General features: G+C 39.8%; 1 protein-coding gene across 1 annotated transcript; it reads right to left on the bottom strand.

Annotated features, from left to right (window-relative positions):
* Nucleotides 1-781: 781 nt before the first annotated feature.
* On the bottom strand, nucleotides 782-104,339 carry LOC119897292 (glutamate receptor ionotropic, kainate 3). Its single transcript, XM_038710896.1, has 16 exons — nucleotides 103,516-104,339; nucleotides 47,365-47,538; nucleotides 46,910-47,167; nucleotides 46,553-46,734; nucleotides 43,391-43,444; nucleotides 39,855-40,025; nucleotides 37,443-37,586; nucleotides 33,456-33,563; nucleotides 31,197-31,310; nucleotides 22,980-23,183; nucleotides 16,602-16,825; nucleotides 11,617-11,735; nucleotides 6,335-6,552; nucleotides 2,302-2,527; nucleotides 1,824-2,074; nucleotides 782-1,116 (listed from the first exon to the last, which is right to left on the bottom strand). Exons 1-16 carry the CDS (start codon nucleotides 103,628-103,630, stop codon nucleotides 922-924), a joined length of 2,757 nt encoding a protein of 918 aa, XP_038566824.1. The 5' UTR covers nucleotides 103,631-104,339; the 3' UTR covers nucleotides 782-921.
* Nucleotides 104,340-144,179: the final 39,840 nt, after the last annotated feature.

The following is a 144,179-nucleotide window of genomic DNA, read 5'->3' on the forward strand; positions in this document are numbered from 1 at the left end:
AAATAGTTCTGTTGAATGGTCAGATCTTTGGCAATTTAACTGATTCAAATTCAATAATGTACAAAATGATTTTAACATAAAATGTACTTCTGGTCCATACTGGAATCTTTTAACAAAGACATCTCCCTATTCCAGCTTTGCTTTGCGTGAATGATTAATTGCTTCTATGTAAGAATATTGTTAATTTCACATGAAAACTTCAACAAACATATATTTGCTGTTGAACGGTCATATCTCGATGTGGGTTTCCACCAGTAACAATTCTGCAGATACTGAATTAGTATTCTTACAGGTTATCATGTGTGTCCCTGACAACCATGCTTTCAAAAGATCATGATTCAGAGATAACCATTCAAGCAAGGACAACATGTTTGAGGTAACATTATTTTCCGCAGTCAAAGGCCATTCAGGAGCAAATCAACAGGACAAAGGTATGTACTTGATAATTTTAATGTGTTGCAAAACTGATCTCCAAAACTGATCTCATCCTTGCCCTCCATGTATATTTGCCATTTATTGCCATTCTTAACAAAGCCTTTATTCTTTCTTCAGTCCATTTTTTCTAAAAAAAAAAAAAAAAACTCTTTTCACTGATTGAGGATTCCTCGATTGACGTGTATATTGTGTTTTTGTGTTGCGCACGTAAACATCAGACTTGAAACGGATTATGTGGGTATACTGTTTTCCCAGAACCTCCCGTAACAATTTCTTTTACCTCTTGTGGTTTGGAATACAGTGGTTAATGTTGTCATACCTGTGTGGCTGATGCTGCCATTTTGAGTTGCCCATGTTTTGTTAGTGTCCCCATGTCACTGTGGTTAACGGTGAATCTGGTGATCCCGTCAATGCCATTGTCTCTAGTCTCTGGCACGACCCCTGACACGTTGCTCAGGAGGTTTTTGGCCTGGGGGGAACACATTGTCACGGGAACACGGGAGTCATCCCAGTGCTGCAGCTCATGTTGTCCTTTCCTGGGAGTCGTCGGTCGTTGTAAGCGTGCATGTTGATCACTGCATCTGTCTTCACCATGACTGGAGGCTGAGGCTTGTGTTTCACCCGCCTCTCGCAGGTGAACGACAGTCTGATCTCGTCCACCATGGCACTGCACAAAGACCTCTGGGCAAAAATGGGGATACGGGGAGGGGAGCAAGAAGGAGAAGAGGGGAAAGGGACGGGGGGTAAATGCCTTAGCTTTAAATTTTTCTGACAGCAGAGAGTGTCTACAGAGCACATAACGCATTAGAACATAACATTCATGCTGTGTTGCTGCTGGTGTGTGTATGTGTGCATAAGCGTCCATGGCTGTCAGCAATGTCAACCTGCACCACCACATGTAGACTGTGCACAGTTCATTATTCCTGCAGTGTCAGAAAGAGGGAACAAGTATGGCACATGAGCATGCAATACACTTACTCCTCACTTAGCATGACTCAAATTAGTGATTTACAACATTCATGCTATTCTGACGTCTCCAATGACTAATAATGGATTAATTCTCTATGCTCCAATTTGCAGTTATGCCCGTTAAAATAAGTAAATGTTGGGGTGTTATGGCCAAGTACACCTAGGGATTAGCCGAAGGCATGCAAATCCTTTTATAACATGTTTGAACTAAAAGCCATGAATAGAGCACTGCTTTGAGGCTATGTGGAATAAGCATCATAACAAAATGGGCATGGTTAGCAACTTCTTTTAAAATTCGGAAGGAAATAAACTGAAATCCTAGTTAAGTGTAATTAAATTAGTGTTAGATTAATTTTCCATCCATCTAAACCACAGAATAAAAATTTAATTAGGAAAATGTGATTTATGGGGACATATACCTGCTCACGTTCTGCAGTCTTCCTCAGCTTGTAGATGAATTCAGCAATTGCCACAAAAACAGACAGCACTAGGCCAGATGCCAGCACAATGAATATACCACCCAGGTTCTGGATACCCATGGGGCCTGTCTCGCGACGTTCTTCATCCAAACAGCTGCTCCCACTCCACCACTTCTCCTTCAGCATGTGTAGGCGCCCATCCTCCAAGATGCTTAGGATTGCTATGGTGATTTTGTCCCTGTATGGGGAGCCTGGAAGCAACATAAGGCCTGTTTTACTTTGGAAGACACGCCAGCTGGATTCTGTGATAATAAGGTTCATAAACACGTTGTGGCATACTGTTTGACTGGTAGCTAAAAAGAAATACACATCTAAAAGCAATCCTTCACCCCCATCCTTCAAAAGGCAAACTTATAAAAAGGGCTTGTTTATTTCTTGGCAGCCTCAGATGTATTCTCTGGCCATTCGCAGGTCTTACCGAGGGGAGTGCCAATGCCATAGCCTTTGCTGTCGATGATCCCTCCCACCTGCGTCAGGTTACAGTTGCTCCTAGTGATGTAATCGATAGTTGTGGACTCCATAATGAGGGCATAGTCAGACTTCAGCACCCTCTGAATCCCATCCTCAATAGACTTCACCAGTGATGTGCTTGGCTTACTGCTCATAAAGGCCCACATCTTCTCAAAAGTAGAAACCTTAGATTTCTGTACAGGATGGAAAGAGCCAGTTAAAAAATATATGCCTTTGAACCTCATTTGAACAGTCTTCTTGGCAGCAGGCAAGGAAAAAGTGGTTGAAAAATATACAATACTTCTAACTCTAAAAGGTTGAGCTTGCACAAAATGACTTTCAAACATTATAGCCCAAGGTGTTGAAGCTAAATTTACTGCTAACCATGAAATCTTGCTAGTCCCTCTTTAGCTCTGATGAATGGCAAAATAACTTTACACCTATGGGGATTTTCTTTTAAGCTAGAATAGAAAATGTCAAAGATGACACATATAGTATTTGTTCATTAAAAGCATGCAAGAATACAGATTCTTTAGCCAGTGTCCAGGTAGATTTAAATGATTACCCCTACAGATCTCTATTGTCACAGGATTAAAGGACAGTAAATTGAAGCTTTGCGCACATCTATTCTCATATGTACTACTGATGCAGCAATAATAGAATGCCTCTCCATTAGTCTTGCATCAGGCTATGTGGTATTTCATGCAATTTTATATGAGGTCACATTTATGCCATGTCTAATCAGAGATAATTACTGTCTAAAGACTATAAGCCATTTCCAATTGTGAAAGATGCTATTATAAGAAGCCCTCCATTATGTGAAACTACAGTAAAAGCAAATTCATTGTTGCTTAAAACTGATATATGATAGTCTGATATTAAAACTTAAAAGTACCAATTAGGATGTATAGCAAGTGTTGCCAAGTTGGCATCTTTGTCAGTAGATTTAGAGATTTATTTATTTTTTTTACCTCCCAGGTGATTTCAGAAAGAAAATGGACCATATGGCAACTACGTACAGCTGATGGTGGTTTGCATTACAACAGTGTTTTTGCATGTGATGTATTTCAAAAAGGTCTCATGATAAAGAATGCTTCCCTATTGATTTCTTGTCTCTGCTAAAAGTGCAAAATGGCATACAACTGCATCCAGTAATTTCCTTCCACCTTTTAACAGTAGATGAATGCTACTTTCCTTGCAAGCAGTTGACTTGCTTATGTGTGCCCTTCAATGCTCTCAATACAATGTGCAATTAAACAAAACAACAGCTCTTCATAAGAGGGCTTTCAAGTGACGTGACAACCTTTTCACAAACAGTGGATACAAACCTCTGATTATGTTTCTAATGCAATGTGTTTTTTTCAGCAGTATAGTAATGGCATTGCAGTGTTTCCCACTGGATTTTAAGAGACAATGGTGGGTGGGCCTCAGACCCTCTCACCGGAAGAAGATTTTGTACATTTTAAAGTTAAATGCATTAATGTGGTGCAAAATTAAGAGGCTATCTATGAAGAACTTTGTATGCTTGTAATGATGTTGTGCTCTAATAAACTATTTGATCATAAACCCATTGTATAGCTGTAAATGGTGATGATGAAACAGCAACACAAGTCAACAAAGTTTTTCCAGAAACCCTAAATCAAAGAATAGAAAATAGAATAAGTTTTATTGTCTGTGAAGATTCTCAGTCATCCAGGTCATAGTTATCCAACAACAGTTAAAGTCAAGGGCAACTGGACTTGGTTGAAGATACTGGTATCTTCAACCAAGTCCAGGTTTTATTGTTTTTTTAAACTTTCTTAAATTACACATGTAATATATTTTATACTTTCTGTGAATCTAATCCAATTAATCTTATTTCCATACTTTATAGACGCCTTATTATGAAAACCGCGCGTTGTCACATGTGTATCCCCGCGCTAAATTCGTTAAGTCCGACCCAATTTGATAAATAATGTTGTATGTGGTTCTTGTATCACGCAACATGAAGACTTCACAGCCTCTCTTCAGGTAGGACTCTCATACTGCAACACTTGTCTTTGTAAAGAAAGAAAATGACAGGATAAAGTCGCTAACCTGCCTGTCAGCTCGCACTGGGCTGTTACAGTGGATTTACCATAAAGGCTCGAATACGTGTGCACTCCAAATTTAGGCGCGGCTAGCTTAATTGCCGTCTCACAAACAGACTGTTAACGTTACCGTAGTTACCTCAAAAGAATAGTGGTTGTCTCGAGTCGGATGCCAAAGTGTGTGAGCTTACAGCAGTGCCCACAAAACACAACTTTAGAGGTCTGAAATGTTATGAGATGTGTAAAAATATTTTCGGTTCTTCTGAAACTATGGCGGAGCAAATTAGACTATGGCGGGGTCACCATGGTCTCGTTAATTAATGGGAAACACTGCATCATCAATTGGAACAGTATTTAGCAAAGTCTTCTTATCAGAGTACCTGGTCATTAAAACTTAAATTTGCTTGCTGTTGAATTATTTCATGTATTTAGATGAAGTTTTTTGTAGTTCAGGATGCATATTTAGAGGTGTACAGTATATCTGAGGTGTATGAGGGGGGACAACTACAGTATAGTGGGTTTTGTAGAAATGTCTACACCAATCAAATATCTCATGAAGGTGAAGGAAACAGTGAATCAGATCAGAAATCACAAAGAAATTGGAATAAAAAGCATACAAGCAAAGATGTGTCACTAGTGAATTTTGCCACAATCCACAGCCACAATACTAAGACTCTGGGCATGTATTCTTGTTTCACTGTCACAGAACCACACCTGGCTCATAACTATCCATCTGCTATCTGGTGGCTAGTTATTTGAGTGAACTCTTTTAGCTTTTAGCATGTAACCGTAACATTTAGTGAAAACCAGCCAGTTCCAAACATTTGCAAAGCCCTTTAACTACTCCCGGTCTCCTCAATATTTATCATGCTTCCTTGCCTCATTGAGTCGATATCATTAGGCACGTCTGTAAGAGCAAGAGGCACCTGAACCATGCAACTCTGATGAGGTAATTAAACACTTGTGTCTCCTAGTTATAAAGCTATAATCACAAATACGATCAAAGTACACGGCATGATCTAAAATAACTTTCTTTTACATAGCTGTTTAGCTAATTTCTTTTCAAATGTCAACGAGTTGAGTTGGATCCAGGTGCAGTAATTATGATTACAGGACATTTCACATTCATGGGATGCAATGCAAAAAGTAAGCAATTTTGTGATTAGTAACTAAATACTTTCTGTTTTAAGAAACACAATTAAACGTACACAATATCAGCAGAAACTCTGAACCTAACTGAATAATCAAAGCTGGGGGATTCAATATACACACTGGTTGGCAGACAATATTTTCAGCTCAACTACAAATTTTGAGGGGCATAAAAACTGGGGTAGACAAATGCCCTGGAAGGATCCGTATTTTGCTTTCTTGCTATTGAAAGTCATAAACTTATGGACTGTCTTCAATAGAAATGTGCAGTGTTTTCATTTTCTTACTCTGAGAAACTGTAACTCTGTTACATGTGTTATTCAGCACTGCAGCAGCAGCAGCAGCATCTAAAGCGAAGCTCAAAATAATAAAATAAAGTCAAAGACCCCGCAGGCAAACACTGAAACTTTGGAATAAAAAAATCGTTATGGAGGAACACTTCAAACACTGTAGAGAAGTGAAGAAGCTTGAGTATTTGCCTTTGCTGTGGGAATTAAGATCTAAAAAAAGGGAGAAAAATATATACTATATATATACTGTATTAAAAAAAACTCGATTCAACATCTTGCCTCATTTCTTTACACAAATTATTATTACTGTACATGTTTGTACTCAACATGCTTCAACTACACTATGACTGTGTTCACATTGAAAAATACACGATGAAATAAATTTCAGTGACTATACCTTCACAATTTGATCTAACTTGTATTTTTAAAATATGACACTTAATAAAAATTAGCTTGACCCAATCATAACTAGTCTTTATTGTGTATACAATACCTTGAAGAAAGACATGGTTGCGCCATCTTTGACCACACCATACTCAATCTTGGTCTGCTTAGCGATGTCATCGGCTGAGTCCACAGGCGAGTCCATTCTCTCCACAGTGAGAAAAGCTGCTAAATTAGCTGTATAGGATGATATAATGATCAGTGTGAAGAACCACCAGATCCCACCGATGATCCTGGTTGACAGGGCTTTGGGCATCAGTTCTGAGCCTGTATGCAACACAAAGTGAGAGAGTATTAAGCAGTTAACTAGATAAAGTTGTACCTGCCAACACTAACTGAATTAAACAAATGCAGAAACATGATCACTTCCGTTTTTGTTAATTAGCCTGCAAATGTTTTTGGCAGTGCCACTGGTGTTGATCAAGGTACTGTCAGTGAGGAAACAGAAAATGAAGCCAGTTTGGCAGTTTAGCCACTCTCTAAGCTAAGAATTCAGATTAGGCAGATCAAACCAGGTATAAAAGCCTTTTTCAGTTCATGTAAGCCTTTACAGTTGACAGCAATAACTTTTACTATACTCCAAACACTACAAACTCCACACGGTTGTTGCAGATGACTACCATTTTTGGTTTGAGATCTAACTTACATCAATAACAACAACAACAACAACATGTGTTTAAATTGAAACTTTAATATATAGCTTTTGATGGGGGGATATAAAAACTATCCCCCACATGTAATTGTATTATTTCTAGAATGGCATTGTTTATATCCTGTATTTGCTGTCATTACCACTATAACATGGAAGATAGCTTTTGTACAATTCAAACAAGAGCCAGATTCATACTCTGCAATTAGGCAACTGTAATCACACTTAACAGCTTTCTACTGCTAAAGCACTGCCGGCATGAAGTCACCAATTTAGATTTATCAATTCATTACACTACAGTGTCTGTTAATCAAGTAGTACAAAGGTATTTTTTTGACATATCACATGCAGTTCACACAACTATAATTCCAACTATGTTCCTATTATGTAATTTCATAGCTCATTAGGTTTACTGGATGTACACACTGATGTATTTTGTGAACAAATGATAGCTGTTGGTATAAAAAATAGAAAAAGAGAAATCAAGTTATAATACCTAGCCAGACTAATGTAAACCTCTGCATCAACCTTGACTTTGAGTGGTCCTCGGCTGAATAATACTATGTTTACAATGGCTCACTGACTGGTGTTAAAGTTACTTTATATCTCATCTCTGACAACCTTTAAAATACCCTTGTGCTTTGAGCACTCTGTTACTTTACTGTGAAGATTTATGAGGGCAATTCTAAAGAGTAACAAGCCCACAGAAGGGGGGCAGAGTGGTCAGCTCTTTAACCTCTTCCACCAAATTTGATTGGATTTGTCCTTTGTGGTTTGACAAAGACGCTACATGGTTACAAACAAGGGAAGACAGTAGCATCCTTCAATTTACTATGACTTCACAGACGGGAGATCCAGATGCATTCTCTGGTTGCACTAAAAATGAAGTGAAGCAACGGGTAACTCAATTGAATCCCACACTATAAAGTGCTGTTGTCAGCAGGGAACAGTATATGGCGCTGCATCAGAACACTCTAATAAATACAAAAAGCAGATCAGTCATATGGTGCCAGGGAAATAAACTGGTGTCAATATGCCATACATTTCCTTGAGGAAGGACTCATGTCTTGTAATCCAAGGAAATATAATTGTTTGTACAGGGGAGATTATAGGCTTACTGATACTAGTTCAGTAACCAAAACACAATGAATGCTGTAAATAGCTGTTTAAGACTATACATATTACTAGAAAACACTAAAGTGCAAATATCACTATGGGATTCGTGTTGTGACAAAATAGACATGTTTAATTGTGTGACCAGGTTCAAGAATTTGCTTGTAATCCAAAACAAATAAAGCCTTAAGTCATATTATTTATGTGCTTTGCAAAGTCAATGAACAAGATAAAAGCAAAAGTACAAAAGCTGTTAAATGAACAAAATACCTGCTAAAAGAGCTTTAAATGACTCAATAGCAGAACTATCTTATATAGAGCAAAGCCTTCAGTCTTTATGCTAGGCTAATTCCTGGATCCAGCTCCATGCGTAGCATTAACTGAGAGATATGAGTGTTTGATCTTCTCATCGAACTCTCTGAAAGAAGATGAATAAGCCCATTTCCAGAGCTATTTTGTCTTACAACATTATATCTGTTGGAAAACAAGCAATGAAGTAGTTATTGTTGGCTACATACCATTAAGCTAATGCAGCCTAGCAAACATTAGCTCATCACAACTCTCAATCGCCAACATTTTATAAACATCTAGCAGTAACAAACAACTATTTGCCATGTCTTATTGTCTATTTATCAGTTTACGCAGGAGCAAAAATGCAAATGTAATTGTGAATATGAGGTACTTTAGCTTTTACTTGTAGCTGAGGTCGTGGAAAACCTCACTCGGGTCTGTTTGTACGCTTTTATAATGTTGCAAAGATACCACTGCTAAATTGTTTTTAAAAAAATTATATATTGCACACTTGAATGTAAATAAGCTACGATCAATATTGGTGATGTTCATTTATAAAAGGGTAATTTCTCAGGAGATGATTATTTGTTAATAATATTAACAAATAGCCTTGATTCTTTTAGTTGGGTTCTGCAAAAAACTGTGCTGTTGCATTTTTAACTCTGTTTGGATTTGTTTTATCATCCACTCTCATGATTTATATATCAAGGTGAACATGGAGATTTGGGACTTTACGTGTCTATTCTATGTTTCAAAGTTCCTCTGTAATGCATAAATATTCTTAGTTAACCACCACTCAGGCAAACTGTCAATGGTTTTAGACTTAATGTTGGCTGAGGATGTGACAATTCAAGTCACTTATTTCTTGTGTGTGAGCGCCTTCTCTCAACATCTAAATCTGCATACAAAAAGGGAGTTAGAATAGATGCACTATGTCTATAGCCACTACTAACACTACAGCGAACATTCCTTAAGAGGAGATCATGAAGAAGTCACCCTGACACTGCTATTCTCCTTTGAATAAATTAATTTGGATCTAATCATGCTTTTTGAAATGTCAGTCTGGGGGGAAAAGCTGATCTCTGTGGATTCATAGTGCATTGTACTACACATGATGCTCCAATTTTCTGGAGGTTTTGTTCCCACTGGCAGCGCCTCACCTTAACATGAGAGAACTAGGCTTTCCCATGAGAATGATTACGTGCACTTAATATTCTCTCTGTGGAGTCATCGCCCAAAAACTCCCTTTCAGAGCTTGAAGCTTTTACTAGTCATTAATTGCTTTTAAAAAATGACACTTGTTTATTCCATGGCAAGTAAAACTTCATCTGAATCTCAAGAAGGGGCAAAGTCACAACTCCAGTCTCTTAACCACCAACAAAATGCCACCACAGATTAGTTCCACTTGCATTAAGAACCAAACAATGAAAACAATATTTTAGGCTTTAAACCATGCATCTTAGTAATATTTAGAGTAGAAATATATTTTACAAAATAAAGAAATGATGTCAGTGAGAATGAGAGAATTGGGAATAAGTCAACTCATAAATCAAACATACTTTCAAAAAATATTTTATATGCGGAAACCAATTTACGGGAATGATCAGACATATGTTTGTTGTGAGCAAAAGCCTACTGAGACCCCCAGGAACGCATATGAAGTACACAAAGTGTTTGCTTTTGCACCTCCTCGTATTTTGTGTTCTTTGTGTTGTCTATGACACCTCCCTCCCACAGACAGGCTGGTAGATTTTATTTATTTTTTTTTTTGGATCTCCTCAAACACGTCCATTTGCATTTTAAACATGTCAAGGAAATGGCTTCCGTCTCAGCTGCTGTCACTGTGTTTGCCAGACAAGCAGGGGATGTCTGTTTATGTGACACAGACAAAATACACCTCGCTGCTGCAGATACCACCATGCAGCATGTGTTACAAGGTACTGTAGCACAAATGAGTGTCAAGGAAAGCCAGAATTGGACTGTCAATTTTAAACTCAGACAAATGTTGTTTAAGATCATTGTCAAGATGTTTTTGAACACACTCCTTTTAAAAATCTTAAATCTTGTAGAAATATTCTTATTCTTATTATTCTTATTATTATTATCATTATTAGCAACACAGAAAAAATTGAATTTTAACAGCAGCAGCTTCAGTTAACTATTGTAAATATGAGACACACTAGAGCTCGGGCATTGACAGACACACTGTGAGCCATGATATGAATTATAATGGGGAATACTTCCCTGTTTAGTTTAATAACATGTGCTACTAACTAGCTCATTTTGTTTTGATTCTCTCTCTCCTCTCCTTCCTGGTACGCTGGAGCTACACCCATAGACTGCATCGGTAAATTGGCAGAGCTGCTATGCAGTCTAACAAGAGTGCTGCCGAGCTTCTGTGCTTAATGAATTGCTGAATGTGTTTGCCGTCCTTACGGGCAAAGATCCACTGCCGAGTCTCACGAAGCCTCCTTGATTTGTCTCGTTACATTGAGGTTAAACATTTTATTACTTGGGTCTTTTTCCTCCACAGTTGACTTCATTATGCTATTTCTGGGCCTTCATTTGCTTACCTATCCCTTTAAGGGACACCTAGCAAGTGAAAACCTATTTGTATCCCTTTGATTTTTCATTCAAAAGGTAGAATAAAATCTGCAGTGGGAGGTTTAGTAATACATGTTAGGTTCATGTGCTGGAAGAAGAAAGAGGTTATTTTACTGAGTGGGTTCAAAATTATACATTAGCATTAAACAAGACTGCAGTGACATTTAACTGGTAGGCTACTTGTTGGACAGTTACACGTGAGACATATGTATTCTCCACAGCAGGTCGTTCTCAGTGCAAGTTGTACAGCGCTGAATACATCACACTAGCTAGCCCTAGCATGGCTGACAGCTGGCATTTGTCAGACATGTTCCTGAACTTACCCTTTTCGCACCAACACTCAGAAAGCTCCTCAGCAGGGCCAACGACTGCGTTATGAGGAAATAAATGCAGCAATGTTTTCCATCCTTAGCTGACAATCTCTGACAAGTGCTTGGCACGTCCTCTTCCCTTTTTAAACAGCAGGTAGGTGACAACAGCTTTCCTTTGTCATGTTAGACTGAGCTCTGAGGTTGTTCTTGACAGGTAAATGTCTTATGAAACAGTCACGAAATGGAAATCATGGAGCTTGTCAGTTAAAGAGGCAGAAAGTGGGAGCTAGCAGTGCACAGGAAAAGGGGGGTGGTTTGATAGTATTGTTTTTGACAGGGAAGAGGATATGTGCGCCACCATACCTTGTTGCATTAAGGAACCGACTCCAAACCAGAAGCTGTTGAGGAGAGTGAAGTTGTTTTCCACCACATCTGATCCAGGGTTACAAGGATGGGCGTCATACCATTCATATGGGCTGAACCTGGAAAAGAGGCACGAAGTTGGAAAGCTGTTTTCAGAACTTTTATGGGTTATGAGATCTGAGAAAATGCAAGGGTGGTATCACATCACCTTTATCCTTCTTGAACAGCATTCCCTCCTCAAAAACTGAATCATATTAGCATGCAAGCTATTTTGAGAGTTTCAGCTATTTTCGAGTTCCGCCTTTGGTTTGGAGTAACAAAACTATTAATGACTGCGCTAGTGCAGCAGCTCTACAAAGCAGTACAGAATTTTTGGCCACTTGGCAGCAGCAGAGCAATCTGTACATGCAACCTTGGCAAGTCTTATAAAGTTGTTGTGGCAAATATGTTAGCTAACAGTTGCCTTTTTACAGATCCAGCAAATGCAGAGCAACACTCACTAAAATGGAGTCGTGTTTCTGGCTGACTGATAAGTCAAATATTCACTCTCCTTTCAGCTCTGTTTTGGTCTCCACCTACTCCTAAGAAAAATATATGTCTCTTTAGCGGCAACATGCTCTTTTATGTTCACCCATTAGTTTCTAACTAGGGCTGAACGATTTGGGGAAAAGATTTTTCTGCCAGATATTGCAATAACAATTCATGTTGTTTTTCTAAAGTTTAGCTTAGGTTCAATATTCACTGTCAGTCTATTTTTGACGGAAGGCGCATTGAACAGCACAGAGCAGATGAACCTGGTAGGAAGTCAGACACAGAACGGCATAGAGAATATGGTTGATTTTCAAAATAAAATGCCCTGTGCAGACTCCCGATCATGTATCAACAATTAACACAGTTAAAACAGACATAAAAATAAACAATTTAACTATGTAGCCTACTTAACTATGGTAGAAGCACAAAAATCAAGGACAGCTGAACAACTTAACAAAATCTAAACAAGTCAGCAAAATCAGGCAGGCAAAACACTCTTATTCTGAAATGCTCCATATGGGAAATGTAACCTGCGGAGAACCATGAAAAACTGGAAACAGAGAGCTGTTATCCATAGTTGAAGGACAACAAAGGACAAATTACCAACATGCCAACATTGTAGGGCAGGCTAAACGCTCCGCTACTGAAACACTTAACTGTGAGTTGACACCGCTGCCTGTATCTGTTCGCCTGACGCCATTATCTGACGTTTTCCTCTAGTTACGTTTGTTGTTATAAAATGTACACACCCTGTGCTCTGATTGGTGAGTGGGACCGTAACAGGAAGCAAGGTTGATGGGAGCTGTAACAAAAGGGACCCAAAACCTTAAAGTGAACAATGTGGCTACCCATACATACATTTTAAGTTATTTATATGCAGCAGTTTCACTGGTTTTATCGTTATCTATTATTAAATGTCACATGGAAACATTTAAAAATAAAGTAGTCCTGGTTTAGCTGTACCTTTAGAAATTTCCTCAACAATTTCTTATATGCTTTGTGCTTAAAGTGACCAATGAGGCTCAAAAATATAATTTTTTAGAGGGTATAATGTCATGTTTGAGAATGTGAGGTATAAAGATGCCTCGTAAAGTCCCATAAAACCACAAAGCATACATCTTTCCATATCTCTGCCATTTAGTGTGGCACCTGCTGAAAATGCTGCACACCTTTATTGCACAAGTAATTCTTAGAGGCAGATGCTGAGATAAAACATGCTAAATGTCACTACTTTAACCTTTTAAAACATATTTATATAATGTGAAAAAATATTTTTCTGTCTCTTACCTTCTCTTTATTCTGGGTGTTCTGCTAAGTAGCATTGGATACCTTATACTCCAGATAGTATCTCCTCAAAATGTGGCATATCTGTTACTTTGATGAGATATAAAAGAAAATGCTAATGACCAGAAACCACATAAGTAACTAAAATGGTCCACAACACTGGAACTCATAATGGTGAGTCCTCAAGTGCATTTTCTTAGTTCTGACTGACATTAGTGAGAATACTCTAGAATGATTTGAGTGAAATGTATATTGTTCAAAATATAGATACACTTCAATCTACATGCAAGACATATTTTTTAATGTCAGCAGTCTATTTTAATCAGACACTGAACACGACTGGTGGTCAATCGTGAAAGAGTCTTTTCCCGCCGTCATTCAAGTATTTCTCATCATGTTTAGGCAGCCAGACATCTGAACTGAAAAGGACTTGTCAAATATACTCACTAGTGTTTTATCTCAAAAGTGCTTCTCTTAACATTCACAACTCATGTGCCCTTCATAACATTTTGCAGGCCTTGTCCAGCTCTTGTATAAATGTGGTGCTACCTACCATTCTAATAAATTCAGGCTCATTTTGTTTACTATAATGTTAAAGGGAAAGACACGGTCACATAATATGTGATAGTGGAGATGCGTGGGAAATAGGAGAGGCACATACGAACTACACATGAACTGGACTTAAACAGGCCACAAATCAAAGCAAAAGAAATGTCTTCTTTACACTATTTGGGTGAAATTTCCACACAGACATTGTGACAGTGCTGATTCAATTCCCCTGGTTCTCTGCAAATTTCTAAAAAGGTTGTGCTGGCAAGCAGAGCCATAAGCTTGCTTAAAGCTGTTTCCTGAACAACCCAATACAAAACTGCCTGCTAAACAACACTATTAGCTAAAGGCCAAGAGTATAGCCTACACACAGGAGGTGGTCTGGAAACAGCTTGACAGCCACACAAACGCAAACACATAAAGCGAAATATTAGATTGAATTTGCAACTACTTTAGACCAATGATGCAACAGGTACGGTCATCTAATGTTTAACTACTTAATATTCAAATATTCTGCATTATTTGGTATATGTTAAGTGGTAAGATTTAAATACCACTGAAAAGAGAAGTTTACCCCTTCGTCTACAAGTAAATGTAATCAAAGATTAATTATAGAAACACAAAGTGTTACTATTTAAGTTATTTATAATGTATTACAAAGGTTTTTAGTTAGGCATATTAGCAATCTTTTTGGTTGCCCAAACTGATTTAATGTGTTGGAGTTAGGCCTATTTGAAGAGCAACATGTTTAACCTACATTTGCCTTTTTGCTTTAACCTACCTTCTAAGCCTGCAGAACTGATTGTCTGTTGTGTTTGTGTTTACAGCTGTTCGAAGTGAGGCAGAGTCTACTAGCAGCAGAGGAAGTGGCGTTGTAGATATGCGTCACAATGGATCTGATGTCGTATGAGGAAGATAGCAGCTTTGAGGGGGTGTCACGATGGATAGTGTGACCCCCAAGCCAGGAGCTCACCGACCTGTTGCATGCTGCAGACAAGGCTGCAAGCTAATCCAAAGTACAAAGCATCACAGGCGTCTGTAGAATGGATGATGTTCTGACAGCCACCACCAGATGAGTCAGAGGTGGACAGACATTTTGTCCCGCAGTGCAGCATTTGATATGTTTTGTGAATGGTTTATAAACCATAAACTTTTTATCAACATGTGCCTCGTTAATGAATTCCTCATGTTCCTCCTAAATTCATGTCCCTGATTAGTGTAGGCCAATAGCATGAATACGACATGTAACATATCACATGAATATAATCTTCAGTAAGTGCAGTATTTATTTAATACAGGATTATTAATTATACATCATTATTATTATTATTATGGAGGGGTTTACCCAAGCCTGTATTAAGGCCCAGGGTGACCAATAGCGACAGATCTATCAACCAATCACATGTGATTGATGATTGGTCATTTGTTTCATCCAATGAATGAGAAGTCAGGTCAGTGTGCTGCTGCTGCTGCTGCTGCTTTTCATATAAGTAGAGCCTCTCATTACATCCTTTAAAATCCTTGGTTTAAGGTATAGGCAGTTTTTTCACAGGCACATATACATTACAGTATATTTACATGTAATCTATCTCTGGACTAAAATGTCTCTTTGGACAAATAAATATAAGGTACCTTGCAACATAACCTGATTATTATGGTGCAGCAGAGCTTTTGAAAGTGTTTTCTGCTTTAAATTGTTGGTAATGCCTTGACACCTTTGTCCAGCATTTAAAATTGCCTACTTAAGTAGCCCTCTTATTGTTTACCGCTGTCTGTCTTATGCTAAGATGATGCACTTTTAGGAATGCAGCTTTTCAACTATCTAGGCCGGCCTCCAAAAAACTGATGCAACAATTTAAGATGATTTTGTACTTATGTGAAGCCACTCCAGAATCTGTTTGGTCTCACAACAACGAATGAGGAGTGCAGCTGTTTGCTCTCAAGCCCAAGAACTCCTTTCAGTGCCCGCTTTTCTAAAACTTCCTCAAGCACCACTTTGCATGAGAAGCAGCAGGAAGTACTGACAATGATACTAACAGGATATTCATCATATTCATGACCAAAAAATAATTGTAAACAAGTGAGATACTTTTCAGCCAATCAAACAGATAATCTCCATCCATAATAATTTTATGACTTATTACTGCCAGGAATTTAATTTTTCTATGTAAATGCTGATGATCAACTATAAATAGCCTCTTCAGATGAAATGCCACATCAGGTGTGTAAATTTTTTTCTTTGTACTGAAAATATGATAATTAGAGAAGTTATAATTTTTTCCTTCAGCAAGTATTTCATCTTTTTAAACGATCATTTTAAGGTGCACCGTTTAAAACAGCATTGCCAATTCCAAAGACATTGCACAGGAAACAAGAAATTGCACACAGAATGTGACTTTGCAACTCAACTAAAGGTTTTTTCTATTCCTCCGCCCACTGCTGAGCTGTAGAGAGCCCATGTAGACATAACTGCCTTGATCACTACCCAGCAGCTAACACAGTATGAGAAATGGGCTGGTATACTCTAATCGCAGCCTGCAATGATAACCAAGTAAATTACTATTGAAAGACCTCATGGAAAATGTATGAAGTACTGATGGGACAAATTGTATGAAACATACCTGGCAATGACAAACAGGACACAGCTAACACCCAGGTAGGCCAAGAGGATGTAGACCCAGATGTCAGGAGTCATGGGGTTCAAGAAGGAGAAGAAGCCGTTATTGGTGGTATTGGGTTTCCGATAGAGGATGCTGATACCCATACTCATGAAGGGCTTGGAGAAGTCGATGACCTTTTCACGCATGTAGGTGATGGTGAGAGGAGCAACTGCCAAGTCTGCTCTCTGTAGTGGAAAAAAGAAATACATAAATGGACAAATTTTCTGATTCCTATTTTCATATTGACAGTGATTTTTTTTTTTTAACTAGCAAGCTAGCGTGGCTTTAGAGGTGGCAGTATACAATCATGGTACACAGAGGATGGATCCAAATGTTTTTTGTTGAGTCTCTCCAGGACCACCAGGGGGTTGACATTTGTGGCTTTTAGTGATATGTCTTGACAGCCATTGGATGAACTACCATGAAGTTTGCCGGTACGGTAAACCATGGTAAAATTTCTGACGGTTATTATTACCGTACACATTTTAATTACCATGATAACCGAGTACGCTATTATAATCTCACGGCAAACACTGCCCAGCGTCTCCCAGAAAAAGGCGCCCATGCGTAGAATGCATCATAGGCTTGTTTGGGTCAATGACAACACGGTGGAAGACAACGCTGCGGAGATTTTTCAGTCAATCGTATTTTAGTTTTTATGAGAGCGCTGAGGGAAACCTGATTGAAGAAAATGACCTTATAGTGAACGTAGGGTGAGTTAACTTTTAGCTTTGGTTTGTCTCTGACTTGCTAACAGCTTGTAAACTGAAGCTCTCAGTGTTTGCTGCTCTTGTAAAAACGCTACACGTTGTTCTGCTGCTGTGTGCGTCGTGTGTCGGCAGAGTCTATTCGCCCACTGCACGTGATAACACGTTATGCAGTTTAGTCAACCAACCAGCATATCTAGAAACGCTACAGACTCATCTGTATTTACGTCAGTTTTTGGGCTCATTGCAGTTACTATCACTGTCTTCTAAAGACTTATTTGTTTTCATGTAATTGTCCACGGGGTCATTGTATTACCTATTTAATATTAAATATTAAATCTTGATAATGCACATTTAGATGATTTTCATATGTTTACAAAAGGTATTTGCTGTTATTTTATTTTTTATGCAAACAAAATGGCAATTGTATTTGTAGTTTTCAATATAAAACTTGTTGAAATGGTTTCAGTGTGTGTATCAGTACATTTTAATCTTTTTTGGCACATTTTTACAATACCGTGATGATACTGATAACCGTGATAATTTTGGTCACTATAATTGTGATGTGAAATTTTCATACCATTTCATCCCTACTAGTGTCATTAGAATCACATACCACACCATATAGTATTATGCAATGGACATGGCTGGGCATTAGAGAGAAGATGCAGTCACCTATTATGTATTAAATATTTAGAAGGTTACCATTTAAATTGGCGGCCCCCACAACTCCCCTGCACCATGTCTGGACAGGAGGTTAATGAAACCAGCTGCTTGGTTCACGCTAGGATACCTCTTGCCGCCAAGAAACAGCACAACTTTTCTCCCTACATACTGAGCGCTGAGAGAGGAACATTCAGCAATTCACAGTACATCATTTTCAGCAGGTAAAATGAGATCTCATGTTTGTGTTGGATCTTTATGCAAAGCCATTAAACCTAACCCTGCTGGAATTAAATCAGCTCATCCCAGAAACACACATAACCTTAATAAGATCAAAAGAAAACGATCTGACTGGTGCAAACATGTCCTTCCCTCTTGTGAACTGGAGTATTGTATGGCATCTTATTGTTTTTTAACACCTTAAAACATTTGGTTTTTTTACTATAAATCCTCAGTTTCTAGACCATAAGGCTGTTCTTAACATGAATTTAACTTTCCCTATGGCTTCGACAATTCTCCCCACAGATGCATGTGATAACTACCACGTGGCAGTAAACAAAGGTCAGAAAGTTAACATTTCCACTTTGAATGTGGCACTACGGATTACGCACTCCCGTGTTCAGCACCATGGTGGCTAAATACATGGTGGCCTCTGAAGAGATGGAAAGATGGGAAAACCGGTGCATCCTGCAGTGCATCTGCTGTCTCTCTTAAACTATTCAAATTTGTACATCACATACTGCTCCCTCTGTTCTTTGCTGCCAACTGCCGCTTTGAACCAACCTGCCACTCAGCCGGAAGATCAACCAGCATGCGTTTCCAGACATCCCTACGGTGGGCTAATATACATGCTGCATGTCCTTGTTCTGCTTACTGCTTAGGCACACAGACTGGGCACAAGCAAGATAACCTGATAGTGCCCTGCTGCGTGCCACATGGCTGAGTGTTATCTGGGTTTGCAGATGGTGGGCTTAGTGGTGTTCTCCCTCTGGACCTCCTCACCTGATGACAGCCTGGAGGATTCATGAAGTTACAGCTAACATTATCCATGCATTTCAAAACTACTGACTGAACTGAACATACTTAGCATTATTAAAGTGAGCTGTTTCTTAATCTGTTTTTTTCTGTGAAACGATTAAAGACAGCATATGGCATTAGTACATTTGCTTCAGCGCTAAACATATAGAAATTAGATGCTAGTGCTTACAACCAATGCGTGTTATCCCTCAACGAACATTACTATGCTATACGGTCTTTATTTGCATTTTACAGCTTGTTCTTTTTATGAATATTTAGAGAAAATTCAAGAGCAAACTTTTCTCTGGTGGAATGTGTTGCAATTGCAGAAGCACAATTTGCTGAATTATGCAATGGTTGCCGCAGACAACAGACAGCAATTTTTGCTATAGGGATGGTGAGGGAATATATAAATGTCTGATTGGCCACTTGTATGCTGTACATGCATTTACAAAACCTGTGGTGAGGAATGAATGCACAGCGTGACACACAGTGCACAACAGTATAGATGTGTCTGAACACTCCTTATATAACATAGTCTCTTATCAAAATATACAAAGGGTTGATGATGAAGCATATGCGATGTAATCAAGAAATTGTTGCTTTGCATAAGAAGCCCTTTCAGAGCATGATGGCCGGGAACTGTGATTTACTCAAGGGTGCTTTGGCAGGGGAGACAGACATGTTTGCTGTTGAGGCAGTTGAACTTTTGCCCTTGCAGCCATAGGTCAACCACTCTCACCACTAGGTCATCCTACTGTCTCAGATAACAATCACAGTTGTCCATCCACTTCCAGTCACATGTCCCGGTTACCAAAAAGTCGCGTGGCTTTTTATTCAGACATAAATCTAATCGACTATAATATTTGTAGACAAAGAGGATGTGGGCTGGCTTACAGCCTTCTGTCGAAGCAAATATTAATTGCCATGACGCAGCAAATGATGTGCTAAGCATGCTATTAACATTTGCATCACACATTAAAGTGATCATCTATTGTGACTAAATCAAGTTTAACAAGGCCTGTTGCATCATTTAGCACCTTCTAAACAATGCCCTTTGGCACTGCAGTGAGCTTTGTGACTACTCAGAGGAAAATCAAGGGCTGTATGTTACACAATGCTCAGTCAATCAGTTACATGGGGAGTAAACCATATAATAGAATCATAATCATCCAATGATATATATAAAGGCAAACACAAACATAAACACAGAGCTTTACTATGTCACATTACTTTCTTTGTGTGAAAATAACTTCATGACCTACAGAGATGAGTGAAGGCATGCAACTGATAAAAAAATAGATTTAAAGTCTTTTTCTCTTAGAAATATGTCAGTCAAATGCTTTTGTGTAATTCTGTAATGCAACTGTGATTTATGAGGGCACCCTTTGTGAGCTGATAGCATTAATGCATGAGCTTTGTGTTTCAGCACCTTTTTATCAGCTAAAACCAAATGTTTTCCCCTGCTTTCTACCACAGGACTTATCTAAGTCTGTGAATCTTTTTTAAGTTAAGGCAGTGGTCCCCAGTAAACTGTTAAACATCTTATCTATCTGTGTTACAAGGAGGGGGCGATGGGTTTTTAAAAGGTTAATAGAAAGTAATTATGAATAAAAATGGGACAGATAAGAACTATGACAGTCATTTACCTTTCCCTTTTTTATCTCTTTGTACATGGTGTACACAATTAATGCAATTCATACATGCAATCTACAGAAATATATACATAGGAAAATAGCATTTTACAGTACTTGATCCAGTTCTTGTTAGAGCTGGGAAGAAATACAACCCAAACTTATTCCTTCAGTGAGATGTGGTACTTTGAGGTTTACTCTCAAGAAAATCTGTGGCCATTGTGGCCTCTTATATCATTCCAGGGTCATATCTCTAGAGCTTGCCTTAAAGTTGATGTTTCAGGTCTGCTGAATCACAATCAGCTTATCCATACCAACAGGGGTAAGGAAAGCACTAGACCACAAAATAGAAGCAACTAAAAATCCACAAAGAAGATGTCATGCGTCCTTGGTCATGCGATAAGGAGCAATATAAGCAATAACTAGCAGTATAGATTCTAATCTTCACTTCTGCTGCTTTTTACAAAGGCAGTAGACTAAAAACATAGCAATAGATACAATACATTCTTAAACGCCATACTTAAATTCATGCTTTAACTGTATTTATCTGATAATTTATCATTTATCTTCTATACAACAGAAGCAACTGGCGCCACTCATTGGTATGGGTGTGTGTGTGCTCAGCAGCGTACGTTCATATTTACAGTAAGCTCCGTAAAGTGGTCTAAGTCACCAGATGCTACATCTTCACAGAGCACATGTAAATCTTAAGTCACAAACAACAACACCACAATACAAATGTTTCTGTTTGGCTGTAAATTAATGTAAATGGATGGATGTAAATGGATTTATTTGACAATATTGGGGGAGCCACAAATAAAAAAGGAGCCCAGCCCAGCAATCAATTGAAACAAAATAAATGATTCAGGTCAGCACGATCAGCAAACTCTTGTTTTTTTTTTATTCCCCTACATAAATCATGTTCATTCAACATTCCACTGCATATTTTCCCCCTGGTCATCCACACACCCCAGTACAGTGCCTCTATGCACCCCCATGGGGGCCAGCCCCTTATTTTGAGAACCACTGCTTTAAACCAGAGAACAGACTAATACAAAGAGCATATGTGCTGTTTAATAATGGAGTCATGCATCTCCATTTCGTGGCAGCATTCTCTGCCTTTAGTAATCCATTTGTTCCCCTCAAGGTTATTGTTATTAACATGGCTCTAGCAAAAAGCTTGGGCTGAGAAATAAAGTGCTGCAGTGGGAGGCCACCTTTCCCAACCCTTTCAGCACCAAGCCATTGACTCCTGCCATACGATTCCTTGCACTAAATGCCACTTAAGCTATTACAAGTTTTCAGCTGAGTACAGCTCTGACCCGATGGGGCTGAGGACAAAGGGAGAGCAATGACAGGGACACTTATGAAATGCCAGCAGAGAATTGCCACCATCACTCCGATGTGAGGCAGTTTCAAGGCCGCTGAGGCTTTGAGTTTGACACAGACAGCTGCGATTGTCTGCTACGCCTCAGCAAGATGATTGCTGGTGTTTTCTCCAGTATCCTTACAATATATACAGCATCACATGCTCATCCTATGTCTCTGGTTTACCCAGCTGAAGGAAGTGGTTTGTCTCACTTAATGGCATCATCACACTTGTAACTTTTAGGCAAACTTGATATAATTGTGTCATAAATGTAACTGAAAGCTTTGTATTCTCTTGCTGCCTTGTACTCAATCATACCCATATAACTGGCCAAACAGAGGACATAACTTGCAGTTCAGTTCAGTGGCATGCTTTTTTTTAAGTTTGCGTGATGATGTAAAATACTTTTACCGTGGATGGAGCTGCATAATTGTAAAGATGCAGCAGATAGTAATAAAAAAAAAACTGTATGGCATTTTGGGAAATACGCTCATTCACTTTCTTACTCAGAGTCAGACAAGAAGATTGATACCATTCTCATGCCTGTACAATAAATATTTAGTAGGAGCCAGCAGTTGATAAGTTTAGTTAAGCATGAAGACTGTAAACGGGGGAAACAGCTAGCCTGGCTCTGTCCAAAGGTAACCTACCAGCATCTCTAAAGTTCAGTAATTAACATGTGATGCCTCATTTGTTTAATCTCTACAAATGTTGCCGTTTTAAGGGTTATAACCCGACTATTTCTTGGCAGAAGCAGTAACTTCTAAGAGTCTCAGCCTGTTGCCTGGCAACTACTAAGCTAAGCTAACAAGCTGCTGGCATCAGCTAGATATTTGCCGTACAGACATGGAAGTAGCATCGATCTTCTCATCTAATTCTTGACAAGAAGGCAAATAGGCGTAAGAATTCCTGAAAAAATATGAGGCAGACAATATGAAGTATAACTTACATGTTCTATAAGTTCCCTGATAATGCCGTTCCACTGGCCCTTCTCGTCCTGAGAGCCATATTTCCCATCAGGCACCAGACGGATCTCATACGTGAACCCCAGGATGTTGGCCAGCTCTTTGAGCAAGTCGATGCAGAATCCTTCGAAGCGGTCGTTTCCAACCAGCGCCTTGTCAGACTTCTTAAGCATGACATATGGCTCCTCCTGCACAGACCCAAAAGATCAAATAAAAAGCAATGGTGAGGTCAGCTTTTTCAATTTGTTTCAACACATGCATCTAATTCAAGCAAAGTGATCTGAGCTGATGAGTCGCAGTTGCATTTAGCAGGCATTGACAGCAGACACAAGTTCAGTGTGCGGATACAGGGAGTGTTAAAATATGAAATACAGCTGATGTTTATCTTACATTGATGTTTTAACGAAAGGAATACTGTAGTGCAAGTAAATGTATTGTAAACTGCAAGACTTCGACTAGTGTTTGGTATAGGGTAATTATAAATAACGGTATTTAATGCACACAGAAGGAATGTTTATACTATCAATGTGCCTGCAATGTTAAGCTAACTAAACCTAATGTCTCCTACCTCACTGCTGTGCGTTGGCCTATATAGCCAGTGCACAGGTCAGTTCATTTTATGGTCAGGTAGCTGACACTCTTTACTGGCCTGTAATATCCTGCCTGGCTGCTCATAATTTGGGCTGTATAAAAGCTTGATTAGGAACAGAATGCCGCAGTGAAATGGAACATGCCCACGACGTTGCCTTCATCAATTGACACCAACCTCGAAGGGAGAGCAACTGAGCTGATGCCTGCAGTGACAATGACTAACACAGAATCGCTCATAAATGATTTCCTTTATTTACCATTTCCCTGCCACATAGACTGGGATATCCTGCTGTGCATCTCAAAACATGTTGTTCCATTTATACAAGGGCTGTAATACAATTTATTGCCTCCAATAGCCAGATGTATAATTTACAAACTGAGCTCAGAAGCACAGTAATTGATTCTCTAGTGAAGGTGACCCCTTGCTTTGTGTGTTTTTTAAAATAACTGTAGCTTGTGTGGCCCTAAGTAAGCAGATACAGTCAAAGAGTAGAAAATAGGCAGTTATGGCACTCTTTTTTCCCTCAGGAAATAGTTTTTCATGGAGGAAAGTGGGGGTGGCGACGGTGGAGGGGCATGCTGGTGGCATGTGGACACAGTTTCACGGTTTGCTGAAGTTATTTGCCTATAAAGAACAGTGCAAACCAAATTAATATCAAGCAGGGCATAAAGTATTCCATAAATTCTAACAAAATAAAAATGCCTAGAAATATATAGAATAAATGAAAAAAAAAACTTAAATTGTTTGCAATCAAAATGTGAAGCCACTTGGACATTACAATTAGGAGACCTCTTAAAATAAGATGTTATGAATACTTGATGACAATGCATTTAGAGAGCAAGTGCTTAACCACAAACTTTGCTCAAGTTGTCCAATTAACTTGATCAAAAAGTTTGCATGTTAAGGGAAAAAGTCATTACCATCTGTTTCTAGCCTTCCGATTCTGCTATTCCCTAAGGTTTGGACTCAAATCAAAGTGTTTATACCAGTTCTACCCTCATAGTCGCAGCATGGGCGTGCATAACAGAAAGAGGAGGGAGGTGGGCTTGCGCAGAGACATCACAGGCAATGGAGTGCAAACAATTAATGTAAGTGGGAAAACACATTAAGTGCCTTAATCTCTTCAACAAAGTTATCACTATAAAGCTGTCAGACGTCTTGTTCATGCATCACTGGAATCAGTTTGATGCAATGTCATTACACTAAGAGGGGAGATTCATATTAAAGTTGAAACTCTTCAGCAATTTAAAATAGGCAGTTTTGTCATTTCAAAGTAATGATTCCCAACAAAATAGCAAATCAAGTAACACGTCGGAAATATTCAAATGCACTTCAAGGCAAAAATTATCCCAAAATGCAACTGAAACTACCTGGTGAGAAACACATCAACATGAACACCACTCTAACCACAACATAAAATCAGCATATTCTGGCACTTCCTAGTCCAGTAGGCTAGTTTAACATTACACCACTTAAATCCTTGTTCAACTCTTTGAGATGGAATTAACATAGATGGCACCTGATAGGCATTAATTATGTCTCGCCTTGACCTCACCTCTCATAATTACAGCCTTGTGGTCCAATATAGGCGTGATGATAGTGTTTATCATTGTAGCTTGTATATATCTGTCCAGAAAAGGTGCTTAGGCAGACATCTGTGTTGGCACTTCCCTGATAGCTCCACAAAGACCCCAACATCCAGTGACAGCGTTAAATACATACAATTGGGGATCTACAAATGAATGTGAACTGGGGAAGGGGTCACCTAGTTCTCTGCACATGTAATTAATGCATTCTCAGGAGTAGTTCATTGTGTCTCACTGTCTCATTTTTTTTGCTCCAGACTTTCTCAATTTAAATGATCATGATATAACTTTAAAATCATTATTGATAATTGACTGTTTGTTAATCCCCTGTTCCCTTACTGTTTCTAAACCTGTCAAGCTCCCCATTCTTGCACACACATGAAATTCATGATAATGGAGGCAGACTTAAAATTTAAAATTCTTAGTAATTTTTCTACATATGTCCACTGCAGAGACACTATCTACAACCTGGAGGAGGAACTAGTATATATGAATGTATTAGTATAATATTATAACATTAAATAAAGCGTATACTGTTCAGTTAAAAGTATACTGTTAGTAGCCTATAATAATAATATATTAAGGGTTCAGTGTATAAGATTTTGTGGCATCTAGTGGTGAGGGTTGTGAATTGCAAACATCGGTCTGGTCTACGACTGCCCCCTACCCTTTCAAAGAGCGTAGGACAGCTATGGTGGCTGACACAGCTCAAAAGGTGTAGTAGCCAGTCAAGAAATTAGGTTTCTTCAGGGATATTTATTAAGAAATTATATTTACTTAATTATTCAGTAACATGTAACATTGTCATTGTTTCTGCACCACAGTCCATTATAAACCACATAACAGATAAAGTTTATACAAACATTGACAAGGGAAACACATTAATTCTCTCTGTGATTATGGACCCTTGCCAAAACTGCCCGTCAGCAATAATTTCTGTCCCACTGCCAGATTATAGTGCTTTGATTTCAGCAAAAAATATAAATATATAAATAAATACTTTGATAACAATCTCAGTCATGGCAGCAACAGTTACTCACATAATCACTTCCTCTTTAGTGGTTTTGCCTACAAAATAAAAGCACGGGAAGCTTGTTTACTGCAATGCTGTATTTGGAGTTGAACTAAGCTTTTACTTTGACAAATTCTGAACGACAGAGTCTGTTGTCTGCTTGACACACCTCTGAAAGAGCCGTCAGAAAACATGATTCCCCTAAATGTCCTCTGCCTGGAGATACTGGTGAATTGAAAAAGCGTCCATAGGATGATGGATGTGGATCAAACACTGAAACACAAACACTGCAGCACATGCCATGATCTGAAAAACATTCGCTTGTTGAAGAGAGAAAAAATTTGTCCCATCCCGAGATGGGATTGAACACTAAACCATTAGTTGTGAGACATGGACCTTACCGACTAAGCTAACCAAACAATATGATGCTGTATATTATTACTACTTCTTCTTTGAATGTACGTCTTCAACATAGAGATGAGTGTCTACACTGCCTGAATTTTACCAGAAGTAGAAAAAGAATAACATAGTGACGAATAGTGTAGCGCTGTTTGTTCAGCTACAGTAAAAACATGACTATGCAACATGGCGACGTCCATGTAAAGGGGGACCCGCGGTTATGTAGATATAAATGGCTCATTCTAAGGTAATAAAAACATAATGGTTTATTATGTAAGGTCTTTACAGACCACTGAAAACATAGTTATGGATCTTATATTGCATTTCTGCATATTACATCCTCAGAAATATTACACACTGAACCTTTCATTACTATATTCATTATAGTTTCATATAATAGAATACAATTTTACCACTAGTTGAATATTAAATCCATTTACAGCTTTTTTAATTTCGGTGTGTTGTTTTTATTTATTTAATCCTTGTACAAGAAAAATTATGTATAGTGGTCTCAAATTTGTTAATGCTATGTACTAACTCTGTCACGCTCTGCCGGTTGGCCATCCTTTGTGTTTACTTTTGAGTTTGGTATCTGCCTTGGTATGTTGAGTTTTGGGTTCTGTCCTGTCTAGTGTCCAGTATCTGTTATATAGTCTGCTTGTCATGTCTAGTCTCTCTGTTTTCCTCTGCTCTCTCTCTCTGCCTCGTTAGTCTCATGTCTTTCACCTGTGTTGCTCCCGCCCTGCTCGTTAGTCCCTGTGTATATATACCTGGTGTTTCTGTCTTGTCCTTGTCCGGTCATTGTTCATGTTACCCCCCAGTCTGTCGTGTGTGTACTCTCTGCCTGTAACCAGCCTTGCTTGTCTCGTCTCGTCTCCCGGTACTTTTGGATTTCTGTTATTCAGCCACTCACCTGTAAGTGTGCTCGCTTTTGTTTGTTTAGTAAAACCCTTCGTTATACCATACCTGCTCCGCTCTGTGTCCTGCGTTTGGGTTCTCCAACCTGCCTCCACACCACGATCGTGACAGAATGACCGGACCACAAAGGGACCCAGCGGACACCATGTCCGATGAACTGCTTGATCTGTGCCGGGAGCTTATGGTGCTGAGGAATATGTGGTATGGGGCTAGTCATGTTAGCCATAAGGCAGCTATCGTGTCCCTTGCCTGGAAGAGCCTGGCTGCTCAGCCAGGAGCAGCAGACTCTCTCCCTGGGTGGGTTTGTGACTTCCTCCACACCTCAGCCAATCCCCCAGCCAAGTCCTCATCAGATCCTCAGTCTGTTAGCCTGGAAATGGCTAACACCCGGACCGCTAGCCTCCGGCCGTCATCTCTCCGGCCTGCTAGCCCTCTGCCTGTCCTGCCTGTTATCTGTTCGGCTGGCGCTGCTAGCTCTCCGCCTGTCCTGCCTGTTACCTGTTCGGCTGGCGCTGCTAGCACTCCGCCTGTCCTGCCTGTTACCTGTTTGGCTAGCGCCGCTAGCCCTCCACCTGTCCTGCCTGTTACCTGTTCGGCTGGCGCTGCTAGCCCTCCGCCTGTCCTGCCTGTATCCTGCTTGGCTAGCGCTGCTAGTCCTCCGCCTAGCCTGTCCGTCCGCCTGCCTGCCCTACCTACCAAGGACTCAGGGACTATGACTCTCCTGGCCTACCTGACCAGGAAGGCCAGGGAGTCAGAGGCAGCACGGGCAGCTACACTATGGCCTGATAGCCTGGAGGCTAGGCTTTCCCCAGAGTCGTCCTTTGAAGGGAGTCGCCTAGCCATCTTTTCGGGTTCCCGTGGTGGTCATCGGAGGCGACGAGGTCACCATCAGCGACCCGTCGGCAACAAACCTGTCCCCTGGCTTGCTAGAACGGCTAGCCGCCTGCCTGATTCCCGGCCCGCTAGCAGCCTGCCTGCCCACCTGCCTGATCCCCAGCCTGCTAGCGCTGCTAGCCGCCTGCCTGATCCCTGGCCTACTCCTGCTCCCAGGTCTCACTCGGTTGTCCTACCGACACCTGTTACTGGTCCCTCATCGAAGGTCCGACTGACACCAGTTCCAAGGTCTCCGTCGGTGGCCAGACCGGTTCCCGCTCCCCGTGCCCCGTCGGTGGTCCGACCGGCACCTGCTTCGCCGGTGGCCCAGCCGACTCCTGTTCCTCATGCTCCGTCGGTGGTCCGACCGGCACCTGCTTCGCCGGTGGCCCAGCCGACTCCTGTTCCCTCGTCGGTGGTCCGACCAACACCAGCTCCGTTGGTGGCCCAGCCGACTCCTGTTCTCCCGTCGGTGGTCCGACCAACACCAGCTCCGTTGGTGGCCCAGCCTGTTCCTCGTGTTCTGTCGGCGGACGGACCGGCTTCAGCCCAGCCGGTGGTCCGGCCGACCCCTGCTCCTCGTGTCCTGTCGGCGGATGGACCGGCTTCAGCCCCGCCGGTGGTCAGGCCGACCCCTGCTCCTCGTGTCCGATCCATGGTTCCCAGCCCAGCTGTCCAGTCGGTGGTCCGGCCGACTCCAGCTCCTCGTGTCCGGTCCATGGTCCCCAGCCCAGCTGTCCAGTCGGTGGTCCGGCCGACTCCAGCTCCTTGTGTCCGGTCCATGTTCCCCAGCCCAGCTGTCCAGTCGGTGGTCAGGCCGACTCCAGCTCCTCGTGTCCGGTCCATGGTCCCCAGCCCAGCTGTCCAGTCGGTGGTCAGGCCGACTCCAGCTCCTCGTGTCCGGTCCATGGTCTCCAGCCCAGCTGTCCAGTCGGTGGTCAGGCCGACTCCAGCTCCTCGTGTCCGGTCCATGGTCTCCAGCCCAGCTGTCCAGTCGGTGGTCAGGCCGACTCCAGCTCCTCGTGTCCGGTCCATGGTTCCCGGCCCAGCTGTCCAGTCGGTGGTCAGGCCGACTCCAGCTCCTCGTGTCCGGTCCATGGTTCCCAGCCCAGCTCTCTCGCCGGTGGTCCTCAGCCCAGCTGTGCCTCCAGAGCACCCAAGCTTTGGGTGCCGACCTCCGGAGAGGTCTTGCCGTAGGCCTCCTGCTCGGCCCCCAGTGGGGTTGCTGCCTCACTGTTGGCCGTCCTGCCAACCCCTTGAACTCTGTGGCCCCCTTGTTCTGCCCTGCCTCATGGGTCGTCCCACGGGACGCCCACCTGAACTGTTTTGCCCTCCTGGTCTACTCGGTCGACCTCCGGGTCTGCCTCCTGAACTTTTGTTCACCTCTGGCCACCCTGGACGGCCTCCTGAACTGTGTTTTCCCACTGATTTGCTCGGCCTCCTGAGTCGCCCTCCGGGACGGCCTCCTGAACTGTTCTGTCTCTCTGCCCTGCCCTGCATGTTAGGCCAAGTGCCTTACCTGCCCTGTTTCCTGGGCATGATCTGCCTGTTGGGTGGTTTCCCCGGACTGTTTTGTCCCCTTGGCCTGCTTGTGCGACCTCCCGAACTCTGTCGCTCCCTTGCCTTGCCCTCTGGCCACCCTCCTGAGAGTTCCTGGTCTGGCCCTCCTCCTGTCCTCCCTCCGCCCACCCTGGCTCGACTTGCCCTCCTCCTGTCCTCCCGGCTTGTGCCTTGATTTTGTGCTGTTTTGGGTTTTGTTGACCGTCTGGAGACGCTCGTCGGAGGGGGGGGGTACTGTCACTCTCTGCCGGTTGGCCATCCTTTGTGTTTACTTTTGAGTTTGGTATCTGCCTTGGTATGTTGAGTTTTGGGTTCTGTCCTGTCTAGTGTCCAGTATCTGTTATATAGTCTGCTCGTCATGTCTAGTCTCTGTTTTCCTCTGCTCTCTCTCTCTGCCTCGTTAGTCTCATGTCTTTCACCTGTGTTGCTCCCGCCCTGCTCGTTAGTCCCTGTGTGTATATATACCTGGTGTTTCTGTCTTGTCATTGTTCATGTTACCCCCCAGTCTGTCGTGTGTGTACTCTCTGCCTGTAACCAGCCTTGCTTGTCTCGTCTCGTCTCCCTGTACTTTTGGATTTTTGGATTTCTGTTATTCAGCCACTCACCTGTAAGTGTGCTCGCTTTTGTTTGTTTAGTAAAACCCTTCGTTATACCATACCTGCTCCGCTCTGTGTCCTGCGTTTGGGTTCTCCAACCTGCCTCCACACCACGATCGTGACAAACTCAATAATCATATTGTTCAACATTTGAAAGTTTGCTGTAGCACGTTAGACTTTTTTTCTACGGTAGGTAGTTGTCTTGAAAGTCATTGGCACACTGCTGCATGAATAATTTTTCTGATTGCACATAGGCCTATGTGTTTTTAGAGGCACATGCAAGAGTCCCCGAATGTGGGCGTGGATAACAAGCAAACAGCAGCGCATGAAGAGACGATATTGTGATTTCGATTAGATTAATCGTGCAGCCCTATTAATGTATCCTATGTGAAGTCTGTTATTTTTGTGCAATGTTTAAATTGATCAAATATCTTATGCATCAGTATCTGAGAAAAGAAATGTAAAGTGAGGACACTTCCCAAAAGGTTGCAGTACATTTAGAATAAAACCAGGTTGATGCTTTCTAGATTGCAATGAATATTACTGGTGGAAAGAGCAAAATATATGATAAAATGTATAATGTAAAGCTTGAATGTATTATCTGGAAGGAAAACACGCATGAAGGGGTAGGACATCATTTATGTCAGGCTACGCAGGTGACCTACCAGGATGGTACTGATGATGAGGGAGCGGTTAGCCAAGGAATCAGTGATGTTCATCCCTTTTCGCTTCGGCACTTCTGTGATGTTAAGACCTCCCGACGCACTCCACTTCCCAACCTGCGGAAGATGAAAAGCGTGTAGTTAAGTGTTCTATGTCTGTTGGTGGACTGTGAACCTGGCAGACTCCTTTGCCAACCAGTCTCCCACATTAGTACCAGGTTGAACACATCTCCGGCAGCATTAGATGATCGGCTGAGTCACCTTTATATCAGCAGGCCAGGATGTTTTGGAAAACAGGGGATAGTTTGATGTATGTCATGAAATAAATCATGCATGATGGGCAAATCTGAGAAACTAGAATCATTTGATGAAAAAATACAGTAGACTGCAGTTTGATTAGTTTAATACTCCGAAATATTCAGTGCAACAGCTTCTATTTAACTCTTCAGTTCAAACAAAAAGTAGATGAAATGTGCTCTTTATACATAAGTCAATTTAAGTATACAAATAATGATTCATTATATTATACTGGCATATAGCAATGTTTTGCATTTCTGACGTGTGCAAATGTAAAGGAAAAAGAAATATAAGACTAAACAATGGGGCTAAAACAAAATGGACATAAATAGAAGAGAAATGTTATAGTTAGTTTGAATGAAGGTACAGCATGGGGTTGGTTGTTGGATAACATAGCGAAAGTAATTTTGTCTCTGTGAGATAAGCCAAGAGATTTGAACAAATAAAAGGAGTTATACATGCGAGAAGGCCTCAGGCAAAAATCTCTGCATATTGTAGAGACACACTCTGGAACATATCATTAGCACAAATAGTCCTGTGGCTGTCGGTAACAATCTCTCTTTGCAAGTCGAGCCTTCCACCAAACCCTCCTCCCATCCCTCCTGCTTTCTCTATTACTACAGAAACAGCTTTTAATATTCACTGGGGTTTGTGCTTGAGGTGGATCCATTTAAAGACATACAGCCCCTCACAAAAAAGCATTACAAACTCTTGGTAATGTCCTCCCTTGCCTAATCCAAGGAGAGGCATATGCTCTAATTTGAAAAGCACATTAGTTACAGCTTGTCACACAACCAAAGAGGACTCCAGGAGAGAGATTTAAAAATATCTGTGAATGCTTTCCGCTTTGCAAAATTCTTTCTAATTGTACCCAATTACAATTAGCTCAATTCATTAAACATGATTAGCAAAAGTCTTGTTTCAAAAGTTATTTACTCATGCAACCACACGGAGAGCATTACATTTATTTCACCCTCCTGAGCATACCGGCGTTGAGTGAAAGTGGCACTCAGCATGTTCATAAATCCAGCACGAGCGGAAACCTGGGCTAATATTCAATTACAATGGATTAGCTGAAAAAAGTCCACATCTTAACTGGCTCTAACAGTTAAAGCTGATTCCATGGATATACTGTACGGATCAACGTTAACATGCTTGAGTGTAGGATTTGTCAGAGAGACAATGAGAAGATGCTAATATGCTAATATACACTTTTGCAAGATGATTGTATTTCAACTTACATTAATTGACCACACACAGGACAAAATGGCAGTAAAAGGAGAAGAAGAATTTCAAAGCAGCAGTATTACAAGCTCCAATCTTGAACAGAAGGGTTACAAGCTGAAAAGCCCCTGCTATTATATAGTGTTGAGCCTTTAGGGAGTACTTGAGAAAGTCATAATGGGACTTATCCCTATTTGATGTATTCATAATGTATGAAAGCCCTCTAGTAGAGAAAAGCTGTTATAGTCCAGAGGGTACTTTGCCTTCCAGTATAATAAAATAAGTTCTACATTACCAACCTTTTAGTTCGCCCCCCCCTTTTTTTTTTTTGTAAAACATGTTTATACAGCTCATTGCCACCAAAAAGCATTTTGGGCATCACCTCAAATTATCATTAAGAGAGGCTGCAATTAACACCCTAATGTGTACCCTAATCCAATTTGCTTTATGATCCACTAACTTATGCTTATGTTGAAACAGCCAATTTGCTTCCTTGTTAGGAGGTAAATGATACTGTCAAATTTGCATTATCTGTCTAACATCAAGAGGAAAATCTGAAACATATTTCTGAAATCAATAATCCATTCAATTCTTTTTATGTTATAGTCATCACAGAAGTTTGACTTTTTTATGCACTGCTTGTGATGACATGTCACTGTTGTGCTTTTATTCCATCTGAGCAAAACATGCATTCTAAGAAAAGACCTAATTATTAGAATTATTAGAATTAAGTTAAGTTACCTTTTCAAGTCCGTCCTCCTTTAGACTGATGATGTCCAGGTCGAAGTCTGTACGTAGACCAGTTGTCTTGTTGAATGACAGTCTCCCCGTCAAACCATCCCAGTGGGACTGAAAGATAATATATTTACACCTCTATGCTTGCATTCAAACACACTCACGTTGTAAACCCCTGTACAATATAATGCAATCAGTATTCCTGCAATAAATACTATCTTTTGGGGGACTTCCTAAATTTTGCCCTATCAGATTGTATACCCAAGTATTGAGGTTTTAGTTTACATTGCTTTGCATAATATTATGTAACTAATATTTTGTCACAGCTGTACGTAACTAAATATTTGGTTTACATTACAATAATGAAATTTATGGCTGTCAACAAAACACATACACACCTACCACACACTATAACACCCTCCTATCTTTTACCGGGAGTAAATCCACATACACAGAACAAAAGTACCAACAAAACCGTACAGGGTGCATTTCCTGTTGAAAATTACATGTTACATATCAATGCTCCAGCGCATTTTCCCTCCAGACTAGAGTTAATTAACAACCATCTTCTTTTGCTTGATTCCCCATGAGAGAGAAAAACACATAACTGCCCCCTATTACGATTTCCTGATACCTACCACCTTCATACACGTGTTGTTAAGCAGACATGTGGTCTCTGCTACATACCTGTTCCTCTCACTCTTATGCTAATGTAGGTAGCTATCGTCCAGCACTCACGACACTAACTCTTCTTACCTGTATCTGATTGTCATTGCCCTTGTCTGTTTTAGTTAGGTCTTGGAATTTGTGCAATTTTGCATGCTCAGCCATTGTTTTGTTTACTGTGATCTTTCTGCCAAAACAGATCTTTAATTGTCTATCGGTGTCACTTATTCACTCACATACTGTGATGCAGGCACTAGATCTTTAATGAGTCTGTACAGTACAGTAATCAATCCTTGTGTATCAATTTGCAGCAACCTCCTAATATCTAAAATCCTAACTGTGACAACCCTAGAGGCTATAGTTCTCACCTGTCCTCACATGTCTTCCCTGTAGCATGCCAGAACTTTTTGTGAGAAGATCGAAGCTTCAAGGAGAAATGTGTGTCACTCTCCTTTTCCAACCCCCCCACCCCACCCCCCCTTTACCTCATTCCATCTGGCCTATTGCCACCGAGGTGGGTGGCATGTTCAAACCGCTCTAATTCAGAGAGTGACATAAATGCCTCAGCCACATCACATCCGAAGGGCCAATTCGACCTTCAGAACATGTCAGACGGCTGTCTTGAAGAGAGTGTAAATCAGGCCTGCTGTTTTTATAAACTTAAAATATAGAATGTTTGTGTAAGGACAATGTAATAATATTTCATTGGCTTTAGTCATGATCACTACAAGTCACTCACAAAAATGCCAATTGGTACAGCTTGTTAGGACAGCTAACAAGGCTCACCATTTCAACTGACTATGTACCACACACACACACACACACACACTAGACATTGTTTGTTGCATGTTGTAATGGTACAGGCCTTTGTGATATAGTGTTTGCACATTTGGCAGAAATTGTTCCTACAACTCGGACACAAACAGTAGTATTCATGAATAGTGTGCCAACATCAGATTTCAGAGCACACTTTACACAGTACATTCTTGATAATGTAGGAATGGTTCAAAACAGTCACATCATGAGTGGAAGGAGACAAACTGCATTTTCTCTCAGCCAAGGTGAAACCTTTTGCCTCCAATGTAGCTCACAATAATGATGCAGTAATAACATTTTCATTGATGATACATCATTACAAATGGATGGTTACACATTATTGGGGCTGCACCTAATCTAATGATTATTTGTTCGATTAGTCAGTTAATCTAATGACTATGGTAAAGTTGATTTTCTTATTAGCCTACTCGATTAATATAAATCGATATTGATAAAATCAATATTAAATATTTTATCCAATCCTCATCCTGAAAAAGACACATAAAGCAAATTAGAATAATGATAATAGTAGCATATTTTAAAATTATAAAATGGCCGAATACTAGATGATGCATGGTGTAACAATATGTTACCATAACGGCAGCTGTGCAGAAATTATTTTTAACATCGGGGAGATGAAGATGTGAAGTGTTGGTAATCCTAATATATCATGCTTGTGTGGGGACAAAAACTAAACAGGATCCGCGGTGCTGCCGTCTTGACAAAGTACTCCGGGATCATTTTGCTTCAAGTTTTCGTGGATAGCAGTTGCACTGCTGTGATAAGCCGTTTCCAATTTGCAGAGCTTACAGAGCACCACATACTCTCAAACTTTAGAAGGTCGTAGGCGAGGTTTTTTAGCTACAGCTTTTTCCAAAGTTAGTGAAGACATAACCGGCCCTACTCTGCCTCAGATTGGCTAATACTTGTTGCCTTCGTTGGTTGGGTTGGTTAAGTTTAGGCAAGAGGAGTGAAATTGGTTATTGTAAGAATATCAGAGTAAGCCAATAAGAGGCAGAGTAGGGCCATCCTAGGGAAAAAAACACATCGCCTCCACCGGAATCTGTGCTTAGTTGGATGTAGCACTTCATGGCTTGGTAACTGTACCCCTTTACTGGATGCTGACACAACTCAGCTTGTCTCACTGGAGTGGCTTAGTGAGACTACGTCAGTAGGTTAGAAGACACAAGACACACAACTAAATAAACTGTAGATAGTAGTGGGCAAACTTGCCAGCACCTCACTGGTTTTAGTGCGCTGCACTGTAAACACTAGCACCAGTCTTTAATCCTGGCAGGTTTCTTTTACTACGATGCAGAACCCTCAAGAAAGTCCTGAATGCACACTGATTGTCAACCATGCTCCTAAGCAGAAGGAGGAGAGAAACCAGCAGAGTTTAAGAGAGACTCCTTACCCACTGCAAAGTGCAGGCCAGGCAATGGCACAATATCACAAAGGGATTATGTTTTTTGTGACATTTGAAGGTGGTCAGCCGCAGCCACAGTGGCAGGCTAATCTGACTTTGGACTTGGGGCCTCTGCATTGTAGTGCCTTTAAAATTTTGATTGGAGAAGGGTGCTTTCATGCTGTGGGTGGATGAATAGGGCACGGGAGATCTACAGTCACACTATCCCTCACCCAACACAGTAAAGCTCAAGGGAGATGATCACTGCAAAGTAGGACCACACCTGTCAGAAGTTATGCTTGAAACTATTTTCAAATGCTGTCAGGACGCTTAGCACTGAGGAGCGTAAAGCAATGGAGACCTAGCCTGTGAAAGTGAAAATCTGTGGACGACATGGGCACTGAACAGAAGTTGTCATCCATTTTGCTAATGAAAAGTGGATGAGGAAAGAGGTTTAGCTCTGCCCTTTTATATGAATAGCGCCCCATAGCCATCATTCTGATTGCTCTGTGGGTATATGCAAATATACTGGGCAGTTACCAAAGATGATGGATCCTAGTTAGAGGGCAAAGCCTGTGTTAAATACAGTGGATCCAGGAGGTTAATGCTTTCATTTTTGCAATAATTGGGGTTATCATAAGAGGAAAAAACAAATGGAATATTTCACATTTTTAAACTACACCCAGGACAAATATAAATACAGATGCTTTTGTTGTTTGAATAAATTGTAGCATCTCTGCACACCCTTAAGCTGCCATTTTCCACAGGCTTGTTTGTGTATACTGAGCCACTGTCAGACTCTCATGTTAGATTAAACAAGAGCCGATTACACTAGTTGTGCTTTCAAAAGGTTACAGTACGTGCTTTCTGGAAAATAGGTTATGAATACTGGGAATTTATAAAGCTGACAACAACACTGCTTTGATGTGTCTATCATGACTTGGTTTGCTTTGTATGTGGATATGATTGATTTGCTGGGTAAATATCTCCTAAATGACTACACGGTCTTCACTCCACTCCCATTGTCATGTTCGCTGCTCAATCAGTATGCTCTTATATCAATAACACTTAAATCAAATAGCAACATGCAAAAGGTGTCCCGTCACCTCTTTGATGAAACTCATGAAGCGTCCTCCAAATCTCCACGGTTTGTGGCGGTGGCACTGCAGCGAGTTTACCGTCATCTGTGGAGCGTGCTGGTATGAGACGGACACAATGTGGACTGCATCATAGGTCAGAGCTGCATCTGTCTGGAATAAGGGGTGAACATTATTTCAGCTGATGCCTGTGCAAAGACATAAATAGTTTAGTCACCACTTATCTAATCTCAAAACTGATATGGAATGATCTAAAGGAATTCTGAAAAAGGCTTTTCTTCTCATATTATCCCTTTGACACTCATAACTTTAGTATTTAATGTGATTTCCTCACATTTTTAACCTTTGAGGTACTTCTAATCAATTATATACTATGTAACCTTACTATGAGCTCCCATTTTAGATAAAATCACATACATAATTGAGGATTTTAAATGATGTATGATATAACCTTTGCTGACATATACCTTCAGCAGCTATAGACATCAGTAATCTGGATTTAGTTGCTGTATACTGTAGACAGTGTAGGTTACAATCCTCTGTGTTTGAACCTTGTGGTCAACCTATACTTTTGTATTTAGATAACAGCCCATTAAAAAGTTTATTGTAAAATAATGAAAACTAATAATGAAACAAAATATTAAAGCACATTTGCTACATTATTTGTTCACATTAGATTGATTTAATATTCAATTTCTAAAATCAAAACAATGATTATTCCACATTACTATCCTTCGTACAGACTGCTATGAAGGTGATGGGGAGGACTGGAAAGCTCTCCCTTCAGTCCATCTATGAGCAGTCTGTACTCAGGCAGGCGCGGAGAGTTCTGTTGGATCCGTCCCAAATCCTTCAAACAGAATACGAGCTCTTGCCTGTAGCAGAATTTAGAGAATCCCAAAAACCAAATTGAACCATTTTAAATACTCTTTCATACCCACCTCCATCAAAATTTTAAATCAAAATTTTAATTAGATCTGTACGCTGAGGCCTGGGAAGTGTGTAATAACTTAGTGTTTGGCTTGTTGTTTTTGTATTTTATTTTATTTTATTTTTTGTTTTAATCTTTTATTGGATGTGTCATGAGTGTGTATGTAGCCTACGTGTACGTCTTCAGCTATTATTTGTATTTTACATGTATTTATTGTCTGTAAGGGCAGGTACTACTATGCATTATGCACTCTTGAGTCCATGACAAATTTCCCCTAGGGGACAATAAAGTATATTCTATTCTATTCTATTATTGGGATTTGCACATTAGTAAACATATGACCAAAGGAAAAGATTCAAGTAAATGAGCTCCCTTTAATTTGCTAGGTAAATAATGTCAATACATTAGTCAACAATTAGCTATTAATTTCTGGCAGTATGTCACAAATGGGTCCCATTTTTGGCACAGGCATTAACACCTGAACTATAATCAGCATTTATACTATTTACTGACAACATTACTATACTTTCAAAATCTGTAACTTTCTGAATTATCCTGCAGAACAGCCTGAACAGCCTGAAGGTGTAGATTCAACAAGGACCGGAATTTTGCTCTATTTTATGCATTGGGTCATTGGAGTCAGCCAAAGTCCCTATCATTTTCCTAGAAACATAGTGAGTCAGTGGTGCATTATCCATTAGAAACTATCCATTTGAAAAAGAATGGCTGTAAAGGGATGCACCTGGTCAGAAACAATGTTTAGGGAGACTGGCACGTTCATAGGTTAATTGGTGTGAAATGCCCTAATGAATTTTCTCTCAAGCCTTTTTATTACCTCCATCTGTACTGTTTAAGACACAAACCTTGTGGATTTATATTATTCTTGCTAATATCTGACCCTGCCATCAACATGCAAGAACAAAACCAGGAATCTTTCTGCTTTTTGCTTGGTTAATGGTACTGAAATCTATATGCTTTCAATACTAGCCAGGTTGTTCTTTCTGAGAAGCCTACTATATCTAAATGGGTTTTATTTGCATGCTTTCCATACCTATGTGTAACTAATTGACTCATTTTTGTCTGATTTGGTCTTCTGACCTCTCTAATCAAAGGGACATTTTTGCCCACAAGAACCATGAGTAAATAGGAGAAACTAAGATGAACACAATCACAGGACAAAAGTTTTTTAGAAGTAGCTGGAACTACTCAGTATGGCACCCATGATCATACCACTTTTAAAACGACTTAAAATATGCATCTTTCCCATTCAACATTTAGTCGAGCTGTAGCAGAACACTCAAATCTGTTGACATACTTCATACAGTATTTCTGTTGTATTCATACATGAGCCACAGCCTGAAAGAGTCACCTGTACCTATTAAAGTGGTTACTGTATATAGTGATAATTGCTGAGGTAAAAGAGTTTGTTATGGGTTACTGTTTGGGTTAAAACCATTTAAATGGAACAACACAGAAGTAATAAAACATACCGTCATGATGCCCTCCAGCAGGCCTGAATCAGGTTTAGGTGGTATCTGCCTTTCCATTGACCATTTCTCCACAATGGATGCAACCAGGGGATTATCTACGTTGAGGATGCGGAAGCCAGTCATGTTGACACCACAGAAGCGATAGGGCTCCAGGTCAATGGCCATCAGGTCCTTTTGAGAGACAACGGTAATGAAGGATGGATTCTCATTTAGTCTGCCGGCATTGGACATCTTTGTTTTAAGTATTTACCCAGGATGCTTTCTCCTCACATGAAAAGAGAATGGTGCACCAGCTGATTAAGGAGATACTATATTAAGATGAAATAGAGTGAAAGGATGGTGAAATACAAACATTTTCAATGTCAAATCAGGAGATTTTAGCATAATGTGATTCAGTGTCTGTGTAGTAAATGAAATCTAAAAAGTCTGTGGTGGTAGAGTCACATTTCTGCTGAAAATCCTTTTAGAATTGACAAATTGCTTTTGCACCTATTTAATGATTGATTATACTGCACAAACTACAAGCTAGTGATATATTTTGCCTTTCTTAATCATGCTCATGTGAAATAATCTTTATGGGTGCATGCTTTTTATTTGAGAGCATTGTAATTATTGTTTGTGGCTCAGAAAAATTAAAGAACAAGAAAAAAACAAACACCAATTCTGTTGGTTCATATTAATAATTCAACACTTGCATTCCCTTGGCAACTTCTAAGCAAAAAGCAATTCAATTTGAGCCGCTGTAATTTCTGGGGCATCCATTGTAGCTGAAGTGTGAAGTCACATGTTGACGCATGTCGTGTCGGAATTGGCCAGCGGGCTTGGAAAAGACATTTGGATGAACATAGATATTTCATTAGCACCCTGTGGGGTTAGTACTGGATGAACGAGAGCGTGTAAGACACTTACTGAAGAACAGTCCCTGCCAGTCACGGAAATATTTCTCCTCTTTTTTTTTCTCTCTCACTAGAATGCAGTACAGTACTCTCTTTTATGAACAGAGATCAAAGTAAATCACTGTTGTTCTATATGACATTCAAAATTGCAGAGAAAAGTAGATCAGGTTACAAGTTTATTAGCTTTGAAGCTAAGAATACAAACTAACTGGGACAGAATTGTTTGTAAAAATATAATTCATCTTTTGTGACATTCTCATTTCTATTGGGGACATTTTGGGATGTCGGCAACTTGTTCCAATCATAAGTTCACTTTTTGCAGTGCTGCCTTGATTTTGTAACACAAAATCAACATAATCCTACAACAGCACTCAAATCGTTACCCGGAGAACACGCTGCATGTGTCTGAGTGCATACACAAGTGTTGTGGACGTGGCAAACATAATAAAGTTCTCAGCTTTAGGTTCTTAGAGATAGCTATGGCAAGGCGGGAGCTATGACAGACTCATTTCAAAGGACAAGGAAGTTATTACTCCATACCACTCTGCTGTTGCCGTTTCACGCTCTAATAAGTCGGCATTTCCCTCACCTCAGAAGATAAAACACAGATATCAGTGGATTCCATCGAGAGGAAATTGTATTGCTATGTATACCATGCAAGTATTCATCATTACTGATCAAATCAAGCCGCTAGGTATAATCTTCTTAATGGTGTGTCTATCAATATGACAGCACATTGCAGCTTTGGATAGATACCACACTCTGATTCTATAAAGATAGCTAGCCGTCATGTGAAAAATATTGTTGTTGCAGAAAATCAAGTCAAATAAAAGTATTTAAATTAATTTCCTAGTGAATATTTTTTCCATCTGCTAAACGTAAACACACTAGTACACTGGCAATGAAAAGGAGACTGGAGAAAAAAAGAGTTTTGATTTCGTTATTAAACCAATAGACATGCTACACAAACATGACGCCTGGCAGAACAATGTCATTGCCACGCTGTCGAGTGTGAAAGATGACACACATCATGCCTGGACCTCTGTGTCATATATTATCACAACAGACTGGCCGAGGCCGCGGAGACGGGGAGTGTGTGTGTGCTCGAGAGAGAGAGGCAAAAACAGAGACAATAACAGAGAGTGAAAGGAAAAGCCCAGATCATGCTGGTATTCATTCCCATTCAATGTGTTTGTAGCCAGCGTCTCAGTGAAGAGCAGCAACGGCTCCCTGCTGTGTCTGCTTCTATTAGTCAGACAGGATCATTTCATCAGAGTGGGAACTTAAAATGCTCAAGATGAGAATGAAACAGTAGCACACCCCGGTTACATTAAACCTATGTAATACTGGACAAAATCCTAAGTCATTTTTAATTTTAAAAGATTTTTTGTTATGATCAACAAATCTCATGAAAAGAGCTAAACCAACAACATGTTAGACTCTAATGCTTCCAGATTGTGGTGCTGTTGAATTGCATTGCATTATACGGAGAGGTGTTTCTGTTATTTAGCCTGCTCTCATTGACATAAATTGGTTGGACAACATAATAGAAAGACCTGTCAGTATAACACAATACAGTGCAACAGGACCACAAACTGCAGCCTCCAAAAAATGCAAGTCATTTCCTTAAAAAAGCTGGGCACTGTAGCTCATAATGTTAAACAGGATTTGTTGGGGACTATTTTCAGCTGCTGATTTGGTGCACGGGCGAGTACAGCATCAGGACAGTGTATCTGCAATCAACTCAAGATAAATAATACAGCGCCTGTGTTCATCGTAATGAAAGGACATGTCACCCAGTGAATAGTTTTCACTTGTTTTTGGACAATGGAAGGCTATTGGCTACACAGAAAATACTTGTTACTGGGATCAATTCATTGCTTTTCATTGGATTTGCTGACTAGAGAACAATATTGAATATCAACGCACTTGAAATGGTGAAAATGGTCCCAATAATGATCTACAACCACATAAATTACAGGCATACATTATATACATAGTCACATGATATTGACTTCAGAGATGATTAGTCTTTTTTTTGTTTGTTTTTACACTTCATTATTGAAATCATTATTGAAAATACACGCCTATATCACTCATGTTTTTATTGACGTAATCAAACCTTTAGTAGAGTCGGAAATCAATAACTTAGATTTATCTGTTGATCTAGTCTTTTTATTAAAAGCCTTGTAAATGAATTTAGGAGTTATATTGGGTGCAATGAATGTGTTTTAATTTAGTTTGCTGGTGGAGTTTTTTTACATTTTGATAATTTTCATTTTAAAAATGTATGGCATTAAATTGAATTATATATAATGGAAGAGCTCAAAAAACATTTTAGTAATTTTCAAACTCAAAGTCACATTTCATTTTTAAAAAGGCAAGTCATTCAGTTTTGAATCTCAAGCTGTTGTTTTTTAAGCTGCCAACTCAAAGACTTGTGTTGACTTTACTATAAAGTAGAGTGTTTACTACGGCACACTGAAGACTCCATTATGCCTCCAGCTTGTCAAACAAAATTGATATTATGGACTGGATCCAAGCCCCATTGGCAATTAGCCACTATTCATCAAAAGCTCAAGCAGTGGGGAGATGAGAACAAACGAGACTCTATTTGCATTAACAAGCGTGGTACATTACCAGAGTGGTGAAGATATAGTGGTAATACTCAGTCATCATCCCCATGGTCTGGGCCTGGAAGGATACCGAGACGGAGGATGGGAAAGCAAGGTGTGGATGAATAGAGACAGCATAGAGAAATTGGTCACTTAGTCATGTCAGAGCATTGTAGAATCAACAGCACAGTCAGAACAACTAATGCTAAAGAGATGCACAAAAATACTTTAATCAATAAAGGGAAAAAATAGCCAGGTTTTCATGAGCATATTGACTAACACATTGTTCATTTTGTGGGCAAGTTTTCTGGTATCGTATCGCTGGGAAAAGATCCTTCAATCAAAAGAGCTCGGTAATCTTTGCCTCATATCCGAACACTCCATCACCACCCCTTGTTTCACTCAATCTACAATGAAAGGCACCATATTCCCATGGCGACTGTGCTTCCCATTTAATTGTACCATCTGTTGTGAAAAAAAGCCAAGGTTATGTAAATAAGATGCTGTGCTTATGTGGAGGCAAATTCACTTCTCCATTTACAGACAATAAGCCAAATACATGACATTGAAAGTTTTTGTCATGTTTTGTATTGTGAGCATGAGTTGTCATTAATTAAAGTAATGTTTCCACTGCTGCAGGATGAATTGTCAGTATGATATGACAACATAATCTTTTCTGCATTTTTATTCCTCATCAACCTCTTATTTTAGTACACCTCCACGTGCCCCCTGTCCCCATCAATCCAGTAGCACAATCACAGCACAAAATAAAAAATAAAAAGGACAACAGAAAGCACAGAGTTATTTTAAAAGACACCAGGGACATGCTTCCCATTTTCTCCTGTCCAGTCTGTGAGGGAATATAACCTGACAGAGGCATGTTAAATGCAGGTGAATGTATTGTTGACAATCATGGCATGATAAATTAAACATTCCAAGGGCATAATGCAGTACTTCAGACATAATATTTAAACCCTGTTGAAAATAGCCACCTCAGATACTCCTTTATACACATGCACCCGCAATTCCCTGCTTCTGATTTCTACTTAATGTCTTGAATAGGACATTTTGTCACTGCTGCCTGCAAATCAAAACATAGCTGACATTCATTACAGTTTTGCCTTTAGTAAGACATTAGTCAATTTAGATTAAAATCACACATAATTTTATTGAAAGATCATACTTTGTGTGCTGCACACAACCATTTTATTTTTTATCTATATTATATTTTATTATTTAAGCAAAAACACCTATAGTTCTGTTTCCAGCCTCTCAAATATCAATATTTGCTGTGTTTTATGTCATGTAAACTAAATATTTTGAGGTTTTAGAAGACAAGCAATTTGAATATGTCAACTGTGACATTTGGAACTTGCGATGGGCGTTTTTCACTATTTTCGGACATTTTAAAGAACAAACTATTAATGGATTTATTGAGACAATAATTATCAGATTTACCAGTAATGAAAATATAACTTAGTTGCAGTATATTGAATGACACTGATAGACATTTTTACAAATTAACTCAGCACAAAGCTTTTCTGGAAGACAGCAAAGCACAATGTGTGTCCCAAAAAATAACCAATAATCAATAAAAAGCTTATTATACAGTACTGAGCAACATCAGCTTTCATAGATGTACATTTGGGCTCTATTGTAACTAATCAATGATGCACAAAAGGCAGTCAAACTAGCACGATGCTGGTGCACGATTGTTGGTAATTTTGTAACCACATACAGTGGGTGTGGTATTCTTGGCATCACTCATAGCCAATCTCCTGCTTTCCCTTACTTCAAAAGCTGTGGTGTTTGGTCATGTTAAGGGAACTGATGGGTCTGAGCATTTTTGCCTCAAAATCTTCTTTCATGTATTCTCTAAAGAGAACAGTGATTCCTTGGTGCGAGAATTGCAGACTGGCCACGAGCGGATATATGTCACTTTAGATGACTAGATAACTTGGGAGGTCTGAGTTATTTAAATGACTTAGGAGGAGGTGATGCATTTGGTAAACACGTTAACAGAAGCTGACAGCAAGCTGAATGGAGGGGGGGGATCCACCAGCCTGTTCTTGACATGTACAGAGCATTAGACCACCTACACAATCTCTACTCTGTGCATCATACTGTTCTTTGTTGACTGACATTCACTTATATATTATAAAACACATGCATGTACAGTTTTACTAATGAGACATTTTGGACCGTACTGTTTGTGAGATGTATCTTAATGTCAAACTAGCCAACATTTCATCTTTGAAAAATGTTCTAAATCTTTTGAGCAAGTACTTAACAGACAGACCCCAGATACAACAGAATCACAGTCTACAATACAAAGCTAGTCGCAACAGGTGCAAAAATGAAAAACTGTGAATCACAGCTCGACATCCAACTATGGCACGTTTCTTTGCTTGAGATCATAAGAAGAAGTAAAGTGGAGAAGAAGTTCTCCACAAGTTCACAAATATCTATTGGTCAATTTAAATTTTCATATCTACTGTTGGACACTAGTTGTCTCACTGTCTTAAGGTGTTTTGAGTGGACAGGTGGCACAAATGGAAATCCCATAGAGAAATCAGCTTTTGCCAGTTAAGGCTGGGCAATAAAACAATAATGATAATTATCGCAATATAATTTTCTTCAATAACAAGATAACAAATGATCAATATATAGTCAACAAATGTTTGATTTAATTCATTTGAATCACTAACAGAGTTGCACTTAATTTTTCTACTTAAATATTTATTTTGGTTGAGGAAATGGAACTGAAAAAAGATTTACTAATCATATTTGTTAAAAATAAAGTTTATCAGAATCATTTTGAATGTTCCACCTGAGATTTGAGAAGTGATCCTCTGTTTGGCAACAAGTGTTGTCACGTCTTGACCATAAAGACAAGTTTAACCACACAATTAACCATCTGATTCCTTCAACTTTTCACCTAGAAGCAAAAATCAGCCTTTAAACTTAAAAGAAATAATGATTTGACATTTATCATGATAATTATAGATATATATATATATCAAAATGAATTAAATGTTTTTATCGTGATAACATTTTTGGCGATATCACCCAGCGCTGTTGCCAGTGACAGCTGTGTGGAAGATGGCCACATGCTTACATTTGTCCGGCCATGCTAACATCTGACATTAGGAGAGTCTATGCCACACTCTGAAGAACTCTCACAAACCTGTTTGAGAATCTGTGCAGCCATTTGGTGACTGCAGTCAAATATGATGCGGAACTCCCGGCTTCTCTTCATTTCTTTGAGAAGGGGTCTCGTGTCCTGCGTGTCAAGAGGAAGTTGCCGGATCTTTAGCCTGATGTTGTACCGAGACGGGGCCATTATAAGCTCCTGTAGTCTTATAAGACCTTAAGAAAAGAAACAACCCAGATGAAGTCCAACAGAATCACACAGATAATGCAGTCACAATGAGGAAGATAGTTATTATATATTAATTGCTTTTAGGGGAACAATGTACTTGGCATGTGCACTGCGTTTGTGAGAATATAATAACATTATATAGTAGTATAAAATTCTGTTCACCTGTGCTGTCATCATAAACGACAGTGGCTGTTTTCCATTTGAGAAACTGCACCAGGTCCAGGATAGCGTAGCTTAGTGAAGAATAATCAGGGTATAGATTGGCATAAAAGCTGTCCCTGTTGTCCATGGGGTGATGTTTCCACCGAACCTGGATGTGTGGCACTTCCAGTGCATTGCAGATGGACTGCACAGCATTTGACGATGAACTATGCGAGGGCCCAAATATTGCAACCACACCTAAAGACAGCTGGTCACAAGCTAGAGAAGAGCAAGAAAAGAAATCTTAAGAATAGAAACTGTGTAGCCTCTTTAGTCACAGTCCATTTAGTAGGGATTCCCAAATACCCACTGTAACATTATTATTGTCAAACTAATAGATGCTGTTTGTTGACTGACCAGATTCTTGTCTTCACTGTAATCACAATCCTTCTCTAAACACAGAACAAGTCACTCACCTTTTCTTGATGCCTCAAAACTGTCGTAGATATTAATCCTCTGTATGTCATATGTTAATGTTGTGTTTGGCAACAAAGTCCTGTTTCTGTTAATGTTATTGACAGCAAATTTAAAGGCAAGCTCCTCTGCGCTAACAAGTGAAACAGGTCCATCTGTTTGTTCGAAAATCCCACCTGAAAAACAAAAGAGAAAGAGACGTAAGGCCCATGGCAGTTGGTCTCAAACATTATCACAAGCAAAAGGAGAAAGATAGGTATTCCAGGCAGGGCTAAATGGAGAAAGAATATTGAGCAGTGAGGAGAGCAGTGTACATTACACAAGGTATTACATTTGCTCAGCAAACACAGAGCAACCCTCTCCCTTTTCAGGGAATGCTGAAAAAAACAAAATCATCTTTGAAGTCTAAAGCCATAATGGATTTAAGGAATGTGTGTGTCTGTCTGTTCCATCAGCAGCAGAATATCTCAAGCTCTTGTGTCTCCATTAAGATGTCCTTTTTATTTCACCAGAATACCACATTGGTGGAGCAGATAACTGGACTTGGGCACTCTTCAAATCTCATAAAGCACTCACAAAATTCAAAGGAAAGTATTTTTCTATTTTTTAGATAGGCTGGACTACTGCTCAAAACTTACAAAACATGTCTATATGCTACATCAAAGTAGAATATTGCTTCAGATGTTGGTGTGTATCAGGCCAGTAGTGGTGCACTACATCATGCGGTGTAGAGAAAATCTTTAATAGTTTGCCAGATAAATGGGGTTTTCCATGATATATTGGGCCTTCAGGACAAACAATACATGTTAAACAACAAAAATACTACATTTGAAGTTTAACGTATGTCACTTAAAAGGGAACTCCACAGGTTTTTATAAGGATTTGTTTACTTGTCATTGAGACCATTATGCAACCTGTGAAAACAACTGTATGATGTATTCTGTAGCTCTAAAGGGAGCTTTAAATAACCCTGATGATGTTGCGATGATGGCCTGAAATTTGCAACAGTATAACATAAAGCCTGCGTTAAAAACTGGGGGCATAAAGCTTGAAAGATATGGACATTAAACCGGCAGAGGGATTAACAAAATGATGCTATTGGTTGCAAAATGGGGAATGTAGGAAATAGGTAGATCTGTCTAGATCATACTATGGACTAAAAGTCAGTATATCTTCTGGCCTCTGTTGCTTCAATTTTGACTTTTTTTTATCTATCTCTTGCGATGTCTCTTGTCATAGAAGTGTGATTGTGGTGCCTTTAGGGCTTTCTTAATTTTTTTTATGAATTATTTCGTTGGTTTTTATTTTTAGTTGGAAATAAGGTACATAACTACTTCTCAGTTCAAAATAAATAATCTGTAAATTAGTATTATTTTCGTTCACACCATGACGTCACTTCCTGTTTAGCTACTTCCGGTTTCGTCATTTCCTGTTTAGTGACTTCCTGTTTATCTCCACATGCGGAAAAGAAAGCAGACATGTATGCTCTGAGACTAATCTGCTTGCATCCACTCTGGAACATCATAGAGGCAATGCCGTAAGTTAATTCATTTGACAATAGACATGTTAAAGTTCATATATTAGCAGGGATTTGCTAAAAAATTATGTTTGATAAGTTAATTTAAAAAAAAAAAGTTTTTGTTTTTACCCTAATGTGCAAGCTAACAGCCATGCTATATGCATGATGTATGTTCATATTTACAACTATGTACAATGGTGTTTAGTTTAGTTAAGAACATTGAATATGTTTGTACTGCCTTTATTTACAGTTTTCACCACACAGACAGCATGTATGAAGAAGTGTCTCAGTAAAGGATCAATCTTACTACAACTCTCTCTTCATTGGCTACGGTTTAACTGAGTGTTTAGTCGGTGTTTTACACACACTGCACAAGAACATTACAGTGAAAAGGCAACTTGTGAAGTTTCGAACTGGTCAAAATGGCAACAAGCAGCAAGTCATCCAGATCTGGGAGCATCATGACATCAGCATCATCGGCAAGTGTTGCCCGGGCCCGAGCTAAAGCAGAAGCTGCCAAGGTAAGAGCATCTTATGCTAACCAAGAGGCTAAATTGAAAATGGAAAAGGCTGCCAGAGAAGCAGAAAAGACAACAAGAGATGCTCAAAATCAGTTGGAAACGGTAAGGATAGACACAGAGTTGGAAGTGTTAATGCTACACAGAGAAGCTGCTGCAGCCTTGGTGGAAGCAGAGGTGCTGGAAAACGCTGAAGCAATGCATCCTTTAGACGAAGTGGGAAAATACGAAGCAGAAGAGGTTAAAATTGAACGCACCAAGGATTATATCCAATCTCAAATCAACCTTCAGAATCGTTCTTCCTCCCCACTCTTGGCAGGCTTACCTGTGGCTTCCCCACCCCATGCAGAATCACACGACAGCTTCGTTACATGGGGCCCACAAGTGAAAGACGCTTCACAATTAGAACCTATCAATGAGCCACAGTCTGAAAAAGTGACCAGTACACACTTACCTGCACCAAACTTACCTGATTCGGCTAGATTGGAGACGAAGCCTGAAGTCAGAAGAACAGACCCTACCATGGATTTTCATGCCCAGATATATGCTCCGCAACCGATTCCTCCACCTAGCACACCACCTTTGGTGGAGCCCTTGGCACAGTATTTGGCACGACGAGACCTTGTCAATTCAGGACTGTACCAATTTGACGATAAGCCAGGAAATTACCGTGCATGGTACTCCTCATTTACCAATGCAGCTGATGAAGTTCACCTCACAGCCACCCAAGAACTGGATCTTATGACTAAATGGCTGGGAAAAGAATCTAGCGAACAGGTTAAACGCATACGCTCAGTGCATGTCGGTAACCCCAAACTTGCTTTACACAAGGCATGGGAGAGACTACGTGAGTGCTATGCTGCACCTGAAATCATTGAAAAGTCACTGTTTCATCGGTTGGACAGTTTTCCCAAGATTTCAGCTAGGGACCACACCAAATTACGTGAACTAGGAGATTTGCTTATGGAGATCCAAGGCGCTAAAGAAGACGGCTATCTCACTGGCCTATCATATCTGGATACTTCACGTGGAATTGGGCCAATCGTGGACAAGCTTCCATATGGACTTCAAGAAAAGTGGGTGTCTTCTGGATCCTGGTACAAAGAACAGAACCAAGGTCGCTTCCCTCCCTTTGAGTATTTCAGTAACTTCGTGTGCTATGAAGCGAAGAAGCGAAACGATCCTAGCTTCATGTATCAAAGCAGTGTAACCACACCCACAAGACCAGACAAATCTAGTGTGAAGAACACCAACAGACCCATTTCAGTGCATAAAACTGATGTTTCTACTACCAATGACGACCTTAACAAGAACTGCCCATTACACAACAAACCACATCCTCTCAAAAAATGCAGGACATTCAGAAACAAACTCCTCGAGGAGAGAAAGGCCTTCCTCAAGGAGAAAGGAATATGTTTCAAATGCTGTTCTTCAGTCACCCACCTTGCCAAAGATTGCAAGTCCTCCGTCAAGTGCTCTGAATGTGATAGCGCCTACCATGATGCTGCTATGCATCCCGGCCCATCAACTCCTTCACCACCACAGGAGAACGGCGGGGAGGGACAAAATCACCCTAACACAGCCGTTGTTAGAACCAGTTGCACAGAAGTTTGCGGCCCAAACCAATGGAGTCGCTCATGCTCAAAGATCTGCCTCTCAAAGATATATCCGAAGGATGCCAAGGAGAGGGCCATCAAAGCCTATGTAATTCTGGATGACCAGAGCAATCGCTCATTAGCTAGACCAGAGTTCTTCGAGCTGTTCAATGTGGAGAGCAAACCATTCTCGTATCACCTCAGAACCTGCTCTGGAATCGTAGAAACATCCGGCAAAAAAGCAGAAGGATTCCAGATCGAGTCATTGGATGGCAAGGTTCTCATCCCTCTCCCACCACTCATTGAGTGCCACGAGATCTTGAACAATCGGTCTGAGATTCCAACACCGAGCGCAGTCTTACACCATCCCCATCTTCAACACATCGCCAAGTACATCCCGGAACTGGACCCGGATGCAGAAATACTCCTGCTACTTGGAAGAGATGTCCTTAGAGCACACAAGGTCAGGCAGCAGGTCAACGGACCACACAATGCCCCCTTCGCCCAGCGTTTGGACCTGGGATGGGTAGTAATAGGAGAGGTGTGTCTGGGTAATGTGCATAAGCCGACAGTCAACACGTTTAAGACCAACGTGCTGGACAGTGGTCGCCATTCCATTTTTCAACCCTGCACAAGCTTCATGCATGTAAAAGAGACGCAGCAAAGCTCTAACAGGCCTGAGAGGATGCTGGGTAAGACAGTGTTCAACCAAAGCGAGAACGATAACAAACCTGCTCAATCAGTGGAAGACACAATCTTCCTAAAAATAATGGACACAAACGTCTACAGAGATGATGCTAACAGTTGGGTCGCCCCACTACCGTTCAGAGAACCACGCCAGCCTCTGCCAAACAACAGAGAACAGGTGGTCAAGCGGTTCGCCTCTCTGCAACAAACCCTGAAAAAGAAACCTGAGATGCAGGAACAATATGTGGCATTCATGGAGAAGATCTTCGCTAACGGACATGCCGAAGTAGCGCCCCCTCTGAAAGAAGCTGAAGAATGCTGGTATCTCCCAACATTTGGGGTTTACCATCCACAAAAACCCAGTCAGATCAGGGTAGTCTTTGATTCCAGCGCCCAGTACTACGGTATCTCCCTTAACGACGTACTCCTAACAGGCCCCGACCTAAATAACTCCCTCCTAGGCGTCCTGCTACGCTTCCGAAAAGAGAAGATCGCTATCATGGCAGACATCCAGCAGATGTTCCACTGTTTTTTGGTGCGTGAAGACCACCGCAACTTCCTCCGTTTTTTATGGCACAAAGACAACGACGTCAGCAAGGAAGTTATAGAGTACCGGATGAAGGTCCATGTCTTCGGCAACAGACCATCACCCGCCGTTGCCACCTACGGACTGCGAAGAGCCATCAGAGAAGGTGCACAGGAGCATGGTGCAGATACAGTCAACTATGTGGAAAGGCATTTCTACGTTGACGATGGGTTGATATCCGTACCATCTCAAGCTGAGGCAATCGACCTGCTCCAACGCACACAGGCCTCACTCGCTGAGTCAAACCTTCGCTTACACAAGTTTGTGTCGAACTGTCCAGCTGTAACGGAGGCCTTCTCACCTGAAGATTGTACCCCGGTAACCAAGGACCTAGACCTGGGCGGAGAAACCGCACCGACACAGCGGAGCTTAGGTCTACTCTGGGAGATCACAACTGACACCTTCACCTTCTCCACATCAACCGCAAACAAACCCTTCACCCGCCGCGGAGTCCTCTCCACGGTCAACAGTGTTTTCGACCCCCTGGGTTTGTTGGCACCCGTCACGATCCAGGGAAGAGCCCTCCTCAGAGAACTTACCTCTGAACTGTCCGACTGGGATACACCCCTCCCAGAAGACAAACTATGCAGATGGGAAGCCTGGAGACATTCGCTCAGAGACCTAAAACAACTGCATGTACCGCGTACGTACACAAAAACCTCATTCAATAAAGCAGCGCACACAGAGTTGTGTGTGTTTTCTGACGCATCAACTAAGGCAATTGGTGCTGTGGCGTATGTGAGAGCAGTTCAGCAAGATGGGAAAGTTGACGTGGGATTTGTTATGGGCAAGACAAAGCTAGCACCCCAGTCCGAGCCTACAATCCCAAGGCTGGAACTGTGCGCCGCAGTCTTAGCTGTAGAGATGGCAGGTCTCATACAGGAAGAGCTAGACCTGAAGTTAGATGCGACAAAGTTCTATACGGACAGCAAAGTAGTGCTAGGCTACATTTGTAACGAGGCAAAACGGTTCTATGTGTATGTTCACAATAGAGTGCAACGCATTCGACAGTCCTCAAAGCCTGAACAATGGAACTACGTCCGTACAGAGGAAAATCCTGCCGACCATGCGTCAAGATCCTTACCTGCATCCCATCTGGCGCAGACCCTTGGTTCACGGGACCCTCCTTCCTGTATCAGCCTCCAGCAGAAAAAATGCAAGTTAGTGAGACATTTGAGCTAGTTGAACCTGGAAGGGACCCGGAAATCCGACCCCAAGTCCAGACCTGTGCTACATACCTGGAAGAATCTATGCTTACCCCAGACCGCTTCCAACGGTTCTCCACCTTCAACTCCTTAGTAAGAGGAGTAGCATACCTCATCCACGTGGCAAGATCCTGCAAGCACTCAAATAAAAACAGCAAATGCAAAGGCTGGCACAGATGTAATTCACCTCGTACTCCAGATGAAATGGCCCAGGCAAGGAATGTTATCCTCAAAGCAACACAAATGGCAGCCTTTGCGAAGGAACTGTCCGCCCTCCGAGCCAACAAAGCAATACCCAAAAATAGCCCCATGCAGAAACTCAGCCCATTCTTGGAAGACAACCTCATTTGTGTTGGGGGCCGATTAAGGCACTCAGAACTCCCTGCTGCCGAAAAGAACCCAATAATCCTGCCCAAAGGTAGCCACATCTCCTTACTGCTCACCCAACATCACCACGAGCAAGTAAAACACCAAGGCAGACACCTGACAGAAGGCGCGATTAGGGCAGCAGGATTGTGGATTTTGGGAGGCAAAACATTAATCAGTTCAGTACTCCACAAATGTGTAACCTGTCGCAGGCTGCGCGGAAAGCTGGAAGAACAATTCATGGCTGACCTGCCACCTGAACGCCTTAAAACCTGCCCTCCCTTTACATATGTGGGGATCGATGTATTTGGTCCCTGGTCCATCTCTACCAGACGCACCAGAGGAGGACAGGCAGAGAGCAAGCGGTGGGCCATCATGTTCAGCTGTATGAGTTCAAGAGCAGTGCATATCGAGGTAATTGAGGCTATGGACACATCTAGCTGCATAAATGCCCTCAGACGCTTCTTCGCACTCAGAGGCCCTGCGAAACAGCTCCTATCTGATTGTGGCCCAACTTTATTGGAGCGCGCAAGGAGCTTGGGATGGACAAAAGGCTGCAGAAGTTCCTCAGTGAGCAAGGATGCATCTGGGAATTCAACCCGCCACATGCCTCCCATATGGGAGGCCCTTGGGAGCGCATGATTGGTGTCGCTAGAAGAATCCTTGATTCAATGTTTCTCCAACATAACACTCGCCTAACCCACGAAGTTCTTTGCACACTGATGGCTGAGGTCACGGCCATCATGAACGCACGTCCACTCCTACCTGTCTCTGCTGACCCGGAAAACCCTTTCATACTCTCACCGTCAATGCTTCTTACGCAGAAGACTGGAGCTCCACCCCCTCCAGGAGAGTTCTCAGGCAAGGACCTTTACACAAAGCAATGGAGACAGGTTCAGGCTCTTGCAAACCAGTTCTGGACCCGCTGGAGCCGTGAATACTTACCTTCCCTGCAACACAGACAAAAGTGGACAGTACCTCGAAGAAACCTTGAAGTTGGAGACCTAGTTCTACTCAGAGACAAGCAGACTGTCCGCAACTGCTGGCCTATGGCCAGGATCACTGCCACCTTCCCTGGAAACGATGGCCACGTAAGAAAGGTCGAGGTGAAAACAGCTGACCAGGGTAATGTGAAAACCTTTCTTAGGCCAGTTGCAGAAATTGTTCTACTTCTGCCCAAAGACTGATCTAGAGACTAATGTATTGGACTAACATAAATTCTTAGTGACCTCACACAGGTCAGGCGGGGAGTGTGGTGCCTTTAGGGCTTTCTTAATTTTTTTATGAATTATTTCGTTGGTTTTTATTTTTAGTTGGAAATAAGGTACATAACTACTTCTCAGTTCAAAATAAATAATCTGTAAATTAGTATTATTTTCGTTCACACCATGACGTCACTTCCTGTTTAGCTACTTCCGGTTTCGTCATTTCCTGTTTAGTGACTTCCTGTTTATCTCCACATGCGGAAAAGAAAGCAGACATGTATGCTCTGAGACTAATCTGCTTGCATCCACTCTGGAACATCATAGAGGCAATGCCGTAAGTTAATTCATTTGACAATAGACATGTTAAAGTTCATATATTAGCAGGGATTTGCTAAAAAATTATGTTTGATAAGTTAATTTAAAAAAAAAAGTTTTTGTTTTTACCCTAATGTGCAAGCTAACAGCCATGCTATATGCATGATGTATGTTCATATTTACAACTATGTACAATGGTGTTTAGTTTAGTTAAGAACATTGAATATGTTTGTACTGCCTTTATTTACAGTTTTCACCACACAGACAGCATGTATGAAGAAGTGTCTCAGTAAAGGATCAATCTTACTACAACTCTCTCTTCATTGGCTACGGTTTAACTGAGTGTTTAGTCGGTGTTTTACACACACTGCACAAGAACATTACAGTGATGCTACTTCACTGTAGTATCCCTTTAAATGTGATGAATGTATACTGAGTCGGACACCCAGCCAAAAAAGTTGCATGGTGTGAGTAAGTGCGTGTGAGGCACTAACCCATGTGTGCAGGTTTATAAATCCAATTCACCACCCTGCCAAGCCAGTGCCTATTCCTGTACATGTGTGCATGTGCATCCATATCTTCATTGCCTTTATTTAAAATGAGATTACACTTAATTATGTTGCATTGCAACAGTGTGTGTAGTTTTAGCAATATAACGTTAAGTACAAAAATCCAGGTATTTTTTTTGTTTCCTTTTAACGCAGAAAGTCAGAGTATTTTCTTTGGCAATATTTCACTGTCATGTTCTCGGTATTTAACATTAAAATAGTCTAAGTTCCACAATTTGTGTGTAATTGGTAAAGCAACAAACATAGCATGTACTGTCAAATGTAAGACAACAAAGTCTCTCTGGGGCTCAGCTGCAGAAGACAGTTTAGACAGCTTCTTTAAAGATGCCTTTAGGAACATCAGCTTATGGAGAGACTGACTCCTCCACCTCCACTCTCATCATATTATCCATTTCAATAACAAAGCAATATGTCTCAGCCATCTTCCGTCAATTCAAAGATGAAAACCTCACTGTCATCAAAAGTTACAAATGTCTTTACTTAGGCTGAACTTTTATGGCCCTTTAAACCTCCTCTTTCTGCATTGAGATCGGAACATTTGTAAATGCTAAATCACTGTAGTAGATATCTTTAAAGTCATTTATGCTGCCTGTTAATGCATGGTAAAGCTGATTTTCGGTCAGATCTCTCTTTCAGATCTTTCTCTTTCCAATCTCTATGTAGCCTCCAATTCTATCAGGGAAACTAAAATAATTTTAATAATTTTTGTTTGGATTTGCTGTGTTTCAGAGCATTTGAAAGCGACTAATTATTTTATTCCCTATGCTACCATTACACTTGAGTATGTTTTCAAATATATCTGTATTCAAACAATGCACCTTGTTGGTGTGATTGCATACATTTGTTGGTCTAATTCCAGGCATTCTTGTCTTGACACTAAACAATCCTTTATAAATCACCTGCTTTTCAGGTTTATTGTCTTATTTTGGTGATTATTTTCATGATCTATTCATTATTTTTGCATTTTCCAAGATGACATCTTCATGTCTTCCTAACTCTCTAAAACCCAAAGATATCCAACTTACAGTGACATACAAAAGCAGCAGATTTTCATATTTAGTGTAGTTTGCCATTTCCACTTGATAGTTAACATAAATCATATGAATGATCAGAATTTCCAATTCATTTTTTGATGATTGACTGATTGATCGACTAATAGTTTCAGCAGTTGTTGTATTTTGCTGTAGGATATGAGCTTTTAGCACATTTCACTGGAAAATGTTATATTTCGGTGAAGATTGAAATACTTAAATAATCTTTAAAACATTTTGAATTAGGTGCACTTTACCACCCAGGGTATTATCCAAATGGCTACTGGATTTGTATGCTAACTATTTGCTTATTATATAATAAAAGGCACAGAAAATCAATCAAATATGGTTTAATTTAATTTTACCCAACTGGATTTAAAGAGCACCAAGTCATTTATTTTGTTTTAGTGTTTTTGGTGTTATTTGTGTTTTGGATGTTGCACTCCCATATCCTAGCACACAAATACTGCCTGCCAGCCCGGTTCTGTTTCACTAATCCTAGAGAAAACCCAGTTGCAAAGAATTGAGCTTCGAAATAGCACCTGTGACCTGCTGATGCCCCTGAACAGACCCCCAGTGCCTGGATCACAGAATCATATATCTGTGTTGCTGTGGGTAGAGTGGCAATTCTGGAAGCCAAGCTCATCTCACTATTTATGACTCAAAGCCTCCCTGGATTGTGAGGGGATGTGAGGCATAAACCGCTCGGTGGAATGCGTCACATAAAATAAATGAATCCTTCCATTTCATGGGGAAATCTCATTAGAGTACATTAAGTAATTGCTGGAGTATATAGTAATTTGACTGTTAAGAGGATAAAATGTGCATTTCTCAGAAGCACTTTAACAAATTTAATAAACAGGGGGAAACCTGCTCCTTGGGAGGAAAATCCTGCAGCTAATTTGCTTTGTCGTTTTCAGAATTCCACCATGAACACACTAGCAAGGCTTAATGTACGAGCTCCCGCAACTCCATCACATAAGGAATAGGTAGGTCTTTTTAGCATCACACAAAATTTACTCTAATGATGTCTAGATTGGAAAATTATGGAACATGTTCACAAAGTTCCCATTTAAACAACTACCCTGAATGTGCGTTATTGTAGTGGGCGCGTGTAAATTGAGATGCATGAATTTCAGACTTGTTCTTGTGAATATCAGTCAAAAGGCTTTAAATTAGCATGAATCCAACAGACAAGAACACAAAGGCCTTTAATTAGTCTCTAAGGTCCTACCACAATATATAAATCAGCCACTAATTGCAGCTGTTTCCATAATTTGTCCTTTGAGGACTTTGTGGATCAGCTGCATTCCAAAGCCACAGACCGATGGATGTGACGAGAGAACGATTTAGATTCTACTCCATCCCAACTTAACATAAATATTAACAGAGACAGTAGGGATAACTAGTAATGGTATAGGGTAAAATATAATGAAATGTAAATTATTATGCTACAACAGTGATTCTGTGTGGTCGCGAGAATGCTGCTCACAATCAGGCCCCGATCAGCCAGAAAGCGCTTTGCAGGTTTGAAAACGCGAACACAGCAATGCCTTTTTGGTTTGAATTTAGAGAAGAGCAAAATGCTGCGCTTTTTTAATTTTGCTAGGCAACCACCGAATCAGCTGTCCTGTCAGTCTAATCAAAGATTATAGCGCCAGCGATCTGTAATCTTTGGTTTGCTAAGTAATAACGGTCATATTAGCAGAAACTTGATCACAACTCACAGGTCTGTATCTTTTGTTGCTAAAAATATCTGTTTTAAAAGAATGGACAAACATAGGGCACCTGCCCTGGCACTGTCTGAGTGTGTGAGGTGTACAAACACGCAGGAGACAGGGAAACTGAGGTCCATGTGGGCACATGAGACCCTCAGAAAGGGGAGACACCACTGGTAGTAGCCTACCAGCTGGTCCAGGAGCTTCGTCTTAAGGATGGTCGGTTTAAGGCTTATTTTAGGATGAGTCGGGGATAGACTGTTGCAGTCTTCTGTAGCTGATAAACTTTATTCCAGTGGTGTTACAATGGTGCCAATATGTTCTGCAACATATGTTAAGCTTCCTAGCTTTGCAGATCTATTTCAACAAAGAAAAAGTACAAAGCCAGGGTAGTTAACCTGGCAACTACAATGTAATAGCTTATCGAGTACTATGTACAGTATACAATATTATAATATTAGAAATTGATATTGGAACAAAAAAACAGTTCACCTAACAAATGTGACCAAAGTGCTGATTACAAGTGCAAAAGTTGGATTATTTAAGGTGACAAATTATACATTAATATGCATGTAAATGAAAGCCTTTGGTTATCTGTGGCGTGTATGAAAATCAAGCCAATTTTTTTTTTCTTAAACAGAAGCTGTGAGTGCAGAAGGGTCTGCAAGGCCTAAAGGAATGGACATGCTGTGCCGAGTCAAAATCAGAGGTTTCACGTTTCAGCCGTACATGCCCTTGCAAAAATCTATGTTGTAGCATGAAAGTTTGTTGTACATGTTATGTACCGGCAAACAACGTGGGCAAGTGCACAAGCATAAACCCACCCGCTGCTGTTATGTAGTGGCAGACTGCCTGCGAGCCAGCTTAGTTGGTTAGGTTGGAATCATCTGGGTACCACTCAAAATACTTATTTTTAACATCTACTGCATTTTCAGACTTCAGACTTCAAAGAGTGCGATCTGAGTGACAGAATGACAGTCTGCCAAAACAAAGCAACATTAAAATAGAATGATGCAGGGGTTGGTTTTTGCTATTTTTGTGTTTTGGTTTGAGGACTTTTACAACACTATGTTAAAGTTATACATTGTCCAGTTTGGAAGTAACATTGTTTATCTAAATTTAAGTGCCGTGTTCTGCTTTACCACCCACATACTGATTTCCTGATTTCTGATGAAATAAGACTTCCTACTGGCTGAGTTGTATGGACACAATTCACTTGCTGGAGAAACACAAACACATTTTTCATTCATTATGTGAATTAATGCAAACTGAGTGTCGGCAGCGTTTAATTTAACTTGGTCTCAAAGTGGCTGTAAGATCTGGTAGGCTGCTTTTTCAACTACGACTGTCATTCAATTGTTTGGGCTTGCATCCAAGATTGAAGAAATCATATATGTTTTTAATATAATGTAAACATAGGCGTTTATGGGAGCACATTTGTTCCTGTCCTTAAAATATTCACACAACAGCACAAGACAAAGATTATCAGATAAGCATGCATTGTCTCAAGGAGTTAGAACATTTTGTGTTAATGTGTGAACATGTGTAAATAAATAAATGCAGTACCCACAATTTAAAAGCAAGGCATTTTTGGTGTCTGCTGACTTTACTACTGAGGTAAAAACTGTGATACTGTTGCCCTTGTGGAACATGAAATTTGTGCAGAAGAGAGGCAAGATCAATGACCTGTCTGTTATTTTCTGCCAAGCAAGAATCTGACCTTACATGCAGTTTCAACCAGCTACACAACATCATTGAATCTACTTTCATTTCCTCACTTGTCCTTCTAAACCTGGGTAACCCCATATTTTGGGGGGTTCTAAACCAGATTGATTTAATTGGGCCTTGTTGAGGTAAATTTGCAACAAATGGGACATACTGTATACTAGGTTAAATTATACTTTATATTATATTTAAATAAATACTTTAATAATAATGGCTGTATATAATACAATAAAGATCTGTAATCCTCTATAGATAGAAAGATAATGTATACATATTTTTATTTGTATTGCCCTCCAATATATCATACATTGCGCTTGTTAAAACAAACACCTTGCTGCCAGACAAACCATTGCAGAAGCCCAAACAATGAAACCAGCTCATTATGCTCTTGGATATATGTGTGCTCGCCCACTGCATTTCTGAGTGTTGCTCTTTTGTACTTTCTTTTCACTGGTGGGATTCCCAATCTCCCTGTGAATAGCTTCCTGTCTCCTTGAATGTGCAACAGCACTCAGTTTCACAATGATGGCAGCAAACAATGACCAGCACAAAGCACACACACAAACCGCCATGAACATTCGGAAATGCAGCCAATTTCGGGAAGAATATGTTCCTCCATAATTATGGGTAACTACACAACACATGGGACTAACAGTTATACAATACCAACACCAGCGGTTGAGTTAGCCAATACTGCATTTTGTACCGCACATGGCAAAAAAACACAAGCCAGGAATGTGTTACATTTAATCAATGATAAGGATCATGAGCGGAAATTAATGGTGCTGGTTAATTAATGATGTCTGGCAGCATGTTGGCTCATTAGTTAGTAAAGTCACCTCACAGCAAGAAGGTTCTGAGTTTGATCTTAGCTGTGGTTCTTCTCCCCATGTGCACTTGGGTTCCCCCCTCACTGCTCGTTTCCTCTGTTCAAACACATGCATGTCAGGTAAATCTAAGACTCTGAAATTGCCTGTACGTGTAGTGTGAATGTGTTTGTCAATGTGTTAGCCCTGCAGGGGATCCGTGACCTCAGGTTGTTTTCATGTCTTCCTCCTAATGCCCCAGTCACCCCGTAACCCTAATCGGGAAAAAGGGAGCATAAGCGGTGGATTAATTACTCTAGTGAATAGTCTGCTAACTAATGATTTAAAATATCAACAAATTCATGTTTAAATCTTATCATTAGAGGAACATATGTATAGGCATATGTATAGTATAGGCAACAAAAATTAAGCATGCATGTAGAAATAAAACATCTATAGAGATGTTTTTTTCTGTCATTCTGTATTCCCATTAATTTTTTTCTTTTAACAATGTCTTCAATATTACGTATAATAGAAACACAGGACTCTCTTGGAGAATGTAACAATCATGTAGGTTTATGTTATGGACACAGTTTTAATTATTCCATTGTCGTTTCAAAAAAAAAAAAAAGATTTATACATCATTTTGGCGTGGTGGACAGCTCAAATAACTATGGTACTCATGAGACTTGGCCTCCATTGCCATTGAAAAGAAGCCAGTCAGAGGTGCGAATCAGAGCAGTAGCGACTTGAAAAGGCTTTGTCACTGCAGTTGATAACAGTGTCATGAATTCATCCAAAATTGACCCAAACTGCAGATTTGTAGAATCAGTTTACTCATACACGATAATATATTTATATTATTGCAAAATGTTAGCTATTAACAGAACAAAGGACTTATGAGTCGGATGAATGGACTTTAATTATGTTAAGTGTTATTTTAAACATTTGTTTGTGTGTGGGCTCATCTTGCTTTGCAGCCATATACAAGTCAGATTGTGACAGCACCACGGAGGCTTATTGCAAGTATACAATATTGGACTTACTTAAAGCAAAAGGGAAATTAACATAAATAAAATAATAAAGCCTGCACTTAAGTTTAATGGCATCTAATGTGGGATCCTTCATTGTAGCCACAACAACTGTAGTCAGTGTTGACCTTATACTAAACTCTTATTAATGTATGTTTAATCCCTTTAAAAATAATTTCAATCTCTAAACATAGTAAGACAACACTTATCATAGGAATGTATATATATTTATAGTAATTATGCTTTAATGGTGGCTGCTAGATTCTGCCTACAATATTAAATATTAATAATAGCACGCATAGTCATATAATTATTAACCTTTTCTAATAATATAATGTTAATTGTCTATCATATTATCTGAACAGTAATATGAGTTTCATTTTCATTAACTTGGTAACTATTGTCAGTTTACTTCAGTATATTTGAATTTAATAAATGTGTAACTATTTCCTGAAACCTGGTAGATACAGTTGATAAAATGTAGTGACAGATTATTTAAAGAGATACCAGTAGTCTCATTTAATTCAACTAAGCTCCTGTTCTACTGGCCAATGGTCAAATCGGCCAGTCAGACCAGAAGAGGAATATTAACCCTGACAAATGACCCTCCATATTAGCAACCTGAGCCAGTAAGGAAATGGGTTATGGGTTACTTTGCTTATTCGTAACCTTGACATTGAATTGATCACTGAGGAATTCTGCATCAGAATTCTGGCAAGAAAAAAATGGTTTATTAGCATTAGTTTCTTTTAAAAGTCTTCAACAATAGTTTGGGTATTTGAACTATAAAAAATTAACAATTTGACTATTAACAGTATTTGTGTTCCCTTGAAGTATACACATTAAACAGTTGTCCAAACCTAATCTTTGATAGATAGCTTGATAAACATAAACAAACATAAAATGAATGCCACCACTTCACACTTGAATGCATGCGCGTGCTTTAAAGGGCATACTTTTTAACTTTTGGTACTTGGGTTTTTACAATATTCTTTGTACTGTGTGCTTTATTCGTGTACTGCTACTGTGACATGTGATCTCAATACCTCAGATTATAATGAAATAAACATTCAGTTTACCTTTTAATGCTGGTTGACGAGTAAGCCAAATACATGCAAATCTACCAACAGTCTCATCCCAGTGTGAAAAAGTGGCATCTGAATTTAAGAAAGTTAAACTGACTGATTGTGTTCTCAAAAGTGAAAAACTTACTTCCAAATGCAATATTCAACACTTGAAAAAACATGAAACCAACTGTTACAAAATTGCAGATATAAAAGTGCCTTTCAACAGATTGTTATTGACGTTACTAGTGTGAAGACCATTGCGCTGTAACAGATATAACCATTGTTATCTATTTGAAATCTCAAGCAATAAACTTCAGGCAAAATATTTCCCCATAGATTTAGCACCTTGGGGAATAAACCCTCTGTATATGTATTCATAGTGCAACACATTTGCAGTGGATTCACACACACACACACACACTGTTTCTTCTTGAAGCATACAGTAGATAAAGCTTGCCTCAGTGACTTGTCCCTTACACACACGCTGTCTCTCTGCTTGAATTAGAGCTTCCATTTGTCATTCATACTGATTTATTCAGTCTTCATTGTTGTCGTGATGATGTATTTAACTTACTATTTGTAACCACCAATAACATAGGAAGTAATTGTTTCCTCAAATACGCTGCCTCGTAGCAATCCATTATGTAGAATGACACTTTATAGATCTTACTTTGACAGGCTGTGCATATAGTAAATGTTTTGTCACATTTTACATATGACTTATTTCTTCTTACCACTGAAGGCATTAGTGTATCCTCAACTCATTTCACTATATAATAGGATCCAAAGCTAAAAGATTCTTACTATTTAATAATCACATATTGGGCATTTATAGCAGCAGGAACTTCTAGGAGAGGAAGGGACACATGATGCAGGTTCAAGCCTATTTATGTAATAATATAAGCACACAATAAGTATTTCTCCTGCAAAAGTGTTCTTGAGTCAAACTGACTGTTCTTATGCTTTACTATGTTAGACACATTGTAAAACAAAACACATCAAGGAGAGAAATATCACCAACATTAAAAAGAAAGGTCATTCTTGAATTCCAAAAGCTTAATTTCTTCAAAATGTGACATCAACAGTCAGTGACAATGTTTTAAGTGTCACAGCATTTAGACAAATGTGTCGTAATGTGTACAGCTTTCAAAGAGCATAATATATTATCATATAAATTGAATTTGGGCTTCTAATGTTTGAGTTCCTAATGAGAAAGCCTGTTTTAATTATGTTATTTCTCCCACTAACTCACTGTCCATGTTGGATCCCCTTCCAGCTCAATCACAGCTGACAGGCATCCTTATTTATTTGATACGATTAGTAGTACTCATGCAGCCCTATAATGTTGTGATATCTCCTCTGTCAGAGGACTGTCAGGTAACAACACATTTGTAAAATCTAATTTTATGCTCAAGTGGTTCTGCTTCTGCAATTTATCGTAGCTATCGCTCACCCTCTCCCTTGCTCGCTTTTTCCTTACTCCCTCTCCAGTCTCCACCCTCTCTTCCCAGCTTAGTGAGGTGTTTTGATCTCATTATCATTCCCAAACATTCACACCGGATAATCTGTCAGGGCGGGAGTCTGTGCTCTGCACCGTACAGGGCACCCCGGTCATGATTAGGGATGTTGGGGCGTGCTTGCAATGAAAATACAATTTTTTTCTCCTTTAAACCAAACTAGAAGTAATGGGTATATCTTTCTCCCTGCATGCTATAAAAACTTGGCTGTGTCAATTAGATCCTTTAGTAAAGAAAAACTGCCTCATACTGTATGAGGACAATTGTGGGACAGCCCAGCGAGGACACAGAATTGATTAGCCAAACTGAGCAGCGGGACTCAGATGCCCTTTTACAAACCACAAATCCCTTTCCAGAAACGTCACACAATGCACAGTGAACCTCCATTAGACAATCCCGTTCCACAATGCACAATTCAAACAGCCACCTCCCCCGTCTGTGGCCTATTGTTATCATGGAGGTAAAACCCCTCCCTAAGCGAAATCCTAACCTCACCGCCAGTTCAATCAAAGACTGCGCCAGGAAAACGGGAAGCGAGACAATGGTAACTAATGCCAGGTGGAAGGGGGCTTGAGCTGTGCCAAGCTACCTGTGTCCATCACCATCCCTACCCCATCTATCTCCTCACCCGCTGCCGCCTTTCTTTGTCCACATATGGTGGCAGAAAATATGCAGACCTGCAGCTTTGGCACTTTGTCATAGCGGGACACAAAGGTTGCCAACAGCAGGAAAAAGCTCCACACTGTGCATAAACAACAGCTTTGGAAGGTGCACCTGCAATAATGCGTGTGTGTTTAGGAAGTGGACTTACATAAAGATTAACACAGAATACAGTTTAATATTCTATCCGTGGCAACATTTATCAATAAGCAATTTGATCGTGACCCCAAACAAGCTTACTCACTAGCTACGCTGTGGCTGCCTCCTTTTTCTCTGGTTTAGAAATACAGATACTCTGTTGTGTACATTTTGTCTTGTCACAGAGAAATAAATGGCTCTAAACCTAGGTAATACAAAACAAAATATAAATGTTGTGATTATATATCTTCTACAGCTTAGATATATACTATGTCTTATCTGGCTTTTTAATGTAAAATAATCTCTTTAACCTCACTGCAACATGCTATTGTGCCTAGAAGATACACCAGCTGTGAAGCCTCATACGTATTCTGCCGTTGGCCAGGCATACTCTCTCTCGCTATCTCAACACACCTGAATTGGGCCAGTAGCATTCATGTATGTGTGAAAATTGCAAAATTTATCAAACATTTCTGTAAAAAATGATGGACTTGACCTTGTAACTGTTCACTATTAAATGGTAGTTCAACACTAAATTACGTTGTGCAGAAACCTGCTGGGTCTTTATTGCACGTGCTAAAACTTTCAAACGCTCTGCTCTTCTGGACACAATAGAAGCGATGTCACATCTGGTGTTTTTCATCAGCTATGAAAGGAAAAGCGGCAGTCAAATAAATCTTTTATGCATGATATAACATTATTTATGTAAAACCATTGACAAAACATTATAACAACATGAAATAAAAGTGACAGACCGTGATTATATTTGATAAAGCTAATTACAGTATGTTGTCAGAGTCCTACGTAAGAGAACTATTTCACAAGTTACTCGATTCAAACAAATGACTGAGGGCTTCACATATAGTCTTGAAAAGAAAACACAATATGGAGCTTGAGATGTTTTAAATACTTAAAATTTTAAGTTTTACTTAGTTTTTATTGGCGCCTGGTAGTAATGCATCACTACCAGCGCGTGTGTGATAAGTTTAGTTCAACTACAGCAATGTGAGATGGGCTAGATGCTCAGGCGGCAACCTAATAGTGTTAAGGTCATGTATTGTGTTCGCTGCTGCAGAGGAAATAAAGTTCCTGTTCACAGTATGAACGCCACCATAAAGCCCGTCCCTAGTGCAAACCACAAAGTAACAAAACCATCAAGTAGACACTAAACAAACAACAGTCTTTGCAGGACAGCTGAGATTGGTGTGAAAATATACATTGTCACCTATGAACATATGGCTATGTTCCTATTTCAAGCCAGACCCCCAAGTGGGTTCTATCTGTCAGACAACTAAAACAGGGTGATTTATCTGAGCATTAAGCCTTCATATCAGCAACAGCACTGTGTGAAAAAACAGCAGGGGTGCCATCGCAGTGCTTCGGCAAAAAAAAAGAAAAAAATGAAAGGAGGCTTGTTGGGCAAAAATGTAAAAAAGAACCTGGCTCCACTTTTTCCACAGCGTAATGTGACAACATATGGCAAAGAGCTGCGCTGTCCAATCAGATACATGCAACCGCATATTCCAGATGACTTTGTTACGTAAATGGCATTTCTACTAGTTACCTATCGATCCTAGAGACAGAAGATAAAATGATTGTGGCTGTGATAACTCCAAGTTGTAACATCTTTGCTCACAGCATTACAGTATATGTGCAGTGTTTTGGCATCTGACCAGCCTTCAACGTCTCACCAGTACTTGCAATAACACGCCCCCACTAACAGACCTTTGTGTTTGTTAATGCAGGGCTGCTGGTAACTTGTCACACTCTGTTCCATACAAAACACAACCAGACATTACTTTGTATTCTCACAATACTCATACTGCCTTCAGAAGGCCGTTCCGATCAGTTGATCCAAGATACTGAGGTCACTAAAAACATTTTTATGTGAAGAACACTTTGATGAACTACATTAAGTCTCTCATGACTGTCTGTTTGATTTTATGGTACAATCAATATATTGTGACAAGTGCCAGTGAAGCTGCAGCACTGAAGGCTGCATGTAATAGTCTTCTACCACAAGGTTTTACCGTTGAGTTTTATGTCTTTTGTGACGGGTCACTTTGAGGCTCCAGGGGCTTCATTTTCATTAGTAGCTCTTTTGAAAGACCTTTTAATTTTATTGTCACAAAGCTGTTGCAGACCAATTGACTCATCCTGAGGGTTAAACCACCACAGTTGGATAGGCTCTACAGTGGAAGGTTAGATAACTTCTCTGGGTCACAAAAAATCGTCCAGTGTAATTGACATTGATTTTACAACTGAAGGTGCAATTAATATCAAGGCTTGTGTTTATCCCTGCAAGCTGCTTCAAAGTCCATACTAAAATGGAAAGGCATTGTTTAATTTAGGCCACCTTATTACCGTGCAGTTTTGACAACCACTTAGTTGCTTTAATGCTTAACATAATTAGAACAAGAGTTTGAGTTCAACTACGTATAAAACTCTTTGACAGTGCTATTATCGTCCCCCACCCACAGAAATTACTTTTAGTCTTTTGCCAGAGGCCTAATGAAAACAGGATGTAAGTATCTTTTTATGATCTCTTGTCTTACTTTTGTAAAAGGCAGTAAACATCTCAGACAGACTTTTATTGCATTTTCAACTGCTAGAGCTTGATTGTAACCCAAAAAAATTACCAAGTGGCAAACATTTTAGTATTGATAAACTTAATTCATATCAAAAATAAATACAGCTCAAATATACATTAGAGATAGTAATAAGGGCTTTGAGCTTAGAGGTAGACAAGGGTCTGAAGACAAGAGTCACCCTGAAAGTCATTGCAGGCGTGGCTAAATATAAATCTGCCCCACTTATTACTGGACGGACCACACATGCAAAGTTAATGTAGACAAATGAGGGGGAGGTGCAGGTCAGATCATTTGGGAAATCTCTGGCTAGTTTCTGGGACAGGAGGCACTCACATGGAAATTCAGTGTGTCTGCGAGACCGTTCAAATCCTCTGGAACAAGAGCAATCTGAACACATCTGAATTGAAGCCCTGGGCGCTCATTTTTATCCAGGTTCTCCAAATTTTCTGGGTGTGTGAGGAGGGAGATTACTCCCCTCGGGGCACGCAGAAGGGCCATGTACTCATGGGGATTAGCAGAGAGCACGTAGCAATGAATGTGAGGGACCAGTCAGCCGAGGGACATTAACTGATACCTTCTGAACGAAATTCGACAGTCATAGAATCTAAATTTAAGCTACTACGGGTAGGCTTTTTCTTTTTAACACACTGCTGTAAAATCTGTCATTTTAAAAGCCCAATATTGTAAAAAAAAAAAAAAAAAGCCTTAATGATCAGCTTCAAAGTACATTCCCTAAAGACTGTATGTAAATCAACATGTTTGACTGCACTGATGTGATTGACAGCCCACATGAAGGCTCTCTTGTAAACACACTATCCATGGCCAGTCATGTTGTTTTATGAAACGGGGTAAGATAGGTCTGTATTTGAACCACACAGACATTGAAGGGATATACTTTTGCTTTTATGATCCCTTTTTCAAAACGTACTTGTTAAATAAACATATCAATCCACAGCTACCAGACACATCAGAGTTGTCCTGGGGATGATGAGACAAAACAAAACGATAAGAGAGACAATGTGTGAGGAAACTGTGTACACAACATCGTGTCCTGAATGAGAGCCATTTATTCTCAGTGTGGAGAACAAAATACGCAGAGCTTATATTTGAGTTCTTTTTCAAACATGACTTGACTATTGTAGGTTTATAATAAAAGCTGCCTGTTTTATCACAGAGCACAAGAATTATTCCTAAGCACTTTGCACCGTCTTTTCAAAGCCGATTAGAGCACGGAGAAGGAGGCCAGCTCTTCCTTGCAAAGGCAGGATATTTACATTTCAGTGCCATGTGCAGTGAATTTTAATTTGGCTCCTGCAATTTAACATGCGTCTTCCCAGCAGTTTTACACATGAGTGCTTAATGGCTTCGTTAACATCCTGAGGGACTTTCCTCATTACCTGATCTGGTCAACTCTTGACAGGTGCAACGGGTCTCATCACTGATCTTTGTTCGTAGTGCCAAGCTCCCTCGCACCATCGATCGCGGTGAAATCGAAATCAAAGAAACACATGTGAGTCAAAAAGCCTAAGCACAAAAAGAAACGTTAGTGAGTGGCATAAGGGAATAATTCTAATGAGATCAGTGCCCTTGACAAAAATATACGGCCCAAAGTTAAATGTCTAAATTATTCCTGTATTGCCTTTCAGAGTATCTTTGGACAAAGACCAAGAACACCATTAGGGCATTTTAAACAAACCCATTAAATATGTGTTTCATTACAAACCCATTAAATATGTGTTTCATTACACAGGCACTGATAAAGTCCTGTGGTAATGCTGTGGAAAATGTCTAAGATTCTTTATTTGTTTTCCTCTATTAAATATACAAAAATATCAGATTATCAGCGTGTGTCCTTGAAACAGAGATGCTGTACTATAATGTGTATAGTATTCCAGCATGCCATGTATTTATCTCTACTTATATGAAAACCCCTAACTCTCCTAACTCATAATTCAAAATATTTAAAAAATATGACACATCGGGTTCTAGCCTGAAGGTCACTGAAGTTCTTTGGAATTGAAGACAGTTCATCCTCCCACAGCAATAATTCAAAAGCCTTGTTCCCAAGAATGTCATGTTTCAAAACAACTTTGTATGACATATTTTAAGGACGTCAAAAAGACTTGAAACTTTGTGTTTTCATCTGTGTACATAAAGTGTACCCCTGTTGTTCTATTGATGTCCATCCTTATAAAAACGAAACCGCAAATTACACAGATGAAAGGCATCCCAACAAACAGCACTGTCTTCTTGCCAACATCTTCTGACCGCCGCAACAGCTTGTTTTCTCACATCACTTCCTCCACCCTAGCCCTCTGCGTGATGGTCACACACGCTGCACAGCATAAATTGTCTTTCCTGTTCGCTTTGATCCCTGACATGGATGGACATGGCATCCGGCTAAAGCAGCTCCGTGTGCAGTACTGACAATCAGCCGACACTTTGTTGTTGAAAGAACCTATAACATATGTGCACCTTGTGAATCGCCTCCCAGGCTGTCAAAAACACAGTGGAATAATGATTTACAGTCATACTTTAGACAACTGTGAGAACAGAAACTGTAAGACAGATTGTATGTGGAATATATTTACTGAGATGTAAATGGAGAATGTTACTGTTTATATGGCATTCAGATGTTTGTCAAATCAGTTAAATTAATCTCACTTCAATTGAGCAAGGTCAAGCAAAGCAGTCACTCAAGCAACTGCCAGGAGCTGTAAATATTCTCTCATCCTTTTTGGAGCATGAGTACGATAACTTTTAATAAACCTGGCTTCATACTATGATTTTCATTTTACAATGAATCCTGCCATTATTACATTCTTGACCTTGTTTAAGTGCTCACTGGAGGCTTTCTATCAGTTCTGATAATGATGTTGCTTCTGCTATTCATGTGAGCCAAAACAAAAAAATATGGTTGCAGATGATAATTATTTAAACTTTTTAATATCTGCTGATGATTTCTGATTTCTAGAGCCCCAGGTGACATCAAAAATTATCTTGCTATGTCCAACAAACAGCCTAAAACCCAGTCATATTCAGTTTACAATGAGAACAACAGTAAATCCTCACACTGGAGAAACTGGGACTACGGAAAGTTTGGCAATTAAATGAACTATCAATTCTCAAAATAGTTGCTAATGAATTAATCGACTAATTGCACTTCTAGATGTTAGTGTGAATAATTGTCAAAGTTACTTGATATATAATTATACACATATACCCATTGAGAATCATGTACATGCAGGCTCATAACATCTTAATTACCCCTTTTGTCAATATTATTGACAATAAAGTTTAATAAATTAAAGTAAAAATAAATTTCTAATGTGATGGTTTTGTGTAGATTTTATTGAATTTTCAACCCACTTAGAATAAAATTTTAGTACATTGTGCTGTTAAAGTGCCATGTTACGTCATGATGAGGCAGTCTGCAAATCACGTAATAAGTAGCTCTAACTCCTTTTTATCCAGAATTTGCTGAAGTATTGCAAAGCATTACAAGGTATCATAAAAACTTCATCCCACCCACTGCAGACCAAAGTATGCTACCTGAGCCGATGGCATTTTCCTCTGCCAAATGAAAAAGGCAAGAAATCTCAAATGAAGTGAAAAAGGACTGAGGCAAATCCATACCTCATACCAACCTCACCTTCTTGTGCAGTGAAGTCTCAGTGCTTTTATCTGCCAGACCGAATACTATTGATGGGCTGTTGAAAAAGAATAGAAAATCCCCATGCTACAACAGCATTTTGGCTGCTTAGCATTTGTGGGAATACACAATAGTAGCATTATGGGAGCAGATTATTTATTTTGAATGAGAGGCAATTCGATACCTTGGGTCCAATGGGAGAAGCTAAAATGTGTTCCTGGTGCAAAACAAGCAGCTGAGCGGAGACTTGAGAAATCAGTCGGGGGAGAAGAGCGACCAAGGTGCTGAATTGAATAATAACAAAAAACAACAAAGGCAACAAACTCTAAAACCTCAGAGCTGACAAGTTCATTACCGCTGAAACCACCTGGCTAGCAGCTTTTCTTATGAGGCCTAATAAAAGGTTTCAGCAAGTTACTGCACACGCTGCAATTTCTGTCTGGCCACCACAATGCTTGTGGCTTGATGTCAAATCGAGGTCATGTTTTTAATCCCATACTTCCGCTTCTCAGTTCTCACAATCAAGCTGTTCTATAGCTGCTGTTAGCTACTTATGAAAAAAGTATGTTTTTGTTCCATTATTTAACTGCAGAGACTGCAGCTCGTCCAGTTCATACAAAATGCATTTTGATGAATAGGAATGAGAGCTAAATCGAGATATTTTTAATGGTTAGACAGATTAGATAGAATAAGAAATATCAATGCTCCTAAGTGGCAGGGTGCGGTTACAGACACACATTATGCAAATGTATGAGACTATGTATGTGCATGCAAACTGGAAAACACACACAGAGCAGATGCCATAGGAAACTCCGTAGCAGCCCCATTGCGCGAAACATACTGTTCAACGTCAATGTTTTCAAAAATTATATTTATATACACTACTATGCAACAGCAAATATGTTTTGAAAGAAACTTAATGCAGCCTGCATTATGATTTTTATGAACATAATGAGGAACTGCAATTAATTCAAGTATCTGTCAAGTCACAAAATGTTAATACTGAGGTCCTACACTGTAGGAGGTTGGTGAATGCTGTTGGGATGTTGGCATATTTATTGCGGAAACTCATGAAACTTGATGGGACCCTGCCGTATAGCCTGCAACACACACACAGAAAAGTGCAATTGTTTCCTTCTGCCAATCTACACAGTATAATAAAGGCCATATGCCACGAGGCAGCTACTAAATCCACCTGACCAATCTCAAGGGTGCTTGTGGGATCAAGAGACAAAAGTAAGCATAACGCCTGGCCTACAGAGCCAACAGTGTGACGAGGAGAGAGACTAGCACACGGAGAAACAACCGTGATACACTTGCTTTCTTAAGGACTTTCACACAGCACTAGTTTAATAACAGTGATTCCAACGCCAGAACTTGAAACGTGAAAGAAGACACACTGCAAAGCCAGTGAGTGGATGGAGTCGAGGACTTACTTTGCCATTCAAAGCAGAGACAGCCTGAAGCACTAAGATATTTGAAGAAACTTAAATATGAACTGCTTTACCTTGTCCATAATATCCGGTTACAGTTTCCTGGGGGGGCATGGCAGACTGCAGAAAATCAAGTTGTACAGCTGCATTACTGTTGTGCATCACCAAGTCCTGATCCCAAACATCAAGGGAGCCTCTCTGTCAACTCTTAAAGGATACTGCACTAAATTATTTTGGGTGTCTGAAGGAATCAGGAGGGAATGGTTCATGACTCATTACATGTGATGCGAAATGTTTGAGGCACTGTCATAATCCGTTAACAGACTTAATTAAAAAGCTGAGTGACTATGCAATCATAATTCGGTCTACTCCCAAACTGACGGCTACTGTTTGTTTATATAACCTGGATTCAAATGGGGACAGTCAGTCGAAATCAAGTCATCACTCGGTAATGCCCTTGTGAATGCGTAGCGGGCCACCGATGACTCATGAAATATGTTACTCCGATCACAGGTTACATCCACACCATCAATCCTCGAGATTAATTTGGCTTGGGAGATGAGTTATTCAATAATTCACTCTGTAATATTTGCCTGCAAATTAATCCTCATTCAATATGACAAGGAGAATTAAATGATTGCTTACCAGGTAATTTGGACATAATTATTCTTCTTTCAAGCTATGGTCTACTGTGCAAAATGTACAGGGTTTATCTTGTTTCTGCCAGGTGTTGTTGCTAAGACAAAGAACCAGTCTGTATGCATTTCCCAAAAGATGAAAAAAGCTAAGTTTAGACTAGAGCATAAGAAAATGATACATGTGCTCTAGATGTTGCTCATCTCCCTGGAAGAGATTTATGATTGGTATGTTACACAGGATTTTAAATGATCGTGTTTTGCCATATGTCCTAATAAAATCTAGAGTTGCCACGTTTTCCTGTAGGTTTATCTGACTTAAATGTAGTGTGCACAGGGAGGATACTTTTACCTTCTTCCCGTTCAAACTTTAGGAGATACAAAGCAATTAAGCTTGCTCAGCACCCACCTCTCTCTCCTTCTGGTGACCCACATTTAGCCTTAATATCTGTTGTGAACTTAGTGTATGAAATGTGGCACCTACAGCAGATTTTATTTGCCTTTGAGAGCATTCATGCAAAACAAAATTAAGACGGGAAAATGCTCGGGTCAGCATTTACTTCGCACTTAAAGAGAGAGGGTATTAATTACATGTTAAGCATTGTTGTACAAATCAAAGAACAATGTAATCCTTGCAGCCACGTCTTTCAAAATAAACATTGCGTCCATAAGACAATAAAGTGCTATTTTACACTAAAGCAGCTGCCATACTTGTGAATTCAATTCAAACTGAAGGTCAACTTGATTAAGAGTAAAGTTGGACAGGAATTAATTCATGTGAAACCGTTAACTCCAGAGTGAACACTAATTATTACTCAGAGAGTCTACCGAATGGCAACAGTAACACTTAAATGAAGTGACCTCAAAGGCAGTTTTTCCATTCACTGCTTTTTCCAATACAGTCGAAAGACGAGAGAGCTATTGCGCCAGGTTGCTACAATTACTGTTGAACAACAAACCCGTACTTTCACATTTAAAAGTGCAACTTGAAATCTACAAAGCACACCACTAGAACAGGAAGAATAGATGGATTTATTAGCTTCAATGAAACGAAGTAGAGAGAAGACTAACCACAGTCCACACATCTCAAGGCTACAGTTTTACAAACAGCAGCCAGATTAAAAAATATTATATCAGAAACACTTAGAGTGATACAGCCCCACTCTGCAAAATGAACAAGTATATCCTTTTTTACTCACACCTGCTGTCTACCTGTCAAAAGCCTTCACTGTACTGCTGGCTCCCCTCCTTTACTGCCAGCCCCCCTCAGTAGTCGAGCCTATTCACAATTGCTGGCCCCCTATTGTGGTCTGTCAGATGCCAGCCTCAGACATAGTGCACCACTGCGCTGGAGTCTCCGGAGCTAACTGTCACTTATTTTTCCCTGTGCTTCTCATGAGGAGAGGGAGCAAAAAAGCACCAAAACACACTTTGGGAGGAAAGATTTGGCTGAAGCTGTCAGCCAGAGCTAGAAATCATTAAGGCATACACATGTTGGGAGGCATGTAACATTAGTTTTGTCAGTGATACTGCAACAGTATGCTGAAGGAGAATTTAAAGGCTAAGGCAAGGATAGAGTGTGTGTATGTGTATTTATTATTCCTTATATCTAAAAAAGCATTTATATAGAAGGGCTCCTGGCTTCTGTGCTTGGCAATTTCACCGCACCGGAGAAGAGACTGAAGAGGGGCGTCTCTGGGAAATCAGTTTTTGACTGCCTGCATGCAGTGTTATGAAAACATTGATTCACTATTTGAGCCATCACTATTTGGATGTAGACGTTAGGTGGTCACATTCCACTTATATTTCTGAGATTGGGGCTGATGATAACAACATAAATTGAGCACCGCAGCCGAAGTGCCAACTTAATGTTAGCCCCTAATGATTCCGTTTTCTTTATGCTAAGATAATATTAGCAAGGCTAATACTGTCCTAACCAAGACATAATTAAACAATGTGCTTTTTGATTTGTTTTGGAACATGAAACTATTTCATGAGACAGTGGTATACACATTTAACCTAGTTAAAATGGACCAATGTTACTTGTAGTTAAACGGAATACTTGTTACAGTAGCCAGATTATGTCGCTTGACAATGGGGGCAAATGTCAAGATCACTGAAAAGGACACAAGCTTAATTGAAATACCTTGTCACTTTTTTCTTTTAGTTGTAGTAGATAAATCTATTGATAAATGTCTTATTTATGCCCTATCTTTTAATTGACCAAACTGTAGTTGGAATAGCTATAAGAGCAAAACCCATATTACACTTTACTAACTAGCAAATGTGTTTACAGCTTTTATAATCTTTTAGTAATATTTGTGTCTCAGTCTTCTGTTGATTGAATGCATTGCGTAATCGTTTTACGATGTGCTTGTTATGGAAATAATCCGTACTCAGCTTTTATTGTGCGTTTATATCATTTATTATAATGATATGAACATATTTCACTCAATTGTGTTGTCTAAATGAATGATGAAATTATTACTTGGGAAAATGTGAGTTAAGTTTGTGTTTTACATATGTGAAGAGGTTGTTCTAATGTATTGTGTAAGAGTGGAGCAATTTCATGTGATATACACTGTATCAAGCAATCCCAGTATACAGTAGTACATTCTGCAATAGATTCCTAGCATCATCTTCCCTCCCCGTCCTTCATCCCGCTTGTGCTTTCTCCCCTCATGCCCACCACTTGAGGTGATGCTTTTGTTGTACATGATATTGGGCAAGTACAGCTCAGCTGAGTTAATCTGTTTTCTGCATCAGTGACTTGCAACAAGTCCACTCTCTTTTTCATTAAGTGACTGAGAGATCCTGGAGGCAGAGCAGATCACGGAGCAGAGCTGCTGTCAAAACACCCCTGCCCAACCATCACACACATTAGCAGGCACCCATTTTGAGAAATAACAGGGTTTGCTTACATTTGAGCCTGTAAACTGTCACAAAAACATATCACATGCTCACATTCTCCCTTGTATGTTTGCAACAAGTTAGCAAGTTTTCCATGGCAGAGGAATCCAGTTTGAAATGTTTCCAAAACTATGTGCTGTATGAAAAAAAAGACATGTCAGATGGATTATCCTGAGGCAAAAGTATTCGGCAATCTGTTTGTGTTTAGATATTTTCTTTTCTTTTTTTTCATTTCTTTTTTTACTCTTTCTCGGTTAGAAAACTATTGTTTACAGCTTCTTTGCTTCCATAAGCTAGAGGAAAGGATAGAACAGGAGGGATCAGCCTCCCCAGCCACGAGGTGCCACCATCTCCTCTCTCCATCTGTCTGCCCACTCTTCCGGGGGCTAATTATCCTAATCCCTTGAATCCTGAATGTAGGCTGGTGGCACGCGCCTCAGTCCCAGGACGCTAGCGTTTTGCCTCCCAGTTAAAATGTGGAAATTAATTACCGCCTGCCCTGCTGCCAGTGGGAGGAGAAAGAGGAGAGTCAACAGGAAGGCCTGTCTCTGGCAGGTGTGGGAGGGTGCTAGTGACTTCTGTTGAGCGCCTGATGTAGGGGCCATGGCTGTAGTTCGGTTTGTTGTATAGTACCACAGGAGTCCTGTATTTAAAGTCTCTGCAGGCCACTATTCTGTTGACTCCATATAGAAAATGTTTAAGTCCATGTTTACTTTACTTAAAAAATACAGCAACAAAAAACAGAATAATATACGTATTTGTGTTTGGTAAATTGTAGTTAGCAAAAAAATGATGGTTAAGTTTTATTTATTTTTCTGCAATGACAGCACTCTCTACATTAGTTCTCCAATGAAGGTTCCAACTGACAATGTTGGGACATTGTTGAAATAACATTAATGAAAAGTAATGTTTAGTTGGCATCAAGGCTGGGTATGTTTTTTTCTGCTAGTCTAATATTTGCTGCAACATTAGTCAGAGCATGGAAAACCTTAAGCAGTTTAATTGGGTGTGACTGTTGTGAAGCATGGAATAGTATGATATCCAGAATGGCTTAATCTTTTGTTTGAAGAATGATGAATGGGGAACTAACACAGATGCAAAACAAACAAACTGAGCTGAACAGAAAGGTCTTCTTTACCATTAAGATGATAAGCAGACGAGAATTACTTCATTTTACAGTTCAGGAGAATCGTCATCCATTGTAAACCGTGGAGGGCCATTTTCAATAGTTTTTTTTGTTATTATTATTTATGTTATTATGAGTGAAACATAACTGATGTATGGCATGTGTTTTCACCATTTCCTTAACACAGTTGAGTGAATGAAAAAATAACCTGCAAGATATGTGAAGGCTTGCACTCTATTCCAAAACACCCACATGGCCAAATGACACAGACATACTCAGTCACACTTCTACTTTGCCAAGGGAAACGGGGTGAAAAATACCACTATTAAAATTATATTCATAGTTGAGAAATTACAGTTTTTGACATCCACAAAATCACACTTTCTATTTTTCTCAGGTGGGCTTGCTATCATTAACACAAGTACTTGTCTTGAAAATGCTGCCTGAAATGATGCCAGTATCTAGACATGGTTTCTTATAGATTTAAATGTACACCTCTAGGGCCAACAGAGGGAGACACATAGAGTTGTTGGCATTTGATGAACTATTGCACCCTAGTTCTATTGCACATGGCAAAGCCTCACACCTGTGGACATGTCAGATAAAAAGGTAATGGAGGACAGCATTTTCTCACATGGACACAGGACACTATCAGCTCTTGATCACAGAAACCACCCTCACAGGTCTAGCCAAATACAAGCCAGCATGTTGTTGTTCCAGATCCCTAAGTATCAAGCGTGCCCCAAATTTCACAAATGTGCGACACTGCAGGTGTAAAGAATTCAACCTGACCAGTCATGTGGGAATCTAAGGGATCTAAATGAAGTTGTCACTGTGTGTAGTTAGAGTGGTAATACTGGAGGTTTCCGATCTGGTCGATCTGGCCAATCTCTGTAGTAGTTGTGGTAACTCCACTGGAAACAAAGCATGAAATATCAACCTTGAGATGACAGATACAATGTCTTGCAGTGTGTAGTCTGCTTGAAATTCCTTTGAAGAAGAGACATTTGTCTGTACTAAAACCAAACCACTAACACAGTCGGGCTGATATATCTGCCAATATTTGCTATTTAGAGACATATCGTATCAGCAAATGCTATGTCAGCCAATAAGAAACAAAAACTTGCTGTTCATAAATGCCAAAGATATGTTTGAGGTAACTGAAATGTAAAATGTCCTGCTTAGTACACATCTTGGTCTTGTTATTAAATTAGTTTATCAGATGTTTATGTTAAAATATCATCTTATAAAGCCTTATTGGATAATATCACTATTAACTCCAATGGTATGTACACCATAAACATGTATTGTAAAATGTATACAAATTAGCCATCAGGTCCTCAGAGGAACACGCCATTGCATCTATAAATTATGTCAAAAATCATGTAGCAATAACCCATTGATTAACAGTCAAAATAAACATGTGTATCATTAGAAATCCATATATGATGCAAATAAATATTTCAGAAATATTTATCTCCATACAGACTGTGGGGGATAATACAGTATGTAGCAGTGAAGCTCTTCTTTGAACCAATAGATGCACAGATGGTCCATTGTAATCAAGGACCCTCTTCCTGCCTCTCCACATTCTGTGGCCTTGTGTGTGAGATCGTCAGGAAGTACATTTTATTTGACGAAATATGTGCCTGACCTGTGTGCCAGTTAGGTAATGGGGGTCATCACTGTGCAGGTTGCTACAGAGATAATCAAATACCCGGAGGTGCTGAGAGAGTGAGCAGTGTCAGTGGTATCATGCTCTTTCCTGCCCAGACAATGTTCTCTTTCTAAAGCCAAGACAGAGCGGGTGTCAATCCACACTGTGCCTACACTGCAACTGATGTCCTTCAGACCTGACCATTTCAGCAAAAGCAAGTGTCTTACTAAAATTAATGTATTTATATATGTCCCAATTATTGTCCGGAAAAGGAAAAGGCAGTTCAAACCACAAACTGAAATGCAACAACAAGCAGGTAATTTTGAGGGGTAACCCAAACACAATTAACCCTTTTATGTGTCCACTTTCACTAAATAGGCAGGTTTGTCTTTCTGTCATCCATAGTCTCTTTTTGACACTACTACTAGAAGTTCCCAATGTCAGACATTTCATAATGGGACTTTATAACAAATGTTTTAAAAATTGCCTTTCATATCCAGCAAATACAGAGCAAAGCCTTCATAGTCATCTTTCTGGCCAAGTCCAGTATTTAGTGTCATTAGTCAATAACAGCTTCTTTGGTCTCCACCATAGACTGTATAAAAGAAGTGGACGTAGCCGTAGTGACGTCACCCATTGTTTTGTGGACTACCGTTTTAAAGCCTAAAATCTGGCATTTTGGCCATAACCATCTTGGCTTTTTGGAACCAGAAGTGACAGAAGAGGTTGAAGCTAGCTAGCTTGGTTAGTAAGGTGCATCTGTATTTCACGTTAACTGTGACATTAAAGGTAACCTATTGTGCTTTTTTTTATACTTTCTGGCATATCCCCCTGTTCGGTGGTAGACAGGAGTATCTACAGCTTATTTCAGACAGATGCTGAAATGAGGGCCTGCATGAAGTGCCAGTATGCGATAGAAAATTCTTTTTTTGAACTTTGAATCATGCAAAGCTACCATAGAGCAGTCACAGAACTACAATATAGGACTGGAAATGCAGTACAATAGGTCTCCTTCAAAGGAAATCCTTGGGACTCATTTTGGCTAGCGAATAACTTAAATTTTAAATAATTAAAATAAAATGTACTTATCTGAAGTTTTTTTTACAATTGACTCTTTAGAGTGTCTTTTGTATGGCGTTGTTTTTAAAGTCTTTTTTGATGCATGAAACATATGGTGCACAGCAGAAATCTACATCCTATATGGAAAAATATCTAGAAGAATCTTGAAGTAAAGTGTACTGCTTAAATAGTGCATATGAACAGTGCTTTTTTTGGTCTTATACAATGTGTTGTCTTACTTTTAATACAGATTTGATATGAGAATATACTTATGTTTCCTTGTATGGTAGTATTGCATATATTATTTATATAACCATAAAGGTAAATAACTGATTATTTGAACCTAATCATTATATACTGAAGCAGCCAAAAGAGAACAGAACAGACTGAGATTAGCTCATTGTTTCCAATTCCCCTATTATAAGGCAGGGATAAGCAACCGTGTGACAGGGAATGGCCGAGAGTGTGCAGGTTTTATTTCCAACCAAACACTACACAGGGTGATTTCACTGATTAGCATGCCTTCTAGCTGACAGAAGGAACTAATTAGTGTAATCACCTGCTGTACCACGGCACATGGTTTCCCATTGCTGCTTTAAAGTGAAGCAACTTTGTTTCTCCCTGAAATAGTGCTAGCTAAGTTGATTACAGCATCTAATGACCTTGATAGTGTGATGAGTGGGCCTGTGTGCATTTGTGGCTTTTAGCATACCGCTGGAATCTTAACACTGCACTTGACTTCCAGAAATGAGATCCCACCTTCACATATCCTCATTAGGAACCCTTTGCTGATCATTAGAGCCTTAAGTGCCTTTAATTGATAGTCATCTCTCACAGATGACTTTCCCATTATTTGCTGACTAGCCCCTGCACTTGTTAGCCTTACAATTCCCCACTCACCCACCTTTCACCCCTGACTAGATTGCACAGTGATGCATTGAAACGCTGCTTATCGTTCCTTGGAAATCAAAGTGCCTCCTGCTCTATACTGCATGATAGGGCTGCAGGACCAAGCAGGTCGTTTGTTTTACTATTCAGAAATCATTTTCCCATAATGCAGCATATGATGCTTCTGATAGTGCCTATCATTTTGAAGGTGAGTCAAATTATATTTTGTGTTTCGGTCAGAGCGTCGTAGCGTGAGTGACAGATGACACTAGGTGACTGCTACAGTCACAGCCCTCATTACTTTTTTCTCTCTTTCTCCTTATTAACCTCTCCCTGACCACAACCATCTATCTTTCTCTTTCTCCATCGTCATTTACATCATCTGTTGCTGTGGTTTCCATCCATCTTCCTAGTGACGTAAGCCCTTTTTGCTCCTTCACAAATTACTGACATTCTTACAAAGCCAAGTCCCACACTTCACTCTTATATATTACAGTATGATGATATACAGTATATCTTACAGGAGGCAAACCACATGAAGGTACATTCCTTCACGATGTTTACTGAACTCTCCATTAGCAAGTCTCACTATAAATTATTTGCTTTGATTGATGCCCTTGGCATCTTCAACTACCTCCTATGTTCTATAATAGACTCACATTTGCTGAGCCTCTAACCTGTGACATTTTAAACAAAGCGTACCTTTGGTATGCCCCCACTGGAGAGTCCAAGAATAGTTGCAGCTAAAAAATATTCCCTTTCAAGACAGAAAATACGCTCCCATTACCTTTTTCATTAAGTATAGGACTAGCACTGATTATCTTAATATTGAATACTTGAATACAGGATTATATATTTTAAGCGAGCGATACATTTGCTCCTAATACATACAGAAGACTGTATTAACATTTGTTGTTGCCTACTTTTAAGCATGAGGAACTAAGCTACTACTCTGAGTAATCAGCCATTAATTTGAGGGACATTTCTGAATATCTTTGTTTGCTGAGTTGGAGGATTGTCTGTTCTTGACATAATAAATTTGATTGTATTTATTAATCACCATACCTATTAATTCCTGAGGAAATATGCAAAATCTTGAGACTTGTCTGTGCTAGTGTTTTATCTGTTCACAAATGAATGAACAGACATCTAGAGCTGGCTTTCTTTTTCCACAGCAGCAGGAATTTGGCAGCCAGTGTCTGACCTCCAGGCACGCTAACAGGCTAACGATACGCTAATGTCTCCCATTACGCCCGATTTGCCAGGAGGGGATTCTTTTTGTTGAGCATCATGCTGCTGGTGGATTTCAGATGGGCACTGTATAATGATGCGCGCCTTTCTTCCTGGCTCATAAAAGATACAAGGAGTAGTCCTGCTGAGAGTCATTAGGAGGGCCATTTACACTGTGCTTTTCTTATTCACACACTTTTTTGTGGTCTTTGAAGAGAGCCACAAGGCTACGTAGACATCATGAAAATGAAACGTGCGCTGCCACTCGGGCTGAAAATACTTCTTGTAAAAAACTACTAGCTAAACAGCTGTTTGAGGTTTATACTTTCAAAGTAACCAAACAAATACATTTATTATTCAAGTATAAATTATATAATAATTAAAGTAAAAAAATTAAATTCTGTGTCAGGGTTGAGGGGGAGAAAAATGGTAGCTTGCATTTGCAGAGCATGAAACACAAATTAGCATGGTGTGATGCAAGCGAGTGGGGGAAATCACATACCATTTTCTGCCTCCTCTCTATGGCTTTACTATTACCATTCTATCAACAAATTGAATCCATGGCTAATTCGAATTGCACCACTGTATAACCTGTTATTTATTCATTGCTTTCCTCTCCCCTACATGCTATTAAATCTAATAATTCTTTTTTCAGTACAGATGTGGCCTCAAACTGAACACCAGAGTGAGTGCTTCCCAATGGAAAGAAAAAGTGAAATGAAAATCTGCCACATGGTTATTAACTCCTTTGTTTTCATCTTGGATCCTATTTTGCAATAATTTTCCATCATACTGATCGGTTTTCACTAAAATCCCTGACAAATACTTTATTATAGAGGTAGCTGCTTATTGGCCTGCATGTGCCTGTGGCTCTGAAATATGTACAATATAGTGAAAAACACATTTTCTTGATAATTAATTGAGAAATTATAGATAGTTAATAACCAGACAGGGATGTTTGTCACTATCTGATCCAACAAATTAAAGACCACAAATCAAAGTACTTAATTTTATTAATGTAAAAAACATACAGAGATCCAATATTGTCATAAAGCAGTCCTACTCATTTATTTGCACAAAAATATATTAAGTTGATAGCCACCACGGTAAAAACAATATGGCAAAATATCAGGTGGTAGACAAATTTATATCATCACAAGGTATTTATCGTTACATCACCCACCCCTGTAATCAGCATTTGTAAAATCTTTCCCAAAAGTTATAGCATGTTTTGCACATTACACATCAACTGAAGTAGAGATAGTGTACGCAAATATAATATAAAGAAGCTATAAAATAGTTTGGGCAGCTGGGTGCATTTTTTGCATGCATTTTTGTATCTTTGTATTGTCGGCTGATGCAATTGAAAAAAAGTATATACTATTAATCTGTGCGTTCAAAGCGCTATGTCATAGATGCTTTGGAGGTAGATAGCATCAAGGTTAAAAAATGGACTGACTTGGGGTTTAATAAACTAAGCTGCCAAGGGATGGTGGTAATTAAAATTTAATACCTTATTTGAAGATTCCTTTTGATTCTGTTGGACCAGAGTGTTGGTAAGCAGCCCTGTGCAGTCCCCAACTGACGGGTAATTACTCCATTACAGTGGTACATCTAAAATCTGTCCACTGTTTACTCTGTGCTTGCCCTCTCACATTAGTCTGCTATGCTTGACAAGAAAATTATGAAAGAGGCTGGGCTGGGCAGGACTGAGGTGTGTGTGTGTGTGTTTGTTTGTTTGAGTGTGTGTGTGAGCGCGTGAGAGAGTATGTGTGGTGAATGATATTAAATGGAGCTGTGCTATTTGCCACTACAGAACCAATCAAGTTCTTATAATGGATGACTTGTCTCATATTCATCCTTGCCTGATGTGAGAATATAGCCTGGAATACATGTCTTATCTGAGTATGTGTGTGTGTGAAAAAGAAACAGAGTGAGAAAGCTGAATGGAGCAGAGAGACAGAGACAGAGAGTGATGGGTAATGGTCATGGTGATACTGTGTGTAAAGTGTGTAATTTTTGGACAAGTTTCACTTCACATCAGCACACTCTATGATCAATGGTGATCATGAACTTGGTAAGAAATTTACAGACACCCTTTTTCAATTAAACACTGTCAAACAGCATGACAACCATGCTGTGATATGAGAAGGAATGTAATGCACACTGCTTTGTTAATTAAGGAGAAACTAGAGTGAGGAGCAGTATCACTTTCCTCTTATATTTGAACAAACTTCGCACTGATTACATTTGGAGATACATTGACATCCTGGCAGAAATTTAATTGAAGGTCATAATTCAAAATTGTGTTTTAGGTGGAGGCTTGCAGGCTGAAACAGTGAGTGTAATTACACTTTAATAATAAATATGATCAAGTGATACTGTTTATACTCAGCTGGATATGTGAGACAGTACCAGGAGGGTTTAAACTGAAAGAGCCTGCAAAGGGCGGAAAGCAGGACTCAGCTTTAAGAAGATCGGAGCAAGTTAATAACCAGTAGACACTGACTTCCCACTTCTGAAATCAGGCTGTGAACAAATGGCTTCCATATTATTCTGACCTGAAGTGAGCACACATATTCAGTGTGTGGTATCTCAAGCCCCTTGACAACTTAATCACGTTGCCTACATGCCAGCAGCAAACCATATTGATTCAAACACTCACTGTAGCTCGAGGGAGTTTATGAAATTAAAATTTTGTCTAGGAAACACAAGGTATGGAAATAGTGTATGTGCATCAACATTAACCTTTTGCATTGGAGAGAGCAAGGCCATAATCCACACAATCACCACTGGGTACAGCTTTTCAGTTCAACATTCATGTGGTTTAACACCTGGAGATGAGGTCAGCCCAGTGGGTTTGCATCCAGGAGGTCACATAGGTAGCCTAAAGGGAGTTATAATATCATGCAAAAACCACAACAAAAGTGTGCTTGAGCAAGGCAGTTAATTCTGACGAGAGCTACTGTGTGATTAAAAATAAAGTGTTTTGTTTTGTTTTAATAGCATATATTGCATTTAATAGGAAGGATTGTTTAAAAATGCAAATGTGCTCAGAAACTACAAGTACAGTCTTTGGTTTAATTCTCCGGTTAGATGTGGCCTGTGGAGTTTTTGAGCACTAGTGTTACTGTGGAGTAATTTATTTTAATTTATGTCCCATTCTACTACTACTACTATCAGTAAGGTAGTAGCACACATTCTTGCTGACTTGAGGGTGAATTAAATCAAATGTTAAGTGCATTTTATCCATAAAATATGACATTATAGCGATCTTTAACGTTTATATTTCCAAGTTCGCCAATTCTTTTAGAAAATATTACCCCAGCTGGAAAGGTACCATCCGTTGCTAGCCAGGCCTGCATGTCAATACCCTCAGTGTGATGAAACGTGAAGTTAACGCGGGGTTGCCAAATGTCTCTTGGTTTTGGCGCTACTTCAGTGATCAACAGTAATATACCAATGCAAAACGTGTGTTAGCAAAAGGAAGGAAAGAAGAACAAGACCGCTAGCCATTGTGAACACAGATGTGCCTAATGCCGGTTCCAAAATGCTCCAAAAAATAAAAATCAGCATTGCAAACGTTATATGTTTGCTAGGTCTCAAGGACACACACAATGCATTTTGATGAGAAGCATAAACATGACTGTTTAAAAGGAAATTCCATAAGCTAACTCTAAGTTGGACTGCAGTATAGCCTATCTATTGGAGACTAATCTTTTAATGACATTAAGCATCTATGACTTCTTTGCAAATCCCCTTACACTGCTTCTTACCTTCTTCTGTAATATCAATGTGCATAAGCAAATGCCTCTTTTTTAAATATTACATCAGCTCGATCTTTTCTTGGCATTTGATTTTCAGCCCCATCTAGATGTAAAGTGATCTGAGCACACAGCTGTCTTCCCAGGCACAAGCATGCTCACTGGCACCCAGCTACAGCTTGCCAACAAAATGACATGCCTTACTTTGAACTGAGGTGACTGTATCTGTCTCTAGGAGTGACATGTTACCTGGAAGGTGTGGAGCTTGCAAGGTATTACATATTATTCAGCCCCTAAACGAGGAATACACTGAGGGTGGACATTTTTCATTCTCTTCCATCAGTAGTTAAAAAACCTACCATTATTGTTTACCTCACTGAAAATACTGTGTATATGAATGAAGGTGCAGTAACGTTTCAAGACTCAGGACTGCTTTACATTAATATTTTCGCAAGAGTCAGTTCAGGCAAAAATGTCAAACATCCAACATGTTACCAAGCCAAGCGACTCCTCTTACCGTGCTTATAACTTCCAGTTTGTATTGATTCCTGGTTCTTCTGGAATTGTATTTCTGATATTGTAAAGAAACCACATTTATTTTGATACATGGTACAAGGTAGATTTATGTATAATTTTACAACACAGGGTTGTATAAGGAGATGAGAGTTGTAGTTCCCTTTATGCTACTCTCGGAGAGTAAACTTTATATACCAAAAATATAAAATTATAGACAGAAAGAAAACTATTTTACTTGGTGGAGTGCTGAGGTCTGCTTTGAGCAGGCTATTTGACATACATAAGGCTATAAAGATATTTTGTTATTCCCCAATCATATCTTGACCAAATGCCTACTAATACCATCAACAACAGGCAACATTTCTGCAGGAAGCAGACTTAATGTTTTAGCATTTACTCTGCTCAGAACTATAATGAGGTCTGATGCAGCTGAGCCTGTGTTAATGCAAACACAATACTCCTTGTCAAAGCTTTTGTAGCCTTAGTCATCAATGTTAGTAAGTATTTACAACATCAGTCCTTATAAAGGTCATCCACACAGGAGGAATGACGTAACAGCAACACCCACAATGATATATATGTCTGTGTGTGTGTTAACCTGCTCTGCCAAATGTAACACCAATATATATATATATATATATATATATATATATATATATATATATATATATATATATATATACATATACATATATCCATTTTGCCACGTATGACCCTAACCACAACCAACAGTAGCTACTACATTACCTGTAATTAGTCCCCAAGCTTCCAGCACCACCTACTTCAAAATGATGAACCGCCATACAGTAAAAGGGATTAAAATGTTTTGTTAATTAAGCTACAGTTTGCAGTGCCCAATCTTATTTAGTATTGGTCACCAACGCAGACCTTGTTGATGTGATAAGGCTCTGTGAACACTGCTCTTCTGTCCTGGTACATGAAAAAGAACAAAAGGCTGCGCTAGTCTTATTTGTATTTGCAGGAAGTTTCCCATGTGTGTCCCTCATTCCCTTTGGTCAACAATTCACAATGTGGGACACTTACGTTAAAAGTTTACCCTCAATTTGCTTTACTGTTCAAACAGAATGTGGGGAGGCTTAGATTTATCAGCAGTTGTAAATACGCTCAAGCTCAACTTTCACCTATTAACCCACTGTGCTCAAAACACCTTGACATGCGTAATTCTGACAGCGCCCTGAGAATAACTGAGGCCATAGTAGTGACACTGAGTTTGAGCGGCAAGAGTAAAAATGTTTCAGTTGTCAAAAGATTTTCATCAGAATCATCAGGAGCTCTGATATCACAAAGGTATGCTCTGATGCTTCCCCTGCCAATTAAACAGCACACACAGTGTTCAGATGTGTCACACAAAGAAGGAGGTATGAAAAGGGCAACAAAATGAAACAAAAAGCTGTTAAATTGATCCCCATGCATCTGTGGCCTGACCTAGAACATTTGCCTAATACAAGGAAAATATTCACATTCCACAGCCAGCAAATACGTAATGCTATCACTTATTGTGTCTTCATTCTCTTTCTGTTGCACACTAAGACAGATACAAACACAGACACAGATACCCGAAGAGAACTGGTATAAACCAACATGTCATTTGTACCCTGGTTAAATCACTCTTCAGGGACCCTTCACAAAGCAAATATTTTCTCTGAGACTTCCCTATTGATGCACCATGAACACCTTGACCCATTTCTTGACTGAACAAATGTGTAATGGTATGACAAGCCACTCATCTGCTCCAGCCCTCTACTTTTTATGTAAATGCTCGTACTGAATAGGATGGTGGATTTACTTTTCAATACAAGTCTCCTCCAGCACTGTAAAGTCTATCAGCCAGTACAAGGCTGACACTGAGTCCTATTTCATTTGAGAGCTGTGACACTATAATCTCTATCACAGAAACACAACGGAAGGAAGTCATGTTTTTTGCTCAAAGTCTAGTAAACATGTAGCAGGTGAAATCACTGAAACTGTAATGGGTGAATAAAGCAAATGTGCCAATGCAGATAGAAGATTACACAAAGCAAGGAGTAAGAAAAAGCCAGTGCAAAAGTGACCCATTGAATTCTATGCTTTTACTTCTGAAAATGCAGCAACAAAAACTAGTTAGTGATTTTTTCCAAAGCTTGACAACAGGAAAAAGCCTATTTGGTGAGTAAAAACTCTGGACATGGATATGCCTGTGGCTGCAGTCACCCCTTTTTCGTAGAAAATAATAAAAACTGGCATGCAGTTAAATGCAATTGCACACATCACAAACGGCGGGGCAAGTTATTCTAAAAAACACGGAGCTCTTCTTTTACATGTTAGGTTTTACTCCGTAGGTGCTGGTTGTGCCTTGGACATGGGGCATGGCTTCAAGGAGCCAAAGCAGCAGAGAAATGTCATTTCATGTGTCTTGCTTGAGTAAAAAGCAGCTGCTGAGCTGAGTGACTGGAGGGTATCTCAACTGTCTGGTGAGTGGAAAAGCCTTACAGGTATGTGTGGACATGGCAAACCTGCTGGGCCTTTCACCAGGGGCAAAAAGAGGGATAAATTGAAAGCATAAGCAGAGTACCTAAGACAGGGGTTCTGTCTAATGCACATGACTTGCTCCGTTATGCTGAGCCAGGACACAGGTGTCTTTCTTTTCCAGCCTTTTGCACCAGAAGACACCTCCCTGTGTACCTGGACTTCCTGAATGCCAGAACTCTTGTGGTCAGAGTCACTCTCACACTTCTGTACTGACACGTATTGATTTTTTGATATATACACAATATTTTAAATGGTTTTATTACTCATTTTCCACAGTACCGACACTGAAAATGCGCTTCTCTTGTCTTTTCCCCAACAGCTAGTTGACAGACACAAACACACACACCCTGCTGCAGTGCCCACATAGCCCCGCCTCCTCCCAATCACAGTGCCGTCTCCTTTGCTCCTGCTGAGATCACATTTTTTCGACGCATATTGCTTTTTTCCTGCCAGAGTTTAGACAATTAACATCCTACTGTGCTCTGACTGACTGGCTTATACTCGTCACTCGCATGCGTCCTTGTGATTGGATGCTAGCTGTGAGTGCGGAAAGTCCTGCATTACTGTGCTGTGATTGGCTAGTAGCCTACTCATTAACACTCCTGTTATTGAAGATCATGTACAATATATAATACGAATATAAATGTTTTAAATCTTTATATCTACAGAGGAAGTGCAACTCAATGTAACCTTTGTAAATATACATTTGCTTCTGAGCAAATCGTGTATTTATAACCATAACCTTTTTTCAATGAACATTACCCTCAATCTTGTGTCAAATAATGAATTAGGCAAGATGATTTAAATGCAAAAAAAAAGAAACTGTACAATGCAAATTTTGAGCATTTAATACTTGATTTCAGGCATTCTAGAGAAATTTTATGCACCAATTTATGGTGGAAATGTTTTTATTTACATAAAGGGAAAAATTCAGTTGGGAGGTGACAATTCAGAATATAAAGGATTAAAATGCAGTAATAAGCAGGTACTGTTTTTGGACCATGCACCATTTGTTTTTCTATACTTACAGTGCATTGCATGTTTTTGCAAATAAACCTAACATTTCATGTAAGGTATGTTTTTAGAGTGCTTTTAAAAAGTGATCCAGACAAATCAGCCATTTCAAAAGTGGTGGGGACATTTCCCCAGCGTGTCCAGTGCAAATGATATATATTATATATATATATATATAATTTTGGGTTGCTGCGACACACGCTGGTCCAAGACTTTACTCCTTTTGAATAGCTGTAGTGATGGTCCATGGTTGCTGCATTTCTTTTCAACCAAGGTCAATAAATTAAATGATGCTGTTCTGCTTGACACACATACTATTAACTTCACTTAATTTCTATGGTTAGTTGATTAGATAATTTAGTAAATAAATTCAGTCATTTAATCAAGGTTGTGTCAATTTTCACCCATGGCATTGAAAATGGTATCCAATATCGATATTTGTCAAGGTATTGTATCGAAGTTAGAATTCCAGTATTGTGACAAAACTAACTGACATTGTGCTGTTTACATGGTATTGCATTAACGCCCCCCACCCCCCACACACACACACACACACACACACAGACACACGTAGGCCCTTGTTGTACACCCTGTAAACAGCTCAAACTCTATGACACAGCAGTGATAGGCTGGATCACCAACAATGATGAGAAGGTCTACCTGGAAGAGGCAGTAAACCTGTCTCTGTGGTGGAAGGCCAACAGCCTCTTACTGAAGGTCAGCAAAATCAAGGAGCAGAAAGTGGATTGTCGGAGGCAAACACCTCTCCAAGGACTTGCTTCGATCTAATGTCAGCACGTCTCAACTTTAAGAAATTCCCCAGAGGCTGGTGTCAGGACATAAAAATAATTAATACAGTTTATGATTTGATGAGTTCCACACCTTGGGCAGTTCACCCACATAGGTTATATGAATGAATAACCTGGGCCAGAGCCCTCAGACTTCTCCGACAGCTTTAACTTTCAATCATGCCTACCAACTCAAAGATTATAAACGCCACGATGGCAATTCTTTTCCAATTGCCTTACTAAAAACTACATTACACTGGGCCCATTTGCAGCTGCTCGTACTGGCAGACAGAGAGAGGGAGAACAAAGTAGTACTCCTGACACAAATGTTGTCCCACATATATGCAGCCGCCAAATCACTTCAAACATGCATCTACACAATTCAATATTATTATAATACGACATTCCTTTGACCAGCATCTATAATGGGCCTTTTCATTTTCTATTCATTTCACATTGTGTCTGAGAGATAGTTTTTAGACCTCAGAGAGATGGCACATTTTAAGAATAGTTCAGCTGTATGATGAATACTATGCATTGAATGTCTCGCAGAGCAGCCGTGTTATTGCCTGTTAGTAATTTGAATCTCCCAGATGGATGAAATTTCTATGACACATCCCTTTCATGTGGAAACATTTCAAGTGTGTACATTTGGAATGGCAACAGGAAAAGTTAAGCGTGGCGCATTCTCTGACACGAAGATGAGATGGCAGCACATCGGACACTAAAGCAGAATGGGGGACAATTATGAAGCACTGTGCAATCAAGGGGGTCCCTGACAGGCTGAGCTAGGTCTGATGAGCTGATGTGTCACTCCGGAGCTCCAGGGCTCCACAGCTAATCAACCACCAAGGAGGGGCTTGAGGGCGCGATCACTCGAGCCCTCCATCACCACGCTGGGAGGAAGGCAATCACAAGCCCATTTCCATGTGCTGTTATTTCCACCCCCACCCCCACCTTCGACTCTCGAATCAAGGTGCACAAATGGCCAGGGAAGCACTGGATGGAGGCAAAGATGGCTGGTGGGTGCAATCAAATGAAGTGTGACAAAAGACACAAAAGACAAGAAAAAGAAAGAAAAAACTTTTGGTTCGGCGGGCAGTTTATTCAAGCCATTTCATATCTTTAACTAATCATACATGGATTGGAAACATGAGGGGGGCAGATTGAATGAGGCTCAATTGCTTTCCAACCAGCAGCTCATAAGATCCCTGTGATTGGGCTTGCAAATTGAAATGTAAGTCTTGCAATGCAGTGCGTTGAGGAGACAGAAGGGGTACGGGTCAAGAAAGGTGACTAAAGGGAGTTCTCATTTTACCCTGGCAAGGAATTAACACAATGAGCATATGTTAGCACAGTCACATCTTCTGTCTGGTAAGAAAAGAGAAGGAGCAAGTGAGTGAAACCCAAACAAAAGCTTATCTTTTTCCCTCTTAAAAGAACACGACTTCAAATAAATGGTTATTTCCTTTTTCAAGGATAGGAAGATGAGTTATAAAAGAAGGAGACAAGAAACAGGGAAGAGGGGGATCCTTTTCTATCACCATGATACGTATAATGTGAAACAAAAATGAATTACTAAACAGACAAAAGTTTGACAGCCCGGCAGCTTGATAGTACTCAGACTTCACAGATGCGCAACAGCACATAATTGGAGGTAGTACCTCCTCTTGTCCTCTGTTTTATGTGTTACAGTGGCTGAAGAGGCTCCCTACACTAATAGGCCCCACTCATAAGAGCACATGCGCACACACCAGGCTCATCCTGTCATATCGTACTGTCCTCCAATGCTTAGGCGATATATTGACAAAGACTGTGAGTTCTCTGATCTGTCCTGGCTCGAGCCAGCCAACATTACAGACTGGATATACAGCTCGCAAAACCTGCCAGTTGTCCACTGGTCTCCTAAAGGCCATGATAGAGGAAAAAAAGATAATATTCCTCCCCTTTTAAAGTCTCCCTCCCTTCTTGTGTAGTATATATCTCAGATTTTCCACCATGCTGAGTATAAGGGACATATGCACATCTAACAGCGGAATGTTGAAGACTTCCAATATAATGCTCTCTATTGAGAAATTCCCAATTCTTTGTGCTGGATTCTGTATCAGACTGCCTCTTTACTTTAATTTTAAATCAGGACTGAAAGTAAACAATTAGCTTTATCATTGATTACCTTGTTGATTTCTTTTGGGCTGGAAATGTGGCAGTTATTTTCTCAATCGTTAGGTCTATAAGAAATGTGTAAAAAATAAAAAAATAAAAATAAAAAAAGCCCAAGCTGATATTTTCAAATAACTTGTTTTGCCTGATCAACAGTCCAAAACACATACAAAGAAAAACGTAGCTTTAATCTAGCTGTTGCTTAAAAAATTATACAAAAGATGAAACCATTATAATTGCTGTCATTTTTCATGAATAAAATACTACAATAAATGTCAAGTGCCACTTGTAAGATATATAGTGACTAAATATTCAATTTATGATAATGATATGAGCTTTTTGTTATTTTTACTGAATTTATGTCTAAAATCAAAAACATCGTTTGATTAATTGACTAATCATTTCAGCCCTATTCTAAATTGCTTCACTAAGAGATTGCTCTTTTTTATTCTGTGTATTGTAGCCTGTACAGTAGGAATTGTCCTAACCACATTTGAAGTAATTACCCCTCTTGCAGGCAGGCGATCCATATGTGAACAGTGCAGAGGGAGGCTGAGCAGGACATTAACTGAGCATTAATTCTGTGATGCCAGCATGATGCCAATTATTTTAAATGTGGTCAGTGTTCTGATGGTTTTAAATTTCTCCAATTACCAATCAAGCTAACAAAAGCTCCTTGGTGTAAATGAAAAATATGCTCAAAAAGGATAGTCTAGAGCAAATGCAATTTGGTTGTTTAAATGTTGTTGTAGATTGCATAGGAATTAAAATTTGCATCATGATTGTAAACCTTGCTCCCACTTACCTACAATATTATAATAATAATTCTAATTCTAACTGACCTTTCAAGACATTTAGAATATTGCCATTTCTAAACTGTGTTGCACTCAAAATGTGGCTAATCGATTTGTCTAGACAAGTAATTGCATGTCTATACTTTTTCCCTTGTTTTGACTCACAGAAGACTTTGTTTTCAATTTTTGTTTGACCTAAAAAAAATGAATTACTGATACAGACGTTAAATATTCTGCATTTCGAAAATACGTAAGATAGATAATATAAATGTGTTTTTAAAGACCCTTGATATCTAATGTTAATGTTTAATGGGATTTCCAATTAAATGGCAGGCAAGAATGACATGCATTGTTTGCTTTACCAATGCAAATAATCAGCCTAATACACTGCAGATGTCTCATTATATTTGCATATGATTATTGCAGCATTACTTCAATTGATCCTTTTCATGAAATCAGATAATACTTGCTGATTGCAGATTATTTTGGCGCAGGCAAATTTCATGGTATGATTTTCACTCTTGGTGAAAAGCAATTAGGAGCATAGCATGTAGTTTGCCAAGTTTTATTCAGAAATTAGCCAGCTTTCATGGAATTAAATGTCCTCTATTTCTCTGTACGAGTAAAAATACAACTGGATTAAAAAAAGGGGATTACATGAAGTTGCATTTTCTTTTTCTCTCTGGATTTGTTGCATCTGAAGTTTTGGCCTGGGAAATAAGACAAAAGGGGACGGTGGCAGATTTTTTCATGTCTGGAAAACATAGGTACAGAAAAAAAACTTTCTATGTGGCCACATAAATCCCCAAACAGTCAGGTGTATAAAGTGTATAAATAACAAAGATATACTCATTCATAGTTAAAGACATTACAATGATGACTTGTGAGCTATTATAAATTGCAAAATTATGATAAAATAATGAACTTAAGGCTGTGATAATATAAAAAATAACAGCAACACAAAAGACTGATCACTGAAAGAAAGAAAATACACTTAAGGCTGGAAGTGAAGAAACAGAAGCACTTGAGTCTGGAAAACACGATTTAGGAACAGAACAATCAGAAGCCCATTTTTTCATTAACTCTCCGTGATAGAGAATTGACTGAACAAAAAAAAAACAAAAAAAAACCCTGCTGCTTGGATGGTAGACTAATCACATACTTACAATCTCCACCACTCACATTCTAGTTTGCCAACTACGTGAGCTTTGGTTACTATGACAGCCATCTTTAATTCTCATACCTCGTCTGAAAGGGTGAAAACCCGGGACAGTTAGTTACTACCTTTTCTGGCTTTACATTAAAGGCCCTAATTCATACAAGCATCACTAATAGCTTTACTAAAATGTACTGCCAGCCTCAAACCGCCCACAATCTCCCCTCCTTGTCCCTTCCCTGTCAGTAATAATCTCTGTCTTGTGCCATATATCTGAAATTGGTAACATGCAGACAAGCTGTCCTCAGATGAGTCACGGGAGAACACTTTGCGGTTAACCACAATGCTCTCCGGGGGGCAACCTGGACAGTAGATCGGCAGCCGGTAAAACATTCGCTAAGACTGGAGGGACCATGGCAGATTGTCTTGCCTGCACACAGCACAAGTGCTGAGTGGAATCTTCTGGATATTGGCTGTGTTAACTAAATTGACATTGGCTTTCAACCTCCTGGCTATCCATCAGTGGAGGGATGAGCACAGGGGCTAGAGGGGTAACCCCAGAGTCCCTTTTGCTTCCTGCGGTCGTCCTTGCATTCGCGAGGGATGAAAAGGGAAGGGAAAAACAAAAAGATGTGCGAGGCACAATGTGGAGCAAAGGATCTCTGTTCTCCCCCTGATATTTTTGGTGATAGCCATTCATTTGTAGTGGTTTTGGCCTGAAGTGGTTTGTCTTATCTGTTCCTTCTCTTTCTCTCTGGAGGAAAAATAAAGTGTGAGTCTTCTCAAGCCTACTCTCTCACAGTTGATTAGTAACTCCTGCTCTACCCCTACGCTCCAGGGATTCTATGCCAGCTCCCCTTATACATCCCCTTGTCATGCACATACTCACACTTCCTCTCTTTCTCTTACTCTCTCCCTCTCTTAAACACACACTTATCTCCCTACAGTCATGGAACAGCAATTTGTGGGAATCACACAACCAAGACCTGACATTTATAACAATGAGAGCTTGATTAAAAGGGCACAATGAAACGGTGTCACCCTCCATTCATTGTCCTTAGCCCAAGTTAAATAGGATTTAAACCTGTGCATTGCGGCTGATACCTCCACTGTCAATTTCTGATGGCTCTAAGGCAGTGAGAATAAAAGGTCTTGTTATTGTAATGGATGTGCGTAACAATATGTAACTGACGTGTCAGAGGTGACCAAGTTTACACAGAGCGTCTGGGAATAGATAAGGACGTCGCTAACGCAGGGAGGGGAAGCAAAGCTAATACTGCTCCGGTGAATGCCATGGTGTTTGAAAGGCACAGGAATAAAGCTTAGTTTTATCTGGCTTGGGGCAACACACAAAAGAAACCAGCATTGCAACGTGGCGGGTTTTAAAATTGGGATCAAAAGGTTCAAGCTAATTAACAAGCTAAATAAGAGTCCCCTAGCTTCATCTACGTAACCACCCTTGCTCCTTCTCCCTCCCTCTGCCTTTTTTGCTGCAGCAGTTTTGTGCGCCAATGGTGTGTGTGTGCGGTTTGCCAACGTATACAGTACCGTGTGTCTGGAAAAGTGAAGACAAATTGCTCCCTGTGCTGAAATGTAATAAATAATCACCAAATTACCTCAACAAGATCATTCTAATTAACAATGTTATATTGCTAGCAGGACCCTGAAAGCGAAATGCCTTGTGATCAAGCTTTGTTCTCAAACTATTGTGATGTTATTCGACTTTTCCAGCAGAGCCTCGAGGATGGCTGAGATGGGAGAGTCAAATGGAAAGGACAAGGGCACATAATAAAGACAAATGGCTCGAGCATGAAATTTGATTCATTGCCTTGGTACAGAAACTTTCACAGGGAAATAGCCAACATTGACATGCCATGAATTTAAAAACACTGTCAAATCCAAAAAAGCACACATCCTGCTATAATGATATTTGAGTCCCTGAGGGACCTGCTGGGAATCTGTGTGGACCAAATCAATCAGGCTGTTTGGTACTTGGCTTTGAAGGACATTGCTATGTTGAGTTTTGTGAAGATGTTAAAAAGGTTGCTTTACCTTAATTAAAAAACAAAACAAAAATTACCAAATGGTATTTTTTCTCAGGGTTTGAGATATACTCTGACTTTTCGGAAGACATGTTCCAACCAGCTTACCTACTAACAAGCCATCCCTACAATTCTGGGAGTCCGCTTTCAGATTCAACTGTGAAATTCCCTCATAAACAAGCTTAAGGTGTTTGATATACTTCTTGAATCTTACTTGTTGTTGTTTACTTCTTGGTTCTTTATTAAGTTCTGTTTTGTGTATTTTATTTTAGTTTGCATCCTTCCCTTCACTTTGGTAATTTAATCATATTTTTTCTGTTTATGTAATTATTATGTATATTATAATTTTATTATTGTTTTGGTCTCACTGCATTTTCTTAAGACCGTGAAGTAATTTGTTGAATACATGTTTTTAAAAATTGCTATATAAATAAAGATTTTAGTATCATTCTGTGTGATTTCTGCTGTCATACCCCAATACAAAGGAGGCAAAAGCAATGTTGTCCTGGTGCTGCATACAATGGCATTTTGGTTTTCCAGGGTCAACATCCACGTTCCCATCACCCACTGGTGTCCAATGCATTCCCAACATTCACAGTCCAGGCTACTCTGGATAATCTCTATAAATATCTTTCACTGGACTGTCTATCTACATAAATTTGGCCGTAGGAAAACTGTTTAGTGTGTTATGTGGATTGTATAGAGTAAAATTGAAATTGTTTAAATGCATTTTATTTAATGCTGTGTGCCTCACAAACAAAATTCCATTCACCTTCATTGTAATGTGGTGGAAGTAGAAATCTCAGAGGAGATATCTCAAAAGCAAAGCATGTGAAACCAAAACTATCTGCATGGCTTTATAGCTTTATGGGTAAAGAAGAAAGTATGTTTTTTTGTAATTGTTAAATCTCTTTTTTTGTAAATCTGCATAACAATAGGCTATCTATTGTATGTACATGCATGCAAGTGATTTCCTAATTTTTTTGAATGAAAAAACGGCATGTATAGACATAAGGAACTCTGCATCTTATTTATTTCAAAAGGCATCAGAAGCATATGCTTGCAGCAGACCTTTCACTGCAGAGCACCCACTTTGTAGTACGATATGAAAACACCATCTGGTGTGTTAGCAGCGGCTAGGCTAAGCTAGCTAGGGCTACATAGGGCCCTGCTGTGTCACAGGATTATCTTACTGGTTGGTAGATCCGCTCTATTAGCCCCTAGTGGCTTGGATTATTGGATAATCATTATTATGTGTGACTGAACAAGGAGCTAAGTATCTGCACTTCCTTGACGCAGTTAAGTCTTGTTAGTGTTAGTGATCAGACACATTATGAGTACATTTCAGAGCGTTACGCATTTATTACACCTTGTCTGAGACATAAACACTGTTTATTTAATACACTTTTTCTGGGACTCACACAGTGCGTTTGATACATGTTGACTGGCATTTTCTGACTTAACTTAAAAACAGGCACTGCGCTTCAGAAAAGACAGACTATGGCACGCCTGCAGCACATATTTGTTTGTGGAAGTGGATTGTTCCTTTCTAATGCGTCTAAACAGGATCACAGGCAAGTACAGAAGACAGCACGTTCAGAGACGGGCCCTCTGCTCAACAAAACGAACATCTGCCGTTTCTCATCAGCAAGATTGAAGCTAATGATGAGCCACGAGTGTGCTGACAGAGAGAATGGAATTGGATTGTGTACAAGAGGCCCAGTGAGACCAGGCATATGTTTTGGAAAATGTTGTGGATGGAGTATGGCTTTATGTGTGTCCGTGTGTGTGTGTGGAAGCTAAGATATAGCTTCCGGAGAGTGTGAGAGGCAGAAAATAGGCCTCTGCTATTTCTTTTGCAGTTCACTTATCCGTCCATGTTTATACAAGTGGATGAAGGGGAGTGTGTTAGTGCAGTTAAAACAACCGTTGTACTCCTCTCCGTTCAATCTCTGCTTTCGCTAACAGATAATGGAATTACACATCAAAGAATCTTTCCCCTGTATCCAATTCTTTTGTGACCTCTATCAGCCTTTGTTCATATTCACCACGACAACTCCCCAGCCCCAAGCCTCCACCAGCAGCTTCTCCCTGCTTCCTCCCTCTGTCTAGGGAGAGATTAAATTTAGATGAAAATGAAATATTCATTTCCACTCAGCGACTGATGGCCATCTTAATTTGATACAACTTTTGATGCAACATCTCCTCATTGTTCTTTTTCATCACCAAACACTTTAATGTCGTCCTCTTCCCTCTCTTTGCCAACCCATACCGTCCTCCTGTGGGTAATTCTCTATACAAGCAGCCCTTTGGGTTTGATTTTGTTAAAAGTAGAATTGCAAAGTACCATTGCAGCTTTTTGCGGTCTCTGGAAATAAGTCTGAGTCATTTCAGATGAGGCATTTGCACAAACCCCCGGCGAGGAGGATCTTGGGGAGCATGCAAGTGGAGAGTGCACTCTCTATACCTCGCTGTAAGAGTTAATCACATGAAAACTTCTCAGTCTCTCCCTCTGCTGCTGGTGTGGGGATAAAGACAAGCCTCTGAAGTGGCTCTGTGTTTGCAGACCAAAGTGGTGACCACAAACCTCAATTTATCCCACTGAAGCTTATGAGTGGTCACACTGCATACAGCTTCAAGTGCTGCACATTTGTCAGCTTATATTTAAATGTTCAGGCTGTTTCACACACAATAATTAAGTCTGCATGCGTCATGGCTGCCCAGAGGATTTTAGGGAAGCTAAATGAAAAACACATGTGACCAGGTGTTGTAGGGGTAGAGCGAGGAGTTAAGGAAATGAAATCAACATGAAATCAAGAGGGAGATTGATTAACTGGCACTGATTAAGTGCTTTAAGTATTAGGTAGATAAAGTAATTGATTATTCAATAAATCCTTGTCAGGCAATGAATAACCTCACTAAAAGAGAAAAAAAGCCATCAAATGATGTATTAGTTTCATCAATCCACAGATGAAAGAGACAATGTATAATAATGTGTGATTACTGTATGCTGTAACAATAAATATATTATGTGTACTGTACACTGTGCAGATCTTTTCATCTGGTCGAATTTTCAAATTGGGCAACCCATAACTGATGGAAGACAAAGCTTTGTATGTAGGGATATTAACGAATTGTGCATATAGAATACTGCTCACTGAGGTTATAGAACAAAGCATACAAAGCAACTACCACGTGTATACTGCTTGTACTGCACTGCTTTAATTTATGTCTTATTTCCATATTGGCAAACTAATAACTAAAATTATCTACAAACACACTGTCTTTTGAGAGAAAATTCACATCCTCTTCCTCCAGCATTTTCGTCTTTATTTACAGCGTTGCATTATCAACTGAAATGGTTCCTAGATGAGATGAGAGGTTGCAAAACATGTCAGGAAAAAATATAAATTACAAAAGGCAGCCAGAGGGAGACTAAATAGAAGCACAGCGTGTAAGAGGACAAATACAGGAGGAGTAGTCTTTTATTCTCTCCAACAAATACAAGCTTCAGAATGAGACAGCGCAACCATCTGGCCTCAACTTAGAGCAATGCACTGTAAAAGCACTAAAATCAATGGCAACAACTCTACCTTGGATGCCCACCATTACCCAGATGGCGTACTTGGAGAACTACACAGGCCACCTAACCAAGAGTAGACACAGCACAGACAGAGAGCGCCGTGCTCAAATACCACCGCCCACCTCGTTGATTTTCACTGGTTGGTTTGCATTGGTAACCAGTGTTGAGGAGCGACTTTGGCCGCCGTGCACTGACTATAAGAGAGCCCTCTGTTGGTTTTAGCAGGGTGGCTGTGACACACACAGCACACACAGTTGCACACCAAGTACCAAATTCCCCCCCCAAAACAAGGACAACAACGGTCCACTACACGCCCAATCACAAAAGCGCTCATCCCTCAACGAATCAACAGAATGTGATTACCAACGTCCTATCACAGAGAATACTACAGTATGTCTGCAATAATACACACATGCATTGCATATTTTACGCACTCCCTCAAGCTGATTCACCATTAAATCCGATATAATGACATTTATGTGCAAAAGTGCAATTATGTAGTATCACTTCATCTTCCTTTGTTATTTTCACACAGGCTTATTTATCAAGTGGCCAAAATAAAATGGATACAGTGCCGTTGTACATAAACACTCAGCTTCAGAAGATCATATGAAGACGTACGCCTTTTGGATATTTTTTTTTCTTTTGGCATTGAGGCAAATCTTCTCTTGCATGTCCCTTTCCTCAGCTTGTCAAAACACAATCTCAGGAACACACACACACAAAAAAAACTGATCCCGCACCGCAAGCAATGATGGATTCTATAAAAAGCAATAGTGCAACTGTAGCACATTTCAAGGTAAATTTGTCTCAACACTTTGACATTTTAAAAAAAAACAAAGCATGTCAAGTCTATTTCAGGTCTTCATTTGAGCTGCTGTCTCAGTTTAAAAAAAATCGGGGGGAAGTGTCGTATTTGACCATACGATTTCAGATCAGGGAGCTTTAAGGACTTATGCAGTTTCTGAGACCTCACCAAAGTCCATACACAGCAATGTTAGAGAAGTCATGGCTCTTCAGAGCGCATCAGTCAATCACAGGGACACCCTGCCCTGACAGCTGCATATGATGCTCAGCGCTTAACATTGTTCTAGGCCACAGTCTTAAACTTTATTTTGTGTTTCTATGGTATCTTTCTTTTAGAATTTGCATTAAATATACAGAGGCTTGAAAGTATTCACTTCAGGTTGTAGAGCTACGAAATGTAGCTGTACTTCATCCTGATAAAGTCTAATAACTTTCATTTGTATTAATGCTTTTTAATGACCACCCACTGAGCTTGACAGGAGTTGTGTTACAGTAGGATGTAGTTGATATGTAGATATGTAATACATGAGACAACTGGTTTGGAAAGGCCATTTACCTCTGTTATAGTACTGGAATATAGAATATGCAATTTTGTAACCCGCATCCCCTTTCACCGATCATTTATACCTCCAAGACAAAAGGCTCTATGCCAGTAAGATGCACTCACTCCCTGCCTGTGCTCCGGCTGTTGTAGTGGTATGTTAATGTGGGCCAATGCCATTTTGAGTAATAGTCCTGCATGGCACTCTGCCAAATGTCAAAAACGATTTGCCTTGTGACAAAAACTGTATTGATCTTCATTCTGTTCCTGTCTCTTAGTGGCGCAAAATGTTTCATCGCATCTCTTGCCTCCGAATGACAATTCTCACATTGTTCCTCAGTGAGTGAGTGATTGGAAGAAAGACAATGCCAGCACAAAATCTGCTTCTTCTTTTTGTGTCTCACACATGGAGGAAGGCAACTTTGAACAGAATAAGACTGTTTTCGTATATTGTGTGTGTTTTGTTTGCAGTGATAAGGTAAAAGATAAGATCAGATAAAACTTTACTTACCTCCCCTGAATACATTGTAACATTGCTTCAAAGTTCCTGATAGTGTATTTCTTTATATGATGCTTTAGCTTTTAATTTAACAGACTGCCCTTAAAAGCTAAAACTTACTTCCAGAAGGCATGGCAATAAGCCTGAATTTAGCTGGTGACTCAACATGCTGGCTGCAGAAAATGGAACAGACAAAGCAGAGTGCATAGAGGTCACAGTAACCCACAATATTTCATTGGTCTCTGGGTGGAGAAGGCATCCCCAATTTTATAGATGCAATAATGCAATGCAATAATGCATTGCTGTCTTGTTGTTACTGGTTGCTTCTCGTTTTAGTAAAATGAAAATTCTCGTGAGGCGACCGGTAAATGAAAGGGACTGCTCATTTATTCCAAAAACTAACCGGTGCCGCTGTGTCAATGTGAGGACCCGCGCTGAAATGAGTGGAGAAAGAGGCAACTTCCAAGGTTATGCTGAAATACAAACGTGTGTGTGTGTAAATGTAAATGTGGACAACTTACCTATTCGAATAACATGAGGCATCCCGTAAGAGTACTGAATCCAAAAGAGACATGCAATCAGCGATGTCCAGTATTCCCAAATCGCACTCCGGGGAGACAGCCAAGTATTTCGCATGGTTGTAAAGTCGCGGGATCCACTTTTTAAAATTCCAAAGACGACTCAGAATTGCTCATCAAAACTGAATTCGACGGAGCATATATGGATTTTGGTGTCTGCGACAAAGCTGCGCTCATTGTACTTGGTGCAACATTCTCTCAGGTTTTTTTTCTGTTACTCACAAGTCTGAGCGCGGCTCGATCAGGTTGAAGCCCCCGAGTCCTCACAGGCGGATCAGTGATACACCTGCGATCGCAGGCTGCTACAATTAGCCTGCAGGAGTCTCTATATCCCCTCCTACCGCCGATGCTATCTGTCTACTGGCAAGTACCACGGCAACAGCCGAGTCGGACTCCCGCACCGCCGAGGAGGAGGAGAACTGCGCCTGCGGAACTTTGGGTTGCCTCGATTCTGTCGCCCAAGACAAATAAAGAAAAGCGTTACACGAGGAATGCTGAGGGATCTGAACGCACTTTAAACATTCAGAAAATGCTTATTGCAGTTTAATGACTCCAGCAGTTCCAGTCATGAAACCTGTTCATATAACACAGAGATACTTTGTGGAGGTAGAAAAGCCGCTCCGCGACGCTCCTCTCCAGTTACGCACGGTGATTAGCCTACACGAGGCTGGTTATTGAAGAACGCCCAAAAAGGATCTTTGTTACACAGTATTCAAATAAAAAAAATCATCTAGTTTGTGCTGGATGGAAGGTGGTGCAGAAAGCCGGGCATTTGTGTGCGTCTGACGACCCTCCTTCCACGGTGCCACTAGAGGCACGCGTCGTTACGCATACTTGTCAACTATGTCCAAGAAGTATTTTATGGAGGTGAGAGGGATCCGACTAATGCCCCGGTACTTTTCCAGGTGTTGTATACACGTGCAATATGTTATTCATTAATTTCTTCACATTTGAAATAATGCGATTCAAGATTTTGTTCTTGTGTACTGAATATTACTGATGAATATTTCTTTTCTTATTTAGCTATGCACTGAGATGGAGATTATATATTTTTTTCTTTGTCTCAAGCAAAGAAGATGGATACTCCCTGGCTGCCTGCATTATTGTGAACGGGATGAATTATTTGCATGAGGGAAATAAGTGTCAGCTGAGGGTTGGGCCATTGACAAAGCATACTTCTTATCGCTGTTCTCTGAGACGTTCTGTCTGTGTCAATGAGTACATTAAACCCCCATAACTGCCCTGTGCCTATCTGGCTGTTCATTTTTCATGCCTTATGAAGAGCCATCATATACAAGCTACAGGCTGTGCTTCTGGTGTCTCTCTCACCACTGCAGTGGAGGTGGCAAAGCCCAGCTGAAAATATTGAATTACCTGTTTATGGCACAGATTTCAGCAAGGAGGCTATATTATGCATTTTGCCTAAAACAGATATCTGAAACTTCTAGCATCATCAAAAGGCTAAAAATAAAAACTTTGGAAGGATGAAAGCTGCAGCCCCTGGGATTCATTTTTAACTTAAAAAAACTTTCTGGGTTGCTTAATCATGTTTTACATCTAGAAACATGTTTAATATGCTGATTGATAGATAGATAGATAGATAGATAGATAGATAGATAGATAGATAGATGGAAAAATATAAACCAATTTGGCATTTATGTAGTATATTTCTAATAAGCCAACACCACAAATTGCAATTTGTTACATTAATGATTTGGCGTTTTTAAGGATATTCTGAAAAATGCACTGCTACATTTATTTGTGCTTAATAGAACACTGTTGATGAGATAGTGCTGTGGCTCATTGGTTTTATTTTTCTGTTTGGAATGGGGGAGAGGAATAAACTGTGCATCGGGGGCATGCAAGCAAGAGCAAGTCAGACTGACTGCCACTGCATATTCATGTCTCCCAGAGCAGATTTATTGCCTCTTGGCACAATGTAAGGACTATCAACGTGAGTTATGTGGCCCGGCTCTCGCATTATCGAGATTCATTGACTTGCTGCTCTTTCAAATACAAAATGTACACAGCACTAGCAAACAAGACATTCTGGGTCTGTGGGTGCCCTCTATAGAGAGATGGCGGTCTGTGCTCTCAATCACCTGGGCTGATAATTGGTGGGAGCCTGGCCCTAGAGCAGGAGAGCTCCCTACTGTGACACAAAGAGAAGAAATGTGGAGATGCAGTACTGCAGTTAAAATTCTACATTTTTAGTAGCTGTTGAAGCAAACTGGATTTTAATTGTTTGTGTTTCTTACAGCAGTTGACATTAAATCTTAATGTAGCCATCAGTTTAGTCTCCTGTTCACTCCTTGTCATTGTAGGAAGTGCCAGATGCTACAGTGTCTCCTGCCTTTACAAGAAATAGTATAATGCACTTAGACAGTAGAAGTAAGTGGAGCCAGGAGGGTTATTAGAAGAGACCAGAAAACTTCTTCTTGATATTAATGTTGCTGTGCAAGGCAATGTTGAAACAAAAAGAAACACAGAAGTGTAAAAGTGACTCTGAAGGACACTGAGGACTATTATAACAACAATGAAATAAATCAAACCAGTTTCTACTTTGAGTAAGTTAAAAAGTCATTTAAGTCGACACTTTTTAAGCAGGTCACACATCCATATACAACTACACAGTCTCTCTCTCACTCTATTCTTTTCCCTGTGAAATGATTGTTGTTGCATTTACCACCGGCCAGCGATCAATTCCTCGTCTGGCAAGTTGGTCATAACTAATGGCTCCAGAAACATCAAGTCTCCATTGTGAAGCTGGAGACATTGACAAGAGGTGTACTTAGTTGACTGGATTGATCAGCACATTTTGTTTATTTTGAAGATTGTGAGAGAGGAGAAAGAGGACAATCAATTTCCACACAGTGCCTTTCACTGCTTGCTTATATACCTATGATTGGGTGGTGAAGATGTGAAATGCAAGATGTGAGATTGTTCATAATTATTTGGAAAAATTGCTGCACTTCGATTGAGCTTAAAAATGAATCATGTGAAACATTTTCACCATTGATTTTGCTTTTCTCCTCAAGAGAAACATAAAGACCTCTGCCACCAGACTGAACATAATGCAGAAGATCGAACATCTTCCCTCAACAATGGGTCAATAGGAACTCATCTCTAAGTCTAAGTTTGTGGTTATAAATTTGATGCCTTTTTTTCCGAGTGTTTTTGATGGGAGTCACTTTTTATTGATGGCAAAGCTTTAGCTTTGTTAAAAGAAAAGATGATTGTTTCATCAAGAAGCCACAGAGTCAACTTTTCAAACTACGATGGGGTTGTATTGATGTCTCGGAAGAAAAGAGAGTGACAAATCAAAAATAGGTTTGAAGGCATAGAAGCTTGATCTTTGGGAATAAATATTCAACATTTGGGTTTTCATTACACCTGAGATGTTTACTTAATGTTTCTTTCTTTTGTAAAGGCCACGTGTCTTCATAGAAGTAAAACAATTCAAAAAGCTTTGTTCAAAAAATGTGTCTGCTGTCAGGAACATAATAGCATATACCTTATGAAATGAGCTGCAATGTCACGTAACTGCTGTTTATACATATTGCTGCCATAACAGGGTTTGTGGCAACTACTTCTGTGGTCTCTCCATCAGGTCTACAATGCCCATGCCGCTTTTGTGGGCAGACACAGATAATTAAATGTCGATTTACCCTCTTCAACTGTACTGGGGCAATATAGCTGCTTTGCTGACAGATTGAACACTCGCTACAGCCTCACGCTCTTATGATTCAAGGCAAGGTGCCACGTGCAGACAAGGTTATGAGGAATTGGCCCAATTCTGGCGCTGATTGCAACGTTTACTAGGGCTCTATACTGCTCTGGCTTGGAGTTAGAGACTGCTCAAGATGTATGTGCTGCTGCTGACGTATGTGGCGGTGGTGTGTTGGGGAGAGGGGAAACAATCACAACCCTGATCAGTCATCCAGACAGTCTGTGAGATGGGAAATGACTGCTAGCGGGTTATAGATGAGAAAGGCGCGGAGTAATAATAGATTCCTAACCTACCTGATTTATCAATTGAATTATTAGCGTTATCGTCCTTATCATCCCTATCATCTATCTTAAATAACTGCTCAATGCAAGCTTAAAATTGTGACGCAGTTTGCACGCATGTATAAAGAAAATAAAATCCCAGCCACAGTTTCACGACCTTTAAATCAACACTAGTCTAGTTTAAGTGAATGGATGCGTCTATAAAAAAAACATGATGAATGTCATTGTTACAAAGATGCTTATATGAGCCTGTCAAAGAATAATTCCCCTACTACAACCTGATCCAAAGTCGTTAAGCTCTGAAGTGACTGCTCCTTGATGTTCAAGCAGACCTTTAAGGTCACGGATGCCAACTGGGGAATTAAAATCACACTTGAACAATTCTGTTGGAGAAACTATAGAGTGCAATCAAGTGTAATTAATTATTGCGCAAAAGATCTCTGTGATTGTACCTGACCCTGCGTGCACAATGCATCTGTGGTCCCGACCTACACTCAGACTGTCATCAGAATGTAGTCACGTACAGGATGTTGTTTTTTTTGTCCTATGTGGAATCATATCATTTGAGTAGTTACTGTCATGCTTGAATGCGTTGGTTTTTAAGATTGGTTTCATAGATTGGTTGATTTAGTCTGAGCTCTCATTGTTTCACCCAACAGTGTGTGGCGTAAGTTATGATATCAGCATGTTTTCAGAAGCTATACACATTTACACTTGGAACAAAATACTACAACATTGATTTATGATTAGTTCAAAAACGTTAGTAAAGCAAGGAGTCCCTGTTGCCTATCCAAGGTGCATATGTAATCCCAGGTTTGATTCCCTTTTTTGCACGTCATCCCTGTCATTTCCTGTCTCCACTATCAAACTGTCAAACAAGGCCATGGATGTGAACAAGGCCAAAATAAAAACATTATTAAATTTTATATTCACCACATTATATCACCACAAAATATGCTCTTTTACTTCAGCTTTTCTTCTTGTTACAATATATTTATAATATATATTACATATAATATAACATGCAACAATTTAGCTGTACCTAGCTTTCATTCATTTAGCAAGTGCAAAGTACCAAAGATAAGAGAAGCTGAAACCTCAATTGAGTTTAGTTAATTACAACATCCACAATAACAACAACCCTACCACAAATCCACGCACTCAGAAACAACCATCCATCCATCGTCAACCGCTTATCCTGCGTACAGGGTTGCGGGGGGCTCGAGCCAATTCCAGCTTACACTGGGCAAAAGGCGGGGTACACCCTGGACAGGTCGCTAGTCCACACACAGATATTTAAGGACAATTTCAGAGACACCAATTAACCTAGCCTGCATGTCTTTGGATGGCGGGAGGAAGTCGGAGCACCCGGAGAGAACCCATGCGGACACGGGGAGAACATGCAAACTCCACTGCACCACCCCCGCCCCTCAGAAACACCCTATAGATAATAATAATAATAATAATAAAAATTTTAAAAAGGTGAATGAGTGTAAAAGGGAAACACATTAATCTTTCTTGATACACTGTAGGTACGTATCTTGCCAACAAAATAAGCATGGTCATTCTGTATCTAGGCCGCAACCAACAATTTTCATTATCGAGAAATCTGCTGATTATTTTCTCGATTAATCAGTTAATCTGATGTCACAAGGGACTGGTATGTTTCTTTGTTATATTGAACAAAGCTGTGTACAGTGATACTGACTTTCTTCCTATGAAGTCTGCCTTTTCATGAAGACTCATGACTCTGCTGAGCTTAATTCAAAGTATCAGGTTTGAAGATTGCACAGTGTGAATCTATGTAAAAACACAATTATATCTTTTTTTTTTACTTCAGAACTGAGGGAAGGCAATCAGCGAAGCATCCCTAAAAGTGTGTTTACCATCTCCAGAGAGTTCGTTCGGTGCTTCAAAGTGAGGCCGGTATCATGACATGCTTTGCAAGTACTCCAGCAGCCAATACCCGCAAGGCTTTATTTCGGAGGTTATCTTCACTCTCCACTTAGTTCACTCGAGTAGCCTATCTATCAGTGACGGAAAGCGAGCAGTGGTGACAACCACAGTGCGATTAGAAGCTATGTCAGCTAAAATTGCGCAGGCAGTTGAACAGGGCCAGTCTTTGTTGTTGTTTACACAGCGTTTGCCCATCATTAGGCTTGGCAAGGCTGGCTGCCTACTCCTTTTATATTAATTAAAATGAATATACAGTAAAGACTGCACGTGTGGCTTCCAGCCAGAATTTTGAAGTAAGACTCAATTAACCTCAATGACCCTGTCTAACACAAACAATGAGAAATTAATTATATGCAGCATCCAACCCAGACAAGCTTAGTGGCTTCAAAACTGCATTATAAATGATTTAGAATGCATTTCCACCTTGTTTTCGTTTGCGTCTGCCAAATCAATGGCCCATTAAAAAATCTGCAGCAACATAAAATGAATATCATGAAAGCACAGGTGTTTGCAGAGCATGCAAGCTTTGAGAATCAACATTTTTATTTATTTTTGTCCTTTATTCCCTCCATGTTTATCCTCTCATGGGCCCGTCACTGATTTAACTTTAAAGTTAGACAGACATAAGCTTGTCAGATATTTTGAAACAAGTGAACACAAGACCTTTCCATGCTGTGTCTTGTTGTGTGGCGACAGAGACCTTGAGGTTTGCCACATTTAATGTCAACTTCTTATTCTTGTTTGACATAATGGTACACAAGTTGGTTACATTGGCAAAGAGAACACACTCAGACAGGTGACACAGGCATGCAGCTTGAAGACCTGTCTTAATGTGTGTGTGTGTGTGTGTGTGGGGGGGGGGGGGGGTTGAAATTGTCTCGCTAATTTGAAACGTGTTTGCATTTGTGCACAATACAGTGATCTGCAGACTTTCATGTTATCACATTGGCAGTTATGAGTAATTGCACCCTGCAGCAGTCCCTAGCCCTGGACAACTTTTAATTATGTTACAAAGTGCACATGCTCTCCTGCATTAACGTCTCCGCTGGAGTCTTGAACGATTACATTTACGCTGGTGCCGTACAAGGACTAGCTTCCCTAAATCATGAAAACATGTTTATTAATCCTACGAGATAAACTCACACTATGGTATTTGTTGATGTGAGTTATCCTTTGTGTTTTGTATGATAAGGGATTTAAAAATAAAGTGTAGCAAAGTCGTGGAATGCTTACAGAAGCTGAAAGGCAGCAGGGGAGCTCAAGTCTTTTTCTTTTCTTTTTTTTTTTTTTTAGAAAGAGAATAGCAGCGATAGAGTGCTGACAACATGAATGAGTGAACCCACTGTAACACATTCCTCGGGCACCGTGGATCATTTATGTCTTGTATGGCCTATGCCTGGCACATCGCTCTCCATGTGGAGATGAATGTGTGTGTGCTGTCCATCATCATAGGAGCAGATGAATGTGAAGTGAAGCACATACCAACCAGCAACATGTCACTCACAGTTTCATTTTGGGCAAGTCCCTCTTGTCACGCTTGAGTCAAGGAAGGCGTCAAGGCGTGATTGCTTCACAACCTGTTCACAGCACGTCTAAATCTAAAACATAAACCTAAATCTTTTTTTCTTTAACACTGCACATGAGCAAGCAGAAAGCCATATGTTAGAAATATTCTTATTTTTCTGTTTTAAAAAACACAAGATTGCATTTAACCTCATTTGAATCAGTTTTATTATGTGGCTCACGTCGGGAAACATGTAGACACCAGATTCTGTTCAATTAAAAATGTTGCAAGAAGAGCTCAATTATTTCCTCAGTTTATCAGATAACTACTTGGGTGGATAATGTAAAGAACTAGCTCAAAAATGTGCAGTATTATACCAGAAAGTCTCTTATTCGTATACTTTCTAGCCTCCAGAATCTGTTAATATCCTATGTGATATGACACCAATTTTACAGAGAAGATTAAAGAGACCTTTGGGATAGCTCTGTTGAGATAACATGTTGATGACACCATGAAGGTGACGTGAGTTTGAGGTTTTGATAATAAGTTTATAAATATTGCATTTTTTGTTTTACATTTACCATCAATATATCATTCACAGCAGATTTATTAGATTTTTAAATGTTGATTACAGGGCATGCACTGGTTTAGGTATAAAACACCTATCTAATGCTTGACTGATTATAACTGTGCACATTAAGCACACATGAAAAATGACTAGCACACTTACTGAAGTAATCACTGACTGGGTGAAAAAAAAACTGGGGTCGTTTGGAAACGTGCTCTTACAATCAATGTACACTACACAGTGCTGGCTTAATCAAAGATCTTGTACATGGATAATCGCTACAAGTGAACCTTGCCTGGCTGACATTTGCATATATTGAGTTACAGGAGTCAGTCTCACTCAAACTTCACCGCATGTGATGTTATCTGTGTGGTGTGGAAAACATCAAAAGCGCTTACTTCAAATCATTTTTCACACATCAGTGTGGTTTTAGTTTGACGTTGATTATGGTTAATGGAGGGCTGAAATGCAATTCTAAATCGATTATAGAGTTGTGACACATTAGCTTAAAAGTGAACTCATACGTACCGATATGATAATGTGCAAAGATGTGACTAATCCTACATCAATAAGCCCTTGTATATCCAGTAATGTTTTATGTCCTGACCTGTTTGCCTCTAATGAAGTTACATTATAGCTATAGTCCAAGCCAGTTTTTCCCAACCAGGGGTTTGGGACCTCTAAAGAGAGAAAAGCAGAAAAAAACCCTTGGATTCCTTGGATAACTGACCTGGATGACTACGAACCTTCACAGACAGAATAAAAACATATTTCTGCCACACAGTCAGACCAAGAATACAACACTGATGGTGCCAGTTTGTTGTTTTCCAACCACAATTAAGCTATGTTGAAGATGAAAAGATTCAAGCAGGTTTCTGGATGACTAAAATGGATGTTTACTCATCTGATCAGAGGGTTAGGGTTACTGTAAGCAGCTCCATCAGTTCCAATGGAGGTTCTGACTATGAACAGAAAAAAAATACTCATGAGAGTTAAAATACAGTATAGTTCATACTTTCTCGTGATCTTTTGACAAAATCAGCTCTGTATTGAAGAAAAGCTGGAGTGGAAAGCAAATAAACTATTTAAGCTACAGAATCACTAAAAAGCTAAGCAAAAGGGCTGATAGCAGTGCAGTCCTGCAGCCAGAGGAAACTTCGGATTTCTTCAATTGGAAGTTAATTTAATTTTGTGAGGCAGTTGCATCAGGATCCTTATGCAAGATTCACAATATTTTTTAATTAATAATACTGATATTAACTGAACTTCTGCTGAATAAGATGAGCCTGTATGGCATTAGAGAATATTTTTGTTCCATCTAGAAAGAACATGTTGCTTCCACTGATGCTCATGTTGCTGGAGAACTGATCCTCATCTTAGTCTTTTTTTCTTTTTCTTTGTCTTTTGCTTTGTTGTTACATAAATCTCTCTGAGCATAGTCATCATAGACCAGTACTAATACCAGTAAGTCTCATAAGAATTAATTAGACTTGAAGGCCCTGTGGGAAATACAGTGCAACAGTCAATAAGAGGGCATGACCTGACAAGAATGTACATTTTATTTAAGTTGTTGCACGCACGCATGTCTAATGAAGCACAATCTTGCTCATTTCTATCCATTGAAGAAATATCCTTTGAAATGACATCGTAACGTGTGTATTAAAGCAAGGAGACTATATACCAGATATTTATTGATCTGTTTCTGATCACATTTTCACTCTTTCAAACATGTATTTTACAGTCCATTCATTTTTAATTCACATTTTATTTGTACATCCTTCTCTAGTGCTTCAAGTAAGCATCCTCCATTTTGTGAAATAAACCACAGATAACCAAGCTCTGGCTCCACCAGGGAGCAGCCTTAAAGACTGGAGCTTCAACTCAAAGACCAAACATTTAAGTGTTTCACCGCTGGGAGGTTACAAAGGTCTAATTAGCCACTGTGTCTGCTCTGTCAGCGATGGCAGACCTGTACAAGGCCCTTCCTTCCGCTGCCAAGTGAGCTCCAGTATACTGTAGCTCCATATTACGGTGTCAAGCTCAACTACGCCTGTTTCCTGTGTGCTGCTTGGTTCTCCCCATGGGAACACTTCTGAGGAGAGGATACAGCAATTATCCATGGACTGCAAAGTGAAAGGTGAAAGGATTTGTATTTACTAGCCAGTGAGTGGTTAATGACAATACAATATGCTGGAATTATAGGGATTAGAGGCCAGGGATTTGTGTACTGTACAGTCAATGGAGTTTCAATCAACACCTTAGTGCTACCTCAGTAAATTGAAAGACTTAGGGTGAGGGAAGGAGGGTGGACGATATTCTCTTGGAAAAGACAAATTAGTTGGTTAGTTTTTGTGTCTGTGTACTATAACTAGGTAAAGAAACAGGAAAAACAGAGAGACATCATAGTAGGACTGGACGATTTCACCTAAAATCAAAATTTAGAGATTAGATTAAGATTAATTGAACATTTTATCTTGATTACGATTATTGAATGATTATTTTGTTTTTGAATGTTGTTTTTTTGCCCTCCTAGTTCACTGACAAGGTTTGTGTTGTAAAAATGCTCAATTATTGAAGCTGGGCTTAGTTAATTTTTTGATTCACAGAATTTAAAAATTGATTATCTAAATGTTAATTGATAATGTAATCTTATAGAGACTATCCCTTATATTTGGCGCATCACCGCTGCTGAATTATGAGTGCAGCCACTAAAATTATGAGTGCAGCCACTAAAATTTCACTCAATTATTAATGTCAGTGCGGAACTACTGATTTTCACACGTACACTGTGCGAGCACGGAAACACTCGCTTTTCTAGCTTCCTCTCCTCATTCATCAAAGGTCATCTAAGTTACATAACAGCTGTCAAGTGAGCTCCAGTATACTGGATGCTGCTTTCCAAGCAACTCGGAACTCGAAATTTCCGACCTCCATCTAGAAAAACGATCCTGGAACGCCACTTGAAGTTGGATTTCCTACTTGTGAATTTGGAGAAAAAATATCTACACCGTTTTCACGAGTAGCAGCTGAATGACGTGACACAACAATGGCAGCTCCCTGGAAGCACACATACAAGATAAACTAAAAGGCAACAAAGTATATTTCCATGTATTTAAATTAAAACTATTAATGCTATCTTATAGTAAAACCTGTTCTGCATGTAAATTGATGTAGAAATGTTTTGCCAATGTTAGTAAGTAGCTAGGAAAGTAGAAAAGTCTTCTCTCCCCAAAAGTTGTTCAGAAAAATGTTTAAAAATTTCCAGAAATGTGAAAACATTTGGAAATGTAGCCTACAACTTTTGCTTTTTAGCTAGAAGGATACACAGTCAACGAGTAAGGTATATTTATCGCTTGTTTTTAATAAAATGGCCGTCCTTTTAAATAACACCAAGTGCACTGCTGAGGGTTTAACTGTGTATAAACTTGTCACGGTCAGCCATGTTTATTGTTTATATTTGGCGTCATGCACCACCATGCAACTGAAACACTAGTCGGATATTTCAACTTGGAAATTTCCCAGTTCCAACCACTCTGGAACGCAGCATAAGAGCAGCAGGGCAGTGTGTGTTAGGAGCGAGTGTGTGGTGGAGTGAATGAGAGAGAGAGCGGCAGAAAGTGACAGAAAACGCGCAAGTTTGTTGTCAGTCTGGCAGTAAATGTACAGTGTAGGTCACAGCGTGTCGGTTAAAGAGGTGGTATTATGGTTTTTGGCTTTTTCCCTCTCCTTTACTGAGATATATACCTTTTTTGTGCATGTAATAGGTAAGCCAAAAGTCCACCCCAAAGGGAGTTCCCATCTCAACACTGCTCTGAACTGCCTGAAAACAGCTCATTTGTAGTCCAGCCTTTACTTCCCTTTCTTGTGACGTCACAATGAAACTACGTGTCATAATGCTGGCTGAGCAACTAGTCTGACACGCCCTCAAAAACAACGGTGGAAAAACACTGAGCTGCAGCACACCTCTCCTCTCCCTTCCAAACACTAGCTACCCTCCAGGCAGTCAATGGACATAAAGTTGTTACTGTGATGTAGAGACAGAGCTCAGTTAAAACTTTATGGATGAAAGATAATTTTGTTACAGATTAATAACTCACCACTCTGAAACTCTTGCTCCAGTCCAAATTACCAAGCTGGTCGGCAACATGTAGCCTACAGCTGAATCGAAGCTGTTTAGAGTCTTTTCGCTGACCCGCCTTTTTCTGCTTCTGATTGGCTATTACCGGTCTTTCGCTGACCTGCCCTTCTCTGCTTCTGATTGGCTAGTACTCCTTAACTAGGAACTGCGCATGTGCAACTCCCAATAAAGATCATTTAGAGACAAGATGCATCACTCCAGAGCTAAAATGAAGCCTTCAACACAGGTGTTGTATGGTGTTTTTTTGAAAATTAAACCATGTAAATCTGTTGAACCTGAAAATGAGCATAATACTACCTCTTTAATAAAATGGATGTCAGTTGTTTCGCCAACTGCTGGAGAGTGAAGCCGGTCAGTGCCAGCTAATCTCTGCCTGACTTCGGTCTGGAAGCTCAGTAGGACTGGACGAATAACCGACATGGTAAAATTACGTCGGTTAGAGGCTCTGAATTTCGGTTTCAGTTTCTTTTCAATTAATTGTCCAGACCTACATAATAGTATGCTGAACATTAAGATGGCCCGGGAGGGCTTTCTAATTGAGTTGAATTTAATTTATTGCCCTTAATTACGGGAACAGTCTCCAAGGTCTCTGCATCTCCTAAATAATAAAACAGCAAGTCCCACTAATAAACTGTTTAGACTTTATTGTATTTTGTTCGTTTGAAACAACAGGATCATACAGAAAACATAAACAAAGAAAATAAGAAAAATGCATAATGAATGTCAGCGTCTGGCATGTAGAATTAACCCATTCTTTGTTGCAGTCATCATTTTCATAATACATAGTTAAAGCTGAAAGGAAGGATTTGAAGCATTGTATTTGCAACCCATCTGTAATTTATCCCTGCCTCCCTGTCATTGGTAATGTATGAAGTTGTGTGACCATTTTGCAGGGTGCAATGATTACATTTAAGAGTGCAATCACACAAAAAGCAGCAGCACTTAGTTTAGCACTATGGGGAGAGACAACATTAAACATTTGTCTCTTCGAACCTAATTTCAGGGGGGATGGCACTGCTTCACCCAAACTGCATCAACCTCTGGAGAGCAATAAAATGGCAACGACACTATTTGGGTAGTGACTTGTCAAGGGGACTTTAAACTGATAAGGCATATTACACTCGATCTAAATCATCCAAAGCTGAAAAAACCCATCCATCTTTTCGGTGTGTATCCCAGGCTTTCCTCCAGTAACTCTGAATAACTCTCACCCCTTTTTTTCCAAGGGGTGAGGGTTTCAAGTAGAGGAAAAAGAACGTAATTGCAGGTTTGTTATAGGATGCAAACTTTTGTCTCTTGTGTTACATATCAACCACACTAACCTCCACACCCATAGTTTCTACTTTGCTACATTGATAAACAAACACCTTCCTGCAGTGAACATAAGCTGTACATTGCAGATTCTTCCAATTTGACCATACGTCTTTGAAAAACTGAGGTATTTCAAACCCATATCAGTAAGCCATTCATTACGCTGTGGTTTTAAGACACAATTTTGGTCGGTCTTCACTTCAGTTTCTCATTTTACTGTAAGTTCAGTCTGTTGCTGTTTTGACAACATCCTGCTATCCGCAACAAAATCTTTAAAACCAAATCCTCAAGCTAAACTTAGTGAATCACTAGTGCCACTGGCAGAATTAATAGCTCCCTTTACTGGGGATTAAAAACGGCATTATTATCTCAGCCTTGACATACAGTATGTTCCTTCCTGGTTAAAAGCTAATTGAAAGATTATGAAAGCCACACTGAATACCGTTGGAGCAAAGGTGCCCCAGCTACATTAGGTGGCTCGTTTCAATGTGGAGAAATAGTGATTTAACTCCAAGGTGATTTCAGATCACTGAACTCCTTTCTCTGTCATGGCGAGAGAGCCAGGCCGCCCTACAGAGAAACTAATGTCAGCTTCTTCTACCCATGATCTTTTTCTTATGGTCACTACCCAAAGCCTGTGTCCATAGATGAGAGCCAGTACAGAGACTGTTGTTTTTGTTGTCTGGTTCAGTGGCTGTATTACTATAGTGTTTCTGATAGTGGGGTAAAAAACTGTCTAAGAATAAGTTTTTTTTACACCACTTACACTTGAATGATTTTTTTTACAAAGGTTGACTCAGACATTTGACCAGAATTGTGACACACCATGGTATAATCGCCTATGTAATTGAAACAATCGATTACAATTTCATACACACAAATGTGCATAAAGCACAGAACCAGTAAAGTGAGCTTCTGCTGGTTGAGTGATCAGAACTGCACGCCTATCAATCTCTTCACCCCCCGCCCTGCCTGTTTATTGTTTTCTTGTTGAATGCTGGATAGGGAGACATTGCGCAGGTCTTCTATCATCTCGAAGAGAGGCAGTTTCTGGGCCCTCCCTAAGGATCAGTTATCTCACTTCAACAGAACAAAAGGTCTTGTATTACAGGCTCAAAATATGTCCTCAATCACTAAGTTGAAGCCTTCATGGATCAAAAATGGTGTGCTCTGTAAGTGTTTGAAATTTCTCTTAGTGGTGTGATGTTGAGAATCTCAGTAATTTAAGCAACAAGTCTGTGAAAAGAATGTAAGGAAGATTACCTGATTACCAGTTTCACATGTTTTACAAACATCATAATAGACAAATGTAGCTCAGGTCCTGTCTTCAGTAGCAACAAAGTGCCCAGGTTGTGTTAATCAACATTTCATTAACCCCCCCCAGCAGAAATTTCCCATTCATAGCTTTGCAACCATAACTAGGAACGGCAGGTCTGTGAAGCTTTTGATTTCTCCACATGCCTACTCCAAAGTTGTAGAAGATTCTGCAAAAGTAGTAAGTAGCCTAGTACTATAGCCGAATGAAGCATAGCAATGGTGAGTAACCACACCAGAGATTTTTTTGCATGGAGCAACAACATGGTGGAACTATTACTGAAAGTAACACGAGAGTACAAAGCGGAGAGTCGTCATTAAGCCAATATGGCGACATGCACTGTACAAGTGTATTATTTGCACTGTACAAAATATTTGAATAAAAACGCCAACACAAAAACATTAGCATTGTGTTTTTGCTTTGCATGACTTGTAAGACCCAATCAGGAAGCCAAATGTGAGTGTCTGCATTCCTCCGTTTTAGTCTGTCTATACTAATTCACTACCCTAGAGTTTTAAAACAAAAACAGGGTCAGCAGCATTTTCAAACTTCTGTTTTAGGTGTTTGGATTCGCTGTTAGTCTGGACAGCAGGTGTAAATGTAGCAAAAGGTCTGTCCAAAGAGCTTGAATCTTTTGTTTCACCTTTCAAAACCCCAAATATAAACTAGTATGCTAAAAGTGTATGAAATGGATTAAAGTGTCTGCTTGGGCCTAAGTCATTAATAGCATACTACCACAGTAACCCAGTGTAGCTAAGAGTTAGAATATTGCTATAACTACCTACATTATTACCACATTGTCTTATTGAACTCCTTATTATGAAAGCGGTGATTGTCCCCCAGTCTGTTTCCGCAGTAAAAATGTTGAAGGACGCAAAAACACGTTACACAAGCCCTAAGAAACTTCTGTAGGTTAAACTGGTCTAACGAAACACGATGATTAACTAAAGCTGCTTTCATACGGAGATCCCACAATAAACATGGAGAGAATATCCATCAGTATGCCGCATTCGCTCATTCATACTAAATGACATTTGCTTAACTACTATGTATGTTTTCACATAGCATTTTGGCTTTTCGGAAGCACTGGCGTAGGAAAAAATCTGTAATACAACTCTGGCATGCCAGCTGTGGCTTTCCACACAGACATTGTTCTGAATGTATCACTACCAACATTCCCGGCTCAGAGATGGATCAAATCAGACCCTCCTTTCCAGCCTCGTACCTTTCACACAGCGCAGCAAGTCGGCATAGTGGCACAGAATTCCCAGAAAATAAGGCAGTGTGCGCCTTAAAGACATACTAAACAGAGTAGGTGTCACGGTTTGGTGAATGCAAAGCAGGAGAGAGCCCAAAGCACGACACTGGAGAGCGGACATGCAGTTCAGGGGATTTTAATCCCACAGACCAAGCATGAACAAAACTCACAGGTAGTGGAAACAGGCAAAATCCGAAGTACAGAACTGGTAGCACAGAAACAGGCAGAACTCTCATCAAATGACACAACAGAGCGTACACGCACTACAAGGACCGGACAGGGACTGAACAGAAACACCAAACATTTATACACCAGGGACTAATGAGCAGGCGGGAGCAACACAGGTGACTGGGATCAGGACTAACGAGACAGGCAGGCAGAGAGATAGCATGGGAAAACAGAGAGACAGGCAGGCAGAGGGCTTCTGGAGTAACAGACAGGATACAGGTTACTGAAGACAAAACACAGACATTATCAAAATAAGACGTAACAGACCAGAATAATATAAATAACTAACTAATCCAGACACAAGCAGACAGATCATAAATAAACTACAATCAACAGGGAACACAGACTGAAGCTAGGATTAAACAGAACCAAAATAATACAAACACAGAACTAAGAGTAAGTACAAAGACAATAACTAAGGCTCAGAACTAAAATGCAGGGCTAAACCTAAGATACAAGACAGACAGGTACAAATGAGCAAAACTGAACATGCAAATGAACAATGGAATAAACAAGGGTCAACAGAGAACACAAGACCAGGAGTAAAATCCCAAAACAGAAAACATGGACAAACTGTTACACAGAACAGGGTAGGGAACAGAGAAACCAGGAAACAGGACAACAGACATGACTGAAACCCAAAACACAACAGAAAACATAACAGATACTGAGAGCTAAACTAAGCAAAGCCGACAGACAGAATGTGACACTAGGAGACACTTAGTGTCTTAGTGACACAACCCATAATGCAACACCCTCTGTAGGACAGGTGTTACACCAGTACTTTAACCATTCAAAAACAATATCTGATCTTATGAACATGTAATTGTCTACTTCTTGAATAAAAGATGACCTCAATTTTTTTTTTAAATGTAATTTCTAGAAAAAATGTCACCTTCTATTTGGGTCAATGGCCTACGGTATGTGTGGTTACAAGTGACGCTGAAAAATCCCCACTCAGGACAGACATCATTCCCAGATGCCACTATGAGTTTAGGGCAACATTAGTGGCTCTGTCATGCTCTATATTGGATTTTGGGAAGTTTACCTGAAATTACTTTGCTAAACACATTGGATCATCCTCATCCTCAAGGGCTTTTCTTGCGAAAATGTCTGTCTGTCTGTCTGTCTGTCTGTCTGTCTGATATTTCTCATTGTATTTTCTCTTGCTCCCTATATCTGTCTTCCACTCCTTTCTGTCTCTCTTTCTTCCTCTGCCTTTCCTGGTGTTAAATTAGATGGGAATAGGTAATGAGAACATCTCATGCCAGAAGCATTAGTAACGATGATAATTAATGTCCATTGTCTTTTGGATCAGCTAAATATTAGGCATCAGGCAGAATTATCTCCCTGTATCAAATCACATTAATCAACATTTGGGGCCACCTGCTAATCAGGCTAATGTGCTCCCCATCCTGAAAATTGGAAAAAAGGGCTGCATGAATGCACAAGAAACTCCTGAAACCAAATGTAGTGGTGAGCATTCAGATAAGCTGATTTCTGAGAGGATTTATCAAACAAACAGGGAATATTTCTGCAACAAAGAGAGCAGTATCAAATGAATTAATCAAGTCTGCGTTTTACTTGCTATATTTGATCTGTTTTATAGGAAAATTCATTTGAAATCCATTTACTGTGAAACCGTTAAAAAAAGTCATGTTCCTTGTGTTACAGGGCCAATTTTCTTGTCCGTTTGTGGGTAACTGGTCAACTTTGGACCATGCCATGTTACATTGAGATATTTTCAGAGCAGCTACATTGGAGTTGGATGAGGGGGAAATATGGTAAACACCAAGTTTTGTAGAGCAAGGGTCTTTTTCTAGACGTACCCTGTTGCCTCCATGTTCAGCAGTCATTCAGGAAGAAAATCCATTACAGACGAAGGTCAGACTTTTTTGAGTAATGGGGGCAACTCACCTTTTTGTGAACTGAAATTTCCCACTTTATTACTTTTACTATTTTGCTATCACTCTTTTCAGATTTAACAAAAGTTCAAGTGTCTTCCCTGGGTTATAAACTTAGAAAACACAACGCAGAAGGCAAGTTGGGAGAAAGCTGCACAATGTGATGTGACTGGGGCCCCCATCCACAGTACTATGTTTTCGTTTTAAAACGGAGACCTGCATTTCCACCTCCTGTCCAGACTAAAACAACGAAAACAAAGAACTAAAATGGAGAAGTTTCAAAACACTGCACACCCCATTTTCCATTTTAAAACTTCGGAGAGCGTTTTAGTGGGGACGGGTAAAAAGGGAGGACTTTCAGAAATGATGATGCAGACGCTCACATTTGGCTCTCAGATTGGGTCTTATAAGTCATGCAAAGCTGAAACACTGCCACTGACAGAATTTTTTATTTAGTATTTTTATTAAAATATCTTGTACCGTGCAAATAACCCTTAGCCTATAGACTACACTTGTAAGTTACCGTGCATGTCGCCGTATTTAGGCTACTTTGCGACGACTCCCAGTCTGTTTTCCGCCACAGCCGCTTTTAACTTCCATGTTACATTCAGTAACAGTCAGTAACAGTAAAATTTGGTGTGATTCTTCGTCTGTATTACTTCATTCTTTTGCCAAATCTTTTGTAACTACGGAATAGACCATCTGCTTCATGTTTACATTGGCACACGTCCAATTTACGTGAAAGGCCACAAGATGTGTGTTTTCGGTCATTTTAGTGTAGATGGAGATCAGCTCTGATACGCAGCTAAAATGCTGGTGTAGATGGAGATCATATTTGAGTAGTGTGGATGGGGTCTGGGTCGGCCCAGCAGTTGTTCTGCTCCAGGACCATGATAAAGAAGACAAATGTCAGCCAGAGAACACTCTACAGCAATCAGTGGCTAGATTTACTGTACTTTTGTTCTATTTGTCTTTCAGCATGTACAGTTGTGGGTTGTTTTGGACTGTATTTCAGATTATCTGAGACAGAGTGGCTAAGGACAGTGTTTGCAGTAGTTATTGGTGGTGTAGGAGTATTGATTTTTCAACTGTTCAACAATTGAGGCAGGAATTTCAACCCTCCAACTGTTTTTTGTAGAGAGTGCCACAATGGCACACTTCAAAATCTATTCCCTGGTAATACTTTAGTAATGCTGATATTTTAGGGTAACTTCAGACCTCAGTTGCCTCCATTGCCCACTGGCTGTGTTTTGTTGCCAGTTTAATTTACATGTCATGCATCTGGTACACATTCTGACAAGTATAAAAATTGCATGGCGCTGTCAAACCTGAGGCTTCCAGTGGAAAGCCACACAAGGAGCTTTTCTAATTTCTCTTCCTGATCCGATCCCTCCCGGTTTTGGATCACTACATACAGTGGTGCATTACAACCAGTGCCCACACACAAGCCCCTGCTGCCTTTCTTTCCTCTGTTTCTGCATCTCATTTCTGGAATAATCCAAGCCAATGCACCTCTAGGATTCTGCCATTTCATAATCATCATCACATGATTCACCCCTTTACCTCCAAAACAGTGGAAAATGCCAATCCAAGGACTTCAAACTGCAGATCATAAGGATTTTACCTTTTCTACAGTACAAGTAGTAAGGCGATTTGCATATTGTAAGGCTGCCCCCCTAATAGTCTAATAAAGTGTTAATTGATGATAGGACGGAACTAACAATTCATTTCATTATCGATTAATCTGTTGATCATTTTTATTATTAATGACGTCACTTAAATGTCTTGTTTTGTCCACAACCCAAATATATTCAGTGTACTGTCATAGAGGAGTAAAGAAACCAGAAAATCTGAGAATTTTAACATATATTCTTAAAGTTGGCAATTAATTTAATAGTTGACAACTAATCAATTAATCGACTAATCATTGCAGCTCTCATTGATTGACCTACTTTCGTTAGTTGGTTAGGCACAGAAACTACCTCAAAACCTCAAACTCCATTCCGGAGCGACGTTTGTCACCAGGACGAAAGTCATCAAGGGATGCAGCAATATGAGATGTATTTTGGTGAAAAACTAATGACATTCAGCCTCAGCTGTACTTTGTTTATTGCTAATTAGCCAATGTTATAATGCTAACATGCTAAACTAAGATGGTGAATATGGTCATGACCATATCTGCAAAATACATTTTGACAGTGCTTCGATGTAAGTTGAATTCATCATGTTCCATCATGCACTGAACACGGTCAGAGGCTTTCTCATTTTCCCAGCCTCATCTCACTCACTGGCCAGGAATAAGGCTTTTGCGGAGGTCGTGAACTGTGGAGCAACAATCACTTCTATATCAGTTATCATCTTGCGATTACTATAATGCTAATCAGCCAGTAATCAACTTAAGAGCCTGTCAAGCCCTTGACTGAGCGTTGTGGGAGCCACCATTCTCATCAGTGTGACCACACAGCTGACAGAAGTCTCATCCTATTACAGGGCCTCATTTGAACTCCCTCCGGCAGGAATATGCTGACTGAGATATCCATCCTCCAGCTATTGTTCCTCTTCTAATCTCCTCACACAGAACATTTTCAATTGAACTTTTCACAGCTGTGAGGACCTCCACGTCTGGTCTCAATTTTTTCAAAGAAAAGGCAGTTTTAGATATATGTAGATGAGAGCTGCAACAAAAAGGAAAGATTATTAGATGGATTAATTTTTCGACTATTGAACCAGAGCCCACTTATAAATGATATAAAACAGAGAAAAGCAGCAAATCCTCACAAGCAATGTTTAGCATTTTTGCTTGTTGAATTATTTTATTACTATATTGTTGTTTTTTCTGTGGTTTGCATTAATGAATATGCTGCTACAATTCCTGCAACTTCTGCTCAATCCTAACCAATAGGGAGAGCTCTCAAAAGCACTGCTCAGAAATGTCCAACTTTTCAAAATAAAAGTATTTTTTTAGTGTTGCACTTGCCAAATGGACTGGTAACATGAGGTAGTTTGATAAACAGACTGATAAGTCGAGCGTGAGTGACTCATTTATCCCAGAAGACTATACAACATTATGGTAGCTGCTCATTTGGTTGTGTCAGCTTAGTTGTACTGCTATGCATTCTGTTGTTATTTGTTGCAAACATATTATCTCTTTATTCCAGCTGCTACTATTTCGTGGAAGTAAACAGTCCTACAGCTTTTTAAAACAATCATAAGCAAAACACACTGGGAGTCATTGTCAAAGTGTTTTTACTCAATATTTTACGCAATATTAAGCTAAATTTTAAGATCTAAAATTTTTAATAATTTTATTCAGACAATGCAGGTTCCCTGAATATTACACTTGGTAATGAGAAAAAAAGCATGACTGTTTCATTTCAGTTACAATATCTTGTGTGAGTGATTGGTGAGTGTGCACTGCCCCACTACGCTATATTCAGCTGTGTCATTGTTAAATTCCCCTGAGAAACGTACATTTTGGATACTGGAGAATGATTTGGGCTTTCTTTCCCTCTCATAATAACAAATATTTTGTGACCGCAAAGATGCATTCAGTGGACCCTGCAAGCTCTACTTAATTAGGGGTTTATATACTGTATTTTTCATGACTGCTCAGGGGCAGAATTACAAAAGCAGTCAGAAGTCAAACAGGCAATATGGCACATAGAGCAAGGGTTTATTTTGTGTCAACTGCAGCCTGTGGTGCTGCCTGTTCCCGAGCTCTTTTTAAGATTACTCCTCCTTACCTCCTTCTAAGGCCAATTTTTCCACCATTAAGCTGACAGATTTACCCTTGTGATTTAATTCAATCAATTGCAAGAGGCAGTGAGATATATTCCAGCCATGGGACAAAGGTCTGCATCATTCGTCTGCACTCAATCCAACCAAAACAATTATACAAATGACCTTTGAACACATTATCTTATTTACTTCATTAGGTTAAGTGGTTCCTTTGAGCTACACGGCCAGATAACCTCCACTTACCTCTGACTTGGCTGCTTTTACAATGAGCAGTATTTGAAGGAAATGCAGAGAATAAAAAGGTCAAAAGTCATCTGGCAGCATATATCAGCCAGTCTACATCCTCCCCAAATTGCCTTACGTTCATATATTCTCATTGAAATTGTACCTCGATGTCAGCAAGAGCTTTTAGTCACCTTTTTATTGTGAAGCTCTACAGATGGAAGACGGGAGTGCAGCATTTTGGGGGAAAGTGGTTAGTAGTGAATATAGACTGTCACTGCTGGGAGAGCAAGAGGGAACGAAATGAGAGAAAACAGGTACATCTCCCCCAGGTCTATAATCCTGAGATTACTGTTTGCTCTGGGGCCTGTCTGACTGCACTCCGGGTCGCCTGTGCTTCACTTCTAATCTCCTCGGCCCCAGCTGTCCAAGAATTGATTTGAAGATTCTCTGAATCAATTACTCTCCTGTCCAAGGTCTCATTGCCTGAGAGATATACTCACACATGGCACACGTACACATGCACACATGAAAAACAAATGCAGAGAAAAATGCGCACGCGCACACAACCCATTCATCCCTCTGGAGTAAACATTCATTCATAGACTAATTGCACAACCTCTGACACAGAAGTCTCGAACCAGACCTTATACCTGTTTGTGGTGCATTATACAGCTGGGTAGATGTCCATTAACTTGCCACAAATGAGTGTTTTGATTTTTTAGTTAGTCCACCTTCTCCACTAATGTGATCGTCTCATTTCACCTTCATTTTACTTTGAGAGAATATTCTAAATTCTGATTTTCTGTTTGTAGAGTGCCACTTCATTGTGCAGTTATTTAAAATCTGTGAATGTATATCTTGTAGACAGGCACTGCTTCTGAACTAGACGCAATCATGCACCATATGTCTAAAACAAAACAAAATTATATTTTTTCAGAATACCTATTGTAATTTACATTCATTACATTTATTCATTTAGCTGACGCTTTTATCCAAAGCGACTTAAAATTGCTATACACGTCAGAGGTCGCACGCCTCTGGAGCAACTAGGGGTTAAGTGTCCCACTGGGACACAATGGTGGATGTCTCACAGTGGGAATCAAACCCAGGTCTCCCCCACCAAAGGCAAGCATCTTATCTATGCACCATCTCCACCCCAAATAATTTGTTTGTGCGTACAATTCCCTCTCATCAGTCAGGTCACTCTTACATTCCTAAACTTATGTATAATACATGTGAGAAGGGAATAGGTAGGTTTCTGTGTAAGGGAGAAGAAGCTGGAGCATGAATGTTTACCAAATGCCTTCAATTGAGCTTATTATTTATTCATCTATTTTTTATTGAGTCATGGAAAGCCACAGACAAGCCCACAAATGTATTATTATTAAAGCAGGGGAGAAGAAATTGGCTCTTTTGGTGTGGGGGGAACTTTTAAGGTGATCTTGCCTATCCCCCCAGCAGTAATTATTATCTCTCCATACAGCCATGCAGGACAGAGAGGGAGAAATTCAGGGAAGCTGGTGCTGGCATTCCTTTCATTTGCGAGTCTCACATTCTTTTCAAATCACTAGTGTTTGTAGTAGCATAGAAATGCAGTTTGCAGCTGCAAAAATAATTGCAGTTTATTGCCAATTAAACTAATGAGTTCTAAAATAGCCTCAAGTGTGATGTCTGACAAAGTTGTATAAAACCTCACTGTGAGAAAGAATAGTAGTGTAAGAAAATTTGCAGGAAGAATAGGTGATGAATGAAGGTTAGGGGAAGGTCAACTTAGAAGAATCACCCCACACACACACACACACTTTTTATCCCCTCAAGCAATTGTGGACTGAAGTACACAAGTCTAGAAAGAAATGTGCTACTCTTTGACAGATGTCATCCTTAGGCTTGGCCTCTAGCTTCTCCCTAAGAGGCGCGTCATTAATAATGCAGCATGCTTTTGCTCAAACCTTCCTGACAGATGTGCATAGATTGAGCCTGAGGTTCCCCGCTGCTTGTCAACAGTTTGCTGTTATTTTTAGGGGTAGGTTGTACTACAGTTGTACACTATGTTTTTAGATAGAGGTGACTCAGTCAAAACAATAGAGCTAACACATTTGTCACTTCCCCACTGTGCTGGGGTCAGACAGCAGTGGGCAAGCAGAACCCTGTGTAACAGAAATACTAGATGAAGCAGTGAAGAAAATATTCATTCATCAGTTAAGATTTCTCTGAATGTCACTCCTACACGTATTTCTAGTCATGCAAGCAGTAGGTCCAGACTAAAATATGGCAACAATTAGTCAATGGATTTCCAAATAACTTCCATATAACTACATATTTATGGTCACCAGAGGATGAATTAAAATAACTCTGGTGATCCCCTGACTTTATGTTCCTCTGCTGCCACCATGAGGTTGATGTTTGTGGTTTTAAGATGCCATAACAACTATTGGGTGGACTGCCATGAAATTAGTTACAGGCATTCATGGATGGATTGTAATGGCTTTAGGATGACCTGTAACTTGTAAAGTCCACTGAGTCTGGCTGTATTACTGCTGCGCCACAGCTGCTGGAGCTGCCGGAGCTGATTGCGGCCATTCTAGTCAATGGTTGGGAGTCTACCAGACGCAGACGCAGCATGTCCCAGAAGTCTCCCAGAAGCAGCTCTCCACAAGGGGTCTTTTTGACGAAAGCCTCCTCAAGCTACACAGAGCAGATGGAACCGGGGAGGAAGTCAGATACAGAATGGCAATTTACAGAATCCAGTACATTTTCAAAATAAAAACACACTGTGCAGATCGTAAATCAACAATGAGCACAATTAAAACAGACAAAAAGAAACCATGTAACTACGCAGTCTACTTAGTAGAACCACAAAAAGCAAGCACTAATTACCAAATCAGCAAAATCAAGCAGGCAAATCTCATTCCAAAATGATCCCTGTGCAGACAACGAAACAAAACCGGGTCGCAGGGAGTCATTGCCTGAAGGCCTAGTAGAAGCACAAAAAGGACAACAAACCCAAAATATGCTCTGCTCCTGAAACGTGTCTGAGACGCTTCCAGTTGAAGTTGACACCCGGCAGAGGATGGAACAAAACTTTTCATTGAGACATATGTTACATATTTTGCATACTCCAAGCTTTGATTGTGTGAAATCTGTGAAATTCTGCACTGAAGTACAACTGTATTAATGCTGCTGTATTTCCTTTTGAATCAGAACAGAGATCTGGTAGTACACAAATAGCAACTAGACATTTTGTAAAGGCCTTGTGTTATATGCTTTCACCAGGTCTCTTTATCTGCTTAAAATGCAGTTCTGTGGCCAATGACTAAAATAATTACCAAACCCTTTGTGTAGTTGTACAACACTTCTAAACAGCATTCCTATTAAACATTGAGAACCCTAAAGCAGCCATTCTGCAATTCACATCAAATTGCGCCGCAGAGTTGTACATTATTTATCAATGTCCAGTCAATAGTCAGTTCTTTTCTCTACAGGGCTCTCCATCTCTCCCTCTTCCCTCACTCCTTAAATGCAACATGATGTGTGATGGAACACAAGTGTCTCAGTGTGTGTGATTCAATATTTATATATTAAATATTATCTCTATTGATTTTAAATCCATTTTTTGCTGGACTTTTGAAATCCAGATAATTAAAGCACAGCACTAGAAGCTTCCAGGTTGTATTGAGGGGATGCTACGGCTTACCAACACAGCATTGTCATTAGAGCAACAGTATGATGAGTTGAGGCAGTGATTCATAATGCTAATGGCAACGAGCATAACTGTTGACGTTAGAATTCAGTGCGCTGCTCAGAGACGAGATCAGTTTGCATTAACGTTATGCGGTCAGTTGTGGCCCTTACTGTAACTGTCACATAGACAGTTAAAGCAGCTTTGCAGAAGCTTGTGAGACCCAGCGTCCAGCTACGGGGACGTCACATGAATTGAGCGTTGCTGCTTAAGATAAATGGCTTTGACCTGACACTTGCTGTGTTTACTTGTAGGCTGCAGCATGCGAGTAAATGATAAACAAACAAACAAAAAATCCTGCCATACTACATGAACTTCAACTCATAGCCCGCAGGAATGGTGTACTTAACTCTGTTCAAATTAAGAAACCTCAAAAGAATGGAAACTTGTGACCTGATATCTGGCTGTTACATTTAAATCTGACTACATGTAAAGGGGACATTAACATTTCAAAGAAATAAAAAGAGCAAATTCCACAACAGAAGTGCCCCTCCTACCATATTGCCATTTTTGCTAGAAAAGATGTTATCACTTTTGCCACCTTACAGATGTGAGAGCCAAAAACAGTGTGGTGTCCCTCGCTGGCACCCTTGTGTCTAGCATCATTGCTGGGCTACGGTGGCACAGAGGTTATTAAAAACACATCCTCTCCATCTGTCTGAGCACGGTGTGTTTCTGGCCTTTTGTCGCTTTGAAGATGCGTGCTGTCAGGTCAGGCTTTACCACCCTATAAAGTGATTGGAGATAAAACCGAAATCCGCTATCAGCATGTCTGTCAACTATCGACAATCCCATCTGTCTTCCCTGATAAGACTCATCTCGCATCATGGCTTCAGAATTTTCTCAAGGCGTGAACGATTCTGACTGATGCCTTGAAAAAGGGAAATGTGATAAAATTTGAACCAGTCTCATTAAAGATTAAATGTGGTAAATGTTGAACCTAATAGAATTGCTACTCACATAGCATTTTGAGGGCGCCTTAGATGTGTTTTTTTTTGTTTTTGTACAAAACTGCTGCTGCCTCAGACGTTATGAACTGTAGATGCTGAAAAACTGTCTGGTGCAGAAAAACAAGACAACGGTTTCTGTAAAGCAAAATAACTTGGATTAATGCATCGCTGTTTGTGTTCAGACCATTGCCTCGTGCTCATAATGGTTTAATATTTGTTTCTGTCATGAATACGTCACTTCTAACATAATGCACTCCTTTTTTTTTTACTGCCTGATAACAACACACATGCATTTAGAGAGCAAATACGTGTGTGGACTGAATGCACCAAAGAAACAAACTATTGCTGTTACAGAGCACTGCAAGTGTGAAAGTATCTATGTCTGAACACCAGTATAAATTCTGAATTATTAATATCTGAAGGCAAATGAGCGCTGCCATTTTAGAAAGCAGATAATCAAATGAGAAAGTGTGGAAATAAAAGCCGGATTAATAATGAATGAATTTGTCCCAGATTTTTCTGCTTGCCATCCCCTCCGCAGCCAAAATTAAATATCTTGCGTCGGAAAAAGTTTTAATTTCATCATCATGTATGTTGTTGTTACAAGTAGTTTAGAATTCTTATTGTGTTCATTCTCATGTTGACACCAGTAATGAAATAAATTCAATTCCACAGCCTTAAATGCATTTTAAAGTGCAATAAGTTAGAAGTTGTCTCTTATAGTGTTATTACTGAGTTATTTATAAATTCTTTAGGGATTTTTTAAGGGATTACAAATGTTGGTAGAGTCGGCAAGTGGAATGTCTGTGAAATATTATACATATGCATTTTACTTGAATTGCAGGAAATAATAAAAAAAATAATATTTTAAACTGAGCAACATCTTTGGTTAAGAGTACAGAGAATGTTACAGAGATTACTGTCATGCTGAAACTCTTCACTGAGTCCCTGGGGGATGAATAGTCTGTAAATATGGTATCATCTAAGATTCACAGTGACGCAGTTTCTTTTCAGTGTCACCTTCATGCAAGCAAGGCCCAAGTTTTCAATTTAAAATAAAATAAAATTGTTGTTGTTAGTGCATGTTCCAGTTGTGCTCATTGCGATTATATATACACTCCATACAGTTTTCAGCATTGAAATAATCTACACTGTTACCCACAGTACCCTAAAGGAATCCAGAGAGCGTGGAGTTTTTGCCTTGCGTTATTTATATGAATTTGACAGTAATATATATATTTGTGTGTGTGTCAACTCTTGACCTCAGAACTTGAGTGCATTCTGTTATTTCTCTCCAGTCTCTCATTTTCTCCTTGTCTTTGTATGTTTATGGAGTGGTTTCAGGAAAGGTGTGGAAATGTTCAAGATGAACAAGCTGTTAGGCAGGTTACTTGAAAAATTAAACTCATTACATGTTATTAATTTATGAAAGTAATTATTGTCTCTCTGTTCCTATTTTGCTCGGTTCTCAGATGATTCCAATGCGCAGGTATAAGGCTTGAAAATGAGTACAAAATGTATAACTGTGATAAATGTGAAACAGAAAAAGAAAAAGAAATTAAAGTAATTACATTAGTTTACCACATACTCAGAGAAACAGAGAAAGTAATTAGTTCCATTTTGTTCCATTAAATTAATTTTATTACACAGCCCACGTCCATCAAAAAGATGCTTTTAAACAACTCCAAAGCCTCCGTACCCATACGTAACGTTTTCTGTACACATTAGATATTACGGTTTTAATGGCAGCCATTTTGGAGGTGTTTGCAGACCCTAAACAGCATGGTGGAGGCCACCCTCCTCCCCACACCTCCAGTCCTTGCACAGAACAGATTCCAACTCCCAGTGCAATAGTGAACAAGCCAACCCCTAAAATGTCAAAGTAATGAAGCATTACTAGTAATTGTATTAATTGTATTTAATTGATTATAGTTTTGGCTCTTTAATTATATCCAATTATTCACACCATGTCAGACATAGACATTTTCTCCAGCTGAGATCCGAAGTTTTGTGGTATTGTACAAAAATTCACCTATGCTACAGTTCTTAAAAGTATTTCTGTAAAAGTAATAATGGCCCATTATTTCGATTCACACCAACCATACCATTTACAACAGGCTGCTAAGGCACAGGAGCAGAGGTGGAAACAATGGTAGAGAGAACGGCTCACGCTTATTGCAAGGGATCCACAGTAAAAACCTACATTTCTGCTGCTTCAGCTGAACAAACTGTTGTTGACTTAAATGAGAATCTACTTTCAGTGTTTTTCACTGTCTTTGATGGCTAGCTGTAAACCACAGGGGCCCTCAAATAAATGCATCTAATTGCCAGAATAACGATTCCAACAACTGGTCAAATTAGCCATTTAATGTGAGCCTTAGATATTATGCAAAAGCAACCTCAGATTCATAAGAGGGAAAATAACCATGCAACGAAGGGAAAACCACAGTAAACTCACAATGAGAGGAAGGATGGGATGAGGGGTGGAGAGACGGGGGGAGCTCAGTAAATGAAAAGGGAGAGAGGACAGTCACCAACTGACTAAAAAGTGCGCTTTTATCATTTATTCATTTGAAATGCAAAAGCAGGGAGGCAGATACTGAACATAACCAACTAAGCCCTCCTCTCTTTTCCGCTCTCATTTGCATTGAAAGGACTGCAGGGTTCGTGTGAAGGCTGAGGCTTATGAGCTTCATGGCACTGTGTGGGCCCCCTTGAGCCAGTTCATACTCCCACATGTTGGTGAACATGTAAGAGCTCTGAGCAAAGGCAAGGCAAACAGCACTTACTTCCCCCACTCACATTTGTGGCAGCTATGCACAAATATGTATGCGTAAATACCCATGTATAGTTTATGTTAATGTGTTAACATGTTTAAGTGTTTCACTGCCTGGGTAGACTTAGTAAGTGAGTTTACGCAGTAATATTTCTAAATAAATGAAGGTCATGGTTCAAATCATAGGATAACGTAACGTAAGAGTTAAGGTACTTGTTGCTGTAAGTTTTTATTTGTTTGTTATTTTGTTGTTTTTTTACATTTACGTCTCCACAACTGGACCCATGAAAGAGACACAGCTACTGCTAGCTAGATCCACCCTTTATTGCATAACGTGTAACAAACATAGCACTGAGTATACAGTAGCTGCCTCAGATGACTTAGCAGGTGTTGAAATAGTGACAAGTTACAAGTAAAGACAAATAATGCAGAGTGGCAATCTGTGCTATTGTTAGCAAGCAAGGCTAACTAGCTTCCTCTTTCTGAATCAAAGGTAATTACCCTTACTTGCTAGCTTTCACATTTTCAGTTTTTTGGATAGGACAGACTCTCATATCACTCATCTGCTGCAGTGGGTATCGTCGACCAAGGCTCTTGAAGTGCACATGCTTTTTCCACATATGTCCAAAATGGGAACATATGCACAATAACTGATATCATAGGGCTCGAGCTTGAAACATGCAAGGACCCTATTGAAACTGACAGATTTCTTTCTTTCTGACAATAAAGGACATTTTTGGCGGCCTAAACATTCTCAAAAACTCACAAAACTTTGCACAAAATTCAAGTCCTGCAAAAATGTACATGTCCTATGTTTTTGTGCATGGGAGTGGCAAAATAGCTTGCTAGCGGCCCCTACAGAGCAGCCCCTTGGCCGTGTTTCTCTGAAATGTACAAAATTTTCATATTAGATATACCATGTCCAGACCTACAAATAGCCTCTTGGAACAATGCCCTAAACCCAACTGAAAGTTGGCCATTTTGGATTTAATGATAATTTTTTGCCATTTACAGCTTCCGTACTTTAACAAATTCCTCCAAGAGAATTATACTAATCGACTTCAGAATTTCGCTGTGCAATCTAAAGGCATTGACAATGAAAAGTTGTGTTATTTGTGAATTTTTTTCTAAGGGGGTATCTGTGGCGTGGCATCAAAAATTGACAATTAGCCATGAAACAGGAAATTGTTATAACCTCAATGTACATGCTTAAATCTGCACCGCAATTTACAGGTTTGATGAAAGTCCACCACAAAGACATATGCCAATAATCAGTCAAAGTCATAGTACCCCCTACCGATAACAAGAAGTGACCCTTTAATGATACGGTTAAAGGGTCACCCCCACGCCACGTTTGAACTGGATGGTGGAATTCTTTGTGGCACACGTGTCATCCCAGGACACACGCCTCTTGGAGCCATACCCTAAACCCAACGGGAAGTCATATAATATAATAAATAATAGGTGATGTTGTCTAGCGCCAACAATGGGACCCAGGAAGTGATGTGTAAGTCCTTCGTGACCAGTCTAAAACGTCTGATAATTCAGAGCCATGTCTCCTGACCTCCGGCCAACACTGCTTGCAGCTTTAAGTACAGTTTATATTTCCTTGTGCAGAAGTTGATGACAATTTAAATTCCTTCCATATGACATGAAATAGAAAGCATGGCATTACCTCACAAACATGGAAATATTATTACAATAGTAAGTCAATGTAAATATTATAACTCTTGCCAAACCCCTTACTAGAATGTCATATAATTTCTCTGTGTTCTTCTAACTATGAAATATGATCAAACTAAGGAGCCCATTAAGCCTATCTTACTAATACAATAAAAAATCCTATCAGAAAATAGAAAAGAGTTCTTCAATACTGATAGATAACTGCTCTCAAGAGCATTATTGTAATGTAATATGTAAACAGAATGGTTATAAAACATGTAGGAACCCCAAAACTATTTTACAGTTATTTATTTTAAAACTAGTTTAACGTAATTTAAATCAGTCTTGCACTATACACAAATCCAGTTAAATTGGACACAAATAGATTACTTCAAATAGTAATGTGAATAGTGAAAAGTGAATGGAACTGATTTGGCTATAACCCTGCATGTACAAATGCAACTGAGCATAATTGCAGCCATTGTGCTGTGATCACCTGTCCCCAACTCCAGACAGACTTTTGTTTGGCTCCAGAAGCTCCCACTAACTACAAAGAACTTTGTATCCCACAGTGAGAAGTGTGGGTGTGTGTGCAAGTGCATGCAGTAAAGGCTGTACTGGAGGGAGGGGGCAACATGCTGACCGTCACTTTCCGATGCTGTCAGGACCAATCAGTGTCTGGCAAGTTAATGGAGAACACAAAACCTATTTAAAAGCTACATTTACCACTTGGCTGATTCCATTACATTGTGTAATTTCCAGGTGTCACATTTCCCCTCCACACGTCTGTCTTAATGCTCTCCCAAGCACCCTCTGATTAGTCAGCCTCGGCTGGCTCCCCCAAATCCACTCTAGCAGAGCACCCCATCCGTTTACATCCTCCTTGAAGGAAAAAAACTCCTTACTGCACATTTTATTTAGGTGTTCAGCAAGATACCAAGTAATACTGCACATTGGCCTGGCTGTAAAATGCTGAATGTTGCAAGCCTCTTCTGATCTTGGTAGGTTTGATCCATATGTGTTTCATCCTCATTTCAAAAGCATTAGATATGAAAATGGCATCATATTAATTGGTACAATTTGTGCCTCAACCTCAATCCTTGTTGCGTTAAACACCTAGATTTGGAATCAAATTCTGGGATCAGAAGCTCCTGTCATACCCGGCAATTGATGGTGATTGGAATAAAACACCTTACTGAAGCTGTTCTCAAATATTTCGAGATCATTTTAACTAGGGTTTAATTTGACTTCAAAGGAGTTTTATTTAGGACAAAATGGAACAAAAGCGCGAGTGACCTGCTGTTTTGGCCTCACCTATGAATGTTTCAAAGCCATGGACAGTAACCAGGTTTTACAAAAACCATTTGAGCTGGTAAGAAATCACTGAGAGCCCATCATAGTAAACAGGCCCACAGGCTTTTTATGATTTGGTATTATGTGGAGATGCATAGAATGGATAACAAAGTACTTTTTTTTTTTTTACATCTTATTTGACCATAAAAGGTTTCTTCCTTAAACGTTGTCTTGATTCCTGATCCATTGTGCGCAAGGGGTCTGGGAGTACTTTCTTGATCAGGGGGCAAGGGTTTCTGGATTTACCACTATCTGTAGTGAGTAGTTTCAACTTCATTATTCTTGAAGAATAAATTTGTACTCTTTAGGGATCCAGGTCATTTTATTCTGACTATAAATGAATCAAGATCAGTAGAAGTCCTCCTCTACTGTATGTCAAAGCAGGGTTGTTCCGATTGGAGATTGGATCGCCAATTGACGAGTGAAGGGATGATCAGCGATTGGTTTTTCATGCGCCAATATTAAGACAATTTTAACTAACTCACTATCAGAACTAAGATGACATAAAAACAGTCTCTATCTGCGCCACACTCCAGTGTTTCCCATTCACTGATTTATTTGTGGCGACATGACACGCCGCAATATCAAAGCTGACACATACTATAATATACTATTTAATATGAGTAAAATCTTAATTCACTGTTGAGCTGCACGCAGTGCATAGATTCACTCAACTCCTCCTCTTGCTTGCTCGCTCCATCTCTCTCTCTCACAAACACATTGAAATGGAGCTGTGTGTTTATAGAAAAACTAATGCATTGAAGTTAACTCTGAGAAGTTAGTCTATCTATTTTCTTAACACAACGCTGTCGATGTTGGACATTAGAATACAGCTGGGTTGTCAAGGTTGACACGCTGTACATAGCTGCTATCGATTGCATCCTCCTTCTCCCCGCCGCACGTGCGTGGCGCCACAGTTAAACGGTAATTATGTGGGAAACACTGTACTGTGCATTTACAGGTGTTTCTGGTGGTTTCTCTTAAAGCTAATAAGCCTGTTTCTTCCAAGCTGGCATTTCACTGACTTGCTGCAATGTAACACCGCCCCCTACCAATCTGTTCACCAATCGCTGATGTCATGGAGCCATGATCAGACGATGAAAATAGAGACATTCACCCAACCCTATGTCAGAGGTTTGTTGGTTAATAAGAAGCCACTCAGTGAACTAACGACTTGAAAATCAGTATTGGATTCCCAGTGATACTGATGGCGGTCAGGACATAACCCCCACTACTTTGTCAAACATGGCGCTGATTTTAATCAGGGACCAGTCATTGAATTGCGGTCATCCACAGACCCAGGAAATCAATCTTGGTGGAAGATGCAATCGGAGCTTCAGCTGATTTGTGACCCGGAGTCTGGCTGTTCTTTGCGTTCGAGGGCCACAAGGGAGCTGCCACCACCAAATGTTTGCCCCATAGAGACATCCCTTTAAGAATTAGCAACCTATTGATTCATCGCTTCTTTTACATTTTCATTTTTTTTGGGAAGATAGTACTCTTGGAAAGCATGTCATTTTCTCCATCAGTCTTGAGTTCAGTTTAGTCAATGGAGTGTGAGCACGTCCTTCTCGTAAAGGTCACTAGCCTTTTGCTGTGTGTTATGTGTGGGGATGCTCTTTTTAATGTGACATCTTACTAGCCTGTCATTTTATGTGCTCAAGGTGAGTTCGATGCTGCCGCACACATTTTTCTTTCTCTGTTTGAGCTCTGAAAAGGAGGTCATTTGAAATGCAAAGCCTTGCCAACGTAAGGTTCTCTTACACTCCTTTTAATTACTTGCAATACCCTGAAGTTTTGAGATCTATCAAACTGCCAATACTACAAGTGGGGAAATAATGACACAATTGATTTCAGGATTGGTGATCATTGCTATTGAACTAACATGCCCTCAGTGTGACTCACCACTCATAACAGATCAACACAAATTACACAGGCAGATAATGAGATATAGAGAGAAGAAAACAGATTGCAATACAGATATTTCAATTGCATCAAGATTATATTGTTTTTGTTAGTGTGTAGTTCATTCTACTAGTTTAAGTTAAAGAAAAACAGAAATATACCAAAGCATCAATCAACATTATTAGTTACATGTTGATTCCTCCAGATTTTAATAGTATTCATAAATGTGCATTGTAATTTTTCTACACATATAAAGGCTAATACTTCTCTTCCAGCAATTCCACAACAAATCCAACCAGCTAATATAAAAGTAATAGTCGGGGAAACACCAGGGGGTGTCTCCTTATTTTCACTGCCGCTGATATCCAGCCCAAAGCAAATTACAGGTCAACAAGGTTGATTTGCGGGTTGGGTCCTCCTACTCAAGTCACTGCTGAATTGCCCACTGTCAGAGGAGTATATTAAAAGGACCCAAAGGGCCACTAATGATCTGCTCTCCATCAATGTGCAGCTTGCCAGGAAATGTCCTGTGCTTTAATTAATGATTCTGAAGCTAACAATCAATTCACGCGTATGTTAAAGGAATTAAATCTGTCCCCTGAAAATGTACCCATTTGTTGGGTGGACGTGGTAATTGTTAGCGTTACTGACAGTTGAGTGTGTTGTTTAAAAAAGATAGAGGAAAAATAACAGCAAGGCAGGCTGTCCATCTTTCCTAGGGTCAAATGAAGTGTGTGGGTAGGGCAACATTCGTCATGTGAGCTGTGAGCTATTTTCTGTCTGCTGACTGTCTGCAGGCGATCCTTCAGGAATTTATCATTTATCAAACCGCGTGATATCCCCTCCAGATGGACGGGAGCGGATGAATTCTGACACCTCCAGGTTAGCCTGGAGAAAAGAAGGCCAATCGGGATGCATTAACTCCTAGCATAACTACAGGATGACTACCACTTTCGTTAAACTGGACTTACAGATGATAGCAAATGAATAGTCAGGACATCTACTCTCACATGCAGAGGCAGCTTTTTTTCTCCCTTTCTCCTATTTCTTTTTCCTCTTTCTTCTGACACAGGGCAGGTATGCAGATATAGATATAGTTAGTTTGAGAACCACTGAAATGCAAATTCCAAAGATATGCATTCATTTCAAAACATATTCTACATTTTTAAATGCAGAAAATATATCCTAGAACTGTCATGGTACAGTATGTCCTTACCTATCAAAAAGGAAAACTGTCTAGTGTTTCAGTGTGAAAATTGCATGGCTTACTTTGGTTTCTTACTACTTGAATAGTTAGATATTCCATGCTCAGAATGACACAAATGTTAAGTGCATGTCTAATTGCTCTCAAAGAAGACTTTGCCGCCTCATGATATGTCTAATAAAATAACTAAATCATTACATATCACTCTATCAGCAAAGGTTTTTCCAATTAACAACCCTGTTAGTAGAAATAAATAGACAATTGGATTAAAGAGTGAATGAGTGATTGAATAAATGAAGACAATATCTGGGGCAGACATTGCAATTAAATAAGCCATAGAACAAATGTTGCACATTGTTATCGTAGTTCTATGAGCATGGTACTGTTTCCTTGACAGGCTCTACAGGCTTGGCCATTTTCCGTTGTATAACAGTGAAGTTTACATGGACTTCATCAACCAATCGACATGATGCCTACCCTTTGTACCAGCTGTATACATCCCCAATAGTATCCACTAAGTAAAACGGTAAATGGACTGTATTTATATAGCACCTTACTAGTCCTCCGACCACTCAAAGCACTCACTCACTAATTCAGCACTAATTCATACACTGATGGCAGTGGCTAACATGTAAGGTGCCAGCTGCTCAACAGAAACAGAAAATAATGCATTCACACTGACAACAAGCCATCGGTTGTAATTTGGGGTGCCAGGGATCTAACTGCCAGCATTCTGATTAGTGGATGACCCGCTATAACCCCTCCGCCACATCAACAGTCAATTCTGTAAGAAGAAACAGGTTGAGATTGTTGCTCATAGATCTACAATTACAATGTCATTGCTTTGGATTCAGCAAGTGGAGTAAAGTCATCCATCGCATCTCTGTTGGTCCTAGGCCCACACACAAGGATGAAGGCACAAAGTAATTCAGGATGAAAACATTGGGCGAGTGTGACATGGTAACCCTTGAACATTCAGGAGAGACTCTCACCTAAAATTGTTTGCAGGTGTCACATAATCATGCTGAAAAACAAGTAGGTGGCTGGATGCTACCCTGCTGTTCTCACAGCACAGCCTTGTGTGTGTCCAACAATCTCTCTCAACTAACAAAGGCCTCTTCAGTGTAAAACACATGCCCACAGAGAAGCAAAAAAATAAATAAAAAAATACACTGTACAATGACACAGCCTTCCATCTCACCAAAAGACAGCACACAGCTTAATTCTGTCCTGTGGACTATAAATGCAACACATCTCCAGGCACTAAATGCTTTAAAACTGCACCAACACCCCCCAAAGTGGAAGAAATTGTCATGCCATGACCAAGTACAGAGTCAGGTCCCTACCATCCAACAGCTAATGTAAAAATAAATTAATTGGCAAGGAACAAATGTGTCTAAAACCGTTCAACAAAACTAAGTGTCAGCGAACGTTGACTGCAGATGCCTATGCTGAAAATGTCCAGTTAGATTCATCTGCTGACATCAGCACCATGGATTGTTGCTGAAATGCGTTCTGATGCTGCTAAAAACTATTGTTTACCAGTATTGTTCTTTGTTGACCGTTGTGCATAGGGTGATGTGAGGAATGAGTCATATTCCTTGACTAAAACAAGGGATCATTGAATGTTGGGTGGGCTGGAATGAAGAAAGTGAAGGAAAGTGAGCTGCAGAAGAAGAAGTACATGGAGATATCTGGATGCTTTTTTTTATTTCCACAATTTTAAACTCAGACTTAACTTGGGATCTCATCTTTTGTACTTCATGCACACAAAAACACACACTCACACGTGTAAACACACATCTCCAGCGTATAAACACATAGCACATTCTAGTAGGACTAGTAATGAATGGCCAGCGGGATGACATGAATATGCATGACCACTTCTGGATGTGTATTTATCATTGTGTGTACTTGGCATGTACTCGGTGGTGCTTAAAGTAGAAACTGTGATATTAATATTTGTATTACTTAAATGATCTGCAACTCTTCAGCGGTGATATATTCAGTGTGCCCTATGTGTTCACACGTAAGTGGCAGGTTAGGATATTTGCTATGCTAAATCAATACTTAAATGCAGGTACTAATTGGATGATAGTATTGCCAATAGTTTAATGGAAAAACCTTCCAGTAGGGGACCGATAATGAGATGGTTACTGGGTTAGCAGCAATAGGTGGAAAAGCTCATGTACATGAGGGCAAAGCTCTTTCCCCAAGTAAAGATAAATAACAAATACATGAATACTGTGCACTGCATCACCATGGCAACGGCTATGCATGCAGATGTGGCGGCGAGCAGCTCCCCTGAAAGATAATTTACAGTATGAATTACTGGATAATGTATAGTAGACATCTACTGCCTATATCCATATAGATTGATAAATACATATAAAAACAGTGCATGTTCATGCAATAAAGTAACCATGTCACAGTCTGTAAAGAAAATTGGTTTCCGTAATCAGTGTAGGGGATCAGAGAAGCCTGATTTCCGCTGCTAGATTTCTTAATTTTTTTGGCCATGTATACAGGTATTCGGTTTTCTAATTGGGTTTTTACAAAAATGCTTGTGCATAACAAAAGAATGTAGACATGGAAAGTAATAGCGGAACGGGTGAATGAAAGAGAGGGATCATTTCACTGTAGCAATCCATCTTTGTATTTAAAATAATTCCATCCAAAACCACAGTGCATGTAAACATGTTCTCTGATTAAATGCGTAACCTGATTGCAATCGCGTAACATGGTTACTTAATGCACTGATACAGCAGATACAGAGGGCTAACATGGAAACCTCCTTTGTGCCTTTAATTAGCTGATGATCTTTCACACTCCTTGCGACAAACGCAGCTGTCTTTGGCCTTTATTTCATCCACTGACATCTTTTTTTCTCTCACAAGGCTGCCTTTGACTTTGAGTGCCTATTGTATAGTTTTCACCCGGACAACACCTGACATCACAGCATGGTCACAAGACATCACGCGGGGCCTTGCACAAGAAGATAAAAGCTCAATATCGCCGCATTTGGGAATGTTGACACACACAGATGCTGGCTCTCATACGTACGGCTTGTTTATAGCCTACACTCTTTCAAACCCATAAATATAAGATAGAATATTTTATTTACTACAATTAATCCATCAGCTGTGGGTAATGCTCAAAAAATAAAGCCGCTTTGTTTAGAAGCACATTTATCTCTATGTGCCATGGTAAGAGGCCCACGGCTGGATGATGTCAGTTCTGCTCCACTGGCTTGGTACATTAAGCTGACTATTTGCTCTATGTGAAAATCAATAATGGGGCATCTGTAGAGGACTATTAGAGCCATAATCTTACACGAGGCAGCATCCTCATGATTCACACAAAGTCTAGAAGAACACATTGTACAAGGTTAATGTCAAGAGTGGGGGAAAAATCTACCACTGTAAAATAGGTATTGGAAGGTAGAAATATCATGACCTAAAATAGAGGGCTACTGTCATAGATCTAGGTGAAATTCATGCAGTGTTTTCAACACTTTCTGAGTCTATTGGCCATCCAGCAAGACCTGCACATCAAACCACCAGTGTCCAGATCTTGTGAGATTTCAGATAGAACTGTCAAAAGGTGTGAAGACGGACTGATCTGGTTGGTCAATCGGACAAAGCAACAGTGATTTTTAGACATTTGGGAATTGCTGCTGCTCCATCCCAAATGTTGTTTTTTTTCCCTCATGGAACCTGACTCACTGAGCCATGATTGTACAGTGGCCCCTACCTCTCATCAAGCACTCTTCAGTTCAGGCAATCATCCGTGCCCTTACTTGTGTTCCCTGGTAGTTGCTATGACAACAGCCTCCGCTTGATCAGCCTCCTATTCATGGAGTGACACTTGAATGACCACTTCATGGATCACTGAAACGCACCCATCTGGATAAAGAAATACAGGAAGGTGTAATAATAATGATCATAGAAACATCGATCACCTTGAACTCTCTAAAAAGTTTCAGTTCTGTCTCATTATTCCGCAACTGCAATGTAATTTGACCGATGCAAGAAAATCCACTGATCCACGTGCAGGCTCAAGGTCACGCTAGATTGGTGCCTGTCTAATACATATATTTGAGCTGTCAAACAAAATAGAATCGGATTTTTGCCAGGGTTCACAGGATTTTTTTATGAGCACTGGGATTTTTTGTCCTCCTAATTTCTTTTTTTCAAAAAGCATCTACAAAACAAGAAATGGTCATTTCAGTTACTCTTGTGTGCTTGGTTCTCATGTTGTGTGCAAAACTACTCGTTGCAGAGATCTAACTTCTGATACAACTTTTATGATATGATACAACAGTTTTGTAGAATACTGGTCATAATTAATTGTCAATAACATGGTCTGAACAATTTCTTCCACTTTGGGGGTTCGTTGGTGCAGATTTAAAGGATTGTCCACAAGACAGAAAATAAGCTGTGTGATGTCTGTCAATCCACCTTTTGGTGAGATGGAAGTCTTTTTAAGAATACCCATGTTTTTTAGGCATACTGTATTAACTGGTGATACAGTCTGTTTTATTAATCCAAATGTAGTTGCTGTTGTGCATACATACAGTTCTACACAACATTGCATTAATGTACCAGACAATTCTTACAGTAGATCTGGAAACCATTTCTTTATATATAATATAAAATATTCATAAAATGCCACTCATTTTAATCTTACATTGAATCCATATGTGAGCACATTTTGAGGTTTAAGCAGCAGCATGTAAGTGTAAGTGAGCACACATGCTGCTACCAGCTGATGTGAAATGTTTCACGCTGACGCCAGCTTCTCGCTCTGCTTGACAAGACCGCGGATCAGAGTTGGGGTAGACCCTCATTCCCATCATTTAG

The sequence above is a fragment of the Micropterus salmoides genome, unplaced genomic scaffold (assembly GCF_014851395.1).
Source record: "Micropterus salmoides isolate LMB-PRFRI ecotype aquatic unplaced genomic scaffold, ASM1485139v1 Ms_hic_scaffold_11, whole genome shotgun sequence".
Classification (NCBI taxonomy): domain Eukaryota; kingdom Metazoa; phylum Chordata; class Actinopteri; order Centrarchiformes; family Centrarchidae; genus Micropterus; species Micropterus salmoides.

Bases quoted from the DNA above. Each gene is read 5' to 3' on its own strand.
- LOC119897292 (XM_038710896.1), bottom strand. From the start codon at position 103,630: ATGCGAAATACTTGGCTGTCTCCCCGGAGTGCGATTTGGGAATACTGG. The intron at 11,736-16,601 runs GTATGTTTCATA...CCTCTTTTCCAG, and splicing joins GTCCTGTTTGTCATTGCCAG to GTTCAGCCCATATGAATGGT. The intron at 2,075-2,301 runs GTAAGACCTGCG...TGTTGCTTCCAG, and splicing joins TGGCATTGGCACTCCCCTCG to GCTCCCCATACAGGGACAAA.